General features: G+C 34.7%; 8 protein-coding genes and 1 long non-coding RNA gene across 16 annotated transcripts; 5 read left to right on the forward strand and 4 right to left on the reverse strand.

Annotated features, from left to right (window-relative positions):
* The first annotated feature begins 15,325 nt into the window (after positions 1 to 15,325).
* On the forward strand, positions 15,326 to 48,656 carry LOC134251204 (protein phosphatase 1 regulatory subunit 16A-like). Of its 3 annotated transcripts, none has more exons than XM_062733595.1 (12): positions 15,326 to 15,476; positions 21,410 to 21,865; positions 22,470 to 22,540; positions 23,910 to 24,055; positions 24,394 to 24,497; positions 26,072 to 26,196; positions 26,447 to 26,572; positions 29,152 to 29,227; positions 29,507 to 29,627; positions 32,670 to 32,762; positions 44,829 to 44,940; positions 45,415 to 48,656. In XM_062733595.1, the coding sequence occupies exons 2-12, from the start codon at positions 21,601 to 21,603 to the stop codon at positions 46,264 to 46,266; spliced, it is 2,091 nt and encodes a 696-aa protein (XP_062589579.1). In that variant the 5' UTR covers positions 15,326 to 15,476; positions 21,410 to 21,600; the 3' UTR covers positions 46,267 to 48,656. The 3 variants fall into 3 exon arrangements, with proteins under 3 accessions (XP_062589579.1, XP_062589586.1, XP_062589592.1); XM_062733602.1 differs by having other exon boundaries at positions 15,326 to 15,472; XM_062733608.1 differs by lacking the exon at positions 32,670 to 32,762.
* Positions 48,657 to 49,420: 764 nt separating this feature from the next.
* Positions 49,421 to 66,181, reverse strand: LOC134251228 (anoctamin-10-like). 3 transcript variants are annotated; one of them, XM_062733632.1, is made up of 13 exons: positions 66,054 to 66,181; positions 58,726 to 58,946; positions 56,578 to 56,713; positions 56,256 to 56,393; positions 56,019 to 56,141; positions 54,768 to 55,340; positions 54,445 to 54,500; positions 54,210 to 54,284; positions 53,574 to 53,783; positions 53,024 to 53,215; positions 52,627 to 52,761; positions 52,225 to 52,341; positions 49,421 to 51,207 (listed from the first exon to the last, which is right to left on the reverse strand). In XM_062733632.1, the coding sequence occupies exons 2-13, from the start codon at positions 58,936 to 58,938 to the stop codon at positions 51,139 to 51,141; spliced, it is 2,037 nt and encodes a 678-aa protein (XP_062589616.1). In that variant the 5' UTR covers positions 58,939 to 58,946; positions 66,054 to 66,181; the 3' UTR covers positions 49,421 to 51,138. The 3 variants fall into 3 exon arrangements, with proteins under 3 accessions (XP_062589616.1, XP_062589609.1, XP_062589601.1); XM_062733625.1 differs by lacking the exon at positions 66,054 to 66,181 and adding an exon at positions 59,490 to 59,598 and having other exon boundaries at positions 58,738 to 58,946; XM_062733617.1 differs by lacking the exon at positions 66,054 to 66,181 and adding an exon at positions 59,490 to 59,598.
* LOC134251253 (leucine-rich repeat-containing protein 15-like) lies at positions 59,612 to 64,027 on the forward strand. 2 transcript variants are annotated; one of them, XM_062733638.1, is made up of 2 exons: positions 59,612 to 59,749; positions 61,095 to 64,027. In XM_062733638.1, exon 2 carries the CDS (start codon positions 61,103 to 61,105, stop codon positions 62,900 to 62,902), a length of 1,800 nt encoding a protein of 599 aa, XP_062589622.1. In that variant the 5' UTR covers positions 59,612 to 59,749; positions 61,095 to 61,102; the 3' UTR covers positions 62,903 to 64,027. The 2 variants fall into 2 exon arrangements, with proteins under 2 accessions (XP_062589622.1, XP_062589628.1); XM_062733644.1 differs by having other exon boundaries at positions 59,647 to 59,738.
* Positions 66,182 to 72,080: 5,899 nt separating the features above from the next.
* LOC134251269 (uncharacterized) lies at positions 72,081 to 88,508 on the reverse strand. 2 transcript variants are annotated; one of them, XM_062733655.1, is made up of 12 exons: positions 87,724 to 88,508; positions 86,226 to 86,427; positions 85,732 to 85,938; positions 84,253 to 84,288; positions 83,853 to 84,004; positions 82,269 to 82,455; positions 81,922 to 82,167; positions 81,492 to 81,715; positions 79,149 to 79,272; positions 77,161 to 77,343; positions 74,808 to 74,968; positions 72,081 to 74,140 (listed from the first exon to the last, which is right to left on the reverse strand). In XM_062733655.1, the coding sequence occupies exons 1-12, from the start codon at positions 88,468 to 88,470 to the stop codon at positions 73,976 to 73,978; spliced, it is 2,634 nt and encodes an 877-aa protein (XP_062589639.1). In that variant the 5' UTR covers positions 88,471 to 88,508; the 3' UTR covers positions 72,081 to 73,975. The 2 variants fall into 2 exon arrangements, with proteins under 2 accessions (XP_062589639.1, XP_062589646.1); XM_062733662.1 differs by lacking the exon at positions 77,161 to 77,343 and adding an exon at positions 78,463 to 78,639.
* A 798-nt stretch (positions 88,509 to 89,306) lies between these two features.
* LOC134251283 (DNA-directed RNA polymerase II subunit RPB11-a-like) lies at positions 89,307 to 92,505 on the forward strand. Its single transcript, XM_062733673.1, has 5 exons — positions 89,307 to 89,374; positions 89,686 to 89,775; positions 90,695 to 90,717; positions 90,789 to 90,940; positions 91,760 to 92,505. The coding sequence occupies exons 1-5, from the start codon at positions 89,322 to 89,324 to the stop codon at positions 91,796 to 91,798; spliced, it is 357 nt and encodes a 118-aa protein (XP_062589657.1). The 5' UTR covers positions 89,307 to 89,321; the 3' UTR covers positions 91,799 to 92,505.
* Positions 92,506 to 95,865: 3,360 nt separating this feature from the next.
* LOC134251173 (uncharacterized) lies at positions 95,866 to 96,693 on the reverse strand. The gene has a single exon (XM_062733546.1). The coding sequence runs from the start codon at positions 96,684 to 96,686 to the stop codon at positions 96,138 to 96,140; it is 549 nt and encodes a 182-aa protein (XP_062589530.1). The 5' UTR covers positions 96,687 to 96,693; the 3' UTR covers positions 95,866 to 96,137.
* Positions 96,694 to 97,638: 945 nt separating this feature from the next.
* On the forward strand, positions 97,639 to 99,592 carry LOC134251196 (uncharacterized). The gene is made up of 2 exons (XM_062733584.1): positions 97,639 to 98,032; positions 98,406 to 99,592. Exons 1-2 carry the CDS (start codon positions 97,639 to 97,641, stop codon positions 99,590 to 99,592), a joined length of 1,581 nt encoding a protein of 526 aa, XP_062589568.1.
* Positions 99,593 to 103,093: 3,501 nt separating this feature from the next.
* LOC134251180 (UPF0764 protein C16orf89 homolog) lies at positions 103,094 to 108,306 on the reverse strand. Its single transcript, XM_062733560.1, has 7 exons — positions 108,027 to 108,306; positions 106,133 to 106,442; positions 105,899 to 106,010; positions 104,584 to 104,737; positions 104,231 to 104,492; positions 103,592 to 103,644; positions 103,094 to 103,215 (listed from the first exon to the last, which is right to left on the reverse strand). The coding sequence occupies exons 1-7, from the start codon at positions 108,289 to 108,291 to the stop codon at positions 103,136 to 103,138; spliced, it is 1,236 nt and encodes a 411-aa protein (XP_062589544.1). The 5' UTR covers positions 108,292 to 108,306; the 3' UTR covers positions 103,094 to 103,135.
* Positions 108,307 to 109,657: 1,351 nt separating this feature from the next.
* LOC134251292 (uncharacterized) lies at positions 109,658 to 114,467 on the forward strand. 2 transcript variants are annotated; one of them, XR_009988707.1, is made up of 4 exons: positions 109,658 to 109,846; positions 110,481 to 110,612; positions 112,796 to 112,927; positions 114,268 to 114,467. It is a non-coding gene; the product is annotated as an uncharacterized LOC134251292 (long non-coding RNA). The 2 variants fall into 2 exon arrangements; XR_009988706.1 differs by lacking the exons at positions 109,658 to 109,846; positions 110,481 to 110,612 and adding an exon at positions 112,001 to 112,166.
* The last annotated feature ends 5,871 nt before the right edge of the window (positions 114,468 to 120,338 follow it).

Consider the following 120,338-nt stretch of genomic DNA (forward strand, 5'->3'; position numbering starts at 1 on the left):
GATTTAACCAACCATGGTGCAACATGAAAAATCCATTTCGAGACAAAAGTGAAGAGCCTTTAAAAGGATTTTAAAAATCAGGCAGGGATAAGGACAGACAGAGTTACAGGCGCCTGTAGAAAACAACCCAGCAGGAATGTAAGGGTGTCTATAATTTATATGCATCGGATATGGTGCTGTAGGACTCTAGCAGCAAGAGATTCTTCCGTCATTTAGAGTAAGAAGTGTGACAGTACTGGGATTGCACCATTCCACTCAGAAGGGAATGTACAAGGAGGCCCACAAACAAAAACTTCTCTCCCGAACCAACATATTTCGTCAGTGTTCACCATAGAGGATACATCTAACACCCTGTCTCTAGGGACTAGTACCATCCTATCAGAAGTCAGAGTCACAGAGAAAGGCGTACTGAAGCTACTCTTCTAAAAGTTTTTAAGGTCTCAACCCTAATAAGGCGACTGGACAAGACGAGATCTCTACTAGATTCCTGAAAGAGATGGCTCATTCAGTAACACCAAAAAACGCAACAAAATTTTCCAGGCTTCCATTGACCTCGGTCAATCATTAGAGGACTGAAAAATAGCCAATGAAATATATGGAGATAATGAACAGTATTCGAGCTCAAAAATCCATCAAAACAACAAAAATTTTAAAGTAAGCAAACACCTATAAAACATCAAAGATGGGATCAGGTGCCATGTATGAGTAGGCATCCCCTTCCGACCGGTCACATCCATCATGTGCTCCTTGTCATGATAGGGAAATAACGGAAAATCCGTCAACAAATCAGAGTATAAATAATGGCCTATCAGTTAGTATGATAAATGTAAGTCAGCATTTAACTTATTGATTGATGACTAGGTCATTTTATCGACCATAGCATAGAACTTACCGAATGATGACTTTAAACGAGAGTCGAAGACTGCTGATATTCTTGTTTCATAAAGTTTGTCAGTAACCTACCTCGTTTTTGAAATTGTTCTTACGAAGTGCTATCGAATCAACTGCGAGATAAACCCCTTATGCAGGTGATAATGGTATATTGCTGCATAAGTAAGGGAAGTTGACGATTAAAAAGATAAAGTCATCACATTTATCACAAAGTTTCGTTGCTCGAATACCATTAACGTCTCTTTCTAGTAAAATATCCAAATGTTAAACATCAAGACAACCCTAACCCTGAAAGTCATAATTTCGTAAGTTCTATTCGATAATATGACCATTTCAGCAAATACAATATCATCCTTGCAATGCCAAGGATCCTGTCAATACGTTGCTGTTGGGCCCCTGGCATATTTCATTAGATATTTTAGGGCTTGCTTCTCTCATAAAGAAGGACGGGTCAAATTAAAGCTTCTATAAACAGATAATGCAAAAAAAAAAAAAAATCAGTCGATCGATGCTTCAAAGGCACATGCCACAAGTTTTTATCATAGAATGCCTTAATGTGATTGGCCGAGAGACAAAAAAACTTGAATAAAGATTCGTAATATTTCCGAAGGACGTCGACCCAGTCAGCTCACGAATATTGAATGGAATATGCCAAGGATCCAACGGGAACATGTTTAGTCAGGGCCCCTGGCATTGTGAGGATGATACAATGCAAGTATATCATTGAGTCAAATGGTGACTGACTTTTTTCATCCTGTAGCTAATAGTTAGCTCATTATTTACACACTGAATTGTCGACGAATTTTTTTGTTATTTCCCGATCATAACAAGGAGAACATGGCGGATGTGACTGGTCGGCAGGGGATGCTCACACATTATCATCATCATCATTGTCCTTTACACTTTGTGGTGTGTAGGAGAGCAATAAACTTCCTCCACTCTTGTCTATCCAGGGCCAGCCTCGTCAATGATCACCAGGTATGCTATATGGCTTTCATCTCACTTTCAACTGTCCTTCACCCGGTGTTCTAGTCCTTCTCTTTCTTTTGCCTTCTGGAGTCCAATGCAGTGCTGTTCTAGTTGTGACTGGATGTCTTTTTGGAGAACATGTTCAATCCATCCTCATCAGCGTTTGGTAATGATAGTACCCATGTCCTCTTATTTGCACTTGCTTAGCAGGTCTTCATTTAGTAATCTTCCTCGGGCCAGAATTTCCTGAATATTCGACGGAAGCATGTGGTGTTGAAGGATCGTATTTTGCAAAGATCTGTCTCTGTTATTCTCATAACATTCCGATCCATATAGGAGAACTGATACAACACAGATCTAATAAAGCTTCAGCTTGGTGCAAGTGCTGTACTGTGCAGACCTCCAAATGTTATTTGATGTAATTGTAATAGTAATTGTGATTGTAATATAAAATTTATATAGCGCTCTATCGATTTGAGTCCTCTAAAGCGCTTTACAATTAAAATATATCAAAGATATAGTAATTAAAAATACATATATACATACATGTAAAGTAGTCAAGATGTCACTGTCTAATCATAAAACCATAATTATTTATATTTTAAAGAGATTCACAAATTAAAGGCCAGCTTAAAAAGGTGTGTTTTAAGATCCCTTTTAAAACTAGGCAGTGAAGCACATTCTCTAAGCTTAAAAGACAGTGAGTTCCAGAGACCAGATGCAGCCTTGTCTAAACGACGGTCTCCGTATGTTTTAGTGCGTGTCCGGGGTACCTGGAGAAGATGTGCGGATTCTGAACGCAGTGATCATGGCGGGTTGTAAACAGTTATGACAATTCTCATGTAGACTGGAGATAGGCTGCGAAGGGATTTGAAAGTGTACAGAAGGATTTTATATTTGATTCTATATTCAACTGGGAGCCAATGAAGATGGATTAGAGTTGGAGTTATTGGATCGGATCTTTTGGAGTGTGTAATTAGTCTTGCAGCAGAATTTTTTCTGAAGTTTGGCGATGTGGTGAGAAGGAACGCCGTACAGCAATGCATTGCCGTAATCTAGTTTAGATGTTACCAAGGAATTAACTAGAGCTTTACACGCTTCGTCACTAATGTAGGAACGGATGCGACCAATTCTGCGAATGTTCATATATGCCAAGCGTGAAATTGAGATGCATTGCTTGTCCATGGATAGGGTTTTGTCGAAGAATACGCCTAAATTTTTTACAAAAGATACATCACTAACAACACAATCACCGAATTCTAACTCAAACTCTTCATATTTGTAAGTCTATGTTTTGTCTTTATTTAATTTGAGGAGGTTGGCACTCATCCATCTACGTATGTCCGATAAATAACATGAGTCTTTGGGACATATCGGCCCAATTATCACTTGGCTCAATGATGATGTATATCTGGGTGTCGTCGGCGTATATATGGTACGTCATTTTATGACGTCTGCAGATTTCGCTCAGTGGTTTAGAGAATAGACAATAGAGTCTTGGACCCAGAACCGAGCTTGGGGTACACCGAATTTTAGAGAACTAGCATCAGACAACGATGAACCAACAGCGACACTTTATGGTCTGTCACTGAGGCAAGATTTGATCCATTTCAACGCGGATCCAGTAATACCAAACATATTGTCCATACGCTGAAATAGGATGTCGTGGTCTATAACGTCGAAAGCCACGGATAGGTCGAGCATAACAAGAACAGCGCAACAATTTTTGTCAAGTGCGCATACGATGTCATGGTGAACCTTCATAAGCGCAGTTTCGGTGGAATGTCCCGTTCTGTACGCAGACTGAAAATCATCATGCAGTTAATACATCTCCAGATGAGCGTCGATTTGTTTTGCTACAAGTATTTTTGAAATGAAGGAGAGATTTGACACAGGACGCTAATTTTTGAAATTATGTTTATCGAATCCTGGCTTTTTTACCAACGGTCGAACAATTGCCTGTTTAAAGACACCAGGGACGTTAGAGTCCGACAGTGACTTGTTTATGATTGACGTGATAGTCGGCAAAAAACTCCCAATACATTGCTTCAGTAGATGTGTAGGTAAGGGACCAAGTTCACATGATTTTAGTGATGCTTTCATCAGGAGTTCCCGAATCTCTTCTGCAGTTGCTGTCGCGAAATTAGAAAGCTGCTGACCATCAAATAAAATATCAGCCTGAAAGGGATCTGTTACATCAATATTCGAGGCGTTTGACTCACACAGTGATACTCGGATATTGCGTGCGTATTTTCCTTGAAAATATTCAGCAAAATTTTCGGATAATTCCTTTCCGCTTGCAGGTGATTGTAAAACCGGGTCGGACTTGATTCCCATAAGCTGGTTCGTCAAACAGTAAAGCTTTTTGGAGTCTCTACCACATTCGGTAATTTTATTTGAATAGAATTCCTTCTTGCACTGCGTTAAGGAGTTGCTGTATGATCTAGATGATTCTTGGTATATAAGATGGTGAACAGTCAACTTTGTCCGTCGCCAAGTGCGTTCTGCTTTTCGCTTATTTCGTTTGAGCATATGCAGATCTTCTGAAAACCAGTGTGCATTCTGCCGAATTACTGAGTTTTCTCGTGCAACGGTGCATGATCATTTAACACCTCGCAAATACGCTCGTTGTACAGGTCTACCATGTTTTCGATTGGAACATCGCTTCGTATTTCCGATAGACGAGATTCAATACCAAGGCAAAATTTATGATCAATTTCGCGTATTTTGCGAAAAGAGATCGACTTCCGTTGTTTTTGTGGTTTTTGTGCTAGAAGGGTGGCATGAATCCCTTTGTGATCACAAAAAGTAATTCCCATTGAGTCACATATGAACTGATTTTCAACAATTGGGGTAGAATCTAGAATTGTGCTTTCGTCTCTGGTAATGAAAACATCAAGTACGTGTCCGCGCACGAGTAGGATCCATTACATGTTGTGTTAACCCGTGCTCTCGAAGCGAGTTCATGAACATTTTAGAGTTTGGATCCGTAGCCTTGTCAAGATGGAAATTCATATCGCCGGTAAAAATGAGTTCGTCGGATGATACGACATGACGACTCAAATATTGCGACTATTCGTCAAAGAATTCAGAGAGCTTTTGCGACGGTGAACGATAGACAATACATAAGCGAATTTTCAAGTTCTGTGTAAATACCGTGCATTGCATGTGCTCAAAACAATTGAACGAATTGTCTAACTGTAATTGAGTAGTACGAAGATTCTTATTGTAAATGAGAGCAACAACACCACCGCTACGGTACTTTCTGGGGACGTGAAGTATATCATAACCGGTTGGTACGAGCTCTCCTATCACAATGCTGTCTATGTCACTTCCAAGCCATGTTTCAGTTAAGGCTAGGTCGTCAATGCTGTTAGATAAAATGTGATCGCACAGCACCAATGATTTGTTTTTCACTGATCGAGCGTTCAAAGTATATAGATTGAACTTTTTCACAGATTTTATGGGCTTTTCCAGCTGAATTGAAATAAGATTCGAAAAGTTCACCGGTCTACATGATTCAGACTTAACAGGACGGCAAGCCGAAACTATCGAATTAATGACATTTATGGAATTGTCATGGCATGTTGTTAAATTATTCAAGTTAGCAAATGATTGTCGTTGGTAATAGTAATTGTCACATACCCCAGTTATGACACTTATTTTCCTCCTGAAGCATCTACCAGCCTTAGATCCGCGCCTTAATTTCTGCCTACCCAAGTCAATACCGTTACGATTAGAGTATAAGTGTTCACTATCCGCCTGAATGAATAGCGCAGTACACTGTTAAGGAATTTCATGGTTGATTAGTTACCATGTCCTGGAAATAGATGAATTTGAACGCACAAATACACACATTTTCCGAAGACTTGGTCCAAAGAGTATATACCTGGTGACAAGATTAGAGTCTTCTGAAATTTTCACTACAATAGGGGGCTTTGAACACTTAGAAAACAGTTAAAATTGTCTGAGCGGGAGCAGCCATGTCATGGCGCTAACCACCTCTTATATTTATCTCTCTAAATACTCTCCTGCCCTTGTCCAGTCTGCTGTGGATATCCTTCTCTGTGCCGCCCTCTGATTTAATGATGCTACCCCGGTAAATAAAGCTGTCCGTCTGGGTTAGCTCTTCATCATTGAACTTAATAGGAGCAGGTAATTCCACACTGTCTCCTTCTTCTTCGTACTGATGCTCAGCTCCACATGCTGTCCATAGGTTTGCAGCCTGTTGGTCTTCTCTTGGATGGTGTATGCTGTCAAATGCCTTTTCAAAGTCCACAAAAATAACATACAGTTGTCTCTGCCACTGTATATACACCGTGCACTTCTCTATGATGCAAAGATCTGGTCAGTACATCATCGATGTTTCTTAAATCCTGCTTGCTCTCTTGATGATTATTTTGGTCAGGATCTTACGTGACACGGACAATAAAGTCAAAGTGCTCCAGCTGTTGCAATCGCCCAGGGCTCATTTCCTTGGGATCTTAACAATCACCCCTTTGCACCAGTCATCGGGTACTTTCTCCCCATTCCACACAGCTGTGAACAGTGGTTGGAGGATGTTGGCTGCTATTCCAGGATCTGCTTTAAATAGCTCTGCATGAACATTGTCTGTCCCTAGTATCTCCCCGTTCTTAAGTGTTTTGATTGCATTCGTTATCTCCTCCTTATTTGGTTGGTTAGTTAGATCTTCTGTGGCTTCTGGCAACTGTTTCATCAGGTGATGGTCGATTAAGTGTTCACTCCATCTGCCTTCTTGTTTCTGTTCTGTTGTCAGCAGTGTACCGTGTATGTCTTCGATAGGTCCTCCTGTGTTTTCTCTAAAGTTACCAGAAAAGTAAGCTCTAGTAAGTAACTCTAAAGTTACCTTTGCTCCTTTGCTCTCCCCAAACTGCTGCTATCTCTGCAAGTTGGTCCAGCTTCTCTCTTATCACGGCATGCAAGCTTCTTGAGTCTCTTGTTGGACTCACTATACAGCTCCTATTGTCTCTAACGCAGTCGTGGAGAATTCCCTTTCTCTCCTCTGCAGCAATCAGAGTCTCCTGCTTGATCCAGTCTTTTGTTTGGTGTTTCTCTTGAGAAGGCGTAGTTTTTTTTACAGCTTTCAATGTACAATTTGGCATCCTGCTTCCATGTGTTGTCCACAATGGGCTTCTCGCTATCATGTGATATGTCTTGCACAATTTGAAATCTGTTTCTTAAGTGACCGATGGACGCAGTTTTCACAGTGTTGTTCTGCAGTCTCTGAATGTCAAAACGCGCTTGAGTGTACGGCCTTGTCTCAGCTTTTTTTTCAGTTTGATCTTGATGAGTGCTGTCAACAAGTGATGGTCGCTGCCTATGTCTGTACTCCGCTTGACCCAACATCTAATAGAGAGTGTCTTCAAAAGTCATTGACCATAAAATGGTCAACCTGGTTCTTCCATTTGGTGAGTTCCACATCAGTTTTTGGATATCATGCACTTTATACTGAAGAAAATGCAGCTAAACAATCCGTGTTTTCCTTAAACTTCAAAATGCCAATAAAAGAATTGATGAGTTTGATATAAGTAATATTCTTGGTCACAAAAGGGTCCAGTCTTGTATTCCACCATATTTCAAGTTAAAGACTACACATTGTATTCCCTACAAATTTACATCAACCAAACTTTTCAATTACAAAACAAAATGTGTTTGTGGGATACTGATGTCCCCGTATAGCAATATAGCGAAGATTAAACTTTTCTTAAACGCAAATTTAATATTTCAGTATCCAAAGGAGGGTCTTCTCGCAAGAAAAACGATTGTGAAATATGAAAGCCCTAGCACCACCTGTTCAAAAGTTATAGCCAAGGATAAGTTTTTGAAAGGTAGGTCAAAATGCAGGGTCTAGGTCAAAGGGTCAAAGTTGTTGGTTTCTAAAGAGAGGTCTTGTTACAAGTATTACATATGTGAAGTATGAAAGCCCAGCCCATACCGTTCAAAAGTTATGGACAATGTTAAATGTTTTACAAAGTAGGCCAGACTCTTAGGTCAAGGTCAAAGGATCAAAGTTCTTGATATCCAATGAAAGGTTTAGTCACAAGGATTGGATATGTGAAGTAAGAAAACCTCAACCCTAGCCCTTTAAAAGTTATAGTCAATGTTTGTTTTTTAAAAGTAGGTCAAAGGGTCAACGTTCTTGGTATCCAATGAAAGGTCTTCTCACAATATTACATTTGTGAAGTATGAAAGCCCTAGCCCTTACCATTCAAAAGTTATGGCCAAGGTTAAAGTTTTTTCATCCGTACGGAAATCTCCAAGGTCAAGGTCAAAAGGTCAAAGTTGTTGTTAATATAACTTGTTATCCAATGAAAGGTCTTGCCACAAAAAATACAAATGTGAAATATGAAAGTCCTAGTATCTGCCATTCAGAACTTATGGCCAATCTGATTAAAATCAGATCCTTTGATCCGCTCACATAAAGATCGCTACACAAGTATCTGAAGAAACCTCATTCAGGGTCATCTTCTAGTGACCTCTCAATTATCCAATCGAACGTTCACTTCCAAGAATGTAGAATATCTCGGAATTCAGTTACAGAAGTTGAAGCCCCGATGACACACGAACAGAAAATCGTGACCTAGATTCCTTAGCCTGTCAAGAGAAGAACTACAGTCTTTTCTGTACAGAAATATAATAAGTACTTGTCTTGGTTTTTAGCTCTTTGTTTGGTACGAAACGATAATATATTCTCGACAGCTACTTTCACTTCTACATTAATTTTCCTGAACGTCATTTAAATACGATCTTTCCGATTGGTCAAAATTTTAATGAATATTTTCATGAGAAAGGTCACCAGAAGATGACCCTGAATGGGGTTTCTTCAGATCCTTGTGTAGCGATCTTCATGTGAGCGGATCAAAGGATCTGATTTTAATCAGATTGAAGTTATGGCCAAAGTTAAAGTTTGGAGTTTTTACAGAAAAGTGGGTCAAACTCCAAGGTCAAACGGTCAAATTTGGTGGTACTCAAAGAAAGATGTTGTGAAATATGAAAGTCATAGCTCCACTAAATAAAAAGTTATGGGCGAGGTTAAAGTTTTTGCGGACAAACAGATAGAGAGACAGGCAGAAAAAATGGACGGACATGACAAAAACTATATACCCCCGAATCGCCGATTACGGGGGTATAAAAACTTTACATGGCTTGGATATCGAGTATCTGAAACATAATCCTCTGTCATGTTCACGTTCTTCTTTGTCCTATATCTATAGTCCTGCTGGACACGTTATTACAGGTGACGTAAATATTGTTAATAATGAGGACCTTAGATCACTTATTTTAAAAGGTCTTAAATATAGGGAACCCCAATCCTTCAATTTCATAAATATTATGGATTCTGTTGAAGATTACGCCAGACGATGGGCCAGATATGAAATAGAAGACGTTGACACCTTGTCAGAATGGATTAAATGTATCAGATCCATGTTAAAGTCGCGTATTAAAAGATTGAGGAGCAATATGAAACCATCTATCCTTCTGTATTCAATAATTAAGAAGACAAAAAAGAATTACATAGATTACATGATCAGTATGCACTGGTCCCTGATGAGAAAACAGGTAACAACAATGTGTTCGTTTGCAAGGCTCATTATATAAATTGTATTTTAGAAGAACTTGGATTAAATTCTACAAGTGGTAATCCAACTTATACTAATAGTTCCCTTTCTAAGGAAGAATCATATGTCAGTTTTGAATATTTTTAATATCCCGAAGAACCAAAATAAATTTGAACTACCAATATATATAAATATAGGATTCCAAAACTTCATAAGAATCCTTCCATGATGACAAGGAACACACGGCGGGTGTGACCGGTCGGCAGAGGATGCTCACTCCTCCATGGCACATGATCCCACCTCTGATGTTTTGGAGGTCTGTGTTTGCTTTGCTCCCTTTTAGTATTGTTTTATGGACTTTTGATCTGGATTACTGTTCAAAATTTACATATGTTTCATCCTTCATCAGAAGGAAATATAGCTGTGAAATAGTTCCACAGGAAATGCAAAAATAACCACGTGTGTTTATGAAGTTTTTTAGAAGACCGGCGAAAACTGGTATTGCTGTCAGTGTGGGTTCTTGAACTGAAACACTACCCTCTTTAATTTTGCCAGCATGGAAAATAGCTGTGTTACGCCATCGCACTCATCACATATTTCCGTGGGTCTGACTTTGACCCTGATACAGTAGGACCACCCAACACACGTATTCACCACAAGTTCTAACTGAGGCATCAAACTTGAATTTTACTAAAGAAAGTTGCGTATTATGATCGCAAACTTGTAGAGGATCAAAGCAAAAAGACAGTCTCTTTGGAACCTATTTTCACACTAAACTCTAACCCAAAAAAGAAGCCTTCTAATACATCACGACAAGGAGCACACGGCGGGTGTGACCAAAGGCGCTTGGGTCAAGGATACTGTACAAAATTGTAAAAAAAGAAACTTTTTAGTATACAGTGGGATATGTCATTTTTAAAGCGTGCATAAAATCAAATTTCCGTGACATTCTGGTGTATATGAAGCAGATAGGTTTACAAAAAACTAAAAATTAACACTGTGCACTGAAAAAAATGTTACGAGTATAGTTCGATTTTCCTCGACAATACATTACATCAGATGATTTTTTACAGTATCCTTGACTCAAGCGCCTATGGGTGTCACCGGTCGACAGAGGATGCTCACTCCTCCAGGGCACCTGATACCACCTCTGATGTTTTGGAGGTCCGTGTTTTCTCTGCCCCTATTGGGTATTGCTTTATAGAATTTTGATCTTGAATACTGTTCGGTTTCTCCATATGTTTCACTACAATGTAGGGACGTTAACATACACATCCAGGCCCAGTTAGGTACCCTTGAGGCATATGTGCAAGACATATAACATGGAATGCAAAGACCATACGATGTGACGGATGCAATATCTCATACCATAGTAAATGTGAAAATATTGGTCCATTTGCACTTTTAGTCTTGAAAGCAAAGGTACCTAGCTTTTACCTCAGTTGGATGTGTACATACCGCGGAATCCCAAACACATAGTAACAACATAGTGCTGAACTATTTAATTATTCATCTGACACTATTTATTCACAGCTATCAAACATCAACATCGACACCCCCCAACTTAAACCACCCAAGACCAAATCTCAATATACTGCGAATTCGAAACAGAAGATAAATGTCATCACATGAAAAAGTATTTTCCAATCCAGAATCTTCAATAGTATCTGATGCTATATTATCGCCATCATACGCAAAGTGATTCAAACAACAATACATCACACTACAAGGCAGAAAACAATCTAATTTTCCTCGTTATTACCTTCCAAAATTTAAGGAGTAAAAACAGACTTGTATAATATACGAAGCATGGAACCAGATGTCATCATCGGGGATGAGACCTATCTAGATGACCATATCTAGATGCATAAATTCTACCCTCTGGAATACTACCTGAACACCAGCACATAGTATAAAGGAAAGACAGGAAAACTCTTATTGATAAAGTTGGGGGTGATCATCATGGTAAAGCCAACTTACGATTGTAAAGACTGACCAGGTCTAGATGATGCATACGAACTTAAGTGGGTAAAGATAGAAACAAATAGGAAAGATGCAGTCTTAAGACTATACAGAGTTTAACAAATTAAATTGAATACACCCATGAAACGTAAACTGTTTTTGTAATTAACAGGCACGAGCTCTGTTGTTGTTAATATTTACGTTTCACAGGGTGTGTTGAATGGCTAAATTCTGCAATAACATATAAGAATACATAGGAATATATTTCTCAAGAACATTGAGGCCATGATTGGTCAAAACTGGAAGCATGTCATGGTCGGGAAATAACGGGATAATCCGTCGTCAATTCAGTGTGAAGGATATGGAGATTACGAACAGTATTCAATATCAAAGTCCATAAAAAATATAAAAATGGAGCAAACAAGGACCTCTAAAACATCAGAGGTGGGATCAGGTGCTCCTTGTCATGATCGGGAAATGACGGGAAAATCCGTCATCAATTCAGTGTATAAATATTGGACTAACAATTAGTATGAAAAACGTCAGTCAGTATTTGACTCAATAATAAATTGCATTTGCTGACATGGTCATCGTATCGACCAAAGAACTTACGAAATTATGTCTTTAAACGAGACTGCTGATATTCTTGTTTCATCCTGTGACTAAGCGTTGTCACGCTGTTGTGTAAACCTGTACTGTGAATCTCAGCTGAAGATGGTCAAAATAGTTTTTTAAAACTGCCCTTGTCTTCTCTGATCAATACATGGCATCTTTTGAGTCTCAGCTCAACAAGTTAATGGGGAACTGTCCCATATGCATTTGCTAGATCTAGCCAGATGACTGCCAACTCCCCTTTAGACTCCTTGGTTTCCTGGATTATCTCTGTCAGTACACTTATATGCTCAATACATTCTGATACTCCGGGTACTCCTCCCTTCTGCACAGATATATCAATGTACTGATTTTCGATATTGTCCAAAATTGTTTCAGTACTTCTTATTTCTCTTCTTTGGGTATAAAAGAGCATTCTGCTCTGTATCAGTTATCTACCAATCGACCTCTCCTCCAAACCACTCTTATCAGTTTCCAGAGGCGCTTTGTCAGCCGTTGACAGTTCTTATAAACTTTATACGGAACCCCGTTTGTTTCAGGTGCTAATGCTGCTCTGGCTTTCTTGATTACATCTACCACTTCTTTTAGCTTTGATGGTGATTCATCAAAGAGTTGATTTGGTTCTTCCGGATGTATCAACTGCTCCCACTCTCTAACTCTTCCTCTGTATTTGGATCATTGTGCATCTCCCGCAAATATTCTGAATGTCTTCCTTCGAAGATTTCAATGTTCCGGACCCTTTATTTCTTAGTAATCTTGATGTAAACTGGAATGGATCTGCGGTGAATCTTCCTCTTGCCCCATCTCTCTGTTTTCTTCTGCGCCTACTTCTCTCTGCTCTTCTTGCTAACTTGAGATGTTTCCTGATGTCATCTCGTAACTGTTATAGTGCTAGTTTCTCCTCTTCTGTAGGCTTCCCATATTGCTTCCGAAGCTGCCGCAGGTCTTTTCTCATCTTAGCTATTTTTTTTCTCTCTCTCTCTCCTGTTCTTCCTTCCCTCTCTTGTGACTTTTTCCTTTGTTCTGCGACAAACCTGTCTAGACCTTTGCTGTATACAATTGATGTCATAGCTTCTATTTTGCTGTAAATACTGCCTGCAAAAATTGTGTTCAGAATTTCGTCCACATCTTGGTCAAACCGTTCCCAGTCCCTTTTGTTGTTACTGTTTGTCCATTTTACTTTCCTCTTCCTTATATTTTTGTCAGTACCCTGTTTTCTCCCATCCCTTCTTACTGTTGGTTGCTGCTCTGTGATTCGTTGTTTTCCTCGCAGTCATGGCTTTCACTGTATGAAGCCTCGTCATTACCTAACACATGGAGACTGCGGTCACTGTGGTTTTCGTCCTGAACCACTTCCTCCTCCCTCTCACCAGGTTGCCCTATGCGTTGTGTCAGCTGCTGATCTGGCTTACATCCCATCCTCCCCTTATGGATTTTAAGCCTCTTTTGATTCTTGCATACTTTCCCACAGCTGCATACATTTCCACTATTCGTATTCGTCGTCGTTTAATCGTTACCTGGTTGTATCCTGATTTTCCTTCCCAACAGGTCGTTCATCCTTCCCACTCTCGTGCGACCTCGGGATGTCCAAGTATGTATCTGTCCATAGCGTGATGAAATGGGTCCTTCCTCACGGAAGTTGTGCTTTGGCCTGCTAAAGCTCCACACCCCTGATTCCAGTCTCTCCTGGTTGTCTCATGTCTCTTCAGGTTTTCACTAAACTTTTCTCAGTTGTCAGCCAGACTTTCCTGGTTGTCACTGGTTTCCCATATAATATTACTTGTATAAATCTTGATGGAAAGATGCGTGGTTCCATCCTCAGGTGGATCCTCCTTCATTGGCTGTTTCGGCGCTGTCCATTACAGCCTCCAGAGGTGTGCCGACTGGGGTGATCAGGTCCCAGTCTGCAATCACTTGGCTCTACATCACTGCTGTTCTATTTTAATGTCTATCTCACTACTGTTTATTGTCTTTCCACTTCTCTGCTCTTCTTCACAACCAAACGGACGCTGATTCCGCCTCCCTGCACAGACTCCCTTTCAATCTCCTTCTCTCTGCTCCCGTTATGTCAATGACTCTCAGTGCCCTCCACATAGACTGCCCCAAGAATCCTCTACAACCCACTTCCACTGCAAAAAACCAGACCTTCCATCCATTCTGTTGACAATCCTTCATGGTCTTGGTACTTAAGATTTTTCCTTTCGTACGCATCCTCCATCCTGTCTTCCCATGCCACTGTTAATTCCAAAATAATTGTATGTCTCGTTAACCATTGACAAAGGACTACATCCGGCCTCTTGTTTGTCACTATTATTTCATATGGAAATACTAATCTTTCATTGAGGTTTGCCCGCATCTGCCAATCTAGCTGTTGCTGTCCCCAGCAGACCACTTCCTTCAACACTAACCTTACGTCCTTTTCACCTTCTTTCACAAAGTTGACTATCTCAGGCCCTCTGTGCTCTTCTTGGGCCTTTTGATAACTTACTCCAAGGTGTCAGCGATACTGGCTAGGACTCTATCATGTCTCCAAGTGTATCTCCCATCTTTCAAAGCTTCTGAGCAAGCTGATAATATGTGCTCCAAGTTTGCTGGTTTACCACAGATCGAGGACACACTTTGGATCAAATGTCACACCCCATTTTACCAGATTAGTTGGGCTGGGAAGAACATCATAAACTGATTTCAGCTTAAACTGAATTAAGTTTTCTCTGTGATTACTCTTTGAAATTTGAAAAATTTGATTTCTTGATAATTCTATCGGGTTGTTAATTTCGCCAAGAAATAGGTTACGAGCTAAGGAGGCCTTAATGCATGTAAATCTTGTGCGTCTTTCTCGGTATTTTACGCTAAGTATTATAATATGGATGTAGATCTTGTGCGTCTGTCTTTGTGTTTGGGTTCAGTGTGCGGGGAATATTGAAATTAACATGAGATTCTGCGTGTATATTTGAGCTCTATGCCTGTCTTGTATCTCGATAACTGAAATTCAAATTTTTGATGATCATTAGCAGGGACGTAGCAACAGGGGGGGGGGGCCTTTGACCTTTGATAATATTTGTAAAAATAGAGAAAAAAAAATTTTTTTACAATTTTTAGCTGAAACTGTGTCCATGTCCCTTAAATCAGCTGTTAATGGCAGTTTGATGTATTTTAATTAAGATTACTGTTCAATCTAAATGCATTTAAATGCCGTGAATAAACATTGGAATCAAACGTGAAGTCTGGCCTCATAAGGACTACATGTCGCCCACTGCATGAGTGGATCCGCCCAGATATAACTCATCACATGACAAAGGAGAGCGGAAATGTCAAGCGCCCTCTTGTGATAAAAAACAAGGCGACATTTTGGGGAAAAATGGCACCGGAATTCGGTGAATTTGTCGTTTCACGAAGATAGACTAATGGGAGTATCTTTTGCAGCGCATTAGAATGAAAACTTCTATCCTCTGATTAAGGTAAGTTCAGGCAAAACAGGCCTGAAAAATCACTGTTTACACTTAGTGGAAAGACGATATCTATTGACACCTGCTTTCACCTGAAGAACAGGTAGATGTTTTTTTTACAATACGTGTTTATGCAAAAAGATAATACATCTGATTATAGATAACGACCACAGCCACCGCTAGCGCACATAGTTAGCGACTTTAAATAAGGGGAAGTTTTATGCATGTATTGTTTTAAAGAATTTTTTTTTAATTGTGAAGTTTTTATGGTGTGTTTGTTGATTTTTGCCGTCGGTGCTACCTGAATTTCCGGTATTTTATTTTTGGTAAAATCGGTAGCTTTGTCTGATTTATTTATCTGATGCACGTGTTTCTTATTTTGTTGATCGTCATATTAAAAAAATTTTTTTTGAATTAAGATAAATATTCAGCGTACTCTGGTTCAATATTATATCATGTTCTCTTTAGAAAATTATGTAAACGCCCAATATGTAGTCAAATGAGTCACAAATGTATTTTTTTTAAAATTTGTTTTATGTCTGATAAAATTTTTAGAAACATACAGATAATAATTTTGTTGACGAAGTGACCAATTGAGCAAGTTGTGCGGGTATTATAACTGAATACCAAATAACTTTTAATTTAGTTTCTTTTTTCAAACTGCAAGAAGCATTTGTAACGTCTAAATTTGTGATGTTAAATGATCTTCGTCATCATATCAAAAGCATTTCAATAACAAAGTCTGAAAAAAACAAATTTCTAATAAAATTTTAAAGTTTTTTTTCTACTTTCTATCTGTTATGTCTATTAATTATCTATATTATAAACTATTTTTGTTGTTATGTGAAAAGGGAAATATAGTGAGATGCATTCATGTTGCAACATGTATCTCTAAGTATCTGCTGAAAAACATGAAAAAAAATCATCTAGGTCAATGTGTAAAGTCCAAACCTTCTTCCCACAACTTGTTTACGCTTCCTATGAAAGAGTTTATTGTAACAAAACTTGAACATCAATATTTTTGACTGATTTTTAGATCATATTTGACTCTATTGAGAAGGATGGTGTAGGCAAACTGTAAATGGATTATCTGCAATGCCACTTGAATAAATTGGTATACTGTATAGACTATAGTATAAAACTGAATTAACTTATGCAAATGAGGCTAGTGATATCTGATTTTATGTATTTTTTTTTAATGTGTGTGAATTATCAGGAAAAAGGGATTTTTTTATGAACGTATGCTGATATTATTGTTTTTTTTTAGTAGTTTGAATTGCAATTAACAATTCTTATGAATTATAAGACTTTAAGGCAATCATAACTTTAGAATTAACTCTGATAAAATAAAGTAAGTCAAAATAACACTGTGATAGTTACCCTATTAGTAAATTTGTGTGGTGTACATTTAACCCCCCCCCATTACTCTGAAATATAAGTTTTGAAAGAGCTGAAAATTCAAAGGATTTTAGTTAGTTTATGTTGTTGTTATTTTATAAATTATTTAAACATTCATGTTTGTTATAGACACTGCCTGCAAAAGCCATTTCCAAAAACTAAAGTGAATCAATTAATTCAGTTATTTCAGACATGCTGTTTACATATTTTTTCCTTGGTTTATAAATTGCTTGTACACACTTTCTCCTGATGGATTTTTCACCCTTTGCCATGTTTACAGTGTAGTCATTATTGGCCTTATATCTGATACAGTAATTGAACAGACATCTATTTACATGATTTAGTAGATAACAAATAGGCAGTGTTGTTCTTTAGCGTTCCTCTGTTTTGATGAGATTGCACTGTTTGGATGCTGAGCCAATCAGATATAGAGAGATATAAGATTCAGGACTACCTGCAGTTGTAGTATAAAACTGTCAATCTCTTTTGTTCACAAAGTGTTTATTGAGGTGATCTATAGCTTAATTAGGTACAGTTTAGTTGTAATGAAGACCAAAGGATGAGGAATCCATTCCTGGTGTCTTTGATCAGTTTTCTTGTGAGGAAGCCGGTTCCTGGAATTCCCTGACAGAAAACATAAAACCACCAGAGATATTAAGCTGCCATCACCTACTGTGATGAAGTGGCTCCGTCTGCCAGAAAAAACAGGCTGAATGTTCTCCATTCTGTTACAATGTCACAGCTATCGTCTAAAACTGGGTTACAGATTCTCTAATGTCAAAAATTTATGTGGCTTAATTGATGTGAATTCTGTAAAATATATCTTATAAGAATGATATTTACCAATAATTCAATATTTTTGATATTTTAAATGCTTTTTTATGGCAAGTTATTCCTAGATTAAGATTTGAACTATTTCCCCCTGAAATTTGTCACGAAGAGTATTTTTTGTTTCAAAACACATAGAAAATTACTATTGGACGATACTCACCTCCCCTGATCCTGAATCCCACATGCAGCAACATTCTTTATACCGATACATACTGTAAAGTCATTAATTTTAAAGGTTCTATCAAAACCTGCACACCTAAAGTTTATGAATCTTTTGAGACAAATTGTGTTTAAAGTTCCTCAATCTTTTTGATTCTTAAAATATTTCAGCATTTTAATAACAAAGTTATGGTGAACATGATATTTCTATCTTTAGCATGGGAATAATGTGGTATTTAGAGGCTTTGCCTGTTGCCAAATCTAATTTGTTTCTATGAATAAAATAATGTTTTAACTGTGGACCAGGAGTTTTTCACAATTACGATTCTAAAACTTCTACGACTCGATCTTGTCCTGAGTAGTCTGGAAACTTGTCATTGGAAAAGATCTATAGTAGACCATAATCGCATACATTTTTTCAGTGTGCTGAACATAAAATCTGGTTGTTGATGCGAAGAAACTAAAACTTATCTCTTTTCTTTGGGTTTTTGTATAGTACATTGATTTCACATGCTTAATGAAAATACAAGATCCACTGCACAAGAATTGTGTAAATCACTAAATGAAGAACCATATGATTTGAAATCCTGCGATGTTTTAGAAGCAGGAGATATTGTTCTAAACTAATCTCAGAAACTTGTGGAAAATTAGAGAATTATTGATATTGTAGCCTCCCTGACAATTGAACCCAGAAGCTAATGGTTTTGTGTCCTGTGTGTTGTTAAATTTCATCATTTTTTATAGATGGCAACCTCCGAGGATTGATTTTGATTGGTTCTGTAATTTACATGTAAATCCTCTCTCTATGTTCTGTATAGCTTCTCCTGTCTCTCCGATCACCAGGGGACGACATCAGTACGACTCCGTGGTGTGTCCTAAAGTAAATAGATACTGACACGGAATCCCTTACTGACTCCACACAGAATAGCCTATATACAGCATAATTCTATGCACTGGAACAATTACTTGGCTGGAATATTTATATAGGAAGTGTGCTATATAAAGTTGAAATATTGATATTTTTAAGTTAGATAAACTATAATCATGAATGATGACATGTGTAGTTTCCCTTTACTGATTGACCCCAGCAATTCCTATCCAAGTTTGACATTGAAAAAAAAATCAAATAAAAAAATTCTTACTTCCTTGTCAATTGAACCTCCTTCACCTTTTGGAGACTGATCATGACTATGATGAACATAGTTCAGAATGTGAGATTATTACACATAAGGCCAGCATTTTTTTATTTTTAGGTTTACGAACATCAGAATGAAAAATCAGAATGAAATAAAAAAAAAAAAATTAAAAAGTCGACTTTTGTACATTCATTTTGCTTCTTTTTCAATGTAGGAGGAGGAAATAGGAAAAAAAAAAAATTATTTTTTTTGATAAATTGTCTGGTCAGAGACCAGCAGAGCTTACTTTTGTACATTCATTTTGCTTCTTTTTATAATGCACACTCTCCTCATAGGCTCCTTGCCACTGGACACAAAATAGTTACAAATAGGAAGGTAGAACCTTTAAGTGTTTATTTCATGAATGGTGTTGCCGTGGTTCTGCCTTTCAAAAGTTTGAATACACTAAGGTCATGCAGTGATATAAATTTTGTGAAGTTGGTCAAAATACAAATTTAAAAAAAAATATCATTTTTTAAACTCTTTCAATATATATTCATCTTTTTTGAATACATGTTAGGTGAATGTGTAGAAATTGTTCTAAAATATACTTGAGACCTAAAATAATAATTCCTATCAATCATAAAACAGACAGGGAGTATTGGGGAGTGAAGTGAAATTTTTTTTTAATTAAGTGTAAAATAATTTTTCTGGCTGCCACATTCAAAACGATACTACATGCCTGTATATACATGTATTTGTATAAACTTTTTTTTTAATAGTTGAAATATTTCATTTCTTTAGGCTACTGTTAATTCTTCCTAAAATGTACTTAACTTTGTCTTCTCCCATATAGTTTTATTCATTACATCAGATGCATAAGCAATCCTTTTCTAAAGAATTATGCTTAGATTGTAAGCTATAACAGAGACCTAAACAATGTCTTTGGCAATAGCTACCACTGGCAGTTTTAAACATGTGGGAGGAAAATAATTTACAAACCTGTAGAATGTAGATACTTTTGCAGGGCTCAACATTAACACTTGTCCGCTTGTCCGGTACCAGTGAAAAGAAAATACGGACAAGTGAATACTGCTGGGTACTTGTCCGATTGGACAAGTGCATTTTAATGTAAAGGAGTCTATGAATAATAAAAAGAAAGACTGTTGAAAGCTATTCCGTAGTTTCAAGACGGAAGCTGTACATAAAAACCAGACTTCGATCCCGATTTGTATCGCTATATTAATACTGAGTTCATATTCAATGAGGATCGAAGTTCACTATATTGCATACTACTGAAACCAAAGTCATGGAAGATACGAACCGAAGTGTGGATTCTGTTTGATGCCGACAGGGTCACTTGTGGACATTTATGTTATTGTCAGGAAAGAAAGCCTAGATTAAATTTCGTTTCATAAATGTGTTTGTTGTATTTATCAATAACATTATGAATCAATTAAGCACATGTTATGTGTAATGAACTTTATTTTAATTTTCAAATTGAAACTACTAGATTTTTATTGAAAATTTTTCGAACAAGTTAAGTTGATGTTCGGACAAGTAAATGTCTTGGTCACTTGTCCATTCGGACAAGTAGGAAAAAAAGTTAATGTAGAGCCCTGTTTTGAATACGAATACATAATTATCTCACCAGCATGTCATTGTGCAACAAAGTCGTCAGCATTTTATTTGTCCTCTGAACGGGTGAAACGTTTTCATTGGCACTCCTATCAATAAATTTTTATACTAAACCATGCTATGGTGCTGCTATGGATTTTGCAGATCTATTAACTTTATTTACCCTCCATGTTCATCTTAAAACCAGAAGTACGAGTTCGTAAATTTGAAATCTCGATCCCGACTCAAATTTGACATCGGAAAGAAAAAATTCTGTTTTTCTCAATTTTATTTTTTTTCTGAAAATTCAAAAACTTGAGCGGCGGGTTTGTAAACCTAAAAATAAAAAAATGCTGGCCTAATGTTTATAAAATTCTATGTCCCTCTGTTGTTGGTGTGAAACTACCAGCCCTCTCCCTTGACCTTCCAAGAAATCAGAGAAGTAGAGTGTAACACAGAAGACAAAAAGATATATTGGTACCGGTACTTGAAATGGATGGAGGGGCTGGTAGAAATATTATGACATAAGTTTCCTGTGTTAAATCACTAAGTTATGGGGCAGTGGTAGAATAATGAATGCAGTGCAGAGTAAATCAGGAGAAATCTTCAGTGTTTGTATCCTGAAGCTGTGTATATATAATCCTGCAGTGTAGTGATTGTTTAAACATAGAGTAAACAGGTTTTATACTGTTCTTTGCGGCTCAGTTGAAGTCATTCTATGCTAGATTGATACATTTCTGCTGCAGGTAACATGGAATGGTTATTGCTGCACTGGATATTGGTAGGAGTCGTCTAATTTATTATTGATAACTTCATATTTCATTTCCAGGCCACAATGAGATAGACTGGAGGCTGCTGTATATGTGTTCCTGGGGTGGATCTAGAACTTTGAGGAGTGAATAGGATGGATTACAGCTCTTCTGTGTCACACTTACCTTGGATTGTGAATTCATGTTATAATTTTCTGTGTGTGTGATATCAGCCTAAACTGATTATTCTCTGACTGAATCACTGAGCAAAATGGCTGATCACTCGGATTTAGTCGCAGAAATCCCGAGCGTGGAACGCATGGGAACACAAGAAAGGCTGAAACATGCCAAAAAACGTCGTTCTGCACAACTAAAGAAATGGGCCAACTATGAGAAACAGTTGGATAAAGACAGTAACAAAAAATCTAAAAAAGGTCAGCCCCACAAAAAACACCGGCGAGCAAAGACCACGAGGGTACGCTTCAAAGGAAACATTATGTTACTGGAGTCCGCAGCCCGAAATGACTTAGAAGATGGTAAGTAAACTTAATATATACAGGTCCAGTACTGAGTTAAAGGAAAGGGCTAGTATATTTCGTATGCAGTATCTGTATATACATATTCATATTACTGTTGATCATTTATATGTGAGAACTTTATTTTTGCATAATTTCACAAGTCTGTCTGCTGGAAAAATTACATTCTTGCGTATATTTGTATTAGTCAAGGAGTAAAATACAACAAAAGCCATAACTCACAAATATTTAATCTTGCTTATAAAGACATAATAGCTTTTCTCGCAAAAATAAGGTGTCGTGAACATTGAAAGATCTACATTATTAAGCAAAGTTGTTAATTTATTAAATATGCTGTAGTAAAGAGAAAACAGTGAAACCTGTGTAACATGCACTGGGATGAAGAGATAAATTTTGTGTTGGAATATAAAGGGTGTCGGATTGCACAGTGTAAAAAAACATGGATTCCGAAAATACTAAAATGGGAAAGAAAATTAATGTCGGAATTCACAGTGTGACGGATTGCACAGGTGTTGGATTAGACAGTTTTCACTGTATTAACTTTGAAGTATATCAGATTTATTTTCTATTTAGTTTATCTTTATATTTGGTTTGTAATTAACAGTGAAGCGTCTCCTTAGTGCTGGGGTCAACCCTGATGTGACCAATGAAGATGGACTCACTGCCTTACATCAGGTCAGTGATAAGTGTGATATTTGTTATGGTAATTGATACAAAATTGCAAATCTAAACTTAATTCTTTGATTTGATACCCCCCCCTCCCCAGAAAAAAAAAACAAAAACAAACAAACAAAAATTCTGACCAGAGAAATTATATCTCAGTGAGAGAGGGTTATTTTTTGCCATCATTAAAGAAAATGTTTCTTTAAGCAGACAATGCAAAGAGCTAAAAGGCAAAGGACTGTCAAATGTACTTCTCCAGTAGATAAGATCTAGAAGATACAGAATCACGAGAATAGATTGTAATGTTTGGATTGAGTTATAATCTCCCACTGTCTTTGTGCTAGTATCGTTCTAAAAAGTTTTGGCTCCAGAATGAAGATTTTCTGAGTGGATTTAGAATTAATTATCTCAGGATGTTTGTTGTAGAGTGATGCAGCAATTGTTTCCCTCCCCATAAAACCAAATTTACAGCCAAAGCTGTGAGAATGTGTTATAGATATTAGGCATGAAAGTAAACTCTTTTGATATAAATCTGGCTAGGAGGAGCTCATTAAGGGGCTTCGTTATATTCATTATATAGATTTCTGTGATAATCTGCAGATGCTTAGACAATATACCTTCTCCCTTTGGTATATACACATGCATCTCTTATTTCTAATAGCTTTGTTATTGTGTTCATCATAGACATAGCAACTGCTCAGTGTAATACATACAATAGTCCCACAGGGTGCATTTGATTCTGTCTATAGCATGTCCAACTGCTCTCTATAATACATATGAAAGCCCCCAAAGGATGAACTACAGGAAGTCAATCTGCTCTCTGTAATGCATAAAGAAGCTTTTGATGGTACATCCTCATAAAGCATCTTCATTGGTTTCCTGAAATACATACAGTAACACCAGAGAGTATGCTAAATACAGGGAAATTTTCGCCCCTTTCGCCCAACCCTTATTGGGGCAAATTTAAAATGGGGTGAATTCAAAGCATGCAGTATAATTTCTTAAATAAAACGATGACTGGGCAAATTTAAAATGGCACAAATTCATTTGTCACAAGTGTGAAAGGGTGAAAATAACATGGGGTGGAGAATTAACCTGTATACAGTATGTTAATTTGTACCAAGTATGGTAGTTCCAAATCTTACCTAAATCTATATAAAGAATGGTAATAGTTCTCTGAGAGAACTGTGGTAAATCCATTTAGAATAAGCTAATAGCATGGAATGCTCCCTAGGGTGTGACTTCCAATTTACTGCCTTTCATTCTATGTCTAATTAGAACTGCAATAAATGCAAACATACAAACCAATAAAAGACTAACCAATTGGTAGTTCTTAATTTGTTTTTTATTTTGATGTAAATTTTTTTTTTTATATTTTTAGTGTTGTATTGATGACAATGAAGAAATGCTAAAGCTACTCCTTGAGTTTGGAGCGTCAGTGAATGCGCGGGACACAGAGTTATGGACGCCACTCCATGCAGCTGCCACTTGTGGACATGTTCATCTTTGTCGTTACCTCATAGATAAGTAAGCAGAGCATTTTACGGTTAACAGCAAAATAGAAAGAACATCACTGTTTCAGTTATTGTGGATATGGCAAAGCCAGAGTTACATGCTTCCTCTTAAACTTTTTATCCTGATATTTTAAGAGACAAAATTAAATTATTAGTGAACACAATTTTATTCCATCTCAGCCCATTGCAAAAGTAACCCTTATCATAATGACTCAAATGTTCAAAAAATGAAAGAAATTTCTAGAGGAGAGAGAATTGAATTTGTATTACACAATTTATAAAATCTAGATTTTAATAGAAAAAAATTTTTTAATTAAAAAAAATTTCAGACTTGATGTATCTTATTTTTAGGGGTGCGGAACTCTTGGCGGTCAATGCTGATGGTAATATGCCGTACGATATCTGCGAGGATGAAGTCACACTTGATTACATTGAAACTGAGATGGCAAAAAGAGGTAAATCCATGTGGAAAAATAAAACAACAGCTAGGTGGGCACTCTTAGCCAAAGTTCATGATATTGCCCTTACCATCTTGACACTCTTATCATAAGTTCTTAACCCCTCAACTTGGTTTTTGAGGGGTGAAGATTACTGTAAATCAAGTTTTATTCGCTTGCGAGAAATTTTTGTGAATATCACTCGCTGTGAACCGATCCTTAGTCTCTCTGTCCACGTAAGTGTTGATCCAAAAAAGGCTTGATCACGAAAATTAATCATCAGAACTAGTTTATGTCTGGTATAAAGCAAAATAAAGTCATCATGATTAAAAGTTGGTTTACTACAGTGTACATGGAATATGCTAAACACATCAATGCTGAATGGTTACAATAATCTAAGAATTTTTGCAAGTTTTTTCATCGCTGTCATTTGCCAAAATTTTAAATAATAAAAGACAAACAGTAGTGATTTTACTAAGTGATGTGAATTATAGAGTTACATGCTAAGTGCCTCTCTATTCAGAAGCAAACACGATAACCTAAGTGATGTGAATTATAGAGTACATTTACCACTTTTACCCCTCTATTATAAACTGTGCCTACTTCATCAATGATTAAATTATCTACAAATCATTTTACAAGCTTCAGAAGTCGGAGAAGAGTGATGTTGAATTATAACAATGTTGCTGTAATTTATTATTTACTTGATAGATGTCTGTGTCATTGAACTTTAGTGAATTCCCATTTATTGATGTAAGACTCATTCCATGTAAACATTACATTGGCAAATACTAGAGGCTTCAGTTTATGTTAGATAAGATTGATTCTGTTGATGAGAAACAGAATGATGATTTAGCAGATAATTTCTCTCCCATACCAGCTCCCAGTTATAGCTTGACTCAATACAAACAACACTGAACAAATCCCTACCCTCATCATATCAAAAAAGAAATGCAGCATTGGAATCTATCTGTCAGATAACATGGATAATGGTGGTGATATGCAGGTTGTGTCAAAGGTTTGCATAAGTGGGGTATTTGATCACAAAGTTTTGTATGAGTGATATTAACAACTGTTTCCGTCTCCCAAAAATCATTGAAGTAGGATAAGTATGTATGAAATATAGATGTGAAGACTGTATTGAAATTTATTTTGAATACCCTTAATGTTTAGTTACACATATATTTGATGTCTAATAACAACCATCTAGGAAACCAAGGGAAAAAAAATGTATTGCTCGAATAGAATAGGATAAAGATAATCTTATTATGATTTCCAGAAGTCGGTTTTATTCAACCAATCACCTAGTAAATAAATCCTTAATAAATACATACTTATGAAGACAAATGTTATAGGGAAGTGCAAGGGACATTGATATTGATAAGTATGTTAAGTAATAAATATATAACTTTTTAAACTACACACATTTTAAAATCCCAATCACTTTCCTGTAATATGAATTCACTATAAATGTGTTTCAGGTCTCCATGTTTTCCTGTATTTACCTTGATGAAATCTTTACCAGGTTGTCATAAGAAGTTCAAGCAACAGAAATGTACAGTTTATTATATTCCTGAGGTTTCTTTTTGTAGGAATTACACAAGAGGACATTGATGAAACTCGACTCATTCCTGAAAAACAAATGCTTAATGATCTAAAACAAATTGCAAAGAGAGGTGGGGATCTAGAGTTTATCAACTCTGAAGGAGCCACACCAGTGAGTAGAACTTATTTCCCAGGTTTCCTATTTGTATTACATTCTCCTGCATTGGAATAAAAAAAACTTAGAAAATAAGTAGTTTCTATAACTTTTAATTTCAAGAGTTTGATAGGCAAAGATAGGGTTTGAATTTTAATAAAATTGATTTGTATGACTACATTTTACATAAAACGGTAACATATCGCAGTTACTTTTGGCTACCCTGAGGTACAGTTGTACTTTGACTATAAATGTTATACTATTGCAGTTACATGTAGCTGCCGCTAATGGCTACCAGGAGGTGACAGAGTTTTTGCTGGACCACCACGTGTCTGTTGACAGAAGAGATTATGACTCGTGGCAGCCAATCCACGCCGCGGCCTGCTGGCTACAGGTAAACCTCGATAACGCAACATTGATTACTCCGGACACAGACTGGTTAAATCTCTATGTTATTATACCCCCCACAAACGAAGTTTGGGGGGTATATAGGAATCACCTTGTCCATCTGTCTGTCTGTCCGTCTGTATGTGCAAACGTGTCCGGTCCATATCTTTCTTACGGAGGAACATTAGAATCTACTACTCCACACAATTGATCTAAGGGTGTGACATGACTTTGACCCAAGGTCATTTGAGGAAGTTTGAGGTCACTAGAAAAAAAAATTCATAATTTGTGTCCGGTCCATATCTTTCTTATGGATAAACTTGGTAGGTTATAATTTCACACAAAGATTGCTTATAACCTAAGGGTGTGTCATGACCTTGAACCAAGGTCATTTAGGAAGTTCAAGGTCACTGGAAGAAAAATTTCATAATTCGAGTCCAGTCCATATCTTTCTTATGGATAAACTTGGTAGGTTCTCATTTCACACAAAGATTGCTCATAACCTAAGGGTGTTTCATGACCTTGACCCAAGGCCATTTGTTGAAGTTCAACGTCACTGGAAGAAAAATTTCATAATTTGTGTCTGATCCATATCTTTCTTATGGATAAACGTGGTAGGTTCTAATTTCACACAAAGATTCCTTCTGACTAAGGATATGTCATGATCTTGGGTCAAGGTCATTTGGGGAAGTTCAAGGTCACTGGAAGGAAAATTTCAGAATTCGTGTCTGGTCCATATCTTTCTTATGGATAAACTTGGTAAGTTCTCATTTCACACAAAGATTGCTCATGACCTAAGGATGTGTCATGACCTTGGGTCAAGGTCATTTGGGCCAGTACAAGGTCACTGGAAGAAAAATTTTATAATTTGTGTCTGGTCCATATCTTTCTTTATTATGGAAAAAACTTGAATCCACTACTTCACACAAACATTGCTTATGACCTGAGGTTGTGTCATAACTTTGAACCAAAGCCATTTTTGCAAGTTCAAGGTCACTGACAGAAAAAGTTCATAATTTGTGTCTGGTCCGTATATTTAGTCTATTCTTTTTATCAGGCTGCGCCTTCGTTTCATTTATAAAAAATATAATGAGCAATTACATTTGCACTAAAAATGTTTTAGCATTTCTCTCTTCTCTTAGATCCATAAAATATTCATGATATAGCACTTCTGAAAAACCCAGCGGGGGTATTTTGTCCCGTTTGGACAGTTAGGATTGTATTGGAATTCATATGTTCAGATCAATCATCACAATTCCTGACATTATCACATTTTCAGTGTTTTTCTAACGAATTGGCTACCAGACAAATTAGTAAAAATGCCACTTTAAAATAAAATAATAAAATTTTAATAGCTTTTAAAGGTACTTGGACACAGATTTGAAGTTAAAAATATAATAATTTTAATTAAAAATCTTATTTCATTTAAAAGTTATTAAAACTTTAAATTTTTTGGCGGGTTTGATTGACTCATCCTGGCAGTAATCCTTCAGAAAAGTGGCAATCTTGTTGTGTGTTAATGAGAAATATTAAAATTTTAATCCAGAAAAATAATTTTATTCAGAATAGAAATGTTAGAAAACAAAACACCTTCACAAGTATCATCATTAAGTCGTGTGTGCAAATCCGTGTTATGTACACAGTTTTTGTAAACAAGGCATGAGCTCTGTTTTTATTTATGTTTAGATCTGAATCGTCACAGTCTGCTTACCACAACTGCACGGAATGAGAATATATTGTGTGTTTGTTTTGCTTTCAAACATGTCTACTCTGAATTTTCTGAATTATAGTATCAATATTTTGCATTCATACACAACAAGATTGCCACTTTTTAAGTTGTAAAATTAAAATTTGTGAAAGTGTAACACTGCCAAAAAAATTAAAGTTTTAATAACTTTAAAATGAAATAAGATTTTTTAGTAATTTTTGTGTGAAATGCTATTAAAATATATACTTCGTAATATTATAGAGAAAAAAACAGAAAATATTAACTTCAAATCTGTGTCCAAGTACCTTTAAGTCCACAGAGTTTTGTCACAAACCTCAACCCTAAGCCTGTTACAATGAATCTCTAACCCTTTATTTTGAAATAAAGTGAAAACACTGCATTTCATAAATTGTTACCGTATAGCGGGTTATTTTAGCGGGGTTTTAATTTAGGCTTATTTTGGCGTTTTGATTGTAGCCCGCTAAAATTATTGTCGCTAAAATAGTCAGTACTCTTCTTAGTGTTCATCTGTGAAGGCCTGAAACCCTGTGTCCGCTAAAATAAATGACGCCAAAATTATTGGCATACCTTTGAGAAGGCAAAACGCCAAATTTTACAACCGCCAAGAAAACCCGCTATACGGTATTATATTTCATTTGTACTATAGAACTTGGGAATTTTATGCCTCATCTTGAAAATGGTTTGGTATGTCAAGGTTATAAAGTGGCTTTTCCAAGAGTGTCAACGCTGCATGGACTTCTAGTTAAACTGAAAGTTATTCAAACACAATAATTTGCCTTATATGTTTTACAAGGCTTAATTTGAGTGAAAGAGACATTTTCTAGCCCAACACTGTATATCTGTATTCTGTTTTATAGCCCGAGATCCTGGAAATTCTGGTGAGAAATGGTGCTGATATTGATGCCAAGACGAGAATAGGAGAAACAGCATTTGGTAAGCAACATCTGATCACAAGGTCACAATATCATGTGATGAATGTTTCAGCATTCAGAACAGCAGAAATCTGGTAAAAGAAAGCAAAGGAAGGCATATCCTTCATGTGAACAGTCTTATTATATTATTTTCAGGCCAATGCTAGATATTTTTATTCTGGTACTTTTAGTCCTATAAGAAATAAAATCAGTGATAGAAGGGAGTGCAGTTTTACACCACTTAATACCAAGTTTTCTGCTCTTCATCAGGAGTAAAAATAAACATAATTGTATTTTGTAGACCTCTGTGAAGATGCTGAGATTCGACAAAAAATCCTTGACATGAAAGATGAGATTGAAAATAACAAAGCCAGCCGTACAAAAGACAGTGTCCGTCGCAGTGCGAGACACACCAGTAGATCGTAAGTACCAGATAAATAGGGTAATGACGAGATGTGATAGCCTGTAACCACACAAGGTGTGGTACCCTGTAACCACATAAGTGTGGTACCTCAACTCTATGTAAACCACTGTGATAGGAATTTAAAGGATTAGCTCAGGACACCACCCAATAATGCCCCCATTTGCTAACCTCTGCTGAAAATCGAAGTTAACCTTTCTGATCAGATTTTGTTACTTGTCTAGCTTTTGTTATTTTTGGGGGGGGGATATTAGTTAAGAAATAGAGGGAGTGTAAAATCATGCTCTCTAGAACAAATGAAAAGGAATAGAAAAAAATGTATGGCAAAGCTTTCCAGTTGATTGTAAATTAAAGTTTATTTAGATCATGCCTTTTGGGGCCAAGATGATTCTTTTAACGGATGATCTTAGCATTTGGTTAAAACAGTGCTTTGAGGCAGGGACTTGGCCACATGTGGTTCATAGTTTCACCTTTTGGAAAATCTTAAGAACGATGGGGCCAAGTTGACTCAGGTGAGCTTTGTGGTCCATGGGCCTCTTGTTTAGAGTTTGGTGAGTTTCCGTTTGGAATCATAACACATATACACATCATATGAAAGCTTGTATAAAGACCTGGCTTCTTAGGCTTAAAAGCTTAAATAGTAGTAGCTTTTGTCCCATTGAAATTTCCCTTATTCTCATTTACTGTGAATTTTTTATTAAAATTTAGACGATTTCAATTTATTCATGTTTTTTTTTTTTTTTTTTTTTGAAGCAAATTATATTAAAATACTCTTGAAAATATGAAATTAGATAAAAACTTTTTTTCCTTAAACAATTTGAATTAAGTTGCCATTTAAACATTGCTTAAAATGGATAGAAATTTAAACCTTGGATAATGGTTTAGTCCATTCCCTGTGTCATACCCCACATTTATAGACCCTCCCTCCATTAGAATACATAGTGAATCATTCTCCATGAGACACACCCTTTATGTATAATATCTTATTTTTACCAGAGGCCATACCCACAAGTAAGTACCAGAACTCTGTAGGAATATTTCTCTTCTTTGCTTTTTATTCAGTCACATGTAAATATATATATAACCTTATTATTCTGTGTTACCTTTTTAGTTAATTATAGCAATGTGTATTAACCGTGTCACATTGGTATTGTAATGTGTGTATGAGTGTGCTGTTGTTGCACACTACACGTGTGTCTAAGGTCACTTTCCTAGCTGACCAATGACCTTGTAGCCGGCCTGAGGATGACCCATATTTATCGTTGTATACAATTCACTAGAGATATATGTCTGTATATCTATTGAGAATGTGAATGCTACTTTGATTATAGACAATAATGTATGAAGTATTTACACTGAATGTCTGCTTTGTGTATGTATCTTGTATATCTAGCGTCAATTTGGTGCATGTCTTATGTGTTGTTAATCTTCCTTGTTCTCTTTTGTGTTAATGATGTCAATGTATGCCATGTGAGCAATATTCTACAATGTTGTACATTGTATTGTACGTATTGGTCTTTTGTTTAAATGGAGTATCAATTACGAATTTCTAAAATTATTAAAATTATTTCTCTGAGGCCGGGCCGTTATTTTGTTGAATCTTTATGCCGCAAAGAAAGGTTCAAGATGAATATCAATAAAATCCAACTTAAATTGTCAAAGCAATCAATAAATAAACTTATAAAAACTCATTGAATGTTGAGTCAACAAATAGTAAATATTTTTGTACCATGGCCATATTGACACTAAAAACGCTCATGCATGGCACATGTGTTTTGTGAGTAAATATAGTTTGAAGAACTTTCACAACGATTCCAAAAATTTTCATGATGATTTTTTAAAATTATGATACAGTGACATACAATAGTCTAGCTTTTTTTTATTTCAATGAATTAAATGTCAGGGGTCATTATCCTGATTGAAAAATCATCGATGTGTAAACAACGTTCAAAACACTCTTTGAATTATATTGTTAAATGCTTTTTATCTGCCATTTTTTCTTGGAATGACCAGCTATTTTTGTACTTCTGTTAAAAATGCATGGCACATGTGTGTTGTGAGATGGAATGTCATGTTAACTGATCAGGACTACTGAAGATGAAATTTCTGTACTAGACAATGTTCTGCCGTAGATGATTCCTTAACAGTTGATTATTAAACTCTCTAGACATTGAACCTGAAGGAGGGCTCTGGGATTAAATTATGTGTTGGAATGCAAAATACCAATTCTCATCATATGGCCAGGGTGACTTTTAATAAATCACTCGGCCTGATTTCACTAAGAATATGTAGTTGTTCAGATGTAGCCGGTTCACCTCAATGTTAAAGGAACAAGAAGGGCCTTGAGATAATCCTGAATCAGAAATGTTTTTAGGAGTGTCCAAATTAACTGGCATTTTTATCCAATCTGTGTCACAGCAAGAACTCTCTAATCCTGTCCCTCAAAGGGCAACCTTTTAGTTAATGATAGAAACATCAGAGTAAAACATTGAATGATAAAATGGAAGTTTGATCCTAGGTTTGAGATTTATAGTTGATTCATGACAGAAGATGTAGGTGATTCATAGAAAGTTAATTCATTTGTCGGTGCAGAGCAGGTTGTTGAAATTTTTAAATGTTCTGATTTTCATCACAGAACAAAAGTAGTTTGATAATACTAGTATGTAATGATTTTGATTTGAAGTTGTACAATTTCTATAAAATTTCTCTTTTAGTTTGGCAATTGTTTTCCTTTGCTATTTACGTAGTTTATTACAGTAATTAGAAAATTTAAGGCTAGGTAGTTCTCTACAATGTATTGTTGTGGCTTGTTGAAGGCAGAGGTTTCCACTTTGAAATTCTGGTAGCTTAAATTACTTAGATTCTTACAATAGAAGGCTTTTGTAATCAGAAAACTCTCTGTAATTGGAGGAGTTGAACAAATCATATATCCAGTATTTGTTTATTTCAATTTTTCTAATTCATTTGTAAAACAGTTTTAAAAATCCAGAATGACTATTTGTGAGTAAATAGTTTTTGAGGTGATGCGTATTTTCTGTTTCAGCTTATCAAATAGTTCGGGTTCAGTGACGAATTCCAACACGTCACTGAACGAGCATTATGAGCACCCCCACCACCACCACAAGGCCTCCAACAGGTGACGACTCCGACAATAACCTCACTAACACTCTTGCTTTAATTCACCGCTTTACGCTACCTCTCTCATAGTCAGTTTACCCCCTCTCTTATGATGCCCCGACCCATCGCGTGAAAACCTGCATAGTCTATTGTATTAGCATGTAATTATAGAGCAATTGTCAATATAATTCTATGATTTCCTAAGATACTGAATAGATTAATTTTGTACATTTGGTATAATGATGATTATATGCTTATATGCTTAAATAAAAAAATATATCAAAAGTTCACTAACGCATATCAACCACAAGAGGCTTGAAAAATTAATCAGCCATTTTTTTAAAAGGATAATGTTGAAAATCTTAATGTCCCTGGGGAAAAGCCAAGGTATTTTCTGTAATTGAAAGATTCAGGAAATAGACCCTATAAATGTCCTTGCTAGATGATTACATGTAAGATCAGTCTCTGATACCCATGAGTCTCTTTTACCTCTGAGTCTGTGTTACCCATGAGTCTATAGCTCTATTACCCATGAATCTCAGTATTACCTACAAGTATTGCGCATGAATCTTTCATATTCCTGTTTTCAATATACTGACAAGTCCTCATTTCCCTAAGTTCCATTAGAGGGTTTAACCAACGCATGCCCCCCCCCCCTTTTATAAACCTTTGTCCTCCAACATCTCCACAATTGACCCACAAGTTTCTACTACATTATGTACCAGTAATTGCCAGTGGATGGGTGTAGATAACTTTGTACTGGTTTAGAGTTGTTTTATTTTGCTAGACTTTAGCATGGATTAGCATGGTTTTTATTTATGCTGAATTTTGATTTTATTTATCCCATTTACTTTGCCTGCAGGTGTGTAGAGGTGTTTATTATACATAATATTGGTTTGCAGTTTGCTAATCTTATTTTTTTTCACAGTTTTGATTTATTTGTTCCAACTTGTGTTTAATCCAACATTGATTTCGTTGCCAGTCAAGCCTGCATAATTTTTTTTCCATGGTCACTCAATACATTATATCATTCCAAATTAATTTTGCAGAGAAAAAAAAATAACTGCATCATAATTTATTTTTCTAACCTTAAAAAAATCTATGTCAAAAAATGTACAAATCTGTTTCAGAACTTCTGATCATCTTGGGAACTATTTAGCCCATTTTAGGTATTTTTTAAATTGAAAAATGTCATTAGATCTGAAGGAATATAGTGTTTCTTTTTTCAATGTAAAAGAAGGTACTTTGCAACTTTTAATTTATTTTGATTGGACATTCGGGAAAAAAATCTTCGTAGAAAGATTCCTATTTCCTCACAGTGTGTATAAAAGCTTCATGGACATGGATTGCTAATCAGTATAATAGCCCTGTACCTGGGTTTATTTAGTTAATTACTCTGTAATTGGATTTGTTATACAATTTAATGCCTTCAATTTAATAAGCTTTCTTGCATCTTTTTTAGATGTACACATGTACTTTTGATTTATTTTTTCTTACTTTTTAGTTCGCCATGTAGTACCCTGCATTCTCTAGTAGACAAGCAACTTATTATATAAACTTGACCTTAATACAGCAGTTAAGAATTATCACTGTCAATGTGTCTATTCAGCACTTAGATGGGATTTTTTTATTTTCACTTTAATCAGTTATTACAGAATCATTTTCAGTGGATTACGAGGGTTGTCCAAAAAGTTCGTGGGCAATGACACTTTTGTTAAAATAAATAGTTCTATATGCATCTATTGTATATTAAAATATTTCATATGAAAAAATAAGTCAAAATGATATAATTTTTATTGATGAAACTTAATATTTTTGTAAAAATCAGGGTCTTTAAAGATCGCAGATTGTGCGCACGGACCAGTCTCACGTTTAGCTAATTTCATTATAACGTCAAACATTTGGATTTTGTCTTAATACATGTTCATGGACACACACTACATTTGTTTAAGGCGCAACGCACTTCCAAATTCTAGCAATAATCTTTAAGTATAGATTATAATTTATTTAATTTTTAAAATTCAAAGCAATGCACAAAAATTTACGAGCGTCATCTAAATAAACAGTTCGTATACACAAACTGCACAGCCCAGTCCGACTCTGTGCTAGATTTATAACAACGTCATGAATAGAAATCTTCATTTTTAGTATATTACATGTGTTTATAAATTCTTGTAGTGTCTTCGAATTTGTACACACCGTTGAAAAATTGTATTTACCAATCTCAAATCAATACATTAAATATATTTCAATAATTTTGAGTTGTTTTAACAAGTATTTTTTCTGTAACGTCATTTTAACCGTATTAAAACTTGTTTTTTTGATCGGACGCTGCCCCGTGCGGATGGCCGACATCGCTTTTTCTGTTGAATTTTGACACATATTTGTTAGGGTTTTCTTTTAGTATTTTCACTGTCTTTATAGTAAGTGATACTTAAGATATCATAAAATAATTATAGCCTCTTTATTTATGTTACATAAAATTTTTATTAATTTTTGACTTGTTTTATATAGAAAATAATCATATTAATGCGAACACGTTATATTAGAGATTTTGTCATTTTAACCTTGGTCCGCAGTGGCGTAGCCAGGCCACTTTTGATGTGGACGCAAGAGTAGGCAGGGGGTTTGGGGGCCTAATGTCCCCAATGGGTCCGTGGTTAATCCCTGGTGAGGATCCAATGGGCGATGCCCCCGACAGCTATTGAATTTTGATGAGCATATTCGACCCTCCTGATCGCATTTTTCTTACACTTTAAAGTTTATTAAGCACCCATGTTTTCGAGGTCTGTTTTGTTTTTGTAGAAAACATGTACAAACACTCTAAAATGAGAAAGGATATGCCCAATACATTGTATTGTTGTTTATGTTTAATATGAAGAACCCACTTAAAACAATTTTAGACCTTTGAAGAGACAAAATACTTATGATAAATTAATCGGTTGAAGTGGTACATATGTATATAAGAATGTAATGCACTTAGAAAAAAAAAACAGCAATACGTAAACCAGATTCAAGGAAAATCTAATGATTTCAGAAATAGAGATGTCTACTATCATATTTTCCTCTAAAACTGATTCTGTTAATTTTTAGTTTGTTAATTTTTAGTTATCATTTAACGTTTATTAAATTGTTTCTAAACATTTCTTCTATTTTGAAAAGTATTTATTTATTGCAAAATGATTTAAGAGCATAAAAATTTTGCCTGCCTCTCCCTCTCTCCTTTTTTCCCTAAAATGATGTGGACGTTTTTGCGTACAAACGTACGCCTGGCTACGCGCCTGGTCCTTGCGTACTATCTGCAATCCTTAAAGACCCCGATTTTTACAAAAATATAACGTTCTATCAATAAAAATTAAATCATTCTTACTTGTTTTTTCATAAGAAATATTTTGAAATACAACAGATTTATGTAGAACCATTCATTTTCAAAAAAACGTCATTGTCCACGAAATTTTGGACAACCGTCGTAGACACTAGAAAACGTTTCCTAATTTTTTTAGTGTTACTTACTGTCTGTACTTATTCATGTTTTTAGTTTTTTTGTCATTCAGTGGCTTGAAGTTTTGATTCCTGTTATTAACACATTTTATTTTAGGAAACTTAATTTTATTTTGGAAATGGTGTCATAATATGTGTGTGTTGTCATGGTAACTTTACTTAAGAGCCAGTCCGCGAGAAAACCATGCAAAATTCAAAAAATCGTCCAAATGGAAGGTTGCAACTTTGGAATTTATAGTGGCTTAAAATTTTCTACATAAAGGTAGAAGTCAGAATATCCACAAAAAAATGTCGAAGCCTGCATCTATTTTTAGTAACAGCTCATTTGCATATTTGTCGAAAATCACACAAAATTTAATGGAAAATGTATACAAATTGATCAAGTCAAAAAGTTACCTTTTGTCATCAGTTTATTTTCAAATTTTGTTTTATTTTCAAAGTCATGGTCCAATTAACACAATTAATGAGGAAAAACTTAATTCAAATGAATATTTTATTTTTTACATATCTATTTATAGATCCTAAATAAATGAGTATGATTTTTTAGCCATTTTTAGATGCTCGTTTCTCTCAAGACCAAGGTTGAAATTAAATGAAATTAATTGTTACTTTAAGATTGATCTTAGGTCTACTCTGTATTAAAATATTGAGCTTGGGAAATAATATCTACATGCTGTAAATTAACTTTGAAATAACATATTTTGCTACAATTTCACATATTTTAAATAACAGTCTTTTACTATATTTTTGGATTATTTCTATGATATTTAAAGAAAAAGAGGAGATTCTTAATCTAATATATTTTTTAGAAGAGGAATAACTGATTTGGACACTTCATATAACTTTCTTTTGCTTATTTTACCCCCTTGTTACTAATTTGCTGGAGTTAAATTGTTATCTCCCCTTGTTGGAACTCTTTTGTATTATTGGGTAAAAAGTGACAGGTATGTCAATATGGAAAGAAGAATGTCATGTATGATCATTTTTTCTTCACCTAGGGAGTTGTTGTGGAGCATTATTGCACTATGAAAGAGGGAAAACTTATTTTAAGATATCTGAATGTAAAAAATAACAATTTAGCTTGAATAAACAAATACATGTAACAGGCCCATAGGAAGCAATTTCAGTGTGGGGGAGGGGGGACAACCTACATTATCAACTATAAAAAAAACCCCAAGAATTCCATAGAAAGTAAAAAAAAAAACACATAAAAGTTCATCAGTTGTTTTTTATTTGGGGCATATACATGTAGTAGGTATGTTTTCTATTCTATAGGGTTCTGTCCTCGGGGAATCTACATGTATTTCATGGTAATTAACAGATACAATTTTTTTCCTAACAAGTACAATTGAATAGGAATTAAATCAAATAATAACATATTTTTAATCAAAATATACATTTGATATTTTGTTTAAGGCACCTCGCCCCGTTCAAGTTGAAGATCATTTTATTCACTCAAACCATTTCAGGTACATGAGGACAATGAAGAATATTTACAACATATAAATTCAGGTCAGAGGACAAGTATATGATATATATAATCAGAATATGAAAAGGAAAAGAAAAACACATATGAAACATGTAATACAATGTAATGAAATAATAAGCGAGGGATAGAAAAAACATGGAGGAATGACTAACTAAAATCATATATTTTCAATATAAACGCACGTAGTTTTCTTAGTTTCTTAGCAATTTGTTTTGTCCTCATTTGAGAAAATATAAGAATACAAACAGGTATTTGATTGCATACTCTAAACAAATTGAGAAATAATTTGTAATTTCAATCTACATGTAAAATGTTTAGGTTTCATAAATTTAGTGTGTTTTTGAGTTAACCAAACATTCCTAGGAATATTTTTAATTTTACATTACATACTTTAAACTACTGTGTTAGGGTATATTCGGGTAATTCCGGACAGCGGGTAATTCCGGACAGAAATAAAATGCCTCTGTTTTATGTTATCGTCAATGAAAATCGTCTTATTTTCTCTGAATTGTGTGTATCATTTCGGAAAATAAAACCATTATTCTTTTCTATCATATTCATTTATAATCAAAGGGAATTCCCGATTATTTAGCATGACGTCAATAAAATGACCTTTGCACTTTCTGTTTTGGTGTTGTTGTCGGTTTGCGGGAATATTCAACTTGCCTAAACCAGAGACCAGAGTGAAAAAACTACGAAACAAGTAAGTATTAAATGAAAATATTTAAATAACTGTAATGTTTTAGTTCGAAAGAAGTTAAACATCGAAAAAATTTATGTGACATTAAATTTTTATGCCAAATTTTAACTTGAAATGAAAAAAATTAAATTGTCCGGATTTACCCTACCAAAAAAAATTAAGTGAGGGTAATTGCGGACATAGTTATATTGTGTTCTTTTAGCAGTTCTATGTGATTTATTTTCATCTAGGCCTACATTAAATCTATAAGATTACGAAATTCTAAACTAGGCCTTTTGAATGAGTTGTTTACATAATATCATACATAATAAATTAATTTCAAGAATGTATTATATGTTGTATGCTACAGAGACTCATGCAGAGTCACGCACTGGGGAAAAAGGGTCGCTGCAGAACTGTAGCTCTCCGAAAAAAAAAAATCAGCCTATTGACAGACCGGAGTATGTATTTTTTTTTTTCGTATAGCTACAGTTCAGCTAGGGAAACGGTGTGAGGGGGTCTCAAACTAAAATTCTCGGACACAGATAAAGAATTTTAAAAGCTTTCATAATCATCAATTCGTGTGTGCGCAGGTGTGGGTGGGTGATGTCCGTTACAGTTATCTACAATCTACTAAAAAAAATGATTATTTAAAAAAAATAATAAAACAGGGGTCAAAATGTGAGCTGGGCGAAGAGTAAATCAAGTCTATAGTAACATGACGGGACAGTCATAAAGTGGAAGAGCTCAAATATATTTAATACTCTGTTCTCCCCCCCCCCCCTTTTCCCTTATAAAGCAGCTCTTTTTAAGAGTGAGTGATGATACTATAATTTTTTACAATTTCAACGTACAAAATAAGGTGCCCATAATACGCTCTAAATATTTATTTAAAAATTATACTTATGAAATACTCAAATCTACACATAGTGACACGCATACACATAATAAATTCTTCCTACATCTTATCCATTTCAGTTTTTTACATTTCCGCAGAGATGCCAATTTTAGTCATCCACAACTTAATATGGGCCGTCGGAAATTCGGAATGCACCACTGGGGACTGCAGTGGGGGCAGGGTATAAGCTCCAACATGAAGAAAACAATCCATATGATTGTAATGCGACGCCATTATTAGACGGGCCATATAAGAAGGCATATTTAAAACGGACAGAATGAGATGCCAAAATAGTATCGTCTTTGTTATCGGCCGCAGCAGCGTCCGATCTATTTGTGGTTGAGTTAGAAAGTGCACATGGGGAAATGAGACGTTATTTTTCATTATAGTCATAATTCTTGATTGATAAAAAGTAAAAATCATGAGTAAAATATTTAAAAAAAAAAACTTGCTTTAATTGTTGTTATTATATTTCAATTTCATTATCATTTCTCGTCAGATAATTGATAATTTATGGTTATATAAAAAGAGTGTACAATAGAAACTCCCCGGTCTGGGAGTATGTAAGATATGAAAGGAAATTGCCATGATATTCCGGAAAATGTTGACGTGATAAAAGTGCATGGTGAATATTCAACTCAGTAAAAATATTGATTTGAATATGCTCTAAAGCTGCAAATGATGCAAAGATAATTTAATTCCCTACATTTTGCACTGCGGCTTGCACTGCAGAGCCTACTCTGCATAAGCCATGGGCATTATCACGTGACAAAGATCCAGGGTATCAGCACGTGGTTTATCTTGAGAGGCCTACATCATCATTTTCAATAAATTCTCATTATTCATCATTGACTTATTTTTTTACGTCGATGAATCTATTTATGAGCAAATGCGGTAAAATGTCTATTTATTAATTTAAAAAAAAAAAAAATTACTTTGCTTTGAAGATAAGCTGAAAAAAAAGATTCAACCATTTCTCCTTTGAATATCTTGACGTGCTTTCCTTGCATGTGAAAGAATTTTTTTTACTGCTAAATTTTGTTTGCGGCCGATTTGATGCTTTGCATCAATTTAACTTGTTTACTATTGTACCAGGGTCAAAATGGTTATTAAAACCTAAAGAGGTCCCAGTAGTACTGAATCAACGTGTTGGTCCACAACAGCGATGTTCCATAGGCTGCAGGATTTCGGACGATTCTGTACTTCAACGAGTTGTCCACCAACTTAATTCTTCAAATATCATTTGTGAGATCAAATATTAAAAGTAAATGACTGTGTAGTCTCGTTTACCCCAGACTCTCGCTCTCGAGACTTTGCCCGAGCGGCCAAGGTCTCGAGAGCGAGAGTCTGGGGAAAACGAGACTAATGACTGTGTGACATTTTTCATTTAAATAAAATTCCGAGAATGCTTTTTTCATATGTGCGTGTTTGTAAAGGGGAAGGGGGGGGGGGGGGGTAGTGACATATCAGTCAGGGTCGGATTATTTATGTTATTCTCATTTGATAATATATAGTTTTATTCTTTTAAAGGACAGATTATTTATTGTCAAATGCAAACTCCCCTCTCATCAAAAACAAATGGTCGTCCTCATAGATTCTGAAGTCCAAAAGTAATAAACGAGATGTAAGATACTTAGAAATTTAATAATTAAATCTCTCTGAATATAACTGCATTAACAACTGAGATGCTTTATATAATAGAGCTGAGGATCTTTGAAATCTTACAAATAATCTAATTACTTACTGTATATGCTATTATTTGACATTGCACGTTTACGCCGCCATACAATTACAAGATTGGCCTGTCCGGATTTACCCGCATTGTGTCCGGATTTACCCCACTCTGCCAATACGTTTTATTTTGCTAATATTTGAATAAGACCTGAAGGAAAACAATCTAAAACATTTATTTATCGAGGATTATGTATGGAATTCACACATCGATTCAAAACTGGGTTACCCATCAATCAGTTTCGCGCTGCTATTCCCACCGAATGACGCTTACGTGAGTTTTGTCCGGAATTACCCGAATATACCCTATGTAACATTCATATATTGATAAAGTCAGACCTCACATTAAAAATCATCAGCTCAAAAGGAGATGCCACCAATTTAGGTAACCCACCGATATAGGACCCTCCACGATAAATATTGGCAAAATTATTTGGGGGAGGGTACTACCCCCCTCCCCCACCAAAGAAAATATGAGTCGTTACTGCAGCCAAGACTTTGCTAGTTTGCAGTACAAAGTGGTAAAAATTTAAAACTGGCTATAAACATGATAAAACACTGTGTGGCGGACAGTATTAGGGAACTTATACTGCCTCGCCAGTGAGCTAGCTTTTCTGATGATGCGGTAGAGTCTCCCTCCAGGCAAGTTAAGGCAGGGACGTAGCAACGGGGGGGGGGGCCTGCCCCCCCCTCCCCACTTTTTTCCCCAACATTACCTTTACTATAGTAAATATACATTGAAAGATTGCTTGGCCCCCCACACTTTTTACCAGGGTATAATAATATCAGGGAAATGTAGGGAAAAAATTGGAAGTGAAAGTAACTTGCCTTTGAAAAAGCTGACAGGGGTTGCCGTATCTGAAGTCAGATTCCGATCTGCTTCAGGAAGCTCTAAGACTAGGACTTTGTGTCTAGGTACGGACTTCGTGTCAAGGAACGGCACTGGTAGCCGTATACGGCATTGGTTGCCGTAGCTGAAGAGGCCCAAATACTCATAGAGAACTCATGCTAAGCTTCGGGTCGAAGCTTCCCTGAGCGGGGGAAGTGTAGCGGACAGTTAGTATATAGGGAACGTATACTGCCTCGCCAGTGAGCTAGCCTTTCTGGTGATGCGGTAGAGTCTCCCTCTATTTCAGGCAAGTTAAGCAACGGCGAGCCTGTTTAACCCTTGGATGGGAGACTGCTTTTCGTTACAACTGGATTCATATTTATTCAAATTGGGGGGGGGGGGGGTAGGGGGCTATCAAATTTTGCCAAAATTATTTTCAAAACATTATTAATAAAATTGTATAAGGCTATGTATATTAATATTTGATTCTTTTTCTGAATAACCATAATGGTATCATTAATACATGTACCATTGCAGACAGAGATAAATTTTTTTTTTAAATGTTATATGTATCCACTGAAAACAGTTGGGGGAGGGGGCGTGTCAGTCGATCAAGGTCAGGATATTCAATATACGAGTGTATCTAGTTCCCAATCGTTTAACCCCATCCACCTCTCCACAATTTACATAATAATATTGAAATGGATAAAATAATGAAAAATGATAAGGGCTCTAGAGGGGTGTTGCTAAAACGAGGAACGGAAAATGTATTATATTTTTTTTTATTTTAGATTAAATCACCTTTAACAAACAAATTTGTAAACAATATATATTTTAGAAATTCAATCCCCCATTATTTAAATAAAGTTGATTTATTCATGTTCATAAAATCTCTTATTCACAAAAATTGCAGTCATAGCAGTGACGTAGAAACGATTTTGAAAGGGTCGGGGGGGGGGGGGGGGGGGGTTAAAATTAAACTTACCTGAAAAGAATTTGCCAAGCGAAAAAAGAAGACAATTGTTTGATTCGGGAATCGGGAGGTGGGATAAGAGTAAACTCCAGCATCTTTCATTTTCTTAAACTCCTTTATGGAGCTTTTTGTATAATATCCCCTGTCAGTATTTTTATAAGATTGTACCATTTTAAAATTGGCAGAAAGCAAACAACTAGCTGCAGAACTGCAGCTCTCCGAAAAAACATATATTGATAGACCGGAGAGCTACAGTGTCACCCATTGAAAAAAACTGAGTGTATATTTATTGCGCACAAAAAAAAAATGCGCTGTTTCTCGATTTATTTCTCCATGTTCTTAAAACTGTCATCTCAAATTTCACAGGTGCTTGTGGACAGGACCCCCCCCCCCCCCCCTTCGATATAGACCCCTAGGCTTTTTCAATTTTTTTTTTCATAAAATATCTTTCATATTTGTGATAAGTTCTACATGTATACCAGCAAATCGAAAAATTACCTAAAACAAACGTTTTATTAAATCTACCCAACATTCTCTATATAAAAATCATATAGAGAGAGTAGATATTTTTATAGATATTTTTATAAAATGTAAGTTTAAGCAAATTTTCTGAATTGATAGGATAGATTATATCACAAATGTGTCATCCATATATAATTTATGTGAAAAAAGTCTAACAGGCCCGGGGGTCTATATTGGGGGGGGGGGGGGGGGGGTACTGTCCTCAAGCACCTGTGATGTAAACCATGTCGTTAATTGATAAAGGAGTAAGGACTTTATTTAAATCTAGCCGTTTTTGCAATTGAGGTAAGAATTTGGAAGAATTAATCCAGAACCAAGCGCATTTTTTATGCGCAATAAATATACAGGTGGAACTGTAGCCCTCCGGTCTATCAATATATATTTTTTCGGAGAGCTACAGTTTTGCAGCTAGCAAACAACTTACTGAAGGCTCAAATATTATATGTTCAAGTCTCAAAATTTATATGAATGATACTGAGTCCGTTTGAATTTAAATACTTGTAATTTCCCTTTTATTAATTATAAAGAAACTAACTTAAAAATGTAAGGAACATATATATTCATATGATTGTTGAAAAATTGCAAGTAAGCCAATACAATTTATTATGTTTTTTTTCATTTCTAAACAATTGGCAAAATGCTAATCCTCATATTAGGGGTATCTTCTGACAATTTAGTTTTATTTAATTTTTAATTTTAATATTTTTCACTCTTAATTATTATTTCAAAGAAAATTTTTACATGTTTCAATATCTAACAAACAATTGTTTATAATTTAAAGTACCATATTTGACTTTGTAACACATTTGAGTTTGAGCAATTTTTTCGAAAATTGGCAATTTGTAAATCCCCATATCTCAATTATTTATTATTTCCCAAGCTCAATATTTGGCAAAGATAATGTTTAGAGTTATATTTGTACAATAAAATCAAAAAAATTAATTTCAAAGATTGGTCTTGGAAGATTTTGGGCATTAAATTTGTAATACTTTTGGCAATTCTTGAAAATTGGAATCATGCCAATTTTCAAGAGTTGTCTGCCCTTTGATATATTGCATATTTGATTATGATAAATGTCAATTTTGAAAGAACATAGTATTATGTTATTCAAAATACCTTAATGGAAATGCAAGTTTAATTTTGAGTAAAATAAATCAAATGTGAATTTTACCATTTTTCTTGAATTTTTTAAGTGCATTTGCACTTAAATGTGCAAAAAGGAGGTGGCGCTGCCTACGGCTGCCATGTTGAATGATGGGAATTTTTTTGGTCGTTTTTTAATAACATATTATAAAGTCTAACTGCCCACCAAATTTCATTAAGATATGACAACCTTCGATTTGGACAGTTCTGCATGGTTTTCTCGTGGACTGGCTCTTAAAAAACAAGAAGTCTCGGTATGAATCTTATTTACTATGACTTATTGCTGGACAATGTGTGACTGATGATGTTTTTATTTTCAGTGCATCCATACGCCGTAGCAGTATGAGGGGAGAGAAAAGCCCGCTCTTCATGAAAGAAGCCCGGGAGGAGGCCCTTCATTTCGGCTGGGGACAGAGCAACGAAGACTTAATGGTCAGGGCCAATCAAATGTCTTCTCTTTGTTTAAACATCCAAATATATGTCTTAATCATGCAGACCTGTTAAAATACTGAAAAATATATTATATTGGTAGTTTAATGTGACGTGTATTTCATAAATGTAGTGTATTCCTCATAAATTGAAGTCAAGTTGTCAGTGAAATGTTACCAGATGAACTCATTATTCAAATATCTAAAATAAGATATTCAGAGTCCAACAGAACCACCAATAAGTGTAAACATTATCATATACATCATTATAATTCTTGCTTACACTTTTAGTTATTTCATACTGTACTTAATATACGTAATGGCTTTGATTGAATTGTTTCACTTTCTTCCTACATTTTGATGTCGTATTACTATTTTCCACATATTAAATTCTCCAAAGAAACCTAATGCTAAAAATTGAAAGTTTGGAGGAACTGTATTTTATGCAGGTTATAATTAGAGTGATTTACTTTGGCAGGAGGAGGATAAAGAGAACAGTCCAGCAACAAACATAGAAGATGTTCAGATCATCATAGAGGAGGAAAAACCGGAACCAACTAAAAAGGTGTCACCCCCCTCCCCCGAACAACCAAAGACTGTAGATACTACAGCATCCCCCAGACTGTCCCCGGGAAGCACACAGACAGACAGACCACCAGGAGAACGACAATCCTCAAGGTCAAATAGGCCAGAGTCTGCCCCTCAAGGTCAGCCCAGTCAAAGGCCAAGACCTCAGAACCCTTCCCCCAACAGCCGACAAGAGAGGCCCACATCCACCCCCAGTAGCCGTCAGGAACGGCCGACGTCTACCCCCAACAGCCGACAGGAACGGCCGACATCTCACCGAGAAACTACCCCTGACAAACCTAGAACAAACAACATTCCAAAGTCTGTGTCGGAACAGGAGCGACAGAGGCAGCAGGAGAGGCGAAGTGATTCCTCGAGTCCGCGCGTCAAATCAAACTCGTATCAGTTAAACAGCACTGAGACGGGGACCAGCTCAAACGTTCGCTACCCTTCTGGTCCCTCGTCCATAACTCTGGCCGATTTAAAACGACAGCGTGCAGAGTCAAGAAGCAGAGAGAATAGCCTAACGGACATAAGTTCTCAAGTTCAGAACATGTTTATTAACAGTCTGTCCTCTAACAATAGCAAAAAATACAGTTCATCATCGCTGCCTGGCAAAGAGCCCCATAAAGATAAAAATGGACATAATACCAACAACAACACGCAAGGTTACCACCCAGAGGCGGTGCACAAATTCAAAGCACCACACAGTTCTCCCGTCATCGGAGAGGACGATAAACAGGGCTGTTGTGTGGTCATGTGACATTAACGGTAAAATATATTGCAAGTGATAAACTGCAAGAAAGCGCACGGTCGCCAGCTTACAACATGATTCAGAAGCAGCATTTGTGTTTTCATATGATCAAAAGTGGGTAGGACTTGGTAAAAAGTCAAGTGACATCAGTTGATGTGAAGTAACGAGTGTGGGGTTGTGTCTTAGTTATCTGTGCTGATATGTGATATAATTTTATAGATGAAGGTGTGTTGATATGAAGAATTTTACGGTGATATATTTCCAAACATTATGTATATTTAGAGAGGTTGCTTTATACTTGCAAATTTGTATTTATTTTGTTATACATATTTACCCTTTCTAATGGGTAGGGTTTTGTTCATATAATAGCAATGGATGCTTTTGCTAGAATTTGTGCTCAAATTCTTCTTTCATTGCTCAAGAAGTGAAATGGCAAAGCAAAAAAATAAATTTATGGCCATGTTACAAAGACTTTTAAAAATGGATATTCCAAAAAATAATGTCAGCATAAATTTTACTTGTTGTCTTCTACAAATATTACACTCATAACAAGAATCATGTAACTTCATAAACATTGGGTTAGAATCTGTCACTGTTTCATTGTCCACTGTAGATGTGACATTCCAAACTTGTATACTGTATAATGGGTCATTTTCAGTGGTCAATTTCAGCTCAAAGAAAAAAAAAACTTGGTAAGGGAAGTAATTTAGGCCATATCTGGGATTGAAAGTATTGCGAAAGTGTTTTACATGTTAAAATACGCGTAGTTTATATGGATGAGGAATGTCATGGTTTGAAGTGACAGAAATGACCCATTATACTGTAGTCCTCCTGCATTCCCTTGTGTTCCCTAGGATTACCTTTAATAATCACACTTTCATAGGTCATACACTTTATACTTGAAGAATTCAGAGATATTAACTGTTTTGCTAGCCAATCAGATTGTATTAAAAGTAGCTCATTTCTTATCATGGCCAAGGTATCATGTACTTTTTTAATGCAAGATGGAATATCAAAGTTTTTTATGTGGAGAAGGATTTAAAAGTCATAGATTAAATAAAGTATCTGTAATATAGGCAGCCAAGATTGATTTAAAAAAGGGAGGTAAATCTCCAATGATGTAAAGCCATAGTATGTATCGATATGATGCACATTTATTGCACAGCAAGCTGTAACAGGGTTTCATCATTATGATATATGCAATATTTTCTGTACATTTTATATTTTAGAAGTGCTGATTCGTAGAAGCTTTGTGCACATCTGTATTCCAGCTATTTTATTTATGCAGTCCTTTTTTATGTTGAGCACTTGATGTTTGTTTCCTTTTTATGTTGGTGATTGCAATAGAATGTGACTAACAGGAAGAATGATTAATTGTTTGTTATATAGTACGGTTTTTTTAAAAAAATTGAAAATAGTCCTGAAATTGATGAAATATATTTATTAGTTGTACTCTAATTTGTAACATTTTCCCCTTGTTTACAAAGATTCATTCCAAATACATTGTAGATTTCAGGGTTTTTTTCATGTATCTCAAAAATAAATTCAGTAATCCAGGTTTCAATGTGAATTGTCTTCTAAAATTGTCAATGTGTTGAAGAATTATAAAACTACTTAAAATAAATTAAACACTCTCACATCACATTAAATTTTTAAAGAAAATAATTAAGCATTTCCTTTGCATGCAATGTGGGTGAGAAAAACAAAGACATAAATAGTGAATATTTTTTGTGCATTTCATGATAATGGTATCAATGTCAGTTTGATCTTGCAGAAGTCAGAAATATAAAAGATATATAGCTGCTTTAAAAAATATATAAATGTATGGGTTGTGTCAGCATATTAATGCACATCAGGAAATGTATAGTTTATTTGTTCTATATAAACACCTGGCCAGTTTCACTGTAAATGATTTAGCAGCAATAGGTACAAAAACAGAGTGCTTTATTTAGTTGTTTTTTCCTCCATTTGATTTATCCTAGTAGTATTGAATAAGATATTAAAAACTTTAGTCCAAAGGACTTAAAAATTTATCATTTTCAAAAAAAAAAAATCCCTAATATATATTAAGCAAGAAGAAATCAGTATCATATGGCTGACTGCCTGGTAGGTTAATTATTGATCTGGTTACAGATTATGTATCGATAGAAAAGATATAGGAATTGCTTGCAGGAACCTTTTATACGGCACTGTGTAAAATGTATGTTGTTTTGGATACCAGCACACCTAAGATGAAACTTTGTAAAACTAGTACAAGGTAAATTTTCCAAGTTTAATGAATTGTGTACACCTGTCTTCACATTGAACTTATTGTTAAAATACATCCATTCCATTCCTTTTTTAAAGAATGCATAAAGATGAAATTATTTTTCAATGGAACAAATAAACAGACAATACAATGTTTTGTTTTGTTTTTATTTTAATGTAGCAGTTTTTCCCTAATTTTCTACAACTGTTATCTGTCAGGTTAGATGACCTTTGATCTTCTGGCATCAAAATCAATAACAGTCAGCTAATCTGAAAACAATGTACCAAGTTTGAGAGTGATCTCAAAATATTCAGAAGAAAATTATCAAAGTCAACATTAGTTTTACCCTGACATTTGACCCCAAAATCTACTAAGTCAACTATTTCTTAAGGGATACCTGGTTTTCAAGATATTGAGTGATTAAGGTCTTCCTATGTCCTGTTTGAATTTTAGATTATCTGTCAGTCTGATAGTTCTTAGATATTTTAAAACGGATCATTATTAAATCACTTAAGTCAGATTGACTTCTGATCTTGTGACCTTAAAATCAAAAGCAGTTACCAAGTATTTATTTCAATGGGAAACCAATAAAATTATATGATCTTATGTTTGTTAAGCAAATGATCATCACACAAAAAGTTGTGCTTTTCATTCCCAAACTAAAGTGTCATGATATATCCTGAACAAAGACAGGACTGTCCCTTAAATCTGGGGGCAGGGAAATTATTTCCCCTCCTTTAATGATCAATGTAATCCCCTGATTCCTCCCCATTTGGAGAGGAACCCCAGATCCTCTACTTTTTGAGCTTGCCCTTCTACTTCAATTCTACCTGTGACATTACTTGTCTCTGTTATTTATTGAGAGGAGGAGGAGGAAAATATATAAACCTTAAGACTCCAACAATGCAATTCACTTTTAAATTAACATTTTATTTATCAAATGCAAGTAAATGTAACACAATAATGTGTTAAAACTAATATTAAAATAAGCTATAACAAAATATATAAACCTACTACAAAGAATTGTATAACATTCCAGTACACACATACAAAATAATACATCAATTAACTTGTAGGAGAGAGAAAATCAAAAAGTTCATACATCGCTTATTTGTTTTATCTGCTTCCAGCTTATTTACACACTGTTGCCAGGTTCATTTGGTTTTATGTATTTCTGCACATAAATCCCCCACTTACAACACTTCTAACAAACAATTCTGAATCATTTCATTTCACTTAATTTTTCAAGTTAAAAAAAATTTCTTTGAAAAAAAAAATTTAGAAAAAAATCTGATACAACCAACCTGACAAATGAAGGAAATATCCTGTAACAAAAAGTTTTACTAATGCTAGAATTTTTCACAAATTTATATATAAAATTCTTAATCAGCACATAAAAAATTTGGACAATGTGTGAATTTGGTAATTGTAATGAAAAAGGTGATGTTTTTTTGGTATCTTGCTATATATTTACAGTAAACTTTACTGGATGTTAATATGTGTATCTTCACCACATACAAACATATTAAGGTTCATTAATACTCTGATAAGATAGATAACTCTTAATAAAATATTTGTATTCTTTCATAACTTTGACAAGATGTCATTTTTGACAAATTTTGCCTTGCAAGATGTTCTAAAACTCTTGGCATTTACCTAAAGCAGAATGCATTCCTTGTGGAAAATCATAATGTGCATTAAAGAAATTTTTTTTATATGAGTGAACAGAGAAATATGAACATATGAGACATATACTAGTGTATACATAAAATACCTCATATAATGACAGTATTGCAGCAACTGTAAATAAGATAGGAACTAAGTTTAATACATACATTACATAAGTAAATTGCACCTTAATAATCCCCTTGCTAACAAAATAACACCTGTATAAATATATCTTGTACATACATGTTTTAACAATTGTCATGTAATACTAAACATTACACATATTATACATGTACATAAATTTACTATACAAAACCTTCAAAAAGGGTTTTACTGCCACATGATAAAAGGAGTCCCCTAAAAATGAGCAAAGATAACTGAAAACGGTTCTTGAAAGAGATTTACCCCACTTAACATCAGACAGAAAATTAAATATCACAATATTATATATACCACAGGAGACACATTTATTGGGAACAAAAAAAATGTGTTGAACAAGCGTCTATTTTTACATCAACTGATGAACACTCACTTTGAATAAAATGACAGTGGTAAAATATCCAAGTTAAAAAAACTTTCTGAGAGATCTCAATAAGCTGTGTTGGTACATGTAATTATTACTGGACTAGCTAGGACCAGTTTTACCCTGTCCACAAACAGATCTAGTGAAAGCTTAGGCAACATTGCCCATTGGTCAATCAAATTATAGGTTTGTAAAAAAAAAAATTAAAAAAAAAATCTGAAGAACTGAGATTGTAAGAGCAAAGTGATTTCATAAAACAGTACATTAAAATAATGTTTCAGGTGTTATAAAGTCCCCAAACCCATGGATATTTTTTCAGAAATGACACTTTAAAAGTACATGTATATCATGATAACAGGTACAAGAAAGACTGTTAGGCAGCTGCAATCTCCAGAATTGTCTTTTCTTGAAATTCATATTTTCAATTTTCTGGATTGTTTAATTAACTTTGTTTCTTTCCTTTTAGAACAGCATCAATCTTTTCCTTGTCTGCTGGAGATTTGTGCAGGTGCTGTAATGTAAAATGAGATAATTATCAATTTTTATTATGACCGAATATTTAGTACAAAATGTACTTGTATATAAATATGTGATTATACTCTTGTTTGAGGTAGAGATACAGTAAAGCTCATAGTGTTTAGCTGTGTAGAGGAATGTGCTTTAATTATTGCCCATGTGTATACAGTCTGTACTTCTAATGCATGTATACAGTAAAACTCGTTTAGTACGAACACGGTTATTGCGAATTCACAGTTACAGCGAAGTTATGATACCCAGCTATATAAATTTAATGAATTTGTAAATACGGTTATAACGAATGGATATAGCGAAGTAATATGCGTTATAAATGTATATATAGGATTAGGTGTGGAAAAATGAGGGAACCTGGAAGTAGTCGACCAATATAAATCCAGGGTAACACCACAAAATGTCAACCCTAGACCTGCATTGGGATAGCTCACACTGATTAAGTATTCAGAGATACAGGTATTTTAAGAATACACTTTGATAACACCTGTATCTGTGTTACCATTGATACACCTTCATGTCTTACTATTCATATACTTAGTCAATCTTACCTTAGATACATCTATTTGGTAGTGCTGTGTAATGTAAATAATTCCATTTTTAATTCTCACATTTCTCTAAGATTCTTTTACTTAGCATTGTACAAATCAATGGATTTCAAGTATAAGTATATGAGGAGAATTTTTGATTCAAACAAAATTTCCCTCTTCATTGTAACAGTATTTAACAAACTTCTGAAAAAAGTATTGTGAGTAAGTTTGCAAAATAATTTTTTCCCCACTTTATTTTTGAAGTGCCAATTCAGTTTGTAAAATAATATGACCTTATTTTTTAAGTGCCCATCCAAAGTTTGTGGCCTATCCATGTACACTGAGCGTGTTTCCATGAAATATTCACATAAAGATGTCACCTAGTTCTGGACTCCACGAGCTATTACCACCTTGCTCCATATTGACACTGACTATCACTGTAAATATACTAGTCCAATAGTTTCATTCACCTTTTCTTGGAGAGCTAGCTTGGACTGATACGCTGTTTTGGCAAGTTCAATCTCCACCCAATGAGGCTGGTCTGGTATTAAGATGGCTACGGCTACCTTGATGGCTAGAATAATGTGCTACAACACAAAACAAGGAATCATTAATAGCTAGAATAATGTGCTGTAACACAAAACAATGAATCCTTAATACACATCTTTAAAACAAACTATGTAGTGTCATTAAACCTACCATATGAATCATGGTGTAGTTTATCATATTAGCCATAATCATGAAAGTACAGTTAGGATGCAGATGGTCTTTCCACAAGTTTTACTTACATTCTTACAATATATCTTCACTGGTATAAAAATTAAGGCACTGTTGATTGAAGAATTTCTGATTTAATTAGATTAATAACAAACCTCCACTGCTACGAATATAAGGACAATGTTGACTGGTGTGATGTCCGTGGGTAGGAGCTTTTTGACCTCCGGGTTCATCCCAATCAATGCACAGTTTGTCATCACGGCCATAATGCTGATCAACTCAAAAGCCACCTGAATTTACAAGGAAAAATCACAAAATGGGATTTCATACTCAAGCAGAAAATGAAAATCATCGGAAATTTGAACTGGTGGAAATAAATAAGTCTATAGTAAATCGAAAGCACCTTAAACTTACATCATCACTAGATTTATTCAAAATTACACTTCATTGTTTCATTCATTTCCATCATAGATTAAAAAAATATAGTTATAAAAAAAAACTTACATAAATTCTGACAGCAATAAGTTGATATTATATCATTAGTCTACAAACCTGCCAGGCTCCAATACTAGAAGCAGACTCTGCGAAGGGTCTCTGGAAGACTCGGACCATCTTGAAGGCATCTGAGCGAATTTCTGTGATGTTGTTTAGGAAAGCCCACAATGCAGCCAGAGGGAAAGCAGAGGAGAAGAGGAACACGTAACCAAACTGTAGAAACATCTCTAAATAGTCGTCCATCGTACCCTGAAAGACAGAGAAGGGGTAGTATTACTGATCTTTAATGACATTTCCTAGTAATAATTCACTGTCAGAGACAGCTTATTTTTTTCCATTGTAACCTACCATGTATTCCTCTATCTTGCTCTCACAATTGATCCCCGTTTATTTCTGAACATCTACACATACTGTATACCCCTTCTTCTCCCTAATGACTACTCCCCAAACACCCCGTTTCTGAATCTCAAGACATACCAGGTATTCCTCCATCTCTCTCTCTCCCTGTCTATTTATATCCCCTATACATACCAGGTATTCCTCCATCTATTTATATCACCTTTACATACCAGGTATTCCTCCATCTATTTATATCCCCTATACATACCAGGTATTCCTCCATCTCGCTCTCCACCCCTGCCTGTTTCTGAACCTCCTCGTCTATCTCTCCATTGAAATACTCCACTTTCTGTAGGGCGTCCTGTTTCTTCATCAAGTTGTCCACTTGTTTTTTCCGTCGCTTCAGGAAGACAAACGGTACCATGGCCTCCTGAATCTGACCAATCACTTGCTGGGTGATGAGTAGGCCCGCCAAGTGCTGAAATCCACGAGATTCAATGTAAACAAGAGAGGGGACTTAATAAAATCAAATTTAACTAAGAAATACTGACCTGAATGACTTAATCACTTGAGATGTTCTTTGTTTTATTTTATTGGCGTTTCTGTTATTAACAAGGACATTTCCAGTAGGCCAAACATAAAAGCCTTAAAATGTACAAATACAATGCATGACATGACCATGCCTCCTAGTGAAAAGGCCAGAGAGTTAAAATTACAACTTTTACAATGCGAGAAATGAGTTTGCGAGAAGAATAACCATGCCGTCCTCTATGTGCCTATCAACAACAAAAGGCCTGAGAGACCAATGTATTTATATAGGATTTTTAAAAAAGTTCAATAATTAACATTATTTAATAAGCCCTTATCATAAACTATGTGGACAAGGAAATAATGTGATACTTACACTTCTTAATAAGACCATGTCTTGGAGGTAGAAGGCCACGTAAAATAGTGAAATAAAGCAGTTCACAAAGTCAAACTGGAATAGGAAACAAATCAATAATTAGACTCATAGCTAGTAAAACTCAATAATGGAAACAAATCAGTAAGAAAACTTGTGACAGGAAGACTTGTGTGATCTGACAGTGAATGCTGAAGAACTGTTTTAGGGAATACTCAAATAATAAGTTTTTACTTACCAGGATAAGTTTGACAATTAAATGATTATCATATGCTGACTGTAATCTATGATTTTCTGCAAAAGGAAAAAAAATAGAATCATTGAAGAAAACCTGGAACACAATCTAATGCCAAGAATATGGCATTTATCATACTGCACAGAGAAAATTCTTCCGACTTTAGACCCTCTTGCTAATGAAAGTAAATACATGTATTTAAATTTTTATGATGAAAATCCTGTCATCACCTGAATATTTAGTACTAAAGAAAAGAGCTGGTCAGAATGGAAAGTATCAAAGCTAAATCTTATTTCTGTCATTAGATTTCACTCTTTATGTCTTACCCCAGTCATTGAGTTTCTTTGCCAACTTCCTGTAAAGTGCATTCAGAACAACAATTACTATTGCATAGATAGCTGTAGGGACGTGCAACACTAAGAAGTTCAGCCAAGATTTCTCTGAAGAATACATCTTTAATGCCCAGTCCTCCATGGCAAAATACACCAACATGAGGTAGAAAGCGATTGCGAGGGCCAATGAGATGACGGGAACTGTAACACAGTAAAATCGGACATTACGCTTCCATTTTGGATAAACTGGTTCTGGTTTTCCTGTCACAGGGTTCTCCCCGAGGGTTCCGTAGTAATTAGCCCTCGGTTCGTCGTATCTAGAGGACACCATGTCAATGGTGCCCCAGCGATACGAGAGTTCAGAGCAATAACGCTTCCAGACTTCTAGAAAAATAGTGGCCCAGATTAGATTAAAGACGGCAAATATGGCTTCCCTGTACATGCTCTGCCAGGACGTGATGAAGTAGATAATCCCAATGAAAGCTGGAGGAATCAGAGCAATGGTGTAGTAACCCAGGAAAGCAAAATACAGACCTATCTTCTCTCCAAAGTAGTGTCGTATATCATCTAAATGTAAAAAAAATAATCATTTTCTTACATTTTAATAACTAATGAGAAGATGCTGTTAAGGCTGTTGATGGGTTGAATTTTTAGTTATCCAATAAAATGGGCCAACATGGAACCTGTTTTAAATACTTTAGTTCAAAAGCAATTCTGTTACTTGTTCACTGTTCAGTGTAATCAGTCGACACCGCTGTAGACGGACGTATGCTATGCAGCACTCGGTAGCAAGAGTAGTAACATAATACTTCGTCTAATGCAGGAAAGTAAGATACCAAATAAATTTACAACACATTTAATTCGCGTTCTTCAACGACCTTTACCTATGGGTGGATTCATGTTCCTCACGAATAAAAGATGACGCGAATAATAGTTGGTTTACAGTATAGCTGTACAAGTCTGTGTAGTATACAAACAAAAAAGATAAACGTAACTGCAATAAAATGTAAACAAAGGTAATGCAAGATAACCAGCACGAACAAGGATTGCCATTCCATGCAGATACCCGTTAAAATAAAGCAGTCAGGTGTAATGAATGCGACAAGTATACCCTAGTGTTGATGTATCGTAGGTAATGATATTGAAAATGGCGTATGCATATCTATGAGTCGTGTTCAGCTTTAAGTTAAAAAGCAATTCTGTTACTTGTTGATCTATGTTTTTTTTGTTAAGTTCTTTATTTACCTATGGGCTGTTCCTTGAACACACGACTCAGTTGATACCAGTCTGCCCCGAGTTTTTTCAGTTCCTCAGGTTCATGTAATGGGTACATCTTGGTGATGATGTCACGACTTAAGTATTTCTTCACTATAACGACAAATATTCATTATGATGACAAGTGATAGCTGGCAGACTTTTTTTCACCTCTTAACAATGACAGTAATTACCCTTTTGTTCTCCTCTTTATTGTGACCTACTTACAGATGCTCTTTCCGGTCCACAGTGTAATTTTATCGTATCCGGGGATATGATCCTCCTCCTCTCCCGCACGTACCGCCTCAATCTCGTGGAGAATCAGCTTCTGTTTTTCTGCCGTTGTCAGGAAACTCTCAGGGTCCTCTGTAACACAGATTTATGTTACCATAGTAACTCGTCATTTCAAAAAAACATTCGTGACATCTACATCAGAAGTAAGCTTCACCATACTTCTCTGCTTCTTGTTTTATTTTTTATGTAAGATGGAAAATCTTATGAATACCCAGTAGGTTGAATAACCTGGTGGATGTTTCTATTTTTAACTTACCAATCCCCTTGAAATTGTCCATGTCTTCAATGGAGAATTCCCGGTGGCGGCCATCTTTGTACATCTTAGACAGTCCCATCATGTCGGCAGCTGTCAGTAAACGGCTAGCCTTCGCTCCCACGTACAGCACAGTTTGCTAAAAATCAGAGTAGATAAGTCCCTAGTCATGTATAATATCTAATAACATTATCACAAAATATGTACTTCTGATAGCCTTTTATGTCATTAATAGTGAATGTACATGCTCAAGCAAATAAAACCAGGTTTAAAATCTGCAGACCTTTATTTAAGGGTTGGAGAGGATGGGATAGCAAATTGGTACAACACTAATCAAAATGGTTATTTCTATAGATTCATAAAATCAAAATAACATCCACTACCATTGCCAAGTGCCACCATAGACACAATCCCTTTCCCCCAATAGTAGGTAGGATACATAGTAACTTGGATACCCTGTTATCAAGTTCCTGTTTTAGAGAACCCTGAATACCACTTGGCAATGGACAATTTCTACAGCATCCATTCTGATAAGTCTTAGAGCAAGAACTGAAACCAAAACCCAGCATACACAGAACCAGCCATTCTTTACAATCTGTCATAGTGATTCACTGAAGAATTACATGTAATTTTAAAAATAAGCACCATATGTATTAACCATCACCATGTACACAATAAAGACTCCGTCTGATATATTGGACGTATAAATGTTATATAAATGGGACAAATTAGTGTGATGTTTCATACCAATAACCTAGTATAAAACAAGGACACCATACAGTGCTTTTCAAGTATGTCACCCTAGTGATTAATCTAAGTGAAATTAATTTATCAAGCAAAGTCTCTCTGTACAACATCAAGTGTTCACTCAACTGGCTCTGACGTAAATGAAAAACTTTTCATAGAATATTCCAAAAATTTTCTAAAAAGAAATGAAAACCTTATCGGCCTATGCTTTAGAGTATCCACTGATGTAAAAAAAAAAAGAAAGAAAGAAAGAAAAGAGAAACGGCTACTTCTGAATTCAATTTGAATTGGTCAGTAGATTTTAGGGCTGGGCAATAATATCGATATTTCAATATATTGCAATACAACGACAAAAAATATCGTATCGCAATACGATTTTGTAATATCGATATATTGGCAATATGCAAAGATTAAGGAATTTTGTCATTAAATATAAAAATGGACTTACCCAACCATTAAGTCAGAAGTTGTTTTGTGGGAACATTTCTGAGTATATCTTAAATAAAATCAACAAGATTTTTTTTCCATGTTAGTTACTTATCATATGTTATGTAAATTCTGCATGTAAATTAAAGTAAATGTAGTAAGAAAATTTCATTTTTATCACATTGAAAATATTGCAATACATATCGCAATACAGTTAAAAATATCGCAATATATCGCAATACGAAATCTCGGGCCAATACCCAGCCCTAGTAGATTTATATTTCTACATATGGTTACCGTATATATTCTAGCCTTAAAGTTAGTCCACTTAGTATACATCTGTTGTATATATTTTTTTGGATTAATTTTTAGAAATAAAATGCCGCTGACCCACTTATAAATTGGTACATCATTTTGCTCGAATCTGTTCACTATTTCAGATCAAGGCATTTAATACTGATTCTCACATTTCAATTTGAAATAATATTTTGGAAAATTGCATCGATAACTCTTTTTTTTCCAACAAATTAATTACATACCAATGCCCTAATAGATTAATCTGTGTTTTAATAATAATTTGGGAGATGACACAGATATTAATTTAGTATTCTCATCAAGTCAACTTCATATGAGAATTGTCCACAAAAATATCAATGTTTCTAGGACTCACTTATAAATCAAACATTGCAACTATGTAGAGTAGTCATGCCTCTTTGTAACTATATATGTCACAATGTGCAAAATTTTGAAAATTATTTCAAATACAAAATTCTATTGAGTAAATGATCTACACAATAGATTGGTAAGGAATACACTGTATCTGTTGGTGTATGCAGTCATGCTCTACTCACCGATGGCGCCTGCTAAGATATCATGTAAATGCCATCAATTTGTGAAAACCATTGATTAATTTAATAAAGTTAATACACATCTTTTTAAAACAATCTTGAATCCTTTTTTAGTCTCAAGGACCTTGACCTTTTGACTTACTTGTTTGTAGGTCATCACCACGGCACTGACCTCTAGGTCGGCCCCACCTGCAGTCTCTGGCATTTGCAGTTTAGATATCATCCACTCTATGGCGGGCTGCTTAGCTCCCGCAGCAAACTCCAACACAACCAAGGGCTGGAAAGGGGTGGGGGTTTTATGACGAAACACATTCTGTAACCCATGGGACTCCTCTTCTGCCATGATGGGCACTGAAAACAGAATCAATTCTACTTCATTCTCTTATACACACACAAAACACACAGATTCAGTAGTCATGGTATATTATACTGAATAAATGTTTAATTATTGCTACTAAAACCGTCTCATGTAAATGTTTGCCAATGCAAAGTGTTGTGTGGCTACAACCACCCACCCCCGCTTTATTGCACAGGTATGCGGTCTATAAACAAATCGTTGAATAAATTGCAATTATTTACTGTTAGTTAAACAGTGCATTATACAGTAACAAATTCTGAAAATTTTGGAAAAAATGGGCGGGGCACATGCATTCGCCTACACTTTTTACACATGATTCACATAACTAAGTATGTCGATCTCTGGAAGGAATTTAAAAACAAAACTAGGGCCTAGATGTCATCGTAAAGTTGTCCAGGTGTGCACATAAACCAACAAAAAAAAATGGTGTTCATTGATAAATATCACGAGGGATTCTGCATTCTGACAAACCTCTCACAATTTCGGTATTATAGGCGACTGTCCCTCTGTCCCGACGAAATACCTGTCAACTTTACCTTTCACATCGCTCGAGTTCATTCTTGGCTCACTCAACCGTGACGTGCATTTTTAAAAGATGGCGGATGTCACAAAACGGACGAACAGACAAGATGACAAAAAACGATAATATCGGCGAGGTGGAAGTCTTCGAAAAATTCCATTCTTTTTGTCCCTATAGCGAAGTTTGAGAATTTTCAAAGTGATGATGTTAAAATGATGCCTTGACTATTCTAGCACACCTGTCTCGCACCTGTGATTTCAGACAGGTAAACAGAAGGTAACATTCATATTTTATTTTCCTTCAATTAATTATGCCTATAGTTCACCGAACATAATACCGAAGTTTAAAGTTTAATATTAAAAGAAAAACATTTATGACTGAAAAGCACAATTATAATATATATGTTTAATGCATATATTAGCTCATCACTGTCCATATTATACTGCTTGAAAAACATTTATGACTGAAAAGCAGCATGTATGTATTTTATTACTTGTCTTTTATATGTAACATGGTTGTATGCCAACATGTTTGGTGAATCAATAAAGAAATTGAGAATATATATCGTCTAGATTCGAATTGCTGGCGGATCATACATTTTTATGCAGTCAAAGGGTATATAAACTTGTACTGCAAAATTTAGCTACTGTAGATTAGTATATTAGTAAAACTACTTTAAATATACATCAAAATAATACGTAGTGTGTATAAGCAACATTTCCCCCCTAATATTCAAACTATATATCCACTATACATGGCAGGCCCATGGAAAGCTTTCACTTTACAGGAGGGGGGTGAGGCAGCCAAACGTCATCAGAATTAGCACAACCAAACTTCATCAGACTTTATTATTGAAAAAGCACGTCTATACTTTCCAATGTATCAAGAAAATTATTGGCCCTTTGTGCCAGGCATGGTTCCTACAGCCATGACCAGTGAATGGCTTCAAATTTAGACCATTACTCAGCACTCAGGGTCATTGATCAGTAAAGGATCTATATTGTGCCAATGCTTGCTGTCACACATGGCCTCAGTTTCTAAGGTCACATCCAACAGACCTAGGTCAATCACGCCTGGGGCCATCCTTAAAAAATTGTTTTTTTGCGGTAACGCGACCGACTCACCAAAATCCACCCTACTGGATTTTTTTAATGGGTACAAAAAAATTTTTTTTTTTTACATAAAATTTTCTAATTTTATGCTATTGACATTTTTTTTTACTCCCCATTGCACCTAATTTAAAAAAGAATAGGTGTGATATTTGAACTGTTACAATAAAAGAAAAAGAATGCCTTAATTTTCTTGTTTGATAAGTAACTCAAAGTAAAATCTAAGACATAGTTAATACCTCTATATAATCGAAATTTAATTCAAATGCTTTTTTTAAAAAAAAAAAAAAATAAGCCTACCTACCTACCCACACCTAAAATGATGAGGCGCGTTACCGCAAAAAGAAATTTTTTTAAGGATGGCCTGGGGTTTGAACCCGCAACTTTCCAATCTTTACATCTCATGTGAGCCATTATACCCCACTTGGGCAGCTAGGCCCAACACATTCTAATCACATGCTGCATTTTTAAAGTTATAAGTTACAAAAAAAAAATCAATATTATGCTTCCAGGTTCAGCCATGGATTTCAGAAATTGGTATGAGATCCTGCTCATCTTGTCAGTATGTGCACAACTTATCTACCCTTGTCCGCAGTACTGCGACTGTTCACGATGGTCGGAGGTCAGATGTCAACAAGTGGCCATGGGCGATGTCATGAGCAACCTTCCACTGGGGACCTTGAGACTGGAGGTCAAACAAACAACCTCGTCCTCTCTGACCTTGATGGACATGAACACGTCGTACACAGCGGTCAACAATCTCAAGATCTATAACAGTTACATTCAGAGGATCGACGATGGAACTTTCTCCTATTTGAGAAATCTTCAAACATTAAACCTTACTCGCAATAATTTGCGCACAATATCAAAAAATGCCTTTCAAGGATTAACTCAGCTGACCAAGTTAGACTTGTCACATAATGACATACAAAATATTGATGAAGTGTTTTATTCTGTTGATCGACTTCAGGTGCTTTACATTAACAGCAACTCACTGACGGCGATAAGCAGTGGTGCATTCAGTGCTCAGAAACAGCTACATTATCTTCAGCTGGATAGGAACGAGTTCCAGAGTCTGACTGTAAACTCCTTCAATGGGTTGTCCAACTCCCTTCAGACTCTGTACATGAGGGGCTGTGAACTGAATACCATGAACATGCTTCTCTCTCTTCGACAACTGAAATTCCTGGATTTGGGAGAAAATGCCATATCTAAACTGCCACAAAATTCTCAGCTGCGACAAGCCTTTCCTCAACTCCGTTCTCTTTTTCTGGATAGAAATGGATTTACTCGTCTGGCCGATGGACAGTTTTCAAGCATGAATCTGGATACATTGGACTTAGCATCTAACAGGCTGGACCAGGTGACTGACTTATTGTTTAGTGGGTTAGCTGTGCAACATCTGAATCTCTCTAACAATGCAATCATTAATGTGGGCGCGTCTTCGTTCAAACAAATAAAATCACTCAACAGTCTCAACCTGGCCCAGAATCCCATCGGCAGTTTCCCGCCAGAATTATTCCGTGGAATTTTTTCTCTACGTGAGCTGAACCTTTCTGCGTGTGCACTAAATAGTTTGAGTGAAGACCAGTTCAAAGAAATCTACCTGTTTCAGTTGGACATTTCCCGAAATTCTCTCCCTTTTCTTCCGCAAGGTCTGCTAGATCGTTTGACAATGATAAGTAAGTTTTATATTTATGAGAACCCCTGGCACTGTGACTGCCGTATTGCTCCTCTGAAGCAGTGGCTCGAGCGATTCTGGTCTCGTAGTTGTAACCCCATGCAGTTTCCTGTGGAATGTCAGCCGCCTCTGTGCATGTCACCGCTATCCTTAACCCAGCGTCCCATCACTGACCTGACTGAGGCGGAAATTAACACGTGTGCACCCATGGAAGAGCTATCCTCGGCAGATACAGGACTGGCTGTGGGACTCGGTGTCGGAGCTGTTCTCTTGTGTCTACTCGTCGCCATCATTATCTTCATCATCTGTCGTCGGAGAAAAAACAATAAACCAGGAGGACAGTTTCACCTCTGTAAATCACCTGCTTCTGATGTCACCAGCCATAACGAAGAATTCGAAAAATCATCTAAACCTCCAGTCAAGCCTTTCACTGATGGAGATCAAGTGTCTATCCAGTCAGACAAAAGCTTTGTTGTGAGACATTTCTTTCAGACAATGGTGTCTACTGACCCTAGTGCAATGTCCAATCCACCCGAGAGAATGCGTAGGGATACATTTAGGACTACTTACAGTGGCTCTAACCCCTCATTGGCTAGTTCAGCTTACAGTTATCCAATAGGAAGGGAGACGGCTATCTGACATATCATCATTATCCTCATAACCAAGATATCGTTAATCATCACAAACTATAGCAATAAACCATAACTTCATTATATCAGCATGAAACAGCAGAGTAATCAAGCATATAGTAAAAGTCAAAGTTGAATCATTTTTCAGCCATTTTATTCCTCAGACACAAAGTTAATCAGTATTAATTAGATTAATGTTACTGTTTATTTCATAATTGAGATAGCAATTCTAAACCAATGAGTGTGTTGCTTTTGATAATTTCACCTCTTACCAAAAAAATTGTAATGAAGCTTTTTTTGAAAAATATATTTATCTTCAATTTTGATAGTACATGTACTTTTGAAAAATTGGAAGAGATTAAATCTTGTAAATGGTTTAATCTATAAATTAACAAACTGAAGGTATTTCATTGTTAGTTTGTATCATGTGTTTGATTGAATCTTGTGGGAAAAAATAATAAAATTTAGGTTTTATCATGTGTATGATTATAATACATGGACTATAAACCAAAACAGGCCAGTTCTTTCCATCAGATTGTTTGATATATAAGTATATAATTGACTGACTCGGTAGTTGTTTGATAATGTTATGCTGAGAGAAGAATGGATTTAACTTACCGGCAAACAAAAATGTGCTCAGATTTTCTGTTCATCTTAGACTTTTGTGAAAACTATATTCAGTGAAAATGAAAGAATGAATATAATAATGTGATATATAACTTATTTGGAGCATAATAATGTAGTCAGACTAGGACAGCACTCATGATGTGAATGTGATGTCTTAGTTTTGAATTGCGGGTTCAAGAGATATGTTTTTTTTTATCATTAGCTTACTACAGGGGTACATAAGTTTACAGAAATCAGGAATCTTATTGTACTTTATACCTGCCATGAATGTATTTCCTATATACTATATTAAGGCTGCTACATTTATCAATTTGTGTGTATCAAAATCACATCTTACAGTGAACTTCATGCATTCTTAGACAGTAGTCACCAAAAATTAAGACTGAATGTGAGAAGAAAGGTTGTCATTAATTTTTATTAAACAATGTAATTTTTTTTTAACATGAAATGTATTTTATTAAAACTGAAGGAATATTTCTAAATAAACGCAGTGAACAAATAAATAAAATTATAACTGTTGATAAATAACACTTTTCGACATGTACTTCCTAAGCAATGTATAAACAATAGTTCAATTCCAGAAAAAAATAATTAACACATGATAAAAGGGTAAATATTGAATTTCAATTTATGTCTTGGAAAGAAAAAAAGGTAAATTTAACACATAAAAAATTGGTAAATATACAAAAAATTATTTACAAGATTAATTCAGTTTTTATAAACTTGAAATTCCAGCTTGTGATTAATTACAAGGAGAAATTGTTGATTTCATGGAAAATAATTTAATTCTAGTTGAAATATGTCAATTGATTGGTTCAACGGTTTTATCCATTTTGTATAACATAACTTGCCAACGTCACAATGAAATATGTCAAAAACGTTTTACTCCACTTGACGTTAACTTTTGAAATATGCAAAATTTGAAGCCTTTTTCTGACATCTTCGCTAAAGGGTTTGTTACAACAAAATTGGCCGAAAATTTTACAAACGAAAGATTCGCAAGGTTTTTACTAATCGACGATTTTCGGCTGAATAAAGTCTGTTCGTGTTTTATGCACAAAATAAAAGTAATATTTACAATGGATGAAAGTTAGGACGTGATCTATGTAAAAACAAGGGATTAATTAATTTGAATTTTTTTCTTTTAATTATATATGTTTTCAAGAATTATTGAAAGAAATTGTTGATTTCATTTTAGGATCAAATGTACGGCTCATTGATAATAATTTACGGCAACAAGTAGAAATTATGTCAAACTCTTTAAAAATTGGTTACTTTCTACCACTTTTAGGTGTGCCCACTTTTGTATGAAGTTGTTTGGATATTTTCCACATGGAGGTCGCCATATTGTTTCAAACGTCATATTGATCTACGTATGTTACAGCTATTTTCATTGGACAAATATTAAAGAGCTTTTAAACGATAGGCGGCGCAATCAAAGTTCCCGTTTGATAGGACTAAATCTGCCAAGGGTTGTAGAGTAGGTATCGGATCGGAAACCCTTGGCTAGCGAAGATGTTTTCTGAAGGAAAAAATGGAAAATTTGTCTCATTGTCTACTGTACATTGAAATTAAATTTTAAAAGGAATGAAGCTTATGTCAACAAAAGTTGAAATAAGCTTCATTCCTTAAATAATGTACTGAACAGTCCAGGATTTGAAACAGGGCTTCCTGAATCATTAGTCAGGTGCTCGCTATCTACCTGTCTACTTAGCTATTATATAGATAGTTTTCGATAGGCCAGAATTTAGCGAGAGTTATTTCCCGTTGGTCACCATACTGGAGGTCCAAATGATCAGATTCCTTCATTGTTCAACCAATTTAAAAAAAAAAAAGTATTTGCTATTTTGAATTAGAAATCATTATTTTTCTGAAGTATATAGATTTTTGGAAGCCTCCTTTATTTAAAAAATATTATTTATTAAAGATTTTCCACCAAATATTTCTGCTACAACCTCTTAAAGTTGGTAAGACAAAGAGGGAAAAATCACCGGGTCGACCTCCAATATGGCGACCAACGGGAGGTAACTTTCGCTAAATTCAGGCGTATCGAAAACTAACTATAAAGGGACACTAGATCTGTAGATAGAATGTTCTATCAATTCGTAAAAATGCTATCATATTGTCCTACTGATTCAGTGAGGACTCGTACCGAGACAGATTATTTCAACTATACATCACTGACAACTGAAGGTCCTGACTACTACAATAGTCAACAACTACCTGCTCTCATTTCTGGTCCATAATTATACTTAAATATTTTTTAACTTAAATTTAAGTGCAAGAGTGTTGAGATATTTCAGGGATTATTGTTGAAATATCATTGTCTTCACATTTATTCCTTACATCTCATTCAATATGAAAAATATTTTTAAATCTTTCTAGACCTTTATGAACTTGCAATTAGCCTACTAATACAGCTCTTCTGTTCAAACTATACTTTGTTTCTCCTGATGCAGTTGCACTGAGAGGGAACAAGCATGCAATTCTGGGTCCCTGATTTTCTTTTTAGAATTCCTTTTACATGTACCTACCTCCTTTTGAAGTCTTTTCCCTGTAGTTTGATCAAACAACACAAAATTTATCTTAGTTTTGTTCCCGGATCAGAATCACCATCATCCATCTATCGTGTATCGCGAGCCCGACCCTTTTTACAAAAAAGAAATTCCTGCTCACTTCTCTATCATGGCATGAAGGGGAAGGAAGTAAATGTTGCTTTGTGAAAATACACTGGTCGATTTATGGAGGCGGGCTCGAACGACCTCCTCTCCTTGGTCATTTTATCATAGATACACCCCCCACTTTGAAAAATTTATAGATCCGCGCCTGCATAACGTAATTTATGTCTCCGCGTAATACATTTTATTGTAACAAATCGAACACGTGCGTCCTCATTTGGAAACTTTTTTACCGAGGGAATTGTAGAATTGAGATAGCGTGTTTTGCATCGCATTTTTAAAACAAAAAATGTAGAACAGTTTTATCTATATTCCTTCCATAAATCAAATATGTACAGTAGATTAAAAGAGGGGTGTAAGAGATATCTTAGATTCGAATGTATACATCGAAGAAAAAGGTTTTATCGTTTTTTAGGCAGGGACATGTGCAAACAATAATTCTCTACGGAAGATCGTGTTATGTCAAAAAGTTCATTAAAAAATTACTCGGTGGTTTTAACCAGGATTAATCTGAAATCTTGTTCGATACGTGGACCAGTACATGTATAAGACACGCAATTAATAAGAATATTTTCTAAAAGCATTTAAATCCTCTTTGTGATTTTACCCCTCGGGTAATTGGAATTCAGTGTTTTTACAAAAGATAATCATTGTATGTTCTTCTAAAAGAATTGGATGTGCTTGATTTTTTAAAACGAATACCATTAATTGTAACGTCTTAATTTTCTGTTTTTGAATGAATTTTTTAATTTTAAAACGTAAAACACCAAACAATAAAACAATTTTATATTTATGGGATTTTAGCATATTGTAAAGATCTTATTGTTTTACATTTATATTAACAAATACATGCAATCAATCAATTTTTTTTATATTTATGGCGCATCCAACATTTTTTTAGTCTCATTGACAATATCGATGATTATAATTACTATCTGTGACCCATAATTAGCACATCCGTTTTTGTATTAGATTAAAAAAAAATCTACACGTGGTCTTTACATTAAGATCTGTTGATTACATTTAATTAATTATCAATATTTGTTTTCAACTGCTTTCGTTGAAGAGATACACCCCTTTTAAGTAGACACCACAAAGTCTGACACGTCTATTTCTTTTTGCTTATTATTAATATTTCAAACATTTAATGCATAGGGCATTTACGTCTCCAAGTTTACTCAATACACAGTGGCGGATCCAGAAGTTCATGTGGGGGGGTTTTGAGGCCCTAAGGGCCGAAGGGGGAGGGCATGGGAGGGGGTGTCCCCTCCCATAGGTGGGGGTTCGGGGGGCCTCCGAGAAAATTTTGTTTTATGGTTCTAAATGGTGCACAGCAAGCTTTTTTAAAGCGATCATCACAAATTTTTAAGAAAATGTTTTCAATTCAATTTAACTTTAACACAAGACTTTTAGACTTTGCTTTAAAAAAAATGTTAAATCGCTTTTGATCAAAGTTGTCTTAGTGTACTTTAAATGCACCTACAATTAATTTAGTTCCACTGGAATTTTTAAACACTAAAAAAATAAAAATTGAATTCTTTTCAGAATCCCTAACTTGTGCTTTTCAACTTACTTGAGTATATACTGTCAATATGATTTGGAATATAAACACACGTGTACAATTAATAAAAATTCAAACTGTCTTAACTGAAGAAAAAATTTACATAAACTGGAGAATCTGTCAAAACTAGAGGGGTTTGCTAAGCCAACCTGGTTTTGTAAAAAAAATATATTAATTTAATTTTAAAACGGTAAGTTATTCATAGTTTTGAAAAACATGCATTTTATCAGCAAAAAAATATTACTGAGCAGCACCATAACTATGCACACTAAAGAGTACTCTTGTGACTTTTATATGGTTGATTACCTGTGTTTGTGTGCAAGCGGAAAGAGAGTTAGTAGTGGATGTACATTTCACAGTTGTACAAACAAAGGGTTTATGTTTATCAGATTATCAAAAAAAATGTTATTTACAGTTAATTACATGATTTATACAAGGATGTCAGATAAGGACGCTCTAAACACTGTAAATATTTTTAACATTATATAAGACCAATGTAAGATTAAAGAAAATTTACATTAATTTTTTTTATTTTCAACATTATATAAGACCAAGAAAAAGAAAATTAATTTTTTTTCATTAATTTTCGCAATGTAAGTACACAACAGTGATTTCACCTCACAAACAGTCCATTGTCTTTGAAAATAGTTCATGCGCAAATAAGGCATGCACGTACCCTATGTTCTAAATAAACGGATAGTCTAAATATGCATATCTTTATACAATATATTTTTCTCTGAGTCCAAAAAACAGTTTCTGTTAGTGTTTAGAGCTTCCTTAAAAGTAGTACTGGGTTAGACATATCACTTATACATGGCATACAGGTAGAACAGTCATATGCAAATTATATTAGTAAATACGCAATATACAATAAAACTAGGTCATAGATATCAGTAATACAACGAATACAGGTAAGACTAGTTAAGAATATCCACCAAACATAGTATACAGGTAAAACTAGATCATAGATATCAGTCATTTACAGCATACAGATAAAACTAGGTCATAAATGTAATCTATAGCCTACTTTTACCTACATGCTATGTATATATATAACTAATATCTAGGAGCAAGTTTTCATGCCTTCTGTTTATAATTCATATCAATTACAAAAGGTATGAAAAAATTGCTCCTAGATATCAGTTATATATAGCATGCAAGTAAAACTAGGTTATAGATATCAAATATGATGCTCTGTGAATGGTCCACCTCCCTTTCCTAGTGAGTGAGATTTGTTTATCTCAAGAGTGAGTTTACCTCAAAATGAAGTTCTAAAATGATTATTTGGGTTTTCCATCTTGAACAACTATAGATATTCTTAGTTACATTTTTTCTCCAAGATACCCAAAAAAAGGCTAGTCCTGTCAAACACAGGCACTTGATTCAGTATTTTTCTTAAACCATTAGTATAATAATATTATATATGGGTTAAATTCTTATAGAATTAAGTCTTTGCATTTAAATCATATGGGAGACAGAGGGAATCATTTTGTAAGCTCAGCAATCATGGTACCTCTACTTCCTTCTAATGTTGTTTCGTCATTTGATCGTTAGTTCATTTGATTGATACTTTATAGTTGACTATTCATTGACATACCTACTAAAACACAACCTTGTTGTATAGATATCTTTATTAACAAGCTGGAAAGTGTAAACATGGATATCCAACAATATATGGTGTGCATAATTCAGAGTTAACTAACAACAAAAATATATAAATAGTACAAAATATTCATTTATCTAAATAAATCTAGTAAGTTGATGTTCTTTACGGCAAAACGCAAGATAAAGGTGCAGTCATATTCGTTTTTGAGCTCACAATCAATTTGAAATGAAGAAATAAATAAACACTGGTTTGTGGTTTATGAATAAAATTTTTTTTTGAAAATGAAAAAAAAAAATATACATGAACACAAGTGCAAAATATACAAATCCATACCTTAAAAAAGTGAAGTAGAGAAACAATCAGCCGTGCTCAGATGTGTTAGGTACAAAACCAAGAGTTAATGCTGATGACATAGCACTAAGTGTCATTAAGACCAGGTGAGCTATAAGGCCTATTAACCATTACAACTCTGCAGTCAACATACAAAAATATAACCTCTTCACAGGCACTGAATGCAAAATGCTTAAAAAGAGTTTTCTTAGAAAAAAAAGAACAAAACAGAAAAAATATTCATTTTCTGAAGCTTGCACATGTATTTTTTCAACACAAGTCGAATTTCTGAAGGTATCGGTCTTAACTTCAAAGATAAATTCTTTAACAAACAATGTGATAAAATTAAGTCGTTAATGGGATAGTAAGAAAAGTTTGCATCAGGAGGAAAGCCCATCCAAGTTACCCTGTATGTTTTTATTGATAAATATTTTGTCTGAAAAAGTCCACAAAAAATGGCTTGTAAAACATCCTCTTTTTCTTAATTACTGTTTACTTATATCAATGAATCACCCCTCATTTGCTATTAGTCTATATAGTTTATAGTCTATTGCAGAAAATTTAATATACATAAAATTGACAATTTGCCTTTACTTTCTTTGCTTCCAAGCATGAATAAGAAAAAAAAATCAACCAAAACATTCTTTTTTCCAAATATAAATACATGCACCTTTACTATACCATTAACGAGCTCTATATCCAACCAGAAAGTAGAAAAAAGTTTTAAAATGAAACAAAAAGTAACTATGAACTAATTTTGCAGTGTATACAATTCTTTTTACCAAATGTGTTTTTCATTGGTGCGGCAGCATCTAAATATTGCAAGGAGATATAAAAACAAAACACCATTTAGACTTGCACAGCAATGAAAATATTGATACAGTTTCATCTAAATTATATCAGAAAAGGGACAAAAACATGATTAACTTTAAGGAAAAAACATATCAAATTCAACTAACGGTACATAATTGTATAACTATTCAATATCCTGCAACTAAGTGTTTCAAGTGTAAACTGAACAGTTTTCTAACGCTGACAGTTTCTACTAAAGAATAGATAACAGAAAATACAAATAACAACTCAATGAAAACAAAGAAACCATTTGAAATAAAATAAAACTGAGATTCATTGGTTACAGACCTGACCTTGATTCCTGTTAGATCAAGGTTAAAATACAAACACTAAGGTCATTCCCTTGGCAACCCTGGCCTTTTGTTCTACAGATCTGTGATTTTTCACAGTTGTGTGGTTTTATTGTCTCAAGACAACACAATTTTGGTGCAAATCTAATCTTATGTAAGTTTCTATGATTAACTTGCTTATGGGCACCCGATAAAGTCATTCCAATAGTTCTGAATGAAAATGAAAAGCCAAAATGTTCCAAATAGAAATTTAAGAAATACATGTACATTTATTTAACTGTAGAATCATTTGCTAGAGCATCAACACAATAATACCTGGTGCAAAATTAAAAAAAAATCCATGACTATGTAAATTATAAATTACAAAACTGAGGGTATGAAAAATCTCATAAGAATAGTTTCAAGCAGAATATAACAATAATATTTTTTCCATCTGCTTAACATATTTAAGATGTCCTGTGAAATAAAATAAAACCCTCAAATATTTACACAATTATGAAATCCTACTAAGTGAAACCTGAAGATTAAATGGAGGCCGAGGTTTGCAGTTTGTGTCACAATGAATTGTTAGGTGCCATAAAAATAAAACAATGAGAGTGTACTTCTTAAACTGGTGTACACAAATGAAGGATAATGTAAACTATACACAGTGTCTTGGTTTATCTTGGTGTTTGGGGGATTATGTTGTAATTTTACTCAACAAAAGATAATTTATTACATTTTTACTCGTGAAATACTGTAATTTATTCATTGAATAAAAATGATATCCTGTCACAGTGTGAAAGGATATCAAAATGATATCCTGTCACAGTGTGACGAATAGGTTTCTCTTCCCATAACGAAGATTGTTGTAAAAAAAATCTTCCTTGACCTAATATAAGATAGATGGAAATAAATAAACAATTCTAACAGCGAATAAAACTGTAAAAATTACAAAAAATATGTTGCTAAATTCATGTTTGCACCTCACTTAGATATGACGTCTCAACCGCTCAACTATGACATCAAGTAGCCTATGCCTGTATACCAAAAACATAGAGGTAAAAAAAATCAAAGAATTTTTTTTAAAAATGTAGTAAACAGAAAATTCAATGTTTTGTTGTTGAATATGAATTGTTATTTACTTGTTAACAATTTTTGTATTTTCACTTGTGCTTCGCACTCGTGAAAATATAAACTATAGATAGTGTCTTGGTTTACATATCTTTTGGTGTTTGGGGGATTAGGTTGTAATTTTACAACAACAAAACATTGAATATCCTCTATATATTACACAGTGATATGCATTGGCATGATTTACTCATTCAGGCAAATAAAGATGATTTTACACTTAGGTAGGAAGTGATATTTTCATGCTACCTAAATAGTTGATTTAACAAACGTGTTGCCAAAGGAACCTTTCTTACAGCAATAGTAGCCTGTATATCAGATCATATGATATATTCACTCCTCTAAATCATTCTTAATATGAAAAACATAAAAGTGTACAATGTGATGCCCATCCCCCCTTTCTGAAGAGATATATAAAATGCATATGAAGATACAAGGGCATTATGTTACAAAGTGGAAATGTAAATAGTGATATGACATCATAGGATTTCAGGTTCTGAGTAAATGGTAAAATTCACTGACCTTTCATTGCGACATAAATGTTTATATCACAGATACAAATTACAACCCTCTAAAAAAATAAAATGTACAGAAGGAATAGATATTTGATAAATACTGAGGGTTAACCTACATCTAATACATCTACGTTTTATACATTTTATGACTTTATACAAGTATACATGTACATATATGTGTACTCGAGTAACAACTATACAGGTATACATCTATGCTTAATTCTGAAAAACAACAGAATGTAAACAAATCTCCCTCTATTGCTTCATCATCATACGTACATTTATAAATAATTTGTCACAAACTGGACAACAGAGAACTGGATTTATAGTACAATCATTTACATAAATCAAAATTGGAATGAAAAATTTACCGAAGTCCTTTACACTTGCTACAAAATCTGTATACAGTGAAATTGGATCAAAAGAAACTTTGAAAACAGAAAAAATGCTTTGGTACATTAAATAGGATTTCTATTGCTTTGTATAACTTCAAAGTAAGTAGGATTTTGTAGTAAATGAGTTCACTGTAGGAAAGTTAGTCTGTATAACTACAATACAAAGGATATACAAAACAGCTTTGTTTGAGTCTACATCAGTAATATATAGCAAAATACTAATACATGATTTAATCTTATGTTCACTTTACAACATCTGATTATAGTTCTCCTTCTCTATACAATGTATACACATAAATGTATATGACTAAAATTTTGTGAATTCCTATGATTAAACTCTACATGTATTGTAATCTCTAGTCTGTTTATACACCTACAGTACATTATCTTATTGTTGTTAGAAATAAAAAAAAAGATATACAAAAAAAAAGGTACATTAAGGCTTTCAGTTATACTGATAATTAAATATCAGATAATATAAAATAAAATATATGATACTGAACATATAATACTTTAGAATGGATACACTGATAAACTCAGTTTTTGATTATATTTTACAAGTTATGCTCTCAACACTGAATTCTTATTAATTCAAAATTACATTCTCTGGATGTACAAAGGTTTGAGGAAAAAAAAACAAGTGTAGAACAAAGTAATTACTGTAAATGTGTTATATTTAGCGTGTACGATATTTGGCGGAAATTGTTTTGAACAAGTTAGCGTAGATTTAATTTAGCTCATTTCTTATCATTCTTATTTACATGCAAGTACAAAACATTTAGCGTTGTACTTTAATTAGCGGAAGTGTCTTTCTGCCAAAAGCGCTAAAAAGAATACACAGCCAAATGTAATACGTTTACAGTATCTTATCAGATTAACAGAAATATCATAATAACACATATCACATTAAGTGCAATTCACTGCACTTAACTCAAGGATTTTTATAGAGAAAAATAAATTGTCTACAACGTGTCTTACAAAACATTATGCATATTCAGTTGGCAACTTTTTCTGCGATTCAATGTAACAACTCTGAGGTTCCATCTAATGCAGAAAAGGTCACTTTGATCTCGTTTCCAAATATTTGCTTGGTTTTCCTGCCAACTTAGTAAGCATGAATTAGTAGAGGACTTGATCGCGGCCGAAATTCTTGATACAAGTGTCCACGATGCTCAGAACTGACGAAGCAGCATCGTTAATGATGGTCGTCAACTCGTTTGGTGTCAGGTTTTGGATCTTGATGTCTCGATTGGTGAAACCATGGCTCAAAATCCTTTGCATTGCCTGGAAAAAAAATCATATAAATGAAAAGAAACCAGAATGAGATACAACTTAACTTACTTCTGATATTGTGGACTACAAAGGATCACGACTACATAATGTCATTCAACAGAGTAGCACTTCAAGAAAAAACTTCCTACTATTTCTGATAATAACTATGCATTGCATGGGAAATGTTCCCTTTTTAACATTTACCTAATGAATGAAAAATATTTTTTTCTTAACTTTGCATTGAAACATGAAACATTTTGCTTCTTGAAAGTTTTTATCATTCAAACATGTCAAAAGGTAATGTAGTTTTAAATTTTCAGGGTAAGGAAAAATTTGGTATAAGTTATTTCTAAGGCTACTGCATATAATACTCAATGGTTGATTCTACATCTCTATTCTACATCTCTAACATTTGTCTTATCTCTGGTAATGTTTTTTAATGATGGATTGGGGGAAACCTTTAAATTTATCTGTGAATCACTAATAACCTATGATACACATAAGGAAAGTAAATGTAAAATAGTAAGTAAATCTGGTGAATTATGAATTTATTCCCGGCTCAGTTTTTTTTTTTTAATTGAGAAATCCTTTTGAAACTTTCTCTGATAATGTACATGTACATTAGCGCCAGCAAGCTTAAAAAGTGATGTTCCTTTGGGGCTGTCTGAAGGAAACTTACCTCCTGCCCCAGGGAGCAGATCTGTGAGCCTTTGGAGGAGCATTTGAAGCAACTGAGGGCTTTATACACAACGTTAGGAAACTGACAATTGTTAAAATATCCCAGAAGTTTAACATTCAGGTCCTGGAATGCCCCGTCAGCCCCAAAGTGGATCAGGTGCCCTACAGAAAACAGAATGACAGATTATAAATTACTGTACAGGAGTGATGTTATTGAACAAAGACAAATACTCAATAAAAAAACTTTTAATTTTAAATCTGAGTGTACTAATACTTTCCTAGGAAAAAGTTTGGTAATTTTTTTAACATCTTGAAGTCCTGCCCCATTGCATTTTGTCAGAACAAAGATTTTAATAGTTAGAATAAATATTACACCCAACAGATTATTAGTATCTCATATCACTAACAATGCTTTAGGTTTAATAGAAATCTCAGCCAATGCTTTCAGAAATGTTTAAAATCAGCATGCATACCAGCTACATAATTACCATTCCAATCATCATTCAAACCCTAATCACCTAAGTATATACATTATCAAGGGTTACAGATACATCATTCATTCACTTATAAATGAATCAACGACCAGTTTTGTCTTTATTTCACAAATTGGTAATGTGTGGTTTAAAAGATGGGTGAATAGTCAAGTCTGACTTTGTATTATTATTATTTATTTACTATTTTTTAATCTACAAGTATTATCATGTTGTCATCCTGCGAGATGATATAGGATTAATCTATGTTATTTTATTTTGATGGAGTTTAGCTAGGGCCCCATCACTGGCAGCTGCCATATAGATTTGTGTAGAAAATTCCAATGTTGTAGCATTGGTATGGGAAATAAAATCTTTTAAAAAGTTAGACAATGTATCAGTACAGGTAAATGGGGAAAACTTCATACTAAAATAAGAAAAACTAGTTGTGTGTTTACTGTAGTGTTTGTATAAATAGGTGTATGTTTACACCAGAGCTGATCCAGTACTGACCTTTGTATCAATAGATGGATGTATTTATTATGATGTTGACTGACCTTTGTATCAATAGATGGATGTATTTATTATGTTGTTGACTGACCTTTGTATCAATAGATGGATGTATTTATTATGATGTTGACTGACCTTTGTATCAATAGATGGATGTATTTATTATGATGTTGACTGACCTTTGTATCAATAGATGGATGTATTTATTATGATGTTAACTGACCTTTGTATCAATAGTTGGATGTATTTATTATGATGTTGATCCAGTACTGACCTTTGTATCAATAGATGGATGTATTTATTATGATGTTAACTGACCTTTGTATCAATAGATGGATGTATTTATTATGATGTTGACTGACCTTTGTATCAATAGATGGATGTATTTATTATGATGTTGACTGACCTTTGTATCAATAGACGGATGTATTTATTATGATGTTGACTGACCTTTGTATCAATAGATGGATGTATTTATTATGATGTTGACTGACCTTTGTATCAATAGACGGATGTATTTATTATGATGTTGACTGACCTTTGTATCAATAGATGGATGTATTTATTATGATGTTAACTGACCTTTGTATCAATAGACGGATGTATTTATTATGATGTTGACTGACCTTTGTATCAATAGATGGATGTATTTATTATGATGTTAACTGACCTTTGTATCAATAGATGGATGTATTTATTATGATGTTGACTGACCTTTGTATCAATAGACGGATGTATTTATTATGATGTTGACTGACCTTTGTATCAATAGATGGATGTATTTATTATGATGTTGACTGACCTTTGTATCAATAGACGGATGTATTTATTATGATGTTGACTGACCTTTGTATCAATAGATGGATGTATTTATTATGATGTTAACTGACCTTTGTATCAATAGACGGATGTATTTATTATGATGTTGACTGACCTTTGTATCAATAGATGGATGTATTTATTATGATGTTAACTGACCTTTGTATCAATAGATGGATGTATTTATTATGATGTTGACTGACCTTTGTATCAATAGACGGATGTATTTATTATGATGTTGACTGACCTTTGTATCAATAGATGGATGTATTTATTATGATGTTGACTGACCTTTGTATCAATAGACGGATGTATTTATTATGATGTTGACTGACCTTTGTATCAATAGATGGATGTATTTATTATGATGTTAACTGACCTTTGTATCAATAGACGGATGTATTTATTATGATGTTGACTGACCTTTGTATCAATAGATGGATGTATTTATTATAATGTTAACTGACCTTTGTATCAATAGATGGATGTATTTATTATGATGTTAACTGACCTTTGTATCAACAGATGGATGTATTTATTATGATGTTGACTGACCTTTGTAACCATAATGGACATCCTCATCAAAACGAACTTTTGCGACAAACCAAAGGAACACATATTCTAACTGCATTTTCTCGAGGCGACTGAATGATTCGACTTCCGTAGTCATGCTGCTCAGTTTCTGTATCTGTACCTGACCTTCGCGTATAACTCGTGGGACAGAGGTCGTCAGTACACCTATATATAGGGAACGAAGGTCATGCATTAGTGAAGTCATGCACAAGGCCCAGTGTTAGACATATCACCCTTGTGCACTGAATTTCCCATGCTATTAGAAAATGCCCTTGTCATGATACAGCTGCCCATTCTGTGTAAAGCTCCATCATACTCTGAAAACTAGAGTCAATTTGAAATGCAGAAAAGTTTGAAGTCTGGAAACCAAAACTTCCCCATGCTCTGAAAGATTACACAACCATTAATTAATTGTTCAATCCCCACAATGATTGAAAAATTACAGTGTTTAAATCTTTTTTTTTAACAGTACATGTATATAAGAAGTTAAATGTCAAGATATTTAAAACTTTTCTAAAAATTAAAACACTGTGAAATTTCAAATTATGCAGAAATAAGCCATGCATATATAGGTATATATAAAGTGAGTTTTCAACATGCACACGATACTTTGAGTCATCTAATCCCAGAAGTTAAAAGTACATTTCAGGTTCCTTAAGTTTTTCTAAGACTCCTGTTTTTGATACTTTTTAGTTCAAATGTAAATAACATTCTACATGTAAATGTCAGCTAGCTACAGATATGAATGTCACAGTTTGAAAGATGTGATTGACAGGCATGTTAAAATCAGAATATGGGGGCAATTTGATATCAAAAATCCCCATGCACAACTGACAGGCCATTAGTATAACCCTTGTGTTGAACATAAGCTGTTGATTGGGACATTAGCATAACCTTTTCAAACCACTACCAGTTGTTTGGCCTACGCCTTGTTGGCAATTAGCTGTTTTGGGGACATTAGCCTTACCTTTGTGACTGAGTAATAGTTATTGGGGCCATTAGCCTCACCTTTGTGACCGAGTAACAGTTACTGGGGCCATTAGCCTCACCTTTGTGACTGAGTAACAGTTATTGGGGACATTAGCCTCACCTTTGTGACTGAGTAACAGTTATTGGGGCCATTAGCCTCACCTTTGTGACTGAGTAACAGTTATTGGGGCCATTAGCCTCACCTTTGCGACTGAGTAACAGTTATTGGTGCCTTTGTGACTGAGTAACAGTTATTGGGGCCATTAGCCTCACCTTTGTGACTGATTAGCTGTTGTTTGGGGCCATTAGCCTCACCTTTGTGACTGATTAACTTGCGGGGGTCAGACTTGCTCAATGTCCTCAGAAACAGCTGCTCTAGCTGTACTTTTTCTGATTTGTTAAACGCTGTCACTGAGCTGACAACATTTGTTTTGTTAACTATGGTGAGATTTTCTGGTTTTATGTCAGGAGGGACAGGAATAGAGAGTACACCTGTCAACAAATAAAATAAATAATTATGTCACCTGTCAACAAATAAAATAAATAATTATGTCACCTGTCAACAAATAAAATAAAAAATTATGTCACTTTGGTAACTGGCTCTAAAACCTCTGAAACAAAGAGTGTTCGGATAATTCCTGAAGAAAGTCCATCAATGTCAAATAATATCAGGTGGAAAGATAATTCAATCTCCAAGCGATTCACGTCTTGTCTTCAGTTCACCTTTAAGAGATCTTTTTGAGAGAGAAAAATCATCAACAACAACAATATGAATCAATACCAGCAAATAAAATTGACTGCCAAAATACTTATCAATACAGACAAAACAGCAAATATGTGTAGCTAGCAGTACTGACATAGATATTTAGTGAGCTTTTTATGACAGTCAGAGTAAAAACCTAGATATATCATGGGTAATATAAGGAAAACAAGTTGATTAACCCCTTCAGGCTTTATTCTGTATTGAAGGAGTTGATCTGATTGGATAAGTATTTCCTGACCTTTAATGTCATCCTTGTTGCCCAGAAATGGTCCTAGAGTCTCCGCCCAGACCTTGTCTCCCTCAACATCAGCAACGTCCCCCACAGTCAGGGACCACACGACAGTAGGAGGGGTCTGATATATCTAAAAATAGAATCAAAAACTGTCAGGAACCACATAACAGTAGGGGGAGTCTGATATATCTAAAAAAAGAATCAAACACTGTCAGGAACCACACAACTGTAGGAGGGTCTGGTATATCTAACAAGAGGCCCACGGGCCTTATAGGTCACCTGAGTATTATGTAACAACTTTCAAACAATTAAATTTGATTCGTGTTTTAAACCAGAGGCCATGAAATTCACAATTTACAATTTTTAAAGAGGCACCATTGCTTATCATAATTATTAACTTAGCATGTTTACTCCATTTACTTAATACCCAGAGGTATATCAGAGTAACAAAGAGAAAATGCACTTCCACTTTATACCCAGTTGTGCACCTCACCCTAAAGGAACCACTGACCCATGGGCCACATATTCAAAATTTTGCAAATTTATCATAAAATGGTTGATTAATACTAAAGAGCAGATTTCAAAGCATTAATTTATTTTCAGACTATGTACCCCCCCCCCCCCCCCTCTGACCCTGGGGGCATAAAAAAACACTTTGCTAGATGCACCTTTCTTCATCATAAATATATTGGCATAAAACCCAGAAGCAAAGGAAAATATTTTCAAAGAAATTATTTTTACTACTGAGTATATAATCAATAGAGCCACGCCCTAACACCAGAACCCCTAATCCTGGGGCCATAAAATTCACAATTTTGGAAGAGGCACTCTTGCTCATCATAACTATGTGCTTAGTTAGTTTATTTAATACCCAGAAGCAGAGAAGAAGATTTTCAAAGAATTAATGCATTTTCACTATATAATCAGTAGAGCCCCACCCTAACACCAGAACCCCTTATCCTGGGGCCATAAAATTCACAAATCTGGAAGAGGCACTCTTGCTCATCATAACTATGTGCTTAATTAGTTTATTTAATTCCCAGAAGCAGAGAAGATAATTTTCAAAGAATTAATGCATTTTCACTATATAATCAATAGAGCCCTGCCCTAACACCAGAAGCCCTGACCCTGGGGCCATAAAATTCACAAATCTGGAAGAGGCACTCTTGCTCATCATAACTATGTACTTAGTAAGTTTATTTAATACCCAGAAGCAGAGAAGAAGATTTTCAAAGAATAAATGCATTTTCACTATATAATCAATAGAGCCCCGCCCTAACACCAGAACCCCTGACCCTGAGGCCATAAAATTCACAAATCTGGAAGAGGCACTCTTGCTTATCATAACTATGTGCTTAGTGAGTTTATTTAATACCCAGAAGCAGAGAAGAAGATTTTCAAAGAATAAATGCATTTTCACTATATAATCTATAGAGCCCCGCCCTAACACCAGAACCCCTGACCCTGGGGCCATAAAATTCACAATTTTGGAAGAGGCACTCTTGCTCATAATAACTATGTGCTTAGTTAGTTTATTTAATACCCAGGAGCAGAGAAGAAGATTTTCAAAGAAATAATGCATTTTCACTATATAATCTATACAGCCCCGCCCTAGCACTAGAACCCCAGACCCTGGGGCCATGAATTTCACAATTTTGGTAGAGGACTCAATGCACATTACATTCATGCCAACAGTTTGCCTGCTTGATGTCCAGGAGTAAAGAAGAAGATTTTTAAAGATTGCAATCATTTTAGTGGTTTTGGCCCCACCCCTCAGGCCCCCGGGGGGCGGGGACCATGAAATTCACAATTTTTGTTCCTCTCCACCCATAGATGCTGTATACCAAATTTGGTTGAAATTGGTTCAGTGGTTTCAGAGAAGAAGATGAAAATGTTCAAATGTTAATACACGACACACGAAGCACGACGCCGGACGAAAACGGATAATAATAGGTCACCTGAGTTACTCAGGTGACCTAAAAATAGAATCAAACATGGTCAGGGACCACACAACTGTTGGGGAGTCTAGTATATCTAAAAATAGAATCAAACACTGTCATAGGGGGAGTCTGGTATATCTAAAAATAGAATCAAGCACTGTCAGGGACCACAGAACTGTAAGAGGGGTCTGGTATACTATATCTTAAATATTGTAGAAATAGAAATGCTATAAATTTTGTAAGTACACGTTTGTACTTTGCTCTAGCTGTTGACATAATTTTTTCTCTTAAAATGAGGACTGAAAGATGTAACACAAACATCACTAAAAAGAACCTCATAAGATGGCATATAAAATATAAACCTGAGATGTGCCCTCAAGGGAACAATAAAATACATTTTGGTGCCTACCCCCAAGATCCTGTCTAGATGGTACTGTAAGAGATGAGCAATGTGGTATTGTGAGGGTCCCTTCTCATACAGGAAGACAGCCTTCTTCATCGTGTTCTCCAGATTATTGAGCTCAACGTCAAACCGAGCTCCAACCGTGGTAGAAAGAGAAAACTTGTCTACGCCTGTGTGCTTAACGATGCGTGACATTTTTACCTTCAACTTCCAGTTATCTTCTGATATACCTAATCAAAAGATGCTAAAATGCAATTAATTTGTCAACTGTGAAACAATAATGTTATAGAATCTAAATTTATTACTGTATTAATGAGTAATACCAGTTAATGTGTTTTTAAAATGAGAATCATTAAGACAAACCTCAGAAGCTTATATTGGGAATACTAACAATATAATACACTAAATCTACCTAATACAGATATTGCTATTTTACCTTTGAGTCCTAAGTGAGTCATGAGTCTCCTCTCTCTGGTGATCCTGGCCTCTGAGTTCGTGTTCCAGGTCCTCACGCGACACTCTGCCACCGAGTTTTCAGATGATGGCGTGGTCTTTTTGGGTACAAAGTTCTGAGGGAGATTCTGACCAGCATTCCCCAAGCTCGTCCTGATAAACAGCGTGGCTCCCACATTGGGTTGGGGCTTACCCGTCCCAGAATTCTTAGCTACCATCGTCATCAAAGCTGAAATTAAACAGAGATTTTACTTCACTGTAATGTACCTTCTGTACTTTAAGATAACAAAGGGAAGAATTTTTGATAGATCACATCATGTAAAGACTTACAATCTCCGTCGGGATTGGAGGTAAACAGGACAAAGGCCTGACACTGGGGGTCTTTGTTACAGAAATTCTTGGCCTCCGTCAGACTGTGTACGGTGAGGACACACCCCCACAAGACTCGAGATGATTGACAGGTGTAATCGTATTGCCCCGGGAAGTTAGACTGCTCGATACGACGGTAATCTCCACTCTGTAACACACAGTATCAAGCAAGGTATTAAAATTACAGTGATAATTCCCAAACTCCCAGATATGCCGATGCTGATACAGTACACAACATACAGATCTGATATAGTGATGCACTGACACATTATCTTACATCTGGGAAAGATTTAAAGTACTTTTCTGGTCATTTTTACTTTTGGTAAGCAATTTCCTCTATGCATCAGTTAAAATTCAACAGAATAAAATTTCCTTTCATATAAGTAAGAAGAATATGGGCCCTTGATGGTCACCTGAGTATCACAAGTTTCTGAAGCTATGACCTATACAGTCATCTGTTCAGCAGGAGATTCTATTCCCAGTTTTACCCTTTTTACACATTTCTTCATATGTAAAGCATGCTTATAATGAAAAACCCAGGGATGGGCAATTTTTCTTTGAAATCATGGTTATAAACATAATTCATTATATCCGTTAGCTTTACAATACTGTAGAAGTACTTTTTTCCGCGTGGTATTAATTTATACTTTACGCGGTTACAAATTTTCCACGGAAATTTGTGCAAGCACATTTAATATTTATAAATTAAGGCATATAGTGACAGTCTAAAAAATCCGCGTAATTTTCTACCCGCGGATTAAACAAAAATTGAGATTCCGCGGAATTATCACCCCGTGGAAAAAAGTAAGTCTACAGTATGTTTAAAACCCACAGAAAATGAAAATCACCTCACTAAGGGCAATAATTCATTATAATTTAATTTTGTTTGTATTCTAGTCTCTCATTGGTTGATTACCAAAAAGGAACGCAAATTACTGTATTTCATGATAACCTGGTTTGATATGGGGACACAACCCCTTGACAACCAGCTGGATCAGCTGTATCCATACAATCCCCTCATTTCCAGTCCTTGGAATTCATGGGAAATTCCAGATTTAATAAATGTATCTTTAACTTCAAACAGTAGCTCAATCTTACCTCGTGCACACAAACATCATGGCTGCTAGATCTGTATATCAGTTATTACCTCCCCTAGTTTCATATCACTTCCGTTACTAGGGATGTATTATTGAGCGGCATATTTGAACTCATAAAAAGCAATACAATTTTACACCCACAGTTGTTTAATTATTTAAAAATTAAATTATAAGGAATGACTCTAATTCTTGGCCAAATTATTCGATGACAACCTGGTTTGGGTCAGTTTACGCTTTTTTATAATCCGCTTTGCGGATTATAAAGCGTAAACTGACCCAAACCAGGTTATCATCGAATAATTTGGCCAACAATTAGAGTCATTCCGCTTCGCGGATTATAAAGCGTAAACTGACCCAAACCAGGTTATCATCGAATAATTTGGCCAAGAATTAGAGTCATTCCTTAAATAAGCGTGTTAACTATCAGAGTGTTTTACTTTATACTTACACTGGAATACTTATTTTCGGGCAAAACTCGATTTGAGTTAATTTCTTCCTGGCGATGTTGATCTTCGTTTCTTGACACAATTCTTTGTTGTACCATCTCAACCTTAGCATGACCTTGACCCTGTCTCAAGTCTTGACCCACTCCTTGACGACCTTAAAAATGTAAAATGCATTTTGGTAGAATGAAATTTTATTAATTGTTAAATAAAAGTGTTTTGTTGATAAAATAAAATTTATGTTTGGGATCCATTAAAGATTAATATACTGTGGCATTTCCTGAAAAAAAAACAAAACAGGGGGAAATCTTGAAAATTTTAACGAAAAATGATAATAAAAATTAAAGAGTAACAAATAACTAGGTATTCAGATAGAACAAGATTTCTAGAACTAACCAATATTACCTTGGAGGTTGTTCTCTTGGCCTTGAACACCAGAATCTAAAAAGAACTCTACACTTAGCATAGCACTCACTAATAGATAAAAATTGACTTGTTCCAAATAACTTAGCATAGCACTCACTAATAGATAAAAATTGACTTGTTCCAAATTACTTAGCATAGCACTCACTAATAGATAAAAATTGACTTGTTCCAAATTACTTAATTTTTTTCCCCCAATAAAGTTCACATACATCACTTAAAACCAGAAGTCTCTGTCGAGACTGTAGCTCTGCTGGTTTGTACTGATCAAAAGCCAATGCACAGAATTATGTATCTTAGTGTAGTCTACTTGTGTGCCAAGTGATATTGAAATGAGACTAAAACTGTAGAAGGAGTAGCATTTTAAAGGAATTTCTCAGAAAATTCTATTTTTAGTAACCATTGCAACACCGCTCATCGAAATCAAAAAAACGATGCACTATTATATGTAAATTGGTGTAGTTTACTTGTGTGCCAAGTGATAATGAAATCGGACCAAAACTGTAGAAGGAGTAGCGTTTTAAAGGAATTTCACAGAAAATTCTATTTTTAGTAACCATTGCAACACCGCTCATCGAAATCAAAAACCGATGCACTAATTTATGCATCTTAGTGTAGTCTACTTGTGTGCCAAGTGATATTGAAATGAGACTAAAACTGTAGAAGGAGTAGCGTTTTAAGGGAATTTCTCCAGAAAATTCTATTTTTAGTAACCATGGCAACATTGTTCATCGAAATCAAACACCAATGCACTATTTTGTGTATCTTAGTGTAGTCTACTTGTGTGCCAAGTAATACTGAAATCAGACCAAAACTTTAGAAGGAGTAGCGTTTTAAAGGAATTTCTCAGAAAATTCTATTTTTAGTAACCATTGCAACACCGCTCATCGAAATCAAAAACCGATGCACTATTTTATGCATCTTAGTGTAGTCTACTTGTGTGCCAAGTGATATTGAAATGAGACTAAAATTGTAGAAGGAGTAGCGTTTTAAAGGAATTTCACAGAAAATTCTATTTTTAGTAACCATTGCAACACCGCTCATTGAAATCAAAAACTGATGCACTATTTTATGCATCTTAGTGTAGTCTACTTGTGTGCCAAGTTATATTGAAATCAGACTAAAATCGTAGGAGGAGTAGCGTTTTGAAAAATTGTTTACAGACGGATGGATGCCGGATGCATTACTATCGCAAAAGCTCTTCTGGTCTCTGACCAGTAGAGCTAAAAACAATAGTAGTCTGCATCCCAAGATGCAACACCGATATTTATTACATGTATAACTGAGTTATACTCATACAATATACATCACAAACAGAATCTGAATTCTTTGCAAGTATGAGAGGGCAAATGGGCAAAATAACCTTGTTTTCAGAATTTTATATTACTTATGGCAAGTTTATGCTTTACATTGAGATTAATATTCATGGTAAGACATACATTAAACACACTCATGGCTGACCTGTTTCTGACTGCATTCCTCTCAGTTTCTTGATGATCTGATTGGCTGTTATATTTAGAAGGAGAATATTCTGTTTTAGTGCATTGATTCCACTAGAAAGCTGTGGTGGAGGATTTCCTAACAGCTGAAGGAACAGCGAAGCTCCCACCCTCTGTAGATTGTTTTTGGCATTCCAATCCTTACATCTCCCATTCTCACAGGGCATATCTACAGATACAGAAACCAAAAATTATATTAAATATTTCCTGCATGTTGAGAAACTGAAAGGAAAATCCTTTTCATAATTTGGACCGACTTAATATCCAAATCAGGATTATTACCTGCAAGGAGAACTTAACTTTTGTTAGTTATTGCCAATATATTGAAAATAAAATATATCTAATTGAATAGTAGCTGATGCAATGTTAATCAATTAAACATACAACCTCCAAGACTGAATAGAGAACAGCTGTGTAGTATTTATCAAACAAAACTTAAGAATGAGAGTTTCGTACGTGCTAGTGACGCTGTTGGAATTTTGCATTCAGCGTCAGACTGACACATCTTTTCCTCCAAGCTGACATCGTCTAGGTCTACCAGTTTAAGATGGTTCCCTTTCGCCGTCACAAAATCGTCCATCTTTATCCCCAGTACCTCCACACTCCCCAGTGGGCTTTCTTCTAAATACTTCAGTAATTCACCCAACTCAATGGCGTACTGTTAAAAAAAATGATAATCTGTATAGCTTTTAACATCTATATTGATTCCTTTTACTGTAAAATGAGAATATTTGGTGCACTACTAATTTTAGCGCCTTTGGCGCAAGAGCCCCTGAACGCTAAAATTTATTGTGTGCTAAAGGAATTCTAAATATTATTTTGTTATGTATGTTCAAAGCTTTCACATAAGTACATTGCAGTGTGCATCAATCGAGAAAGTTCTGCCAAATCATAATTGATTTAATCAAACTATTGTTAGTTGTTACCCAATACTTATCATCAGCACCTTTAAAGTTTGGCTTCTCGGCGTGTCAATCATCTATCGCCTCGAGGTAAACAATGCAATCAAGCAAGGCAATTGAGCTTGCAGACAATACCTGATTATGATTGTGAGTGTACAGCCTGCTCCACTAGGTAAGTTGTGTCCTTTTGTTTGTATGTCTGTGTATGTGTGTCAAACTTTTTTTTTTTTTTTTTTTTTTTTCTTTGGAATGGTGTGACTTATATATATCTGTTGCTTTCTCTTTGTATCTGTGCTGTATTGTTTTTGTGTCTGTACATGTGTGTTTTTATATGTATCTTTAACTGATAATGTCCTTTAAATTAGACTGTGTGCTGTATTGTTGCAAGTAATTCTATGTTTATATAGTGCTGCATGTTTTCATAGTTTTACTGTTATGTATATGTTAAAAAATGCCAGTCAAAAGCTCATTAGAGCTTGTGTTACTTTTTAAACTACCATACTGACTTTAAATAAAGCTTATCTTACCTTATGATTACCATTTATCCATGCAACTTTCCTTCGATGCATGCATTGCTTTAATATGAATAAAATGTGAGAATACTCCATTTCTTTTATTTAAAATAAAATTAAAATAAAATTTAACATTGTGCCACGTCTATGTGATTGCAACACCATGGTAAAGTTGACAATTGTTTACTTATATATACGGGAGTGCTATAATTGTGTTTCCATGCTTGACTAAACAAAAAGTCAAATACGGGCGTGGATCAAAAAAATAATATCACATTTATATATTTTAATGACAAGTGCAAGCGCTAAAATTTATTTGAGTCAATGTATTCCCAATAGCGTTTGCACTAAAATACGTATGCATCAAATTTTCTCGTTTTACGGTATCTCCAATCAACTGCTTTTACAATGTACTAAAATCCCAGATAATTATTTGTCATTTGAATATACTTAAGTTATCTCGACATCAATGAAAATATCTAGATCTTCAACTAATTTAATTCTCTTAAAAAAGAAAAGCAACAAAATAAAATATCTCACCCTTAATCTGGTTTCCCACTGGGTGTAGGCTAAAATGCCGGCAGTGATGGGTGTTCCAGACTCCAGTACCAGCAATAAACCCTTCTTCTTGATATCATAGTTTATACTGTCTCCACGGATACAGAAACCAAGGAAATTTACGATGCCTGGGTGTTTAAGGACGGATAGCAGAATTATCTCCCTCATGAGGTGATAGTTTCCCATATTATGACATTTATCTGCATCGTAAACTTTCTTCATACATTTAATCTTAGTATCCTGGTCATTTCCCTGACTCTTTATCACAACTTCGGTGTTATGTGGCTGGAGAATTGCACGATCGACATACTTTTTTGCACCCACTTTGATCGCTTGTGAGATTCTGAGGTTATCTACGTCTTTACACGTCAGTCCACTCTCGTACCCTAAGTCAGACAACTGAATCTTAATGTTGTACGCCATTTCGTCGGCATCTTGAGCCGTACCCCAGTTGTCTGGGTATAAATCGGAGAGGAGCCTCCTTAATCGGACAGTCTTATCTTCCTCCATCAGAGGCACCTCATTGAACAAATTCCCCTGTTTTTGCTGTACAGGACGCTGGACTTTCTGGCGCATCTCCACAACATTAGGTCCCTGTTTGTTCACATTGTCTTTGATGTTTGATTTCTTATCCTCATTCATCTGATTATACGTTAAAATGACGCCAGCAATAGTAAAAAGAAACAGGAAGGCGGTCCAACCTGAGCGGTACCGCAGTCTACACCTCATCTTCAGGTCTATAATCAGGTCATACTGTTCAAACTAAGGGTCACTGAAAAAAAAAGAAATAATTATCATAAGAAAATAATTTAAAGAATAGAACTCATCTCCCTAAACTTATCTAGAACATAAGGGCCCACAAAGATCCCTTTCTAGAACTTGCATAGGTTTTACAATATTTAATACTAGCACTAGTAGCAGCTCCCTAGTTGTGATGGACAAGAAACTCCTAGAAAAGCTGTTAGCTCATGCAAAATGCAAATAATATAAATCTTTGGAAAAGATGAACTTGAGTCGTAAAAAATGTGTCACTGCAAATTATACATGCTGTCTACTTAACACAAAATTTCCCTTACCATTTTCCTCAAAACATAAACTGGGAACAGAGAAAAAACCCAATGAAATGTGAAATGACAACTTTTACATCAAATAATTCGCCTGAAAATGAATTCGATTTCATAATTGTGAGTCAAATAAAAAAAGGATTATTACAATATTCAAAGAATATTTAGAAAAATTTACGGGGAATGAAAGCTTTGACAATATCGAACATTGGAGGATAAGAAAATGTTTCCTATCACGAATTATTTTACGTGCGACATGCGTCGCAAATCCGGTTTTAGGTTTGCTTGATTTAGAAGACTGATCAATACACTTCAACATAAATCAAAGTCAAATTATCCACTTTATTTACATTTAAGCATTAAAAATTATTGTATAAGCATTTCAAATTGAAAATTGGTTTAATTTTTCTCTAAAAATTTCATATTTTTCATGTGCAGATCTTTTCAAATGAAAATATCCCATCTTTAAGAAACCGAGTACTCCATTACATAGAAAGAAGTAAGAAACTCGGAAAGATGAATGCGCCACCAACATTTGAATCGTTTCTTTTGTTTGATGGAGAAAAAAAGTTGGTACTTTTTAACAATAGATTATTTAATTTTTTCGATCTCTAACTTACAGCAGGGTACTTAGCATTTTATCAATATTATGTGGCAATTAAAACATAAACAATGTGAATATGGTCATGATATCAGAAGATGATTTTGGCTAATATTTCAGAAATTTGATTTTAAACTAAAAATGACCTGAACAAATTCCAACAAAATATGAGATTTCATTGTGATGATGATTTTTTCTTCGACTTGTATCCACTTAAAGGATTAATGACTCCTTCAAACTCAAGTTTATCAATTTAAGCAATATGTCAATATTTTGTAGAATAACAATTGAGAAGGACACCAAAGTTCCAAATGCTGCCATATTTACTGTCAACAAGGAGGATCACACTTTGGGAAACATGATCACAGCGTAAGTATAAACTGTCAGTGAAGAAAATCATCAGCAATCGTAGAAGATGCAGTCATTTGTTTGGAATGGCTATCATTAAAAACTCTTTTATTCATAGATGAACATAATATTGAATACCTTTGTATATACTTCATGCAGTAAAGTTCTTAGCTCTTCATGGTAAATTAAACAGGTCCAGTCCAAAGACTATTTCTACCTACATAGCTATTAAAAGCTACGTAGGTATTTAAACCTGCCCAAAGGAAAATAAGCCACATTTTTACCTACTTTCTGCTTTACTTGCATTTTGTGGTCTTTATATTAAATTTGTCACAAAAATGTTTTAGAAGCCGGTTACAACGAACGGCGATAACTCCTAACTGGCTTTAACATTTGTTTAATAATCTAAATTTCTATCTTTATTTACATGATAAATAATAAACACCTTTTTTTAATAAAGAAGATGGATAGATAACAGTTAGTTCTCTTCATGGTATTTGTTCTACAAATTAATACAAAACTTCATGGTGAGCACTGAATTATTGATACAGTCACACTGATGATGGATTTGACGACTCCTATATCCTCATATAAAATTTTATTTAAATTACATTTTAAAAAATGATTACTTCGTATATTATCAATTTTGCATAGAAAGTTATGTAAAATTGCCCATTCAGGAAGTAATCGTTTTTTGGTCAAAATTTTGTCGTATTCATCATTAGTGTGACTGTATCAAAAAATATGGTATTTACCATGTTGCGCGGTTCAGTCCTTTGGCCACGAAATGTAGATAATACAAAAAGTAGGTAAAAATAGCTACTTTGGGTAGCTTTAAATACCTACGTAGCTAAATTAATAGCTACGTAGGTAGAAATAGTCTTTGGACTGGACCTGTTAAATGATTAAATAAATATGAAAAAAACATCTGTGTTTTCAGACAGCTTAGAAAGGATCCTCAGGTACGTAGGTAGAAATAGTCTTTGGACTGGACCTGTTAAATGATTAAATAAATATGAAAAAAACCTGTGTTTTGCTGTTTGCCGGGTATAAAAATCCCCACCCCCTGGAGCATAAGTTTGTCCTGAGGGTACAGACAACAGCTGACTACAGTCCCCAGGAAGCCATTACCCACGCCATCACCGATCTCATCTCAGAGTTCTCTCTCTTAGAGGAGAGATTTAAGGTAGTTTGTCAATGATCACTGTTAGAGGAGAGATTTAAGTAGTTTGTCACAGATCATTATAAGAGGAGAGATTTAAGGTAGTTTGTCACAGATCATTTAAAACAAAGAGATTTAAGGTAGTTTGTCACAGATCACTGAAAACATCCCCAGGAGGCCATCACCCACACCATCACCAATCTTATCCTAAGAGTTTTCTCTCTTAGAGGAGAGATTTAAGGTAGTTTATCTTAAATCACTGAAAACAGAGAGATTTAAGGTAGTTTTTCACATATCACTGTTAGAGGAGAGATATAAGGTAGTTTGTCACAAATCACTATTAGAGGAGGAATTTAAGGTAATTGTTACTGATCGCTGTTAGAGGAGAGATTTAAGGTGGAGTATCACTGATCACCGTTAGAGGAGAGATATAGAGTAGATTAGCACTGATCACTGTTAGAAGAGAGATTTTTTTTGAGTTAAGGTTGAGCCATATAATATGGTGTCTCAGTTTTTCAAGGAATAATCTTTTTAAATCTGTAGAGGAACAGCAGGTATAATGTAACTCAGGTTAGCATTGTTGCCCATGGGTATTTTGTTTTTCTCCATATCTTTTTTTCCTGTCGTGTACAATTAAATGTAGTTGGGTAGAGCTGTATCCAAACTTATTTGTGAGTTTTTAGCTCACATAAGCTGAGAGCTCAAATGAGCTTTTTTTGATCAGATTTTGTCTAAAGTCTGTCTGGACCTCTTCTTTAACTTAATCAGAAAATAGAGTATAAATATATGACTGATCTCATCTTTTTCTGAGCTTATTTTTTTTTTTTTTTTTGTTTTGAATAGGAGGCAGTCCGTGAGAAACAAGAAGGTGATTTGATATAGAGAAACACTCACAATCTGGCTCCATTATAGAAAAACAAAGAACTTCTACGACAATGTGTTCAGAAGCAGGCAAAGAAATATATTCCTGAACAGATTGATGAAAATTTACAAAATCAGCAGGATATGGACTATGGAGGAGAAGCATGTGAAATTCAGTACTGGAGTTAAAGATTTTCATTATTATGTGGGGTTCCCTCCGAGGTTGTGTTCTGTGTTAAAGAGAGACGATTTGAAAGGAAGTATGTTGTATTTTTAAGTCTGAGAGTATTATAGTGTATGTGAACATTTTGAGTGACTGTTGTTTAGTGTGCCTGTTTTATCATTTTAAGTAAAATATCATACTCCATTGATTATGCCATCACATCTCATTAAGTGAGACACTTCTTGTTTTGTCATATTTAGTGAATGATGAGAGAAATCCAAGAAGATTTTTTTTAACTGTAAGAATGTTGTTAAATATCTGTAACTAATTATGGACATTTATTGTTTCTTTATCAACCAATTCAGTATATATTTTATGAAAGAGAATATGTCTTGTGGAATGGATGCATTACAGATAAAGCTTTAAAAAAATTAAAATTGAACTGTTCTGATTTCATTTGCTGGAATTAATGAAGAAACAAAAATCCATAAAAATTATTGTAGAACAGTGGTTTCCATGAATAATTATGAACATGAAAATAAAAAAGTTTTCTACAACTCAAAAACTATAGTTTGTTCTTCATGAAAAGGTAGTGCTTGTTTAGTATATAAAACGACTACAACAGTTACCAAAAGGCATTGTTGTATTGTCTAATAAGATAATCATTCTTGATTTTATGTGAATATCGAAAGAAATGAGTGTAAAGATCTTTGAATTATTTATAACACAGTGTATTTATCAAGAATATCAAAATAGAAAACGTATTCTTGTCTTTAAGCCATGATAATACATTTAACATGTTTAACTTTTGTGGCCTCCTGTCACTTTTAGTACTTTGATCGTAAAACTTTTTCATTTGAAGAGTTTGTCATATACATTGTACCTGTCTGCAAACAATATTGTTTCAAAATTCAGTGTCAAAAAGGGGATTAAAGTTGCAACATATGTTTACCAATAAGGCAATTTTCACAGGATCAATCATTTGGTATTTCCTAGATATTACAGTTTTTAGATGTGCAATTCATTGTCAGACGTCCAAACTTGTGCGATCTCTCGGTAGTCTACAGTATGCTTGTTTTTATGTAAATGTTAGGTATATCATAGTGTGCTTGATAAAATGGAGAACATTTACGTGGAACACTCCCAATGATCTCCCATCGATCACTAAAACACGCCCAAGATCTCCCAGTGATCTCTAAAACACGCCCAAGATCTCCCAGTGATCTCTAAAACACGCACTGACCTCCATAGGTCTTGTATGTATTCTACAATAGACTCATGGTCTCTTCGCGATCATCTCAGACATCTCTACATTTAAAAACATTTTGAGTTCATTGAAAGATCAATTAGGCACTAAAGTGAAACAGGTACTTGAAACCAGGACATTTGGCATGACCTGTGTTCTTTCGATCGATCTGAAAGGCTAAGACCACGGAATATTAAGTGGCAAAGATTGGAAGTATAAATGCAACGAAGTGAGAGGGCACAACTCGACAAGTGCGTTTGAAATGGGATTGAAAAATCAAAGTACTGAAAGCACTCATGGGAGTTGAACATGTAAAATAAAATCTTTGATCGGGAGGTTAAGTGAGTGAACAATATTATTATTTCAAATACAGACAACTGTTTCAGATTTTTTGAGTTGCAACAATCTTGATAAAGACATTCAGAGACATTGAATAGCAAAAAAATGCATGGGCCATAATACTTGCCTGCCTACATTAGTCCTTTTTTATACCCCCTGCTTGAAAAGCGGGAGGGTATTTATTAATCGGGATTTCCGTCCATCTGTTTGTTACGCTTTAGGTATACCCATCTCCGCAACTCCTCTTACACCACTGAACGAAATTTTCATAGAATCTTAATTACATATTGCCGTTGTGCACCTTCTATTACTTTTTCATCCTACACATATTTTGGGTTTCCCATTGCAAAACATGGACACTGCCATTATATTCATATTAGAGGCAGTTGATCATTTATATAATTCACTGCTCACAGTCTTCAAATTTGTAATATATTTTTCCTTGGCACCTTTACCCATGTGTTACGAAAATTTCAGTTTCGCAGGAATAATATCAATGTTGATAAAATGTGGATTTTAACACAGCATCCTTTTAAGAGTTAACAGGTTTGTTATATAAAACTTCTCTGTGGATATAAATGTATGTCAATTACACGAACATTATACATGGAGTACGTCAGAACTTAATCTTTCTTAATATTGTGAAGAAAAAAGCAATACCAAGTTAAAAACAAATATGTAATGACCAAACATAAAAACAGTGGTATATGTGAGAGTTTGTGTGCGTACAAATTATCTGGTATGTAAATCAGGTTTTCCTTTTATTAAAAAAAAAATACATACTTCATTTTGTTTTTTTTTAATCGCGATTTTACGAAAACATGGGTGTCCGTTTTGGCAGGTGCTACTGCTGATTTGGTAATAAATACGCATGTTTCCTAAAGTTTTTTGCATTAATGAATTCATTTAAACCAAGAAAATGTTCATGAAAAGTTTGAATAAATTCTGTGCGCCGGTAAAAAAGAAATTGCTAAAAATCCGGGACCGTCGGGCGTCGGGAAGAAGTGAGTTACATAACGAAAAACTTTTGAGGTTCTTTATAATTTAGTTTTTACTTTGAACGAAATCTACTATTCAAAATAAGATTACTTTATCATTACATTTACTTACATTTCAAATTATGAAAAAAAATTTAGATCAATTCAGGATCGAGAAAATGACATGAACTACTTGTGGCGGATGTTTATGCATGTTTTCTGTTGAAGATCATCGGGGTAAATCGGTCGAAACAGTAGCCTCGCTTTCGGCTCTATATAATCAACACAAATTACTGCGCATGTTAAATGCGTGATGACCATGGGAGATTGAGCATAGTTCAACTCCCAAAAAAGTATTCAAAAATCAATTTCAATCCCATCTGGAGGCAATCATGTTCACCTGTCGGAGATTACCCGGGTCCCAATGTGGGCTCAAGATGTAAAATTCATGCAAATGGATTTAAACCGAGAGGCCTAGCATTCCAGTCCAGAGTCCAGTGCTCTACCACTCGAGGTAAAGGTTAACTAACTTGCCTAAGCGAGAAGGATGTCGTATACCCATTGGTATTATTTAAGCGATTATTGACCTTTGAGATCCTTGAAAGTGTTTTAGAGCATGGGTATTGGAAGCAAATTGAAAGGGGGGGTAATTGATTGATTGATTGTATATTGTTTAACGTCCCTCTCGAGAATTTTTCACTCATATGGAGACGTCACCGATGCCGGTGAAGGGCTTCAAATTTAGACCTATACTCGGCACTCAGGGCCATTGAGCAGTGAGGGTTCTTTATCGTGCCAACGCCTACCGTGACACGGGACCTACGTTTTTAAGGTCATATCCGAAAGGCCCGTGACTTTCACTTCTAGTGCCGAGCGCTTGGCGAAGGAACAGTCACTACCTTTGTTTACGTCTTAGGTATGACGCGGCGCCGAGAACGAGAATCGAACCCGGGCCTCCCGCGAACGTTCTACCACTAGGCTACCGTGACCGGACGGGGGTAATTGAAAGTAGGGAATAAACCAACAGAAAAAGGTAAACCCCAATTTTCAATGCCTATATAATTTTTATCCTTGCAAAAAAAGTGTGTATAGGGGGGGGGCTCCCCCTAGCCCCCCCCCCTCCCCGGTTCCGACGCCTATGTAGAGACCAAACTTTTGGAGACTACAGAGGCCACAGAAATTTCTAACTTATTGTTATGTTTGATAAAGTATTTGTCGGCAAAAGATTTACCAAGAGCAATTGCATTTATTCTGCATGAAAAAAAAAATCCGTCAGTGTTTGAAATTATGATTTAAACGTTTTTTTTTAAATATATACGTATTTTTTGTCTAAAAAATGTTAGAGAAAACAATTTATTGCAACATGATAAATAACATAAAAACGCAACTTTAATGTTCAAAATAACTTGTGTCGCCACAAATGAAAAATATTTTTTGTAATCAAAGACAAAGAGAAAGTACTTCCACCGGGAAAAAAATATATCACATTTCCCCAGCTAATAGTTCTGTAATAATATATATTATTTATAGCATATAAAATGTATATGTCTCCAATAGAATAATTGGAAGCAGTGAGGCTTAACAAGTTGAAACAGCTAGATGATAAGATAATAAATAATTAAACATAAATATTTTTCAATTTCCTTGATTTTCCTGTAATAGACACAGAAGTATTCCAACAGAACATCCAAGAACGACAATCTGCGCCAGGAACTTGCAGAGCGAGACGAAAAAGTCCGTGGAGCGATGAGGTCTGTCGGAAATCCTACAGCAGTAGATACACTGACCCAGGGCGCGGACAGCGACCTCTAGCACCGCCCACCCGGCCTTGACGTACTGGATCCAGTGAACCACACTCTTAGAATTAGCGGCGATCGCCAACGCCACCGCAATCTGAGGAACATCCTCAACCCACGTAGATAACATAGAAACCGTGTCCGCCATTAAACAAGATTTCTTTTCTTTCCTGAAGAGTTCTACGGCGAGATTGATGACCTCAAACACAAAGGTCAAGGTCCCTAGAATAGCCACTCCGAATATCACCCAGTGGAGGTAGGCGTGGTTTTTAATGTAAGATTCACTGCTGTCTTTGACCTGTGTGTAGAACAACCAATCACAGAAGAGGTCAACTGTTTCTATGACAACCACCAAGAGCAGCACCGTCCAGCGGCCGCACGATGCCATCTCGATCATCTGTAAAATTTTAGAAGACAGAATTATGAAGTATCAATACGTTGTTAAGTTCAAATGACGTGTATAGTTACCATTAAATTATTTTCTATATGTCTTATGAAAACCGATTGCATCAATCATATTTAATTAGCAATAAATAAGTAAGAACCGGTTATTTTTAAGTCATCCATTTAAAGCAGCCCTTCCATCAGTTTAAGTTCAGAACCATTGAACCAATGATACGGCAGTTTAACAATATTTATATAATATAATATACAGGTAAAACAAATGCAAATTCATTTAATAAAATAATACAATTAAACAATTAAGAATAACTTTTGCAGTCATTGCATGGGCGTCGGAAGCAAATTGAATGTGGGGGTGGCTAATTGAAAAAGGGGGGAGGTAAATCCCAATGTTCAATGCCTTAAGCCTACATATTATGTTCATCGTTGCAAAAAAAAAAAAAAAAAAAAAAAAAAAAAATTGGGAACCCATCCGGTTCCGACGCCTATATATTAAACAGAAAAATAAACATTTTAAATTTGCGGGTGATATGGTGGTCAGGCCCCAAGACCATAAACCGAGAACAGACTTAAGTCAAAATTTCAAATCAATATAATTCCAATATGAAATAAATTCATTAATTTCCTGTGTTTTGATTGGACAAGAATAGATTCGAAAAAGAATTTACACATCGATGAATTTTACAGCCGGAACTACTTTATTGACCTGTTTCTAGTATAAACAATATGGCTGCCTCCATGTTCTCGTTGATTCTCTAGTTAGTTTGATTGTGTAAAAGTCCTTTTATTTGCATTGATATTAAATTAACAAAATAAAAATTATATTAAAAAGCCTTTTTAATTACTTAAATAAAGAAATTATTTTAAAATTTGAAAAGAAGAAAATTTTATCGTCTGCATTAGACGTCATATGTAGACTACATGATATTACATGTAAAATGGAATCGGATGAAAACGAAAGTTTTGAAACACCCCCAGTAACATTCGAGTTGAATTTACCTGAGGATATGAATTCAGGAGAGGTTCTTAGTCTTCTAGAAGTACTCCAGTCAGATGTCCAAGGTTTTGATGAGATGCTTTTGAATGCAGTTACAGACATTCAAGAAGACCAAACTTTAGAAGCAGTTACAAAAACTGAGCTGCAACCTAGTAGTAGTACTGAAGTCTCACACATAAACACAAATTTACAGCCTCTACCAGACAGCATTTCAGAAGTGACTACTGCTCAGAGATTCAAGACCTTACAGGAACAGGACCTGCTGGAGATTGAAACTAACCAATACAGCAACTCGACAAAGAAAAATACCAAATGGGGCATTGGTGTCTTTAATGGTGAGAATATATTGTAAATTAAAATAACAGATTGTACTTTGATGCATAATTCACCAATTCAACCCAGTCAATGGTCAGTTTTGACATTAGAATGAAAATCAAAACATGAACATTTATGGATAGATAGGTGTGAAAATTTTAAGCCAAAGAATTGTTTCTATAGACTGGCCTACAATCTGTTTTAACCTGAATATTGTGACATACATGTACTCTTCTTCAGTGTTGATGAATAAAAACTAAATCAGATGACTCGGCACACATTATAGCACAGTGTAAACTTATAAAGACTGCCAATTAATTGTTAAACAATTAACATGTTAATAAAGAAAAAAATCATAAAAATTAAAAGTAATAATCAACAATAATATTTCAGCATGGTGTATGGAAAGACTGAATGAGGTTTTAAACTTACATACAATTTCTGCACCTGTATTAGATGAGAATTTGAGGAAATTCTACGCAGAAGCACAGCCAAAGAATTTGAGTAGTCGTGTGCAGAAGATGCCTCAGGAACATGCAGCTGAATACCACAAAAATTCCATGAAAAATGTAAGGGCGGCCATCAATAGATATTTAAAAGACATAGGGAGACAAATTGATATTGTGAAGGACACTGAATTTAAAAGCTCAAATGCCATGCTCAGTTCAAAGCTGAAATTCAACCTTAAACAAGGCCTCTCCAGACCAACAAAACACTATGGTGCAATTCCTAATGAAGACCTGATGATGAAAATAAACACCTACCTTTCAGGAAAGAATCCGGTAGTGCTAAGATTCAGGATCTGGTACCTTTTGGCAATTCACTTTGTCAGTCGGGGATGTGAATTTCACCACCAATTATCACTTCAGTCCTTGAAATTTCAAAAGGATGAAAATGGCATAGAATACATAACCATTACACATGAGACGCATCAAAAAAACCACCAAGGAGGGTTAGATGGGAGCTCTGAGGAAGCACAGGACAAACGCATGTATGCTACTGGAAAAGAAACCTGTCCTGTCCAATCTATGAAATTATTCATCTCTAAAACTGACCCCAAAGCCACCTCCTTATTCAATGAGTGTGACAAAGATGCACTGCATTCTGAGGATCCCGAAGCTCACGACATTTGGTATTCAAATGTTCCAGTAAAACCAAAAAAGTTTACTACATTTATGCCAGACATATGTAAAAATGCTACCACAAAGAGATACACAGCACATTCTTTGAGAACAACCTCCATAACAGCTATGAGCGACGCAGGACTGACAGACAGGAACATCATGTTCATGTCGGATCACAAATGTGAAGAGTCTCTGAAATCCTATTGCCGTCGCCCCAGTGTTCAACAAAAAAAAATGATCAGTTCCGTTCTAGGAAGCGTTGCTGCTGGAGTCGGTGTAGAGAGAAACCCAGACTTACCTGTCGTCCCTGCTCAAGGCCTACCTGATCCAATCTGCCCACCCCCTGCAGCTCTTGTTGCAAATCAAAGCCTAAATATTAATCGTGAATCCAGCCTTCTTACAGGTTTTGGCTCTTACTCGATGTTCAAGGAATGCACCTTCCACTTCAACCATTAGGCCTAACCACTGACGCTCTCCGTACTAAACATGTCAAGGACGAATAATTCAAAACGGTTGTGGAAAATTGTTTATCATATTCCCGATGTTTGTTGACTTAAAAATTACTTGTTAAGTTTAATGCGTTTGTTTTATTGTATGTTTTGAATATTAAAGTTAATTATATTAATGTTCTCCAGGATTACGTTTTATTTACACAGTGCGGCGTAATGTATTCCTACGCCATATATAAAAGCGGAGCATTTAATGTATGGAGGCTTCGAAGAGAAATAATTTTAACGCCGAGGAATTATTGGAATTATAAGGATTAAACGTTCTTTTTTCAGAATTTATCGATGTGTAAACTCGCGCCTTTGTACTCACAAACTTTACATAAAAGTGCTTCGCACTTTTATTCAGTTTGTGAGTACAAAGGCGCGAGTTTACACATCGATAAATTCTGAAAAAAGAACGTTTAATCCTATAATAACTTTTAAAATAATTTTGACTACAAGAAAAAAATTTTACCACATGTTTGATAAGTGAAATATTTTACAATCCTGCAAATTTTGGATGCGGTATATATTATAAATGACAAGCTATTCAAAACAAAACAAAAAAATTGACTTAAGTCTGTTCTCAGTTTATGGTCTCCAGTCTAAGGTCATTTGCAGAAGCTCAACAGCGCGTTTTTAATCGCAATGACGCACAACACGCTTTCAAACATTTCAACACGCCGTACGTCTAACACAACTCCACACAACTCACAGTCGCGCTAACACAGTTTCACACAACTCACAGTCGCGCACTATCCGGACACCTTAGGATGGCATTGTAGCCTTCTTGTCGTCCTTCCCTTTTTTTAGACGCAAGCCACAGCAAAGAGTGCTTTATGGTAAGTTTGGTTGAAATTGGTTCAGTGGTATTGGAGTAAAAAAGCGAGATGTTTATGACAATAACAACGATTGAAAATATGAATGCCATATCATGTCATTTAGAAATTTAACAATCAATCCTGAAGGTCAAGGTCAATAGGTCACATATCATAGCATGCAGGGAAATATTTTGTCACAGGTAATGCACATGTCAAATATGAAAGCCATATCTCTTCTCAATATAAGGAAAAAGACACTGAGGACCCCTAATGGCAACATAGCGAAGATTAAACTTTTCTGAAATGAAAATTAAATTCATTATTACCCAGAGATTTTTTATTAAAAGTAGGTCAAACTCCAAGGTCAAGGTCATTCTTGAAATCCAATGAAAGTTCCTGCCACAAGGATTAAATATGTGAAACTTGAAAGCCTTAGCCCTAATCCTTTAAAAGTTATGGTCAAGGTTTGTTTTTTAAAAGTAAGTTAAACTCCAAGGTCAAGGTCAAATGGTAAAAGTTCTTAGTATCCAATTAAGGGTCTTCTCACAAGAATTATATAATTGAAGTATGAAAGCCCTATCCCTTACCGTTCAAAAGTTATGGCCAAGGTTAAAGTTTTTTTCAGAAGTACAGAAATCTCCAAGGTCAAGGTCAATACGTCAAGGTTATGGGTACCTAATGAAAGGCCTTGCTACAAGAATTACATATGTGAAATATGAAACTAGTTTTTACCATTCAAAAGTTATGGCCAAAGTAAAAGTTCGGAATTTTTATGTAAAAGTGGGTCAAACTCCAAGGTTAAAAGGTCAAATTTGGTGGTACTTTAAGAAAGGTCTTGTCACAAACACATGTGAAATATAAAAGTCATAGCTCCACTTAATAAAAAGTTATGGACAAGGTTAGTTTTTGTGACGGACGGAGAGATGGACAGACAGAGAGACGGACAGACGAATGAGATTTAATGTCTCCTCCCTTTCGCGAAAGCGGGGGACAAAAAGGGACAATTCCGACCAGAAAAGCCTGTTTCAGCCTTCAGCTCAGGTGATCCTAAATGGAACGGATATTTCAAGTTTAAACACAAACGCCCATACCCTGATCTGGTGAATCTATATTCTAGTAATGGATATTCTACGTATACATGGCATCGTTGTTTAGATTTTTAGAAGATTCAAGCTTCTCTGAGGCCGGTGATAGACATCTGAATGAATATCAGAGAGAGAGAGAGAGAGAGAGAGAGAGAGAGATTTTCACTGTGTTCAGTTGTGAAATCATAATCTGGAGAAGTATAAAATTCTATCATTGTAAATTTTTATTGGGGTTATTAAAATCAATCCTCTTTGTTTAACCAGAAAATAGGACATAAACTCAGGTTACTCATTTCTGTACATAATAAAGTCGATGGAATGAAAATTCTGACAGATGCTGCACATAAATTATTATACATGTATATGAGCACTTAGATATAGCGTGATGATTGATTTTTTTTGTTAAAAGGTAAAATTTAACGATTACTAGTACTTTCTTTCCTTATCTACTTTTGTTAATTTCGTTTGTATTGCCCGATTTCACTACATACCTGTATATTGTACAAAACGGGGCAGCCTTGCATTGAACACATCCATTAGTGAAAAGTAATATATTCAAAAATCGGGGGTGGTGGGGGTGGGGTGGGGTGGGGTGTGGTGGGGTGTGCTCCCATCGTTACCTTTTAATCATATATCATAGTAATTTGTTTCCTAGTCTAAATTTTCTTCTCCATTTGACCCTTGTTGTGGGTATGTGTGTCTAAATGGGTGGACATTTATTCGGTAGTAAATTTTATCGTAGCATTTCACTCTATTGTTTTTTTTTGTATCATTAAAACATATTAAACGACCAAAGCTCCATTAAACTTAATTTATCCAAAGCATTGTCTTCAGTATTTTATATCTATTATAAAGTTTCGTATAAATCAAAATTAAATTCTCACCTTAATTTGCAGTACCTGCTCCATCTATATATGACCGTCTATCGGGTGTAGGTTATATCAAATAGATAACGGGCCAACTAACTATAAGGTGTATCATATAAATGTAACAATGCCCTGATAACGGGAGAGAAAGGATGAACAAACGCACAGACCATACGTGTGATCAAAATCGGTAAAAAAAATTAATACGCTAAACAAGTGAGTCAGGATCAAGTGAAAGTTATCTCCACTTGACACAGATTATGTCCAAACAGAAATGTTGTAAAGGTATAGATTATCATTAGGAATATCACATTTCGTGGTAAACATAAAATTCATGGATCTCATGATAGCTGGAAAACAATGAAAATTAAACCCCACGAAAATTGGTGATTTTCCGGTACCCTGATAAGCGATATAGATTAATGGTTAGGGGTTCAAAGCCCGTGAATCATTAATTTTCTTTTCCCCAATTTCTTGTGTGTGATTGATCAAGAAGAAATGCGTTTGTTTTACAATCAAGAATACCATTCTTACTATTATAATTATATATCAAAAAAAAAAAAAAATAATAATAATAAAATTAAAAATGGAAACAAATACTATAGGAATTTTTTTGTTTTTACTGACAAAGTTGAGACTGCATTATTTGTTCACTGGAGCTGATCAAAGAATTATTTGTCAAGAACCATAAAATACACAAAATAGAGGATTTTTTTTTATTTCTAAACGAAATAAAATGTTACATATGTAGAATGAGGTAATTGAGATATGTGGCGTAAACCCCGAATCCTAGACCGGAAGTGTGAGCCAGACAGTCATCTAAAAAAGAAAAACAAGCTTTTCATATGAATCGTTCTCATGCCAAATTAAAATCTAAGGTGGTTTTTCTCGTAATCTTCTACATTTTTACAAAAGCATTATATTATGTATAAAATAAAATCAGTTAAACCAGGGACAAGCGATCGATGATTTGTTTTTATCACGATCAAAAGAAGGAACAGAGCGGAGAAGTAAACAGACAGACAGACACACACAGATAGACAGACAGATAAAGAAAAGTTGACATCAAATTAATTTTAAACTTAAATTTCAAATTATTTAAGCTCTTGTACTTTGCAATCCATATAAGTGAACATTAAAGATTTACAAAAAAACCCTATATCTATTAATATAACTGTGATAGAACTGGTTATACCTTTCATTCCCTTCTCTCTCATTAGTTTCCTCATCGTGGGACCGGACGCCAACCTGTTTCAATATTCAGTTTAATTAAAGGAAGTTCACTTTGTCCAATATTATTATACGAAAGAACCTTTTAATGTTAAGGATGTCTTCTCTTAAATTAGGAAAGATAACTCTGTACTTTATTAATTATTTGTTTGAGTGAATGTATTTTTAATTAAACAATAAAATGCTTTCTTTGTTTGTAGTTACTGGAATGAACGGAAGCAGCTGTTGCAGAAAAAATACATAACCCGCGTATATTTATATCTGTTTTTAAGTAGGATTAAATATATTAATTATTGTGTTAATGATAACGTCTTTGTAATTTATTAACTGATCAAGAAATTTGTTTGATATGCCTAATGTAGTTTTTTACGCAATGGGTTTCATAAGAAATAAAGAAAAATATTCAGTGGATGTAAATATATGTATTATAAATTTTAATGCTCTGCGAGTCTTTGTGTTTGGTGGCAAGAAAGTTCCATATGAAAAAAGAGAGATGAATTTTATACAACATTATAAGAAGTTCGTCATGAATTCAAATAATAGACGAATTCTTATGACATGTAGAACTTATACACCCGATATATATAGAGTGTACAAGTCTTACCCCTCCTCCTTAAGTTCCTTCGCCTCCTCTTTTTCGAATGACTCTTTGGATTCCTCTTCCGCCTGTAATTTGGCTTTCTCGTAAGTCGCGTGGGAAACATTGAGATTCTTGTAGACATCATTCACCATTTGGTCGGTCAATTGCTCAAGATCGTCCAAGGTCATCCTGAAGCAGCCGACACGGGCATCTAACCAGCGCAGAACTATTTTCATCCAATCCTCTCGCATAAAACTTTCATATCCCAAAGGTCCACACAAAACAGCTGTTCAAGAACGAACCACAACTAAATTACAACATCAATCTATTGAAACCTAAAAGTATTTTATGTACAGAAACTTTATAAAAGCACCCACTTTGCTCCAGGAAGAGGTCTTGGTTGATTGATTTCACGTTTCCGTTCTTAACCAAAGTCTGAGCCTCTTTGTAGATTTTTTTGCACATGCGCGTCTGCACATCTCTGATTTTGTGTCCGTGTAAATCCTTTTCTACCTGCTTTAGACATCCTACCTACGGGTAAAAATGGTTTCAAATTAGTCGGTTGTTTTGACTATTAGAAGGCTTTGACGTGATTGTATCACTGTAGTGTAACAAAACTGCGAGCCGACGAAACTTGTACATTTCTCATCAATTTATTGTGTACATTTCTCAGCAATTTATAAAAAAATTTGTGTGTGTGTGTTAGCACACCTTGGCTGGCCAAAGGCGAGACTCATTGGGATTTCCCGCACTTTTTAGTTTAATAGGCTGACCAGAGAATATTCGACCTTGACTAGCGATAATGACCTTGCCAATAAAAAATACTATATAAATTGCACTGCACAAACAAATGAGTTTGAATAAATCTTAATCATTGTGGTGTTTTGCTAGTGAACGATATAAATGACAAATATATATAACTGTCAGCTGATTCAATACGCAAAAGCACTAATAAAAAATGAGAGAGACTATTGACAAACAAGTGGATAATACAGTTTCGTTTCAAGTTGACATTCTGCAAATGGTCGATCGATGGTCTTTCGCAAATGTTATAATGTTAAGAGTACAATACATATAATGCAAAGATGACTGACGTCTTTCATACAATTAAGCAAGGCTCAATTGACTTTGGATTTCTACGTTTATATACTCGATGATGAAACAATATTGGGGCGAGAGTTACCAATTAGGGGATGCTTACTTCTCCAAGGCACCTAATCACACCTTTCATGTTTTCATATGCTCTTGATTGTTCTTCTCTCAATTTATATTATTAAATTGAACAATTATTGATGAATACCGTTCGTTTTCTTTTTATTACATGCGTAGTTAAATCCTTCAATTACACACTCTTCCATGAACAACTGATAATTCATTCGATCAGTAATTAAAAGGTCTTTTAATCAACTGTTGCTTCTAAAGGCGATGTTGCTAATTTCATAATAAATATTTAACAATTTAAAACTTATTGAGATCGATCGTGTTAATTCTTAATGTGTGTTTTTTTTTTTAACTTTGGTTTATGATGTGAATATCCAGTCATTATATGGGAACTGATTCCATGGGGTTGATGTGATGTGATGTAGATATTATCACAAATCCGTCATACTTCAATAAATGTACTTTCTAAGTGAAAAGTTATTTTACAAACCATGCTCTCTGCCTGTATAACTTTTGCCGGTATCGACTTACGTGCTCAATGACGATGAAATAGAGTAACTGGTGCGTGATGGCGTACTTCGATGTGTTTTCTGAGGTCATGAACTTCCAGCATTCAGGGGTCATAGTACAACGAGGGAGATTTCTACAAATGATTAAAAAGAATCTGAAATACGAGTTAACTTTACTGGAACGAAAAATTCTAAGCCAAGAACTAATTTCTTTCTCCAACTTTTCCTCTTAGCCCGAGATCTTAAGGTTGCTCACTTGTCAAACGTTCCCATGACCCTGGCGTAACAAGCATCTCCGTAATCCTCGTTATAGGTGGAGTTTGTCCCGAGAGTGACAGCTGTCAGATCTGTTTCGTCAAATTCCATTGGTTGATATGGGAGTATCCACGCCTTGCTGATGGTCTGCAGGAATCGCTGGTAATAGGCGGGGTCAGACTGTTTGACGTAGGGGAGGGCCTTATCTGAGGTCTCGCCTATTTGGGACTCTATGGACTTGAGTTTTGACAGATACTGACGAGCACAGGCCGGTGTCTTATAACACTGTTCTACCGCCTCCACAATCTGACCTACAGACAAACACGTCAAGGGTCAAACTCAAACTCTTCGTCTTTCATTTATAACGAGACACTTTTAGTCAGGTATTAATAATTGCTTGGCAAGGAGGAGGGACATAATTCATATAATATAGAATCTATTTCCTCTTAGGTAGCAATATATCCTTATCACCTTCATATGGTTACCGCTATGTTTCTCAATTGATTTGACCTTCATATGGTTATATCTCTCAGTTGATTCGTTACGCAAAATTATGCTCTACCAATGAACAATTCTTTAACAAGACAAGCTTTATACAAATAAGTTAATAAAACAAGGATAACAGCAGTCTTCTTTGAAATCATCATTTCGAAAGTTTTGTGGTCGATACTATTACCGGTTGGGTATCTTGTGAGGAAAAACAATTTCCATTAAGTCAAGTTTCATACTTATTGTCAGGCAATTATTAAAACACTGAATTAGCTTCGGATATAAAAACCCAGTTTTTTCCCGATCATGGCAGGGAGCACAAGGAGGTTGTGACCGGTCGACAGGGGATGCTCACTCCTCCACGGCACCTGATCCCACCTCTGATATTTTTTCGAGGTCCGTGTTACATCGATCTGTGTTTAAAGCAGTATGAGCTGTAACTTTGATGTCGGAATTTGTTGTTGCAAAGAAGAATTTTAATTTTTTACACCAGTTTCATTTTTAAGAAAATCACAGGGCAAGACTTGTATTGAAACCGTACCTGGCTTCTTCTTTGTAAATAACTATATCAATAACGGAAAAAAAACGATAATATAAACATCTGTTGATCATATCTGCGATATAAGAACTATTTATTAGCTTCGAATTAATCAAAATAAAATTCTTGTCCTGTACAATATTGATTTGTTTTATCTAAAACTATGTTTTGGATTGTATATACATGTAGTAGTCTTTTTTCTGCTTTATTTTATAGTCTACTTGATCATAGAGGTTTAAAATACAAATTAAAAAAAACATATTTCCAGCAAAATGCAGCTCATAAAATTATTTCACCTTAAAAACCGAGGTTCCAAGTTGCTTTAGGCGTTGACACAATACAGAACCCTCGCTTCTCAATAGCCTAGTATGCGCCCCAAGTGCCGAGTATCTAGGGTTAATGTAAAGCCATTCACTGGTTTACTGAACATTATGACTGCTACTCTATATATATTATATGAGTGAAAAAAAAATCTCGAATGCGAGGTAAAACAACATACAGTTGTTCGATCCATCTGTTTGTCTGTTTATCTGTAAAAACCCGACCATAACTTTTACATGATTTGAAGGGATTTCATGAGTGTCTTCCTTGTGGTAAGGGGTTTTTTTTCTTCACAGCATATCCGACCTCTTGACCTTGGAGTTTGACCTTGTTTTGCCAAATATTACCAAACTTTTAACGTACCTTGGTGTTAATTTAATTAAGAACGGGTGGTAAAAGCTAGGGTTCTTATATTTTCAAAAATATTGCTATCAAAAACTTCTTTGTTTCTCAAAATACACAGCTTTTAAATGAGGGTCAGAAAACCAAATACCTTCAGCTTAGATCCGCGCCAGGTCAAATTTAACATGAAAATTCCAAAACGCACCTTGAGCCATACGCAGACCGAATAATCCGTCCACGTTGATATCGCTGTAGTCCGAACTGAAAAAGGCAATCTGTCTCTCCACATTATACAGAACCTTCCCAAACAGACCGTCGTAAGGGTCCGCCAAAAAGCCCGCGGCCCCCAGCACACTAAGGGCGACAACTATAGCCCTGATCATGATGACAGTATGGCGGTTTGAGTGGTTGGTAGCGAGATTAGGGAATATTGTTATCAGCGCGTTATCTCGTCGATAGGACAGGCACATTATGAAAGCTTCCGACTGAAAAATTATTTTATTTTTTCTCTCTAAGGCATGTCCCAAGTGCAATATTTCAAAGATTTTTGTTTATTGATATTTCAAAGGTGTTTTTTGCTTATTAATATTTCAAAAGTTTTTGTGTTAACTAAAGCTAATAATTTTTCGCACGGTAGAATGAAAAGGATTCGTGGAAAAAAAGCTACAAACTTAATTTTCATTTTTTTTTTACATTCTTATTGTTTAGACTTTGGGAACCAAAAAAATGTTTAAAAGTTAAAGGTGCTATTAAAGACGATATACTAAGTAGTATTTTTTATTTAAATGAGTATTATAATGGAACATGTATCACTGTATTGTGACATGACCCAGCCAGTTTTCTTTCCTTTCGTAAGAAAACCGTACTCTAAATATAACTTAATATCTGTTTTAGAAGAAAAAGAGACTAGTCTTTAGGTACATATATGTACTGTATCTAGGCTCGTGGTGATGGAACAGAGAATATGGACCCTTCTTTCTCAGAGTTTACATTTTAATTTCTGGTGGGATTTTCCATGGGAATTCCAGCCATCTAACTAAACAACATCTCGGGCATTTTCTTTTAGAGGTTAAATTAAGGTCTTCCATAGAGAAGAGCCCCCCCCTCCCCGTTTTCTTTTTTGCACCTTTTTATTTAAATTTTTAATTGTCCAAAATAGAAAATTGACCCTCCCTTCTTTTAAGGTCTTGTTAGTTTCCCCTTTCTCTGGCTGTTTCAACCTCTCCCCTTTCTTTAAAAGAAAAAATGCCTATTTTTTTCACTACAATGCAAAACATGTATGTCACAATAACGCAGGGTATTGTAATTGCGTTGAACATGACATTTTCTCGACACGGAAAGTAATAAAGCCAAATAAAACAAAAGGCCCAGGGGCCACAGCACTCACCTGAGCACATCAGGCTTGAATTTACTGCACCCCCCCTCCAGGCGTTCATCATTTGAACAAACTAGAATCAACACTACCTGAGGATGATTCCATATAAATATCACAAATCATACTAGCTTTGAAGTACTTGAAAAGAAGATTGTAAAAGGTTTCCCTATATATGGGTACATCCCACTAATTATTTTTAGAATCGGTAGGAGAAGAAAGTAGTGCAGAAAAAATTACAAGTTCCTTAATTTGCAGACTAGCATAAAAAAAATTGGGCAGATGTACTGAACTGAGCCTCACGCTTGTTGATAAGAAATATCTTTCCTACCAAAAAAGCTTGGCAAATGTAATTTATCAAGAAGATCAGCCGAATTATTTTGTGTATTATAACGCCAGTGAGAACTCTGAAATTCCCCTACTTTCACTTTCATTTTTAGAGGTTCCCGCAGACAGACGCGCATTTTGCCGGAAAACGAATCTGACATGCCACCTCGAGATTTTAACCAAGGAAAGACAAGTTGATGTGCTTTGATTTGAGGGGTCACTCATTTCTGAACGAAAATTAGGGACATCGCTATGAGACGAAACGTTAACATTGTCGCCTATGGGAAAACAATTAGTGGACTGTACCCATATTGGGAAGCCTATAAGTAAGTGAAAGATGTTATAGATCTTGAATTTATTTCAAAGTTGGTGTTTTCTAATATTTTCAATTGTTCAAATTTATGAAAAAAAACAATTCTTATATTGTTCATACACATTTTCAATCAAATTGATTCATAAATTAAGTGTCTAGAACCCCCCCCCCCCCCCCCCCCCCCCCAAGGAACAGTCAACATCCTCGTACATGTATCGCCCATTGTTTCATACTGCTTTAATGTTTTTGGAAGATGATGATCGACACGTCACGTATGTGACATACATTATTTCAGATCAGTTGCGCGGTCAAGCTGGGTACAGCTGTCTAGGAGTTAAACGATGTGTGTGAACATGCAAATTAACTGATTTTTTCTCATATTTTTTAGCAATTGCATTACATGTATTTGTTGAAAGTACAATTATTGTCAGTAAAACATGCTTTTTACCTATTCTGCTGAATTAATTATAACTTAATTACCAATGTAAACAGTGTGATTTCAAGTGGGAACAAATTCATCATTTAAAATTAATTTCAAGTTATGGACATAAAAGAAATATAGTCAAATTGTAATCATTGAATGTCTGTGTGTCTGTCTGTCTGCAAATGTGATATTGTGCCATTTATTTCATTGATTTTTTTTTTAGGTTCATGGCGATTGGTACAGGAAAACCATGAGGTTCATGCAGATGGTGTTTAAAATTATTGGCCAGCAAATACACACCCATTTGAATACATCTTGAAACATCACCAGCAAAATGTGACAGTCGGCAAAATGTGTAAGTTAAAGTTTTCTAAAAAAAAATAAATAATTGAAGTGGGGAGTGGGGGTGGGGGCGAGGAAATGTACATATTGAATAGGTGATTAGAATGTGAAAGTATTAATCTATAACTAATCTGTACATGTACTGCTATATACATTTTGCAGCTCATATTGATTTTCTTTTCTTATTTAAAAATTTTTAATTAATTAGATATACATCATTGTTTTGTGAATTATGCATTATTAAGATTAAACGGATATAAGAATTGAAATTTCATAGATATTTGACAGTCAAAATTAAGCGATTTGTCCGGAAATTCAAAACTTTGTCTCATTTTCCTACAAATTACAAACTGGTTACCATGGAAACAAAACAATTTTAGTAGATTATTTATTTAATCTGCAAAACCTTATAATTTTACTTTTATGAATATACATGTATTAGCACTGATTTTGTCTTAAATGAAAAGTACGGGAAAAGTGATGATACACATGTATTGAGCTATCCATTATTATGATGTCATTGTGACGTCATAGATGAGTAAATTTGCATTGGCATAAAAATTGCTTTGAAACAAATGATTCTATATAGGAGTGTAAAGGCTTATAACTTTTTTATTCATAGACCAAATTTCTTGAATGATACATCAATGGACAGGAAATAATCAGTACTTTCTTATTTTACTACTTTCGGGGTATTTGGTAACTTCATTTTTTTGTCATTTGTGGAGAAACTTTGAATAATAGGGTGAAAAATGGTCATATTTTGTGCGGAAATAGATTTATTTTTTAAAATAAGTGAAATTGACCCAATTAAGTGCTTGATTATGATTTGACTATATGTATTTAAAGATATGAAGGTGAATAAGAAAAGTATAAATGTGTTAATAGGCTAAAATTTGACTTAAAACTTGGGTGCAGTTTTGGCTAGATTGGAGCATTTTTTAAGGATATTACACATAGAACTGTAAATGCTGTAAAATCTTAATTAATGGTTGAATTTTCATGAAACTTGGCATGATGTCTCTTCTTATGCTCTAGATTGACAAACAGTGTAAAATATTGTCAAATCAATAAAATGCTTTTTCATATTGGGTACATCCCACTAATTATTTTTAGAATCGGTAGGAGAAGAAAGTAGTGCAGAAAAAATTACAAGTTCCTTAATTTGCAGACTAGCATAAAAAAAATTGGGCAGATGTACTGAACTGAGCCTCACGCTTGTTGATAAGAAATATCTTTCCTACCAAAAAAGCTTGGCAAATGTAATTTATCAAGAAGATCAGCCGAATTATTTTGTGTATTAAAACGCCATTGAGAACTCTGAAATTCCCCTACTTTCACTTTCAGTTTTAGAGGTTCCCGCAGACAGACGACGCATTTTGCCGGAAAACGAATCTGACGTGCCACCTCGATATTTTAACCAAGGAAAGACAAGTTGATGTGCTTTGATTTGAGGGGTCACTCATTTCTGAACGAAAATTAGGGACATCGCTATGAGACGAAACGTTAACATTGTCGCCTATGGGAAAACAATTAGTGGACTGTACCCATATTGGGAAGCCTATAAGTAAGTGAAAGATGTTATAGATCTTGAATTTATTTCAAAGTTGGTGTTTTCTAATATTTTCAATTGTTCAAATTTATGAAAAAAAACAATTCTTATATTGTTCATACACATTTTCAATCAAATTGATTCATAAATTAAGTGTCTAGAACCCCCCCCCCCCCCCCCCCCAAGGAACAGTCAACATCCTCGTACATGTATCGCCCATTGTTTCATACTGCTTTAATGTTTTTGGAAGATGATGATCGACACGTCACGTATGTGACATACATTATTTCAGATCAGTTGCGCGGTCAAGCTGGGTACAGCTGTCTAGGAGTTAAACGATGTGTGTGAACATGCAAATTAACTGATTTTTTCTCATATTTTTTAGCAATTGCATTACATGTATTTGTTGAAAGTACAATTATTGTCAGTAAAACATGCTTTTTACCTATTCTGCTGAATTAATTATAACTTAATTACCAATGTAAACAGTGTGATTTCAAGTGGGAACAAATTCATCATTTAAAATTAATTTCAAGTTATGGACATAAAAGAAATATAGTCAAATTGTAATCATTGAATGTCTGTGTGTCTGTCTGTCTGCAAATGTGATATTGTGCCATTTATTTCATTGATTTTTTTTTTAGGTTCATGGCGATTGGTACAGGAAAACCATGAGGTTCATGCAGATGGTGTTTAAAATTATTGGCCAGCAAATACACACCCATTTGAATACATCTTGAAACATCACCAGCAAAATGTGACAGTCGGCAAAATGTGTAAGTTAAAGTTTTCTAAAAAAAAATAAATAATTGAAGTGGGGAGTGGGGGTGGGGGCGAGGAAATGTACATATTGAATAGGTGATTAGAATGTGAAAGTATTAATCTATAACTAATCTGTACATGTACTGCTATATACATTTTGCAGCTCATATTGATTTTCTTTTCTTATTTAAAAATTTTTAATTAATTAGATATACATCATTGTTTTGTGAATTATGCATTATTAAGATTAAACGGATATAAGAATTGAAATTTCATAAATATTTGACTGTCAAAATTAAGCGATTTGTCCGGAAATTCAAAACTTTGTCTCATTTTCCTACAAATTACAAACTGGTTACCATGGAAACAAAACAATTTTAGTAGATTATTTATTTAATCTGCAAAACCTTATAATTTTACTTTTATGAATATACATGTATTAGCACTGATTTTGTCTTAAATGAAAAGTACGGGAAAAGTGATGATACACATGTATTGAGCTATCCATTATTATGATGTCATTGTGACGTCATAGATGAGTAAATTTGCATTGGCATAAAAATTGCTTTGAAACAAATGATTCTATATAGGAGTGTAAAGGCTTATAACTTTTTTATTCATAGACCAAATTTCTTGAATGATACATCAATGGACAGGAAATAATCAGTACTTTCTTATTTTACTACTTTCGGGGTATTTGGTAACTTCATTTTTTTGTCATTTGTGGAGAAACTTTGAATAATAGGGTGAAAAATGGTCATATTTTGTGCGGAAATAGATTTATTTTTTAAAATAAGTGAAATTGACCCAATTAAGTGCTTGATTATGATTTGACTATATGTATTTAAAGATATGAAGGTGAATAAGAAAAGTATAATTGTGTTAATAGGCTAAAATTTGACTTAAAACTTGGGTGCAGTTTTGGCTAGATTGGAGCATTTTTTAAGGATATTACACATAGAACTGTAAATGCTGTAAAATCTTAATTAATGGTTGAATTTTCATGAAACTTGGCATGATGTCTCTTCTTATGCTCTAGATTGACAAACAGTGTAAAATATTGTCAAATCAATAAAATGCTTTTTCATATTGGGTACATCCCACTAATTATTTTTAGAATCGGTAGGAGAAGAAAGTAGTGCAGAAAAAATTACAAGTTCCTTAATTTGCAGACTAGCATAAAAAAAATTGGGCAGATGTACTGAACTGAGCCTCACGCTTGTTGATAAGAAATATCTTTCCTACCAAAAAAGCTTGGCAAATGTAATTTATCAAGAAGATCAGCCGAATTATTTTGTGTATTATAACGCCAGTGAGAACTCTGAAATTCCCCTACTTTCACTTTCATTTTTAGAGGTTCCCGCAGACAGACGCATTTTGCCGGAAAACGAATCTGACATGCCACCTCGAGATTTTAACCAAGGAAAGACAAGTTGATGTGCTTTGATTTGAGGGGTCACTCATTTCTGAACGAAAATTAGGGACATCGCTATGAGACGAAACGTTAACATTGTCGCCTATGGGAAAACAATTAGTGGACTGTACCCATATCCCTATGTAAAACTTGGGTAGGCCATTTTGGCCCCACCCTAGCCCCGGGGGTCATGATTTGAACAAACTTGAATCTATACACTACCTGAGGATGATTCTACATGAGTTTCATCTTTCCTGGTCCAGTGGTTCTGGAGAAGAAGATTTTTCCTATATATTCCTATGTAAAACTTGGGTCGGCCATTTTGGCCCCACCCTAGCCCCGGGGGTCATGATTTGAACAAACTTGAATCCACACTACCTGAGGATGATTCCACTTAAGTTTCATCTTTCCTGGCCCAGTGGTACTGGAGAAGAAGATTTTTAAAGATTTTTCTTATATATTCCTATGTAAAACTTGGGTCGGCCATTTTGGCCCCACCCTTGCCCCGTAAATAAATTTGAACGTAGGTATATATACGAGGGCCGTTCAAAAATTACGCGGACTGTGCTATTATTTACTCTTACAGACGTCATATAGTTATAAAATTTCACAGACATATGTATCTTAAAGATTCCAATAAATTTTGGACAAAATTTCTGTATTTTGAAAAAATTCTACTAAAATTATCGGTATGTTGATATCGTTGATGGAGAGGTACGGCGCACGACAAAAAAAATTGAAGCAAAAGCATGCGGATTAAAAAAAAAACGCACTGATTTTCTAAAATTCGCGATATTTTTCAACAATTTTCTTAAATATACCTGTAAATTGATCTATTATTATGTATTTAGATTTCGGACGTAATATTTGAAGTACTAACAGAAATATAGTGATTTTTCTCTGATGCGATTCCCGTGAAAACGACTGTGAAAATGACGTCTCCTGAATTGACGGCGCACCACACTTTTGTTAAAATATGTGTATTGCTCGAGATATCGGCAACATAGATCCAAAATATGCATGATAAAACATGTAGTAAACTAGGCTACTTGTGACATTCGCCCACAAATAGCAAATTGAAATTTTAGACGGTTAGACCTCTGTAAAAAGGCTATACGGATGGACGGAAATGAAGATTATAGATGAAAAGTTAACTTTATCCGGACTGCAAAGAACGTGATTGAGAGTAACCAATATCACACTATATCTCATAAATATCTATAGTTTTTGGTTTTTAAAACAAAAAAAAAAGAATATTCTTTACTTGTTTAATAGATGTTAAGCTTGACAAGAAATGGTGTTTTGATAGTAAGTAGATAGGTAACTCAAACTACACAGGTACTCAAGGGAAAATGTTGAGGAAATGAAAGCTCAATCACATATTTTTTTATAATGCTTGTGACGTCGAAGATTTTGCTGCGCCGTGACTTAATGGTATGTAATGAAAAATCACTCAAAATTAATACCAATTCATAACATTTTGATATGAAATTTTGAAGACCATATAAGTAAAGATTCTTTTATATTATTTGTGAAATTTTGCCCGATTATGTCGTCAAATATTTCTTCTGTGCAACAAGTCCGCGTAATTTTTGAACGGCCCTCGTAAAATATGTAAATCTATACACTCAATCTCGTATTTTGTTTTTAGTTCAGATACGCCATATACACAGATGATACATACAAAAAATGGATGCCTGGATCGATATATAACTTTTTGGCCGAATTTAATTGCAAATGATGCAAATATTCAATTTCTAGAATATATAGAAATTGTAAACCTTCTGTGATGTTTAAAAACCAGCCCTTTTGAAACCATTCTTATTAATCAATATGAACATTTTTCACATCAAATCCCATTTTTGTGAAACTTTGAATTAAAAAAATTTAAAACTACGCGGTGCTTATTCTTTTTAATCATTTAAACATGACCCAGGGTCCGCTAGCATAAAATATACTTAAGTCTGAGAATGCTCTCAAGTCTGAGAATTTTCTCAAATCCAAAATTCTCAGACTCAGCGGCCGTCGTAAAAAAGTTGAGAAAAATAAAAATACATTCTTTTATTCTCAAATTCTCAGCTGAGTAATTCTCGAGTTGAGTTGAGAATTTTTTTTTGAGAATTCTCAAAGTTTTATGACGGCAGACCCAGGTTGTTATTTTCACTTTTTTTACATGAGCTTGTCTGTATCAACTGCTTATAGAAAAGAGCAGAACATCTTGCTATTACGATACAGTCGATCTCACGCACGATTTATGATGATTAGTTTTTGTAGCTTTTTAAGCCATGGCTTGTTTGTCATTATAATAACTCATTTTTAATCAGTGCTTACATCTTGTTTCGATCAATTATTCACATCATCGACAGAAATTTAACCATGGGAACACTATTAATAAAATGTAACACGAGGAAATATATTTCCTTGAAACTTACAAATTAATAAGCATTCCTGAATTAATTATAACCAAACCTGTAGAAAAGGCATTTAAAATTTAAAATAAAAATCTATATATTCGGACCAAAACTGTAGAATAAATTTTGTATCTTGAAATTGTAAAATAGATTTAGTATCTTGAAATCTTAAAATAAATTTAGTATCTTGAAATGTACAGAAAACTTCTACCCACCCAAGGCAACATCGTTTCATAAGAGGCCTATGGGCCACAACGCTCACCTGAGTCACGCCCGTCCCCCTGTTCGACAGATCGCCCCTTGTAATATTTATTTGATCCAACCCTACCTTCAAGAGTTACAATTTCAATAATTTAGATTCAATACTTCAGGATACTTCCACATAAGTTTCAGCTTTTCTTGCACAGTGGTTCTTGAGATTTTTTAATGACCCTACCCTATTTTTTTTATTTTCTTGATTATCTAACCTTGTAAGAGGGAAGGCCATTCATTTAAACAATTTTTACCTCCCTTCACCCTTAGGATGCTCTGTACCGACTTTGGTTAAAATTGACCCAGTGGATTCTAGAGTTGAAAATAAGAAAAGTTTTCAGATGGAGGGACAGACAACGGAGGATCAGTGAAGATCACTTGAGCTTTTAGCTTAGCTAGGTGAGCTGAAAATGAGTACATGTATCTATAAGTGTAATCTACAGATGTGTCTGCATGTGTGTGTAGTACAAATTTATTCTTGTTTGAATTTCATTTAGTTTTGTTTTATTTTTTTCCATTTAGTTATGTTCCAGCTTATTACCATGATTACTTGCACACTATACTTCATTTCATTATCCTCCAGTTACATGTAGCTAGAGATGTCAGTTCAAATATTTTTTCATTGATTAGTAACAAATACCAAAAATGTGAACAGTATCCTGTTTATTATTTCATAAAAATCTTCAATATTTCAAATAATCACTTTAATATCATTGTGATTACAATATTACTAATATGTGGATGTGTGGAAACAAACCCAGGTCCAGCAGATTATAAAAAACACATAAGTATTGTGCACAACAATGTATGCAGTTTACCCCCTAAACTTGATATTATTAGAAATGAATTTTCAGGGAATGATATAATTGCCATTACTGAAACTCACTTAGATCAGAGTATTGACAATAGTAATCTTTCACTTGATGGTTATTATCAACCAGTTAGAAAAGACAGAAATAGATATGGTGGAGGAGTTGCACTGTATATTTCAACTAGATTAAATTTTAAAGTTAGAAATGATTTAAATTTTTCTGATATTGAAATTTTATGGGCAGAGATCCAATCACAAAATCAAAAGTTTTTGGTTGGAGTCATCTACAGACCTCCCAACTCTGGGTCTGACTTTTGGGATAAGTTTTCAAGTACTGTAGAGAGAGCTCTAGATACAGAGATGAAATTGTTTTTGTTAGGTGATTTCAATGTAAACATGTTAGCTCCTGGGAATAATACATTTAAAAACCTACTACTACAACTTAATTTAACTAATGTTGTCTTAGAGCCTACCAATTTTACAACTGATATTGGAACTTGCATAGACCTAGTGTTAACTAATGATCCATCCAAAGTTAAGAATGTTGTAGTCGATGAACCCATTTGTAGTTCTCATTCACCCGTTTCTATAGAAATCTCATTTCAAACATATAAGCAACATGCCTTCAAACGCACAATTAGAAATTATAAAAATGCAAATTATCAAGGCCTAAACGATGACTTACAAAATGTTAATTGGGATGAAAAAGTGTTTACCTCTAATAATATGAATGAAGTCTATGAAAATTTTACATGCACTTACCTAACCTTAGTAGATAAACATATACCAAAAAAGCAAATTACAATACGTCCATCAGATAAACCATATATTACCACAGAAATTCGTAGGAAAATGAGGCAAAGAAAAAGAATTCATAAAAAGGCAAAGCATACTAAAAATCCATTACACTGGCAAAAATTCAGACAAGTCCGTAACGAAGTAATAGACTTAGTACGGAAAAGTAGGAAGGAGTACAAAATCAAACTTGTCTCTCAACTCATTGACAAATCTATTCCACCAGGAAAGTGGTGGCGTATAGCAAAATCCGTTGCAAGGTTAAAGAAACTAAGTTCTCCCCCATCCTCTATCAAATCACAAGATGGTAGAATATTGATTCATCCAGTTGATAAAGCTGAAGAATTTAATAATTTTTTCTCTAATATATCACATATTGAAAATGAGCCAGATTTGCCCGAACATGGAGCTGGACCTCCAGACTACTTCTGTGATTTTGAAATAAGTGATCAAGATGTTCTTGATCAGTTAAGCATACTTGATCCCTCTAAACCATGTGGACCAGATGGAATTTCTCCCAGAATATTAAAGGAAACTCGTTATTCCATATATAAACCTCTATGTAGATTATTTAACCTTTCACTTACAAATAAAGTTCTTCCATACATATGGAAACAAGCACATATTTCACCTATTTTTAAAAATAAAGGCTGTCCCCAACAACCTAATAATTACAGACCAATATCATTGACTTGTTCTATATGTAAACTAATGGAAAAAATACTTTTTAAATATATGTTTAATCATATTAAGGAACATGACTTATTGTGTAAATACCAATCTGGGTTCCAACCTGGGGATTCTACTGTTAACCAATTAGTTGAAATATATGATAAAATTATGTCGAACCTTGACAGAGGCAGAGATATACGCTTTATATTTTGTGACATTTCCAAAGCTTTTGACAAGGTATGGCATAAGGGAATGATTTTCAAACTTAAAAACTTTGGATTTAGAAATAATATACTGGGTTGGATTGAAGACTATCTTACTGAGAGACAACAAAGGGTGAATTTAGAAGGCTATTCATCATCATGTAAAACAATAGATGCTGGGGTACCCCAGGGGTCTGTACTGGGTCCTTTCTTGTTTTTGTTATATATAAATGATATATCTAAAGATATATCTTGTAATATTCGACTGTTTGCTGATGATACTTCTTTGTTTGCTATTATAGACAATGATATCAATGCTCCAACAATGTCCCTTACTCAAGATCTTGAAAAGATAAGAAATTGGTCCAAAGCTTGGGCTGTAGATTTTAATAGTGAAAAAACTGTTAATGTTGATTTTACTAGAAAACACGTAAGTTATCCTAATATTCAGTTTGGATATGGAGGTGATTATATAAAACAATCAAATACTCATGTTCATTTAGGATTACAATTTCAAGCGGATGGTTCTTGGAACAATCACATATCAAATATATATGAAAAGGCATGTAAAAGATTAAATATAATTAGGTTATTGAAACATAGCATTGATAGAAACTCACTTATAAAAATTTATTTTGCCTTTATAAGACCAATTTTAGAATATGCTGATGTTGTATGGGATAATTGTACCCAAAATAGTTCAGAATTGCTTGAAAAAGTTCAAATAGAAGCTGCTAGAATTATTACTGGACTTAGAGTTAATTCATCCAGAACTTGTTTGTATGGTGAACTAGGATGGGAACCATTATATCTTAGAAGAGAAAAACACAAACTTCAATTGATGTATAAAATGATTAATGGTTCTGC

The sequence above is a fragment of the Saccostrea cucullata genome, unplaced genomic scaffold, assembly GCF_032062105.1.
Source record: "Saccostrea cucullata isolate Sc308-1 unplaced genomic scaffold, CSIRO_AGI_Scuc_v1 ctg1165, whole genome shotgun sequence".
NCBI classification, from domain to species: domain Eukaryota; kingdom Metazoa; phylum Mollusca; class Bivalvia; order Ostreida; family Ostreidae; genus Saccostrea; species Saccostrea cuccullata.

Coding starts and splice junctions, on each gene's coding strand:
- LOC134251204 (XM_062733595.1), top strand. CDS start 21,601: ATGGCTGATCACTCGGATTTAGTCGCAGAAATCCCGAGCGTGGAACGC. Junction 24,498..26,071: donor AACTGAGATGGCAAAAAGAG/GTAAATCCATGT, acceptor TTCTTTTTGTAG/GAATTACACAAGAGGACATT. Junction 44,941..45,414: donor AGAGCAACGAAGACTTAATG/GTCAGGGCCAAT, acceptor TTACTTTGGCAG/GAGGAGGATAAAGAGAACAG.
- LOC134251269 (XM_062733655.1), bottom strand. CDS start 88,470: ATGAGGTGTAGACTGCGGTACCGCTCAGGTTGGACCGCCTTCCTGTTT. Junction 79,273..81,491: donor ATCTAGACAGGATCTTGGGG/GTAGGCACCAAA, acceptor TTCTATTTTTAG/ATATATCAGACCCCTCCTAC. Junction 74,969..77,160: donor TGTCCATTATGGTTACAAAG/GTCAGTCAACAT, acceptor TGTTTTCTGTAG/GGCACCTGATCCACTTTGGG.
- LOC134251228 (XM_062733617.1), bottom strand. CDS start 59,511: ATGAACTCGAGCGATGTGAAAG. Junction 56,394..56,577: donor GGACAATTTCAAGGGGATTG/GTAAGTTAAAAA, acceptor TCTGTGTTACAG/AGGACCCTGAGAGTTTCCTG. Junction 52,342..52,626: donor TTATATTCGTAGCAGTGGAG/GTTTGTTATTAA, acceptor TTTGTGTTGTAG/CACATTATTCTAGCCATCAA.
- LOC134251173 (XM_062733546.1), bottom strand. CDS start 96,686: ATGGCATCGTGCGGCCGCTGGACGGTGCTGCTCTTGGTGGTTGTCATA.
- LOC134251253 (XM_062733638.1), top strand. CDS start 61,103: ATGGATTTCAGAAATTGGTATGAGATCCTGCTCATCTTGTCAGTATGT.
- LOC134251180 (XM_062733560.1), bottom strand. CDS start 108,291: ATGTGCCTGTCCTATCGACGAGATAACGCGCTGATAACAATATTCCCT. Junction 106,443..108,026: donor CGGTCTGCGTATGGCTCAAG/GTGCGTTTTGGA, acceptor GTTTGTCTGTAG/GTCAGATTGTGGAGGCGGTA. Junction 103,216..103,591: donor GAGAGAGAAGGGAATGAAAG/GTATAACCAGTT, acceptor TTTCTTTTTTAG/ATGACTGTCTGGCTCACACT.
- LOC134251196 (XM_062733584.1), top strand. CDS start 97,639: ATGGAATCGGATGAAAACGAAAGTTTTGAAACACCCCCAGTAACATTC. Junction 98,033..98,405: donor GGGCATTGGTGTCTTTAATG/GTGAGAATATAT, acceptor ATAATATTTCAG/CATGGTGTATGGAAAGACTG.
- LOC134251283 (XM_062733673.1), top strand. CDS start 89,322: ATGAATGCGCCACCAACATTTGAATCGTTTCTTTTGTTTGATGGAGAA. Junction 89,375..89,685: donor TTGTTTGATGGAGAAAAAAA/GTTGGTACTTTT, acceptor AATATTTTGTAG/AATAACAATTGAGAAGGACA. Junction 90,718..90,788: donor GCTTAGAAAGGATCCTCAGG/TACGTAGGTAGA, acceptor AAACCTGTGTTT/TGCTGTTTGCCGGGTATAAA.